Raw genomic sequence first — 141,173 nt, forward strand, 5'->3', positions numbered from 1 at the left:
GACTTGTGTAGGTTATGTTTACACTACAAGCTAGGGGTGTGAGTCCCATCTGGTGTACATAGGATATGTTTACACTGCGATAAAAAACCCTGGGTCGGCTGACTTGGGCATATGGCACTGGAACTAAAAATAGCAGTGTAGACATTCATGCTCAGGCTGGAGCCCGGGCTCTGAGACTCTCCCTTCTCACAGGGTCTCAGAGCCCAGACTCCAGCCCAAGCCCAAACATCTGCATTGTTATTTTATAGCCCCACAGCCCAAGCCAGCAGCGGCCATACTGTGGGTCTTTTATTGCAGTGTAGACATGCCCATACTCACGCGAGCTTGATGAGAGCTAACGTGCAGGGTAGCCATGGTAGCATGGGTAGCACAGCCTGGTTTACCCTGGCCCAGTACAAACCCACCTGAACCCTGCGTATATGGCTAAGCTGTGCCAGGTTTGTATCCATGGGGTTCAGGTGGGTTTATCCTTGGCATGGGTAAGTCATGCTGCTGCAACCGATATAGTCATGGCTATACTATTTATACTCATGCTAGCTCTCATTCAGATAGCATGACTATGTGTATATGAGCTGGGAATCACACCTCCAGCTCATAGTGTAGATATGCCATACAGAGTATACACTGCTTTCAGCCATCGCTTGGAAGGGTTAAACATACAGGACCAGATTTTCATATCATCTGAGTCAGATTTTTCAGGAGATTTCAGCTCCCATTTGGGCATCCAAATCAGTGGCTAGATTTTCAAAAGGGCTCAGCTCCCTGGGTAGCGAGCTCTTTTAAAAAGATGGCCATGAATGTCATCACAGAAACTCAGATGTGCTGTGCCATTTGGAAAAATATGGTCACTTATTGAGGTGTGTAAATGGGAGCAGAGCTCTTTTGAAAATTTTACCCCATTTGAGGGTGTTAACACTTGGAAATATGACTCTGAACTTTGAAAATCTAGTCCATAATGTAGAAAAACAGAATATACAGTGTCACCATGCCTTTGTGGGTCACAACTGAGAATACCAAATTCAGGAAAAACTGCTGAGAAATAAGGCAGATACATCCCAAAACTGGCAGTTATTCTCCCTTAAGATATACCAAACCAGCAACAAAAGTAAACTTTTGTTCCCCCACACTGACTAACAAGAAGTCAGAAAAGCAGTTTCCTTAGGCATTCCAGTCCTTGTATCACCACCAAAAACACTGGATTTAAAGATGAGTGGTTCTTTAAAACCAGTCTCATCAAACAAAAGGTTCTTCTGATCCCAAAGGACAGACACACACCAATATACAACTCAGATCTTACCCAAAAATCATGCTGTTGCCAATCCTTTAGTATCTAAAATCTAAAAGTTTATTTTAGGGCTGTCAAGCGATTAAAAAAATTAATCATGATGAATCGTGTGATTAAAATATTAATCATGTGATTAATTGCAGTGTTAAACAATAACAGAATACCATTTATTTAAATATTTTTGGATGTTTTCTACATTTTCAAATATATTGATTTCAGTTACAACACAGAATACAAAGTGTACAGTGCTTACTTCATATTTATTTTTATTACAAATATTAGCACTGTAAAAAACAAAATAAATAGTATTTTTCAATTCCCCCATTAGAAGTACTATAGCACAATCTCTTTATCATGAAAGATGAACTTACAAATGTAGAATTATGTACCAAAAAAACCTGCATTCAAAAATAAAATAATGTAGAACTTTAGAGCCTACAAGTCCACTCAGTCCTAGTTCTTGTTCAGCCAATCACTCAGAGAAACAAGTTTGTTTACATATGCAGGAAATAATGCTGCCCACTTCTTATTTACAGTACAAACCCAAAGTGTACAGTGCTTACTTCATATTTATTTTTATTACAAATATTAGCACTGTAAAAAACAAAATAAATAGTATTTTTCAATTCCCCCACTAGAAGTACTATAGCACAATCTCTTTATCATGAAAGATGAACTTACAAATGTAGAATTATGTACCAAAAAAACCTGCATTCAAAAATAAAATAATGTAGAACTTTAGAGCCTACAAGTCCACTCAGTCCTAGTTCTTGTTCAGCCAATCACTCAGAGAAACAAGTTTGTTTACATATGCAGGAAATAATGCTGCCCACTTCTTATTTACAGTGTCACCTGAAAGTGAGAACAGACGTTCACATGGCATTGTTGTAGCCTGTGTCGCAAGATATCTACGTGCCAGATGGGATAAGGATTCATATGTCCCTTCATGCTTCAACCACCATTCCAGAAGACATGCGTCCATGTGGATGACGGGTTCTGCTGGATAACAGTCCAAAGCAGTGCGGACCAACACATGTTCATTTTCATCATCTTAGTCAGATACCAACAGCAGAAGGTTGATTTTCTTTTCTGGGGGGTTGGGTTCTGTAGTTTCTGCATTGGAGTGTTGCTCTTTTAAGACTTCTGAAAGAATGCTACAAAACTCCACCCTCTAAGATTTTGGAAGGCACATCAGATTGATAAACTTTGGGTGGAATGCTGTAGCTATCTTTAGAAATCTCAAATTGGTACCTTCTTTGGATTTTGTCAAATCTGCAGTGAAGGTGTTCTTAAAAAGAACATGTGCTGGGTCATCATCCGAGACTGCCACAGTATGAAATGTATCGCAGAATGCGGGTAAAACAGAGCAGGGGACATACAATTCTCCCCCAAGGAGTACAGTCAGAAATTTAATTAACACATTATTTTTTAACGAGCATCATCAGCATTGAAATATGTCTTCTGGAATTGTGGCCAAAGCATGAAGGGACATACGAATGTTTAGCATATCTGGCACATAAATACCTTGCAATGCAGAAACAAAAGTGCCATGCAAATGCCTGTTCTCACTTTCAGGTGACATTGTAATCAAGAAGCGGGCATAATATAATATTCCATAAATGTAAACAAACTTGTTTCTCTAAGCAATTGCCTGAACAACAAGTAGGACTGACTGGACTTTGGAGGCTCTAAAGTTTTACATTGTTGTGTTTTTGAGTGCAATTATGTAACAAAAAAAATCTACATTTTTAAGTTTGCACTACAGGTGGATTGAAATGAGGTGAATTGAAAAATACTATTTATTTTGTTTATAATTTTTACAATGCAAATGTTTGTAATCAAAAATAATAATATAAAGTGAGCACTGTACACTTTGTATTCTGTGTTGGAACCGAAATCAATATATTTGAAAATGTAGAAAAACTTCAAAAAATATTTAATACATTTCAATTGATATTCTATTTTTAACAGTGTGATTAAAACTGTGATTAATTTTTTAATCGCAATTACATTTTTTTAATTAATCGCGTGAGTTAAATGTGATTTATCAGCAGCCCTAGTTTATTTAAAGAAAGAAAGAAAGAAAGAAAGAAAGAAAGAAAGAAAGAAAGAAAGAAAGAAAGAAAGAAAGAAAGAAAGAAAGAAAGAAAGAAAGGTGAGAGTCAAAATTCATTAAAGGAATCAAAAACATACAACAATTGCAAAGTTCTTGCTTCAGGGTTCGCAATAAGAAAAGGAGTACTTGTGGCACCTTAGAGACTAACAAATTTATTAGAGCATAAGCTTTTGTGAGCTACAGCTCACTTCATCGGATGCATCCGATGAAGTGAGCTGTAGCTCACGAAAGCTTATGCTCTAATAAATTTGTTAGTCTCTAAGGTGCCACAAGTACTCCTTTTCTTTTTGCGAATACAGACTAACACGGCTGCTAATCTGAAACCTGCTTCAGGGTTGTAGCACTGATGGAATAAACTGCTGGCTTAATTCAAGTCTCTGGTTGCTTCCAAATCATTGGAAGGTCCTCAGTCCCTTGGTTAGAATGCTCCCATTAGTACAAGTTCATAGTCCAGAGGTTTGAGCAGGATAGAGGCAAAATGGAGGGGTTTCCAGGGCTTTTTATGGCTTCTGCCATGTGGAGGGAAACCCATTGTTTCAAACAAAGCCCTTAGCACAGCTAGTGGAAAATCACAGGTGACAAGATAGTGTTTGGAACCACAAGGGCAAATCACATGTCCATGCATGATTCTGCTTAGACACAGTAGAAGCCATTACCTAAACCTCAAACAGCACAGGAAAGTTGACAGGACAGTTGACAGGAAAGTCCATTCAGGGTAGATGGGCTTAACTTCCATTGTGAGTTAAATGCTCCTTGATAAGCCAATTAATTTGAATAGTCCCTTCAAGATGTGCAGGCTAACTACCTTGTGGGCATTGCCTCAGGAGCAAACATTTGAAATCCAAGTATAGAGCCAATACTCATAGCTTCACATACAAAAATGATACATGCATACAGATAGCATAATCATAACGAGCAAATCATACCCTTTCCACAGACACCTTACCTGACAACCTTTGTACAAGATTAGTTGCAAATATATAATAGTGGTTGCAACAATGACCTATATGGACCATATTGATTGTGTCAACACTTGGAAATATGACTCTGAACTTTGAAAATCTAATCTATAATGTAGAAAAACAGAATATACAGATTGAAAAGAGCTACCATATTAACTTCTTTAATCCATTCACCTGCTGCTGCAAAATTGCTCTCTGTAGTCCATTTTCCAGGATCCATTTCTGTGTCAGCAGAAGAAAAACCTCATCCCTTTAATCCTCCCAGTGAGGGAAAGAGAGACGCTGAGAGAAGAAATTGCATCCTACTTCACAGGCAAAAAGGCTTACTGATTAACACAACCTGAAATATCATTACAAGGACAGCCAGTCCCTAAAGTTGTCTTCTTTTGAACATGCAACAAGATACGTATGAAATTCATAACATTTTAGCCTGTTTGCATCCATTGCCTCTTTTTAGGATTTAGATGATGCCAGAGGTGTGCACAGCACATAACAAACTCATATGGTCCTGGCCCTTATTAGGAGTTTACAGTCTGAGACACTATCCTATTACTAAGATCCCCTGGCACAACCCCCATTAGTGGATCCCAATGAAGCATATGGGGCCAGGGAACCCATCTTGCAGTGCTTACTCACAAAAGTAATCTTTAACCACAGGTGTAGTCCTGTTGCTTTCAGTCCATGCAAGGGTCTACCAGGGGCTGACCCTGATGAGTATTCAGGCGTTACAGCTTCAAGAGTCCTTTGATAACAATGAAAATGCCTTTCATGTGAAGCAAACCGACATGCACACATTACACTAGTGTTCTGTGCCCTGCCCACACTACAGTTTGCCGCTGAGTGCCGCACGCGGTGCTAACTGCTCTCTGTGAAGTCCTAGCTTCTAGGAGCTGGCCTTGGGAGGGCTGATTCTCCAGTACCATCTATACCTGTGCAAAGTGAGTAAAAGTGAAATGCTATTAAATTACCCTGGGTCAGGTTCCAATCTCAGTTACTCTGCTGTAAGTCTAGCATAATTCCATCAAAGTCACTGATATTACCCTGTCTTTGCACCAGTGTAAATGAGATCAGAATCTGGCCCACTTTGCCCATGTGCAGGTGACTACACAAGGTGCCAGGCCATGAAGAATCAGTGCCACAGGAATCAGGATCAGGCACTTATATGGACATCCACCCTCTTTCCCCAATATATCACCTATTACTTTGGACCACTGCAGCCAAGGGAGTCTGAATTAATGCAACTCTAAAGAGAGGAGCGTAGCAGAGAAAGCAGCTAGCAGATGATTCTAAGTAGATATAAGTCCTTTGCAGTGGTGTAAACAATCATATAAGGTGCAAGGCAATAGAGAATTCAGCCCCATAAATCTAAGGGAATCTGTCAGTCAGTCTTACCAATCAAAAACGAGAGCAAGAGGTGACTTTATCGTGGTGTATAAGTATCTTAATGGGGAGTAGATGCCAGGAATAAAGAGGTTCTTCAGCCAAGCAGAGAAAGGTAGAACCAATGGCTGGAGATTAAATCCAGCAAATTCAAATTAGAAATAAGGCACAATTTTTAATAGTAAGATTAACCATTGCACTGGCTACCAAGAAGTGTTGGATACAGCATCTTGTGAAGTCTTGAAATCAAGACTGGTTCCTTTCTCTCTGTGTGTGTGTGTGTGTGTGTGTGTGTGTGTGTGTGTGTGTGTGTGTGTGTGTGTGTGTGTGTGTGTGTGTGTGTGTGTGTGTGAAGGAGAGAGAGAGAGAAATTAGATTACATTAGATTAGTTGCTGAAATGTTATTCATTTATATAGGTGGAATTCCCATTCCCTCCCCGCTCCCATGCAGAATGCAGGAGAGATTATAAGGTTGTTAGAGTGGCATAAATGTTTTATTGACATGTTTATGGGACTGACTGCTCAGCGTTCATCACAAATAAGTGCCAGTAAGACCTTACTAGCACACTGAACTATCTTGTAGCCTCTCCCATGTTTGATAGAGCAATTGCAGAGTGATTTAAAATGTTTGCTAGTGTTTTCTTGAAGGCAGTGTAGTTTAGTGGATAGCACACTGCCCTGAGATTTGGGAAAGCTGGGTTCTATTCCTGGCTCTACTCTATTCTACTCCATGAAGTGCTGGGTGCCCTTAGGGGATATCACTTCACTGCTTTGTGCCTCAACTTCCCCATCTCTAAAATGAGGATAACCACAAGTGTAGGACTGGCAGGGACATCCAGAGGTCATCTGTTTCATACCCCTGTGCTAAAGCAAGATCAAGTATACCTTGACCATCCCTGACAGGTGTTTGTCTAACATGTTCTTAAAAACCTCCAGTGATGGGGATTCCATTACCTCTGTTGGTAACTTATTCCAGAATTTAGCTACCCTTACAGTTAGAGTTTCCTAATATCTAACCTAACTCTCTCTTACTGCATATTAAGCCCATTACTACCTGTCCTACCTTCAGTAGACGTGGAGAATAACTCATCACTGTCCTCTTTAAAACAGCCCTGAACACATTTGAAGTTTATCAGCTCCCCACACCCGGTTGTCTTTTCCCAAGCATAAACATACCCAGTTTTTTAAAGTCTTTCTTCTAGGTCAGGTTTCTAAACCTCTTATCACTTTGTTACTCTCCTCTGGACTTTCTTCAGTTTGTTCACCTCTTTTCTAAAGTTCAACCCTGAAATTGGACAGAATACTCCAACTGAGGATGTGATGCTGGCAGACCAGGTCATGCTAGAATGTATTCAGGTCAATTCACTTGTGTGTTAATATAGATCAAAGTGATTGTGGAATGTAGAAGTGTATATTTGGTGTTTAAACTTCATGAACAGTAATGGGACGTTACTTGCATTGTTTTCACTTGTATTTATCCTGTTATAATGTAATAGCAAACATTTTACATTGGTTATACCCTGTAACTAACCCATCAAAGCAGCCTTGTGAAATGCTAATTTCAAAGCAAGTGGCCATTAATGGTGACCATCGGAGGTCAATGACTCAAAGTGCCTTCCTCACTCCCCACCATCTTCGAAAGAAAAACCCACCTGGGTAGAGATACTGTCAGCTTGTTTTCTGTCAGAAGCTATCAATATGGGTTCAAGGAAAGATCCTTTATTTCTGCACTGTTTGGTCTCTTACAGGGAAGGGCATAGGGACTGACTCTGTGGGTGCTCCAGGGCTGGAGTATCAATGGTGAGGAAAAAACAGTGGGTGCTCTGCACCCACTGGAACCCCCATAGGTCAGCAACTCCTCCTCCCTACCAGCACCTCCCACTCACTGTGGATCAGCTGTTCCTCAGTATGCAGGGGGCACTGGGAGGGGGAGGGTGGGGGCAGGAAGAGGCGGGGCAGGGGCTTGGAGGAAGGGGTGGAGCACGGGGCAGAGTGGGGAGTCGAGCACCCCCGGCAATTTGGTAAGTCGGCACCTATGGGGAAGGATACCAGATGCAAAGCTGAGTCCCACAAAGACTATCTGGGTATCCTGAAAAGCTTTTGGGAAAGTGGCAGTTTATTACATCACTGCCACTGTGATGGGTTCGGCCACAGAGAGCCCCTTGGGACTGTCACCTGATGTGCTGAAACTACCTCTGAGTCCGTTTTCCAGAACCCTGCCTTGTTGAGCCAGACATGCTAACCATGTCTGCCCTCTATAACACTGATAGAGAGATATGCACAGCTGTTTGCTCCCCCAGGTATTAATCACTTACTCTGGGTTAATTAATAAACAAAAGTGATTTTATTAAGTATAAAAAGGAGGATTTAAGTGGTTTCAAGTAATAACAGACAGAACAAAGAAAGTTACCAAGCAAAATAAAACAAAACACGCAAGTCTAAGCCTAATACATTAATAAACTGAATACAGGTAAATCTCACCCTCAGAGATGTTCTAAAAAGCTTATTTCACAGACTAGACTCCTTCCTAGTCTGGGCCCAATCCTTTCCTCTGGTACAGTCCTTGTTAGTTCCAGCTCAGGTGTTAACTAGGGGATTTCTCATGATTGGCAACCCCCTTTTGTTTTGTTCCACCCCCTTTTATAGCTTTGGCACAAGGCGGGAATTTTTTGTCTCTCTGGGTCCCCACCCCACTTCTAAATGGAAAAGCACCAGGTTTAAGATGGATTCCAGTACCAGGTAACATGGTCACATGTCCCGTGAGATCTCAAGCCTCCATTCTTCCCAGCCTGACTCACACGAATGCAGGAAGACTTGCAAGTAAGCAGAGCCATTTACAACCAATTGTCCTAGTTAATGGGAGTCATCAAGATTCTAAACCACCATTAATGGCCCACACTTTGCATAATTACAACAGGACTTCAGAGTTATACTTCATATTTCTAGTTTTAGATACAAGAATGATACATACTTACAAATCGGTTGAACACACACAGTAGATTATAAGCTTTGTAATGATACCTTACAAAAGACCTTTTGCATGAAGCATATTCCAGTTACATTATATTCACACTCATTAGCATACTTCCATAAAACATATGGAGTGCAACGTCACAGCCGCCATTTGGACTTACAAACCGTGACTCACCTGGTAATGTATTTTACCTGCTTTAACCTGTCAATAACTCATCTCCTTTTCTTAGCTACTAAACCTATAGTTAGTTTTCTATAGAATTGTCTTCCAGTGTTGTCTTTGGTGTAAGATCTGATCTGTGGTAAGTGACTGGTCTCTTGGGACTGGGAGCAACCTGATGTGGTGTGATTTTTGGGGGGCGTTGAATAACCTTTTATCACAGTTCAGTTTGTCTGGGTCTAAGACAGACTGGAGATGGTGAGTCTAAGAAGACTGTCTGTGATTCTGTGGTAAGACTGGTATAGTGATCCAGGAATTCACATTTGTTACTGGCTTGGTGAAATCTAATTATAGAACACCCTACCAGCTGGGGTGACTGCCCTGCTTTTCTAACAGTCAGCCCTGAGGTAGGCACTCACAGTTGTGAGCCACTCCAGACAGCTTGACACAGGGCACACCAGAGCCAAGTAGAGTCAAATAACTACCATCTTACATACAACACTCTCTTGTTAATACACCACAGAATATTAGCCTTTTTCACAACTGCATCCCATTGTTGGCTTGTGTTTGATTTGTGATCCACTATCAGTCTCCGCTCCTTTTCGGTGGTACTACCACCCAATCAGTTACGGCCCATTTTGTAGTTGTGCATTTGGTTTCTTCCATCCTAAAGTGTAGTATTTTGCACTTGTCTTCACTGAATGTCATCTTCTTGATTTCAGACCAGTTCTCCAATGTGTCAAAGTTGTTTTGAATTCTAATCCTGTCTTCCAAAGTGTTTGCAACCCCTCCCAGTTTGGTATCATGCTAAACCATTATAAGCATATTCTTCACTCCATTATCCAAGTCACTAATGAAAATATTTAATAGAACTGGACCCAGAACAGACCCCTGCAGGTCCCCACTAAACACACCCTCCTAGATTGACAGTGAACCATTGATAATTACTCTCTGAGTACAGTTTTTTAACCAGTTGTGGACTCAGCTTATAGAAATTTCAACAAGACCACATATCTCTAGTTTGCTTATGAGAATTTCATGTGTGACTCTGTCAAAAGCCTTGCTAAAAATCAAGATATCATGTCTATTGCTTCACCTTATCCACTAAGCAAGTAAGGCTGTCAAAGAATGAAATTAGGTTATTTTGGCCTGATTTCTTTCTGACAAATCCATTCTGGCTATTACTTATCACTCTATGATCCTCTAGGTGCTTTCAAATTTATTGTTTAATAATTTGTTCTAGTATCATTCTAGGAATTGAAGTTAGGCTGATTGGTCTATAATTCCTCAGGGCCAATTTGTTTTCCTTTTTAAAGATAGTAAGTTTGCCACTCTCCAGAACCTCACTTGTCCTCCATGAGTTCTCAGAGATAATCGCTAATGGTTCCAAGACTGGTTCAGCTACTTCCTTAAGTACCCTTTGGTGAATTTCATTAGGCCTTGCCAACTTGAATACATCTAATTTATCTAAAAATCTTTAACCTGTTCTATCCTTAATCTGACTTGTGTTCTTTCCCACTGCCTTCCCCCTCCTTGTTAATATTAATTGTTTTAAGTATCTGGTCACAATTAACTTTTTTTTTTTTCACTGAAGCAAAATAGGAACTAAACACCTCACCTTTCTTGGTGTCATCCTTTATTAGCCCTCCTTCCCCACCAAGTAATGGGCCTACACTTCCCTTCATTTTCTCTTGCTCTTAATGTACTTAAATAACCTCTCCTTGCTTTTTATGTCCCTTCATATGCCTTAGCCTGATTTTGTCCCTTCATGCTTGCACTATTTTTTTAATTCATCCTTGGCAATATGTCCATGTTTATATGGATAGCAATGACTCTTTCTCTGCCAATCTAGGCTGAAATAAACCCAGAATCATTGATGTCACAGACTTGTGAAGGTGGTATGCAGTCTCAGGATCCTTCCAGACTCCATTTTGCCCCTGGATACCCTAATGATATCAGCAGCTAGCTGGCTAGTGCCACTTCTTTTGAGATGAGGACTTGGCCACAGTGGTCCAGGTGCTCATCACTTCCATGCTCAACTACTGCAACACACTGCACCCAAGGTGGGAAGTAGTGTTATGGAAAAAGCTACAGTTGCACCAAAAAATGGCAGCCCATCTACAGTGTAAAACAGGGTGCTAAGAACACACCTGTCCAAGGCTTTGCACAGTAGATTGGATCCCTATCCACTACAAAATTCAATTTGTCTCTGATCCAGACCTTCAAGGGACTAGGCCCTAGCTACTCAGACCATCTCCATGACTATGACCTAAGATGATCACTCTCATTGGCTGGCTCACAATTGTGGAACCTCCTCCCACTAGGCATAAAAGGACCATGGATCCCACCATGTGCTGGCTAACATGAACAGCTCCTCTCTCTTTGCACAAGATTTCTCTCAACAAGCCAGCAAGAGTCCTTTCTTCCAAGGAGAGAATTGTGTGTGTTGTGGGGGGATGAATTGTAGCATGCTGCCAATGGTGTCCATGAGGAAGAAATGGAGAATGTATTCTTTTGAATGGTTTGCCTGCATATGGTACTTTATTAGAGCTAGGATACCACAGGAATGGGTAAGTGATGCAAAGCCAGGCTAAATTTGATGTGGTAGACTAGATCAGAATGTCAATAAATATTCATTTTCTTGTATATTGTCTCTTCTTCACAACAGATTATCTCTTATTAAACATATGAGGTGAAAGTTATAGTTAGAGAAGGTCAAATGTTTTCAAACAAAATTTGCTTTCATTGAAAAATAGCATATTTGAAAATGCAAATATGCATATGCAAAAAATGTTTTGGTTTTGTGATGGAGTCTACAGTCCCTCCACAAAACACAGGCAGGAAGGGGTGGATAAATGTCAGTTATGGAGATACACACTCACTGCTGCTGTCGCTAATGAGGGCAACCCCATATATAAAGAGAGAGGAACACAATGAGAGAGGGTCAAAAGAACTTGATAATTCAAAGGAGCAACTACTCTCTCCCAGATGAGTAGCACCACATTGGCTCTGAGAGACTTATAACCTCCTGAAAGTACAAGGGGGTAACTGGAGACAGGAGCTCTGAGGATCAAAGGCTTTTTGACTCATTTATGTTATGTTTATGGACTTTTCCTTTTCCGTTGATCTGATTTAAGCCACTGCTGCCAGGATCCAAGATTGACCTAGGGCACTTGAATTGGGACTTTGCACAAGGCAGTCTGTGTCACTGCTGACCGGTTCTGATGACATCTTTTGGTTGTACAAAAACTTATTAAATTTTGTGTGTGTAGTGTTTTTCCAAAAATGCAGGTTTTTTTAAATGACTATTTTTTGTTTTCCACTGTGTAGCTTTTGACTGGGTACTGGTGGTGTTGTGTTTTCCTGACTCTTTGATGGGATGTGTGTATATAAATGCTTGATACACCCACTCCAGTTCAGTCCCACATCGGGGTCCCTGTTTGTAAAAGAAGACACTTACCTCTTGAGTGCCTCCTTGCAGTTGGGTGTGGTATTGTGGATCTTTTTCCACTCCTGGCACCTCTGTAGGTTGCCAGCCAATTTTTGTAGGTCTTCAGTGGTTTGGCCCTCCAGCCAAGTCACAAAGTCTGAATGTACCCCTTTCAGGATATTAGAGACCAATAAATAAACAGTCTTTGCCCTCATTAGGGTCTTCATCCTTGGCTCTGGGCCCTTTAAATTCAGCCCTTTGTTCAGGCTCCCAAATAAACCCAAGCCCCTTCTTGGGATTTATACCACTTTACCTGTGGTGTGGGGGGAACCAAGCCCCACCCACTGCTCTGGATTCCAGCCCAGGGATCCTATATACAGTAGCCACATAGTGCTCAACTTCAATCCTTTGCTGCTATTTCCCTGGTCCTCTTATTATAGGGTCCTTTTACATCCACCCCTGTCTCAGGGCCAGTGTCATCAGGTTCTTCTTTCTCTGCAATCCTAGCTATGTAAGTTCAGTCAGCCATAAATACTGTCTGATTGTTGAGCTCCTTTGGCCAGAGAGGAGATATTTCTTCACTCCTCTGGTCCCAAACAGGAGCTGAACAGTTAAGGTCAGCCAGCTCTTTTTATCTTGGCCAATAGGTTCCTGCTAGCCCCCTTGGAGGACCAGATCTTTGTAATTTATAAAATGGCTGCTCTGGAGAGTTCTCTCTAGGCAATCTTGGAGGAACTACCTTTGCTGCTATTTTCCTCCTAGCTGGTTGCTTTCTGAGGTGGAGTGTAATAGGACACAGGGGCCTCCTGTAGGGAGCCACCTGGTCATACTGTGGTTTGGAAAATTTTAGGTAACCATGGAAAAAATGTAAAATAAAAATATATACATTTCAACAACTTCAAAATAGAAACATTTTTAAAATTTTTCACAAATGAAAAGGAAAAATTTCAACCAACTCTAGTTGTAGCCTCTCTCCATAAGTCTAGATGATTTATTTAACTGTATGCAATTTTCTCTTTAGGCTCCACATCAATACATACGATGTGTGTATATAAAGTAAGCTGGTTTAATTGAGAATTTTAGAGGGCAAGAAAATTGCATTTCTCTATCATTTGTCCTGCCAAAAAATCATTCTTTAAATGCCTCCAAATGGAAAATCATGTGTATCCTTTATGGGACGTGCCATTATTAACCATAGGCTCTGAAAATAACAGCCTTTGCTACAGATATCTGCTCATGTGACATCTATAATTTATAGTACTTGTAAATATAAACAAACCTAATGCCAGGTTTAGGTTGCCAAAGGGCCTGGGAATGGAATATGCTTTAAAAATTATCATTGACCAAGAATCACAGACTAATCTGTTTAAAGGATAAGCCTGCTGAGTAGTTGTGTTGGACTCGGTGAGTTTACATGCACGAGCAAGCATTGGCAAAAATCACACCCTTGGTTCCTTCCATTTTTGTTTGTTTAATTTTGCACCGAGCTGTCTAGATGCATGTGAGAAGCTGTAACTGATTCTGATTTTTTTATTTTGTTCATGCCAGTCAAAATAATACAGGACTTGGGACATTAGCACGTCTGTTATCTTATTTTCCAAACATATTGTAATCATTACAGAATATAAAAGAGATCAGCTGTCCCAAAATTAACCTTTTTCTGTGTTGGGTTCTTTGCTGAAGCTAAAATCTTTGGCGCTCTTATTTAACTCTGCAACTCATTGTGGCCTGCTGGCATTTCATGAGTGTATCTTACATTACCATGATAGTAGTAAGACTGAAACTGCCTCTGTCATTCCACCTGCTTTAAGATGATACCGCTAAATTACACTGGTTTAGGTGAGAGAAGGGAGTCCTAATAGCTTGCTCAGTTTTTACTCATTTATATAGTGCCATAAGTTTTATGGGCATAGGGCAAGCAATAGTCCTTACCTGAAATAGCTTTCAGTTTAAGATACATAAATGTGGCATAGGTCTTACATTGGTTTTGGGACCTGTTGCACCCGTACAGGATAGTTTTGCAGGAAATAAAAGTGCCCCAACAACAAACAAGACAAGACTGGAAATCTCCAGGAAGGGTGGCAGCCTAATTTATTATAGGAACATAGTACTGGAAGGGACCTCCTGGGTCATCCAGTCTAGTCTCCAGCTATCTGCAGGCAATCTCATGGTATCATCCTCTTCATAAACTTATCAAGCTAAACTAATTAGCTTGTTTGTCCCCCACTATTCTTATTGGAAGGCTGTTCCAGAACCTCACTCCTGTGATGGTTAGAAACCTTCTACTTTCCAGCCTAAATAGATTCACAGACAGTTTATACCCATTTGTTCTTGTGCCAACATTGCCCATTAGCTTAAATAGATCTTATCTCTCCATTGTGTTTACCCCGAATATATTTCTAGAGGGCAATCATATCTCCTCTCAGACTTCATTTTTCTAGGCTAAACAAGCCAAGCTCTTCCAGTCTCCTAAACAAAAACTACTAATGTATTGGTTATTGGCTGAATAGTGTAAAAGCCTCTTCTCTAACAGTGAGCAGAATTAAAGACCAACTTTCACTTGAGCCTTTTTGTGGCCCTTCATTATTCACTATTTATCTACATTCCTAATACTGAAGTGATGTTTTTTACAAATGATCATGGCCAGTGTGCTTTTGAACAGAAGTATTACCATGTAGCTCGGATAATCAGTTGTGAAGGTCAGCTAGTGAATTTTAGATATCAAGCAACCAACCAACTGATCAGGGAAAACATTTTGCAAACAATAGCTGGAATATACGTTGAACAATTTTTAAATAATTTGCAGACTAATCACCATTGGGAAAAGGGGCCAAATTAATTAAATAAATTGTTTCCAACAAACAGTTCAACTAGCTCTTCATCCAGTAACTGGAGCCTTTGCTGATGGTCTCAGAAAAAAGGCCAAGGACTGAATAGGCATGCCAGCTGAACCTTTCAGCCTGAATACTAGAAAATGGTAGAGGCACATACCAAGCAGGAAGCAGTTGGGAAGGAGGGAAATGTTGTTACTCAAATAAAACCACCTGGTGCAAAGGGCAATAATGGCAAAGTAAGAAATTTCTGGTCTGTCACTGGAGAGTTTGGTGGGATAGTTCACATCCTAGCCTACTGGGAAAACAGAGATTGTTTCACTTCAGCTCCTCAGCTGTGATACATCAACCTAAAAGTTTTGAAGGAGAGACGTCTGTATAACTACACAGTGATCAAGGAGCACGAAAAGCAGCTTTTCCCCACTTTATTGGCTGGGTTGCTTATAGTTTTCATGGTGTTTGTTTTAACTTTGCCTAATTGGTACCTGAGTCACTCTGCATTATATTTCCTCTAGCTGCTGATTATGGGTGTTTTTAATATCCTCTGGGCAGCTTGTTCAATAGACAAAGAAACCTATAAAGTTATATTCCTGTTATTGTTTAATATGTGAACATTATTTCTTGCGTTTGGCTTCTTTTTTTCTATTCTATCCTATATAGGTTCCTACAGTGCTGTTATAACCATAGGGGTAGCCTAAATTCCTCCTTACCTGTAAGGGGTTAAGAAGCTCAAGTAACCTGGTTGGCACCTGACCAAAGGAACCAATGGGGACAAAAGATAGTTTCAAATCTGGTGGGGGAGAGAGGTTTTGTTTTGGGTTCTTTGTTTCCTGTGGCCGTTTGCTCTTGGGACTAAGAGGGACTGGAAGTCAATCCATGTTCTCCAAATATTTCTGCACAAGTCTCTCTTATTTCAAACTTGTAAGTAACAGCCAGGCAAGGCGTATTAGTTTATCTTTGTTAACTTGTGAATTTTCCCTTTGCTAGAGGGAGGTTTAATCCCTGTTTTGTTGTAACTTTGAAACTAAGGCTAGAGGGGGTTCCTCTGTGCTCTTTGAATTTTCTGCTACTCTGTAAGGTTAACTACCAGCCTAAGTAGAGAGGTGATTCTTTTACCTTTTTCTCTTTAAATAAAATCCTTCTTTTTAAGAACCTGACTGATTTTTCCATTGCTCTAAGACACAGGGGTTTGGGTCTGTAGTCCCTTTGTAACCAATTGGTGAAGATATATGCTCAAGTCTTCCCAAGGAAAGGGGATGTAGGTTTGGGGGAATAGGACCCCAAGTGGTCCTTTCCCTGATTGTTTGTTAAATCACTTGGTGGCAGCGATCCCAAGGCAAGAAAGGAATCTGTGCCTTGGGGAAGTTTTAACCTAAGCTGGTAAAAATAAGCTTAGGGGGTCTTTCATGTGGGTCCCACATCTGTACCCCAAAGTTCAGAGAGGGAGGAACCCTGACAAGTGCTCATCACAGTAGTATTTGAGAGCCTGCCACCAGCTCATTAAGCAACATAACAAACATCTCTATGTAGTCTGTTCTCTTGTTCCCTCCCAAGGGAGAGAAGCGTGTGCCGTAGAACACTAATAATATTTATTATAATAATTATTAAATATAGCTGTTGCTCTGTGTTTCTTAGAGAAGGCAAGATTACAGGAATTCACCTTGCACTTGGAGCAGAAGGTTGTAAGGTCTGTGATGGTCCTAAGTTCCTGGAGGAGTTCAATCCACAGGCTTAAACGGGCCCCCAAGAAAGTTCTATGCCCCCGACAGACAAGCTTTATCCTTACTGTAGAGCATTTTATTATGCCAAAGGAGTGGGGTCTGTCAACCATGATGTTCATCATAGAATCATAGAAGATTAGGGTTGGAAGAGATCTCAGGAGGTCATCTAGTCCAACCCCCTGCTCAAAGCAGGACCAACACCAACTAAATCATCCCAGCCAGGGCTTTGTCAAGCCAGGCCTTAAAAACCTCTAAAGATGGAGATTCCAGCACCTCTCTCAGTAACCCATTCCAGTGCTTCACCACCCTCCTGGTAAAATAGTTTTTCGCAATATCCAATCTAGAACTCCTCCACTGCAACTTCAGACCATTGCTCCTTGTTCTGTCATCTGTCACCACTGAGAACAGCCGAGCTTCATCCGCTTTGGAACCCCGCTTCAGGTAGTTGAAGGCTGCTCACTCCCCCAAATCCCCACTCACTCTTCTCTTCTGCAGACTAAATAAGCACAATTCCCTCAGCCTCTCCTCATAATTCATATGCCCCAACACCCTAATCATTTACTTTTTCTGCCGCTGGACTCTCTCCAATTAGTCCACATCCTTTCTGTAGTGGGGGGCCCAAAACTGGACACACTACTCCAGATGTGGCCTCACCAGTGCCAAATAGAGGGGAATAATCACTTCCCTCAATCTGCTGGTAATGCTCCTACTAATGCAGCCCAATATGCCATTAGCCTTCTTGGCAACAAGGGACACTGACTCATATCCAGCTTCTCATCCATCCCCAGGTCCCTTTCTGCAGAACTGCGACTTAGCCAGTTGGTCCCCAGCCTGTAACCATGCATAGGATTTTTCCATCCTAAATGCAGGACTTTTCACTTGTCCTTGCTGAACCTCAGCAAATGATTTTTAGCCCAATCCTCCAATTTGTCTCGGTCTCTTTGGACCCTATCCCTATCCTCCAGCATATCTACCTCTCCCCCCAGCTTAGTGTCATCCGCGAACTTGCCTGAGGGTGCATTCCATCCCATCTTCCAGATTAATGAAGATGTTGAACAAAACCGGCCCCAGAAGCAATCCCTGGGACTGCCCACTAGACACTGAGCCGTTGATCACTACCCGTTGAGCCCAACAATCTAGCTAGCTTTCTATCCATTTTAGAGTCCATTCATCCAATCCATACTTCTTTAACGTGCTGGCAAGAATACTGTGGGAGACCATATCAAAAGCTTTGCTATAAAGTCACAGTATATCAGGTCCACCGCTTTCCCCATATCCACAGAGCCATTTATCTCATCATAGAAGGCAATCTGGTTGATCAGGCATGACTTGCCCTTGATGAATCCATGTTGACTGTTCCTGATTACCATCCTCTCCTCCAAGTGCTTCAAAATGGATTCCCAAAACCTGCTCCATGATTTTTCTGGGGACTGAAGTGAGGCTGACCAGTCTGTAGTTCCCGGGATTCTCCTTCTTCCATTTTTTAAAGATGGGCACTGTTTGCCTTTTTTTCCAATCGTCTGGGACCTCCCCGATCGCCATGAGTTTTCAAAGATAATGGCCAATGGCGCTGCAATCACATCAGCCAACTCCCTCAGCACCCTTGTATGCATTGCATCCATCCCCATGGATTTGTGCATGTCAATCTTTTCTAAATAGTCCTTAACCTGTTCTTTCACCACTCAGGGCTGCTCACCTACTCCCCATACTGTGCTGCCCAGTGCAGCATTCTGGGAGCTGACCTTGTCTGTGAAGACCGAGGCAAAAAAAGCATTGAGTACTTCAGCTTTTTCCACATCATCTGTCATTATGTTGCCTCCCCCATTCAATAAGGGTCCTACACTTTCCCTGACCATCTTCTTGTTGCTAACATACCTGTAGAAACCCTTCTTGTTACTCTTAACATCCCTTGCTAGCTGCAACTCCAATTGTGCTTTGGCCTTCCTGATTACACCCCGGCATGCTCGAGCAATATTTTTATACTCCTCCCTACTCATCTGTCTAAGTTTCCACTTCTTCTAAGCTTCCTTTTTCTGTTCAAGCTTACCAAAGATTTCTCTGTTAAGCCAATCTGGTCACCTGCCATATTTGCTATTCTTTCTGCACATCAGGATGATTTGTTCCTGTGCCCTCAATAAGGCTTCTTTAAAATACAGCCAGCTTTCCTGGACTCCTTTCCCCCTCATATTAGCCTCCCAGGGGATCCTGTCCATCAGTTCCCTGAGGGAGTCAAAGTCTGCTTTTCTGATGTCCAGGTCCGTATTCTGCTGCTCTCCTTTCTTCCCTGTGTCAGGATCCTGAACCCGACTATCTCATGGTCATTGCCACCCACTGCTACTTCCTCTACCAATTCTTCCCTGTTTTTGAGCAGCAGGTCAAGCAGAGCATAGCCCCTAGTTGGTTCCTCAAGCACTTGCACCAGGAAGTTGTCCCCAACACTCTCCAAAAACTTCCTGGATTGTCTGTGCACTGCTGTATTGCTCTCCCAGCAGATGTCAGAGTGATTGAAGTCCCCGGTGAGAAACAGGGCCTGTGATCTGGAAACTTCTGTTAGTTGTCCGAAGAAAACCTCGTCTACCTCATCCTCCTGGTCTGGTTGTCTATAGCAGTCGCCCACCAAGACATCACACTTTTTGCTCTTCCCTCTAAAATGAACACAAAGACTCTCAACAGGCTTTTCTCCAGTTTCATACTGGAGCTCTGAGCAATCATACCGCTCTCTTACATACAGTGCAACTCCTCCACCTTTTCTCCCCCGCCTGTCCTTCCTGAACAGTTTATACCCATCCATGACAGTGCTTCAGTCATGTGAGTTACCCCATCTAGTCTCTGCTAATCCAATCACATCATAGTTTCTTGACTGTGCCAGGACTTCCAATTCTTCCTGCTTGTTTCCAGGCTTCTTGCGTTCATGTAAAGGCACCTAAGATAACTAACCAATTGCCCTATTTCTCAGTATGATCAGGAGGCCTCCCCTGTTGTGCCCTCCTCCTTGTGTTTCCTCCTGGTATCCCACTTACCTCAGGGGTTAGGTCTCCATCCCCTGGCAAACCTAGTTTAAAGCCTTTGTCACTAGATTAGCAAGCCTGCCTGCAAAGATGCTCTTCCCTCTCTTCATTAGGCGGATCCCATCTCTTCCTAGCGATCCTTCTTCCTAGAACAACATCCCCTGGCTGAAGAATCCAAAGCCCTCTCTCCGACACCATCTGCGCAACCACACATTTACCTCCACAATTCGATGGTCCCTACCTGGGCCTTTTCTTTCAACAGGGAGAATGGATGAGAACACGACTTGCACCTCAAACTCCTTTATCCTTCTTCCCAGAGCTACATAATCTGCAGTGACCCGCTGAAGGTCATTCTTGGCAGTATCATTGGTGCTTACATGGAGAAGTAGGAAAGAGTAGCGGTCTGAGGGCTTGATCAGTCTCAGCAGACACTCCATCACATCCTGAATTCTAGCTCCAGGCAAGCTGCACACTTCTAGAGTTTCCCAGTCTCGATGGCAGATGGATGACTCCGTCCCCCTTAGGAGGGAGTCCCCAACCACCACCACCTGTCTCCTCCTCTTGGGAGTGGTGGTCGTGGAACCCCCATCCCTAGGACAATGCATCCCATGCCTTCCGGTCAATGTGGTCTCCTTCTGATTCCTTCCCTCAGATGACTCTTCCAAACCATTCTCCACCTTAGTTTCTACGCAGGGAGCCTGAAAACAGTTTCTTACCTCTATCTGCATAGGGGGTACATGGTTTCTCCTCTTTCTTCTTCTGGAGTCACATGCTGACAATATTCTTCCCCATTCTGCACTGCCCTCTCTGATTCTTCAGCATGCTGTGCCTGCAGTACCAAACACTGACTTCTATCCAGAAAATCTTCATCTTCTCTCATGCAACGCAGGGTTGATACTTGGGTCTCTAGTTCTTTAACCTTCTCTTCCAATATGGAGACCAGCTTGCACTTCGTACAGACAAAGTTGCTTCTATCCTCTGGGAGAAAGACAAACATGGCACATCCTGTGCAGGTCACAACAGCTAATCGCTCACTCTCCATATTGTCTTCCTTCTAAAAGCCTCTTCACATGTTGTATTTACTGCTCACAGAAGCCTGAAAGGCAAAAAAAACTCAGTGGGAACTCCTCCCAGGCAAACTTTCTCTGTTTTGCTTCTCTCCCTTTGTTCGCAGCTCACTCAGTTTGCAACTGGCTCCTTTTTTAGTTTATAAGGCTGCTAGCTTGAAGCAGTTGCCCTAGCTCAAAGCCTTCCTTCTTCATCAACCGGTCAAGGGCCACCTGGAACAAAGCACTCCCAATTCACACTTTTCAAACAAACACACGGTCAAATGGTCCCTGCAACTAGCACCAATCAAACAAATTGTCACATCAAGCAGACACTCCGATATTCACCCCACCAGCTCACAACACAGCCCCCCTACTCACTGTAGCCCCTCTCAGATGGTTCCCAGGCAAACACCTGCTGTTTGTTTCTCCTCTGGAGCTTGGGTCGATCTTCTAGGTATCCTGGGCTGAGGCCTTGGAGCACCTTGAAGAGGAGGAAAGAGACCTGGAACAAGATTCAAACTTCTATGGAAAGCCAGTGGAGGAGAGAGTGCTCAGAGTAGCCTGTTTGGCTGAGCAGAGCTGGAGTTCCCTAAGTGTTGAAGGCTTCACCCAGGTATTTTGCATTGCTGTAATCCAGACAGGAGGTGACTAAGGCATGGATAACTGAGGCCAGGCCACTGTCTTCCAGGATAGGATGGAGTCTTCTAGCCAGCTGGAGATGGTAGATTATTTTACCTCTTAATTTGGCACTGGTGCAACTGCTGCTGGAGCACTATGTCCAGTTCTGGAGCCCACAATTCAAGAAGGATGTTGAGACATTGAAGAGGATTCAGAGAAGAGCCCTGAGAATGATTAAAGGACTAGAAAACCTGCCTTATCATGATAGACTCCAGGGAGCTCAATCTATTTAGCTTTAGGAAGAGAAGGTTAAAGGGTGAGTTGATTAGTCTAGAAGTACCCACATGAGGAAAAAATATTTAATAATGGGCTCTTCAATCTAGCAGAGAAAAGTATAACACAATTTAATGGCTGGCAGCTGAAGCTAGATAAATTCATACTGGAAATAAGGCTTATGTTTTCATCTGGGAGGGTAATTAAATATTGGAACAATTTACCGAGGGTTGTGGTGGATTCTCCATTACTGATGATTTTTAAATCAAGATTGGATGTTCTTCAGAAAGATCTGCTCTAGGAATTATTTTGGGGAAGTTCTATGCTCTGTGTTATACAAGAGGTCAGATCCCAATGGTCTCTTCTGGTGTTGGACTCTATTAAAGCATTATTTGTGAATGCCGCTATGTGCACGTTTAGTGTCCGTGATTAATCCAAGAGCACACCTAGACTACAGACTGAATTGACCAAGTGTGTGTGTGGGGTGGGGGGGGGTTGTCTCCAACCAAAGAAGACTGAACTGTGGCTGCAAGCTCTTCAAAATACTTTCCTCTGCCCACCACCATCTGTCTTGCTTGAGTTCAGCCTCAGCCAGCTGTTCTGCATCCATGAGCTGATATTGTTCAAGGACTGGGCCAAATTGGTGGTAGTGGTGAGATTGTGTATGGCAAAGGGTAGGCTGAGCTGTCTATCATCAGCATAGTGGTGGCACTTGAGTCCAAGTCATCTGACTAGTTCACCTTGTGGTTGCATGTAGATGTCAAATGGACCAGAGAAAGAATTGATCCTTGTGGAACCCCACAAGTCAGGAGTCTAGTGATGAAGGTGTAGTTTTCCATCCCTTCCCGTGTGGGTACATGCTCCAGGAAGGGCCCTTTAGACTTGAAATGGGATCATATCACCTGTTACCTTTGTGGGAATCTTATCCATGTTGAAATCCAATTCCTAATGACCCTCCTCTTTTCAATGTAAACTCCTACCTATTTTCGGATCCTCATACCCCCCTTCTGTTTGGGAAGGGACTGCTGGTGGGGTGTTGTGTGTTAGGCCCTACACCTTTCAGACTTTCTTTTCCCCACTTGGTCTGCAACTGCTCAAGAACGTTAACGTTCCAGACACAGACTCGTCTCTCCTTCCTGGCTTGTGGGCGGCAAGGAGAGGAGAGAGGATGGCAGGGTACACTGGTAGTGGTTCTTTCATTGGGGCTTATTAACTTTGGATTTTATCTGTCTTGCTACCACAGTGGTGTTCTCACAGGTAATTACGGAGCATGGTTATTTTAAGAGATGACCTTTTAAACATTTCCCAAAGGCACTTGGAGCTTGGGATGGGCTCTCCTTTGTTTCATGTCAGATCACATTTAAATAAATAAAGACCTATCCCCCAACGAAAGCCATTCAGGTCAGCACTCTAAACCCAGCTGGTTTTTATTCTCTGCCTTCAAATCCTCAGGGCTAGGGGAGGGAGTAGGGCCACTCTTTCAGAAGTGCTGCCCCAGCTACTGGATCTGGATCTCTCCCTTTACACCTCCTCTTGAGCCAACTTTCCCTCTTCAGTTTGCATATGAACATCTCTTTCATTTATACTGGACTGTCTCTGAGACGCACGTTGTAACTCAGGCTAGAGGACGGCAGAACACTATAATATATATGTAACTTGACAACAGTAAGGCAGCTGAGACCACAGCCCATTAAGCTGGCTAATATTGTCTCATTGTTTACCCCAATCTGTCTTCGGGACAGGCACTGACTTTTTTGTTTTGTGTTTGTTCTCCACCTAGAACAGTGGGGTCTTGATCAATGATCAGGACTCCCACTTGCTACCACAAGATGCATACCATAACCTAATACAAATCAATATAGACATCAAAGATGAGCAAGCCAGGAAGGATTGGCAGATACTGGATTGTTTGGATAAACATCTCAGTATTTGTCACACCTGGTGAAGCACCCTCAGCACCAGCCAAATGTGCCCCAGGAATCAAAACTTTGGCTCATGCTGTCCTGACTAAGCAGCCAGCATTGCCATTCACTATCATTAGGTTTCACTGGTTCCTGGGGAGATGTTCCCACTGAGTGAATTTCCCAGCTGAGTGTATTCTAGTTAACCAAAGCATGCTGTATTGACAACATAACTTGGAAGGACATGAGCCTTGTTTAGGAAATGGTTCAGCAAGTGGAATCCTCCCTCCGAGCCTGTGTGATTCATTAAACATTTGGTAAAATGAGTGAATCATGCAAGCACTAAATCATTCCTTGTCCAACCTTCTCTCTTGGCCAGCTGCCTGTAGATCAGTATCTCTTAGTATTTTATTTCCTGAGAATTTTACTAACATTAGAGCTGATTTTAAACCCCTTCATACTTGTTTCTACTGGTGAATTTACTCTGTCTTATTACCCCAGCTAGGATACTGTGACAAAGTTCCTGCTCTACATTGATGGGTCTTGCGCTTATTGGCATATTTGCTCGCCTTGGAGCTTCATGGCAGCCCTCAGCTTGGCTGTTTTCTGAACCCACAGTCCAAGTCAACTCCTCCTGTGTCTGACCAGGAGTTGGGAGGATTTGGGGGGAACCCAGGCCCGCCCTCTACTCCGGGTTCCAGCCCAGGGCCCTGTGGAATGCAGCTGTCTAGAGTGCCTCCTGGAACGGCTACAACTCCCTGGGCTACTTCCCCATGGCTTCCTCCCAGCACCTTCTTTATCTTCACCATAGGACCTTCCTCCTGGTGTCTGATAATGCTTGTACACCTCAGTCCGCGTTCTCACTCTCAGCTCCTAGTGCCTCTTGCTCCCAGCTCCTCACACCCACACCACAAACTGAAGTGAGCTCCTTTTTAAAACCCAGGTGCCCTGATTAGCCTGCCTTAATTGATTCTAGCAGCTTCTTGATTGGCTTCAGATGTTCTAATCAGCCTGTCTTAATTATCTCCAGAAGGTTCCCGATTGTTCTGGAACCTTCCCTGTTACCTTACCCAGGGAAAAGGGACCTACTTAGCCTGGGGCTAATATATCTGCCTTCTATTACTCTCCTATAGCCTTCTGGCCCGACCCTGTCACAATACTTAAAGTAGGATTTGAGCAAGGTATATCATGACATTCAAACCACATCAGCCTCACTTTTCCAGACAAGGATAAAGATAAGGTATAAAGACAGATGTATGGCTTAATCCAATTCCCACTGAAGTCTTTCAGCTGATGTTAATGGCAGTTTGTTTGGCCCTCTAAAGCAGTGGTTCTCAATCGGGGTACACGTACCCCTGGGGGTACACAGAGGTCTTCCGGGGGTACATCAACTCACCTAGATATTAGCCTAGTTTTACAACAGGCTACATAAAATGCACTAGTGAAGTCAGTACAAACTAAAATTTCATAGAGACAGTGACTTGTTTATACTGCTCTATATACTGTACACTGAAATGTACGTATAATATTTATATTCCAATTTATTTATTTTATAATTGTATGGTAAAAATGAGAAAGTAAACAATTTTTCAGTACTAGGGTGCTGTGACACTTTTGTATTTTTATGTCTGATGTTGTAAGGAAGAAATTTTTAAGTGAGGTGAAACTTGAGGGGTACACAAGACAAATCAGACTGCTGAAAGGGGTACAATAATCTAGAAAAGGTGAGAACCACTGTTCTAAAGAAAGAGTCAGTAACACAACCATGAAGATGTGACCCAGGAATTTCATTGAGGGTTGATTTATTGTAACCTTTGTCCATCCCCCCCCCCTTTTTTTGTTGTTTATTACTGTAACTTGTAAATGAGGTGAGGAGATGTAGTAGAGTAGGCATTTGATTGGGGCTCCGGAGACCTGAGTGTTAATCCTAGTTCTGTCACTGACCTGCTGTGGGACCTTGGGCAAATCACTTTACCTCTGTTTCCCTTTACACCATTTGTCTTGTCTGTTTAGATTGTTAGCTCTTTGAGGACTCTATCTCACTATGATGCAATGCCTACCTCAATGGGGTCTTAATTTCTGTTGCAGCTTCTCTTTGCACTCTAATAATAATGTAAGCCCGATGTCCAAAGCCCTGGAAAGAAGACTCACTATTGACATTTATTGGTGAATAAGGAGAAGAGTAGCCCAGAGCTACTTGAGAACTCCAGATCGACCAGGGCTCAATCGGAGAGGGAGCTCTCTGTTGGCACCTGGTGGTGAGCAAAAAGAAATGACTGAATGGACCTGGCCTCATTTGCATTTCAGTTATGTGACAGTCTGGAATGCAGGTTAAAATACAGTTACATTTTGAGTTTGGGGGCAATAAAATGTTATTGTCTCTGTTGAGAAAATGAAAGGGTTAGAAACTGCACCAAATATGTTTGGAGTGAAGGGGGTCACCCTGTCTGAAACTGCAGTCAGGCACAATTGGGTAGGGGAGCCTGGACAGGGCTAGAGAAAAGGAGGAAGAGGTTCTTATCTTTTTGGGGGGAGGGAACATTGCCTTAAGTCATCCTATATGCTACCAGTCTCTCCAGACACTTGGTACAGAGGTGGCATCAAGGCAGCAGACTGAGCTGAGATAGCTTGTGCTGAAGCCACAGAGAGCGACAGTCGACCTGAGGGACTCTGGTGTGGGCTTCCTTATGCAGCAATCAAAGCTGAAATCACTTCGGCTGAGTTAAGTGGTAGAGCCCACACACCAATTCCCTTAGTGGCTGCAGACTGATCTTCCTGAATCCTTGGACTCCACCAGCCCCTGAACAACAAAGTATGAGTGGAGAGCTGGGGAGAACTATAACAAGGTTCAAAAAAGAACTAGATACATTCAGAGAGGATAGGTCCATTAATGGCTATTAGCCAGGATGGGCAGGGATGGTGTCCTAGCCTCTGTTTGCCAGAAGCTGGGAGAGGGTGACGGGATGGATCACTTGATGATTACCTGTTCTGTTCATTCCCTCTGAAGCACCTGGCATTGACCACTGTCAGCAAACAGTGGGCTAGATGGACCTTTGGTCTGACCCAGTAGGACCATTCTTATGAGGAGGGAAGTGGGTAGAAGGCATCAGCCACTCACAACTCTAAGATGATGACTGAGGTTAGGACTATTTTTGAGAAATCCTATGGGGGCGATAGTCTTACCTAATAAATATTAATTTATTGTTAGCCCATCAAAGCTGCCCAGGATGCTACATACAGTTTCCCAGGCTTCTAGGTGGGAGCTCCTCCAGTGTTTAAGTTTTCAGAAGGAACCCCCTCAGAAATTGAACCCAGCCCTTTTTGCTGCCAACAATACCTGGCTGAGAAGTTACAAAAATAAGTAAGCTGTCAGGGCAGGAACTTGCACGCTTGGTGTTTTAAATAAAAATAAATAAGAAAGTCCTTAGCTTGCAGTCTAAATAGTCACACACATCTCCAGGGGCCTCAATAATTTTAGCTGTACTTCACCTACAGGGGCTTCATAGGCCTTTTGGAAGAGAAGGAGACAGTTGAAAGAGGAGAGGATTTAGGCCTGGTGGACTAGATCAGGGAGGAGTTCCAGGCCCAGGGGATTCCCTGTCTGCCCTCTGTTTTCCTACATTCCCTTGCAATTTCTGCTCATTATGTATTAAACTAGCAAAGTTTTGTGCCAACGTTGACCTTTATAAACAAACACTCCATGGTCAACCTCCTCTTTGTTTGAGCTGTCGACAATTTGATCTCTGAACTAGAGCCATTTGTTCTCTCCTCTCTGTTCAAGAAGGGCCTGATCCAAAGCCCACTGAAGTCAATGGAATCAGGTCCTAAAACATCTTCTTAAGAACATAAGAATTGCTGTACTTGGGCAGACCAGTGATCCATTTAGCCCAGTATCCTGTTTTCCAACAGTGGCTGGTACCAGATGCTTCAGAAGGCATGAACAGAACAGGGCAATTATCAAGTAATCCATCCCTGGTCGTCCAGTCACAGCTTCTGGCAATCAGAGGCTTAGGGACACCCAAAAGATGGGGTTGCATCCCTGATCATCTTGGCTCACAGCCACTGAGAGACCTATCCTCCATGAACTTCTCTAATTCTTTTTGGAACCCAGTTATACTTTTGGCCTTCACAATACCCCTGGCAATGAATTCCACAGGTTGACCGCGCGATGAGTGAAGAAATATTTAATTTTGTTTGTTGTAAACCTACTGCCTATTAACTGCATCGGATGACCCTTAGTTCTTGTGTTATATGAAAGGGTACATAACACTTGCCTATTCATTTTCTCCACACCCCTCATGATTTTATAAACCTTTATCCTATCCCCTCTTAGGATATGTCTACACTGCGAAGTTGTCGACAAAACTTTTGCCTTTCATGGGTACTTTAAAAAGCCCCCGCGTGAAAGACTAAAGTTTTGCCGATGCAGTGTGAACATGGCTTTGTCAGCCGCAGTGCTCTCCTGCCAACAAAGCTAATGCTGTGTTGACACAGCCTTGTCGCTAAAAGCTGTGTGGTGTAGAAAAGCCCTTAGTCATCTAATTTCTAACCTAAACAGTCCCAGTCTTTTTAATTTCGCCTTATATGGAAGGTGACTCATAGCCCTTGACTAATAGTTCTGCAAGTATTTACTATCATACATCCCAGCTTTGTTAGCGTTCATCCCACTCTCCTGCCTTTCTTCCTTGTGCTAAGGTTCTCCCATTGAGCTTTCTCAGCCAGTGGAATTGTCTGGATTTACAAGGCTAACTGTGCCCTGGATTGAGAACCTAGATTTATTTATCTTGTGCTACTATGGAGAAGACAACTACCATACAAAGTTGTGTCAGTGCTTAGGTGCTCTTTGGGGTTCCTTGTTTCCCCACCACTTTGATAATTATATGCTGAGAAATGAGTGTATTCCCAATAAGATAAAACAGCATTTATTTCTATCATCCTTCTCTGCCATTCCCATCCAATAAAAACAATCCTTGAACTTTAACTGATTTTTTAAATTACATTATGGATGTTTGTGAAATCCATGTTTTCATTCCGCAGCAAAGCAGCAGTAGAAAGTACTAATCTCTAACCACAATAATTTCCAGGACACTGAAAAGCTGTTGTCAAAATGTGGGATTCACTGGCTGCTAAAACACCTGTCCTGGATTATGGTAATTCTTGGATTGCTACGCCAATACAAACACAACACTAAACTAGGAGTTGGGTAGTATGCAGATGCCAACTTCAGAAGGTCCCATAGCTTCTCAGTCTAGAAGGCCTCCTACAAACGTCCTATCCAGAACTCAAGATTTTATTAATGCATCCTCTTCCAAACCCTACACAACATAGAGTAAACCCAAGTTCTTCCTGGGGATAAGGACTATCTAGTCACCCCACCACTGGCCTAGGACCTGGGAAGTCAGATCAGTTCTTACCTCTGCCATAAACTCTGTCATCTTGGGCAAATCCTCACTTTCTAATCCTCTTCAGGCTGTAGTCCTTTCTCCCACTGTTTGTTTACACTGTAAGCTCTTCTGGGCAGGGCATGTGTATCTTAACTGTGTGTGCGTGTGTGTGTGTATGTACAGTGCCTATCACATTAGGGCTTCTTGATGCCACTAAACATAATAGTCATAATTAACTGAGCTCTAGTTGGTCCAAACCAGCTGTTTTTCCTGACAGTGCAGGCATGATATTAATTGTCTTCTCAGAAATGGTTTCCATAAGTCATTTGGAAGGAGAGCTCGTGTCTGATTGACTCATTAGCTTTTGAGATCCTCATTAGCCAAAATTAGAAAGATAGAGTCAGATAATGCCTTTCAGAGCATGTCAGCTCTGATTTTCTCCTGACAGATAGTCATGCACAGGGACCCTCTGGAGTTCAGCCCAGCTGCATGCATTCTCAGAGCAGGTGTGCTGATGCTTTTATTGCTACAATTGATACCTGGCTGGCATTTTGACAAGCAGCCCCATTTTTGCCAGTTTTTAGTGCTGCTGTTGTACAGACCGTCTGATCCCAAATATCTTTAAAAGAAAAGGTGTGTTAGAAAAGGGACAGAATATCCATCTGATGAGGTGAGAGCCCCAGGAAAACCAGCTTATTAAAAAGTTAGCCATTTACACAGTGAAATTGTAAGGCTTTTAACAGGATATAGGTAAACATCAACATATACACTTAGTACCTATTCTCTTATTCTTATCAATACAAAGTGAATGAGTTGGGGATTGCCAGCCTAATTAACATGTCTTTGATACCCATGCATAAGTGGATTGTCTTGATTACAATTGTAATGCCTCTTGTTAAGTTGTTATGGGTCATACACAGATTGGCTGGTCTGCCAGTGTCACAAGTATCTCCATGGAGAATAAATATTTGATAATGGGCTCTTCTATCAAGCTGAGAAAAGCAGATTCAATGGATGGAAGTTGAAGCCAGACAAATTCAGAATGGAAGTAAGGTATAAAATTTTAACAGTGAGGGTAATTAACCGTTGGAAATGTCATCTTTCTGCCGTGTGGAGTCGGCAAGTTCAATATCTGGGGGCTCCTCTTAACACTACAAAACAGAACCAGCTCGAGCCCCCATCCAGTAATCTGGGAAAATTAAACACAACCATTGGGTGCCTCTAAGAGGCAATACATCCCCTCTCAAAAGCACTGCCTGTGAATAGCAAAGAAAACTTTTAACACTGCACCCAACTCACACCTCCACTGCACCCAACTCACAGTTGCTGTCCTTGCCAGTGAAGACCCAGAGTTCACAAGTGCGTTCACATGGGATCACCTCCCACCCTGGGGCAGAGTGGTGGAAGGGGCAGAAGACATCAAGCAATGCCTCAGTGTTGTGGCCACTGCTGCACTGGCTCACGGTTGCTGCCATTCATTCTGCATCGCTGCTGGCTGACACTGCCACCACTCTCTGCTACTGCTGTCTCTCTGCTGCAACGTCACGTTCTGAGGTTCCACCACTAACCCAGCTCTCAGGGATTTCAGCAGGCAGTGAGGAACCTAGCTGCTAGTGCAGGCTGTGCAATCTCTTTCACTGCAACACTGTCCCACAGCGGGTATAAGGGTCAGCACCTGGTTATCAGTGATTTCAGCTCTAGAGATCACTGAACAAAACTAGGACTCTCAAATGACTCTTATCAGCCCTGTCTCTAAATAATGGATAGGGAAGGGTCAAATGATGTCTAGGGATACTTAGGCAGAGGCCAGACCACCATGCAGGAACACCCATCCCCCACCTTTTTTTCCCTTCCCTGGGATTTGGCAGGCCTACTCGCTGCTTAGCAAATGAGGTACAGTGTAGGGTGACCCCCTCAATCAGGGTAGGCTACATACAGTTCTGCTGCCCTTTACTTATTCAGTAAGGATAACAACATTTCATTAACCCTGCACTCAATACTAAAGTGTTTTGTAACTCAGCACCAGCTAAAATTAATTACTTTGGCAAAGCAGTTCCATCAAGGCCAGAGGGACCATTATGATAATCTAGTCTGACCTCTTGTATAACACAGGCCAGAGAGCTTCCCCAAGATAATCCCTAGAGCAGAGCTTTTAGAAAAACATCCTATCCTCATTTAAAAATCGCCAGTGATGGAGAATTCCCCACAACCCTCAGTAAATTGTTCTGAAAGCAGGGTCTGAATGAGCTCTCCCTTGACATCTAGGAATGCGCTGGGGGGCGGGGGAAAGATTTCAGGAACAGACCATATTTGCATAAACACGGTCTGCTAAATTAATTACCAGTGTAGCTTCAGTAAGATTACCCCAGGAATATCTGGCCCCATATGTTTGTATATGGCTCAGTTCTTCTTTTTATAACTTTGCTTTTTTACGCTTTTTTTTTTTTGGCTTTAGAAAAGTTAGGATAATTAATTAACCTGCAGTCACACTGAAGGGCAAAAGCTCATCAAGATTTTAGTGGAAACACCAGGAGTAGTGTTGGGAGACGTATGTGCTAACATCAGCCACTGGACACATCACTCTGTTAACCACAGGAAGAACTGACAGGTTAAATTAAGCGAGCAGAGGACTCCTAGAGAGGAAAATAGAAACACACTGTCTATTTGAAAGGGAAGAAAAGCTCCTGTCATGGCTAAGACATTGAAGAGGGAATGAAGAGATGTGAGTATAATTCTCACTTTTACCAGATGTCTTCTGCGGCCTCAATATCACCATTCAGTGCCTCTGTGTTCCCATCAGTAAAAATGGACGATAATGGGTACTACTCATGCCTCCCAACACACTTGTGAGGGAGGTTTTTCATTAATATCTGAAAAGCCCTTTGAGATTTTGAAACAGAAGGCCTGACGAGCCCAAACCTGTATCCACTGACTTCAATAGAGCAAGAGCCACAGAAATGCAAAACATTGCCATTGTTCTGAAATATTTGTAGCTTGGATTAGAAGCAGCTTGGTGAACCAGGAATGAAGATTGGCTTGTGTTTAAGGGTTATCATTAGCAGGTAAGAATATCTGATAAACTTAGGGCTCTTTTAGATTTGTAAAAGACAAACACTGTTAGTGCAGCAATGTTCATGGAACTTGGAGAGTGGAGCACAGGTTGCAGGAGGGAAGAATTTGGAGGAGATGCTGGGAAGTCAGCCTGTGGGCACATGGCTAGAATGCTACTTACAGTTGCAGCATCTCTGTAAATAGTTCTCTTAATAAAGAGCTTGTTTAGTTTTACAAGCACAGAATCCTTTATATCACTTCCCAGCATGTGATACAAGAAACAGATCCTAAGCAGGTCTAAATTAACATAGCTCCACTGATTTCAACAGGAGTAAGGGTAGCCGAATCTGATCCCAAGAGAGGCCAGTAGAAACCGTCTGAAGGATTCAAGTGGAGTCTACTGGGATTTTCATTGAGGATAGCCACTTATTGTTGGTATTATTAGCAGCAAGAGTAATATATGATGCTTTATCATGGCATTGCTTTTCAGAAACCACTAGAGATCCAGGTAACTCCAGTGTAACTTGCACCAAGGCAATATTTGACCCACATCATTTTAATGGGTATGACATTAAATGGAAACGACAGAGATGAAGTGGGAAGATAGTAACAAAAGTGGTGAATAGTGCTATTAATGCAAGATAGTTCTCACTTTGGGTCAGATCCCTATTCACAGGGAGTACTGCCTTACTCCATGAGTGTCCCATTGAAATCAGTGCAGCTACTTTCCAAATAAGAGTGAGAGGGACACCATCTGGCCCTTTGTGACCAAAGAAAGCAGGCTTTTCCCCTAATCAGCATGGCTGTGGCCAAGGCAATGGGTTCACTTCAGGCAGGGGTGTTAATGCTGCTCGGGGGGCTGTAGTGGGGAGGAGGTAAAGCATGCAATTGTGGTTAACAACATAACAGGAGCTGTGTTTTCTGATAACATCAGGTGCCACTTTCAAATGACACTATAGCTCAACGAATTCACAATCTAGCTCATGATACGGAAGATCAGCTCATAGGACAGATTAAATTATCAACTCACTTTTCTTTGCAGCTTGATGAATGTACAGACCTTGCTAATACGGCAATTCTGATGGTGTATGAGCACTCTGAACATGAGGGTGATTTGAAGGAAGAGTTTTTGTTTTCTGCTTCGCTACCAACAAAAACAACTAGTTCTGAAGTGTTCAAGACTGTGAGCGACTACATCGTTAAAAAATGTGGGTTGGATTTCAAGTTTTGTGTAGGTGTATGTTCTGATGGCGCTGCCAAAATGACAGGATGGCATTCTGGAGTGGTTACCCAGATTAAGGCGCTTGCACCCGAATGCAAGTCGACACACTGCTTCCTTCACCGAGAAAGTCTTGCATCAAAAAAAATGTCAACAGAACTAAACAGTGTGCTCAGCGAGATCATAAAAATTGTGAACCATGTAAAGGCAAATGCTTTAAATTCGAGACTATTCACTGCATTATGTGATGATATGGGAGCTGATCATAAACAGCTCCTATTGCATGCCGATATACGTTGGTTATTGAGGGGAAAAGTCCTGTCAAGAGTATTTGAGCTCCGAAACAAGCTTGCCGAGTTTCTTCAGGACAAAAAATCAAATTGGTCACAATTATTCAGAGATGTGGATTGGATAGCCAAGCTGGCTTATTTGGCTGATATCTTTGCCATCTTTAATGATCTCAACACTTCCATGCAGGGAAGGATAGCTCCGTGTCTTACAATGGCAGACAAGATTGACGAACAGAAACGAAAGCTAAAAGCATGGAAGAGTCGAGTGTCAAGAGATTGTTATGACATGTTTCACAACTTAGCGACAATCATTGCCGAAGCAGGTGAAGACCTTGATGTTGCATCTCTACGAAATGTCATCAGTGAACACGACGAATTTTGGCAAAACGTTTTGAGTTTTACTTTCCAGCAGAAGAAGATCCACGGAAAGGAACTGGATGGATCTGAAATCCATTTATTCCATTGAAAGATGACTTAACTGTCACTATGGAGGATAAATTGTTGGAGCTGGCAGCTGACGAAAGATTGAAGATGAGTTTTGAAACTACAACATCACTTGCTTCCTTTTGGATAAAAGTGAAAGCAGAATATCCTAAGCTTACTGAAATTGCTCTGAAAACTCTTCTCTCATTTCTTTCAACATACCTCTGCGAGTCTGGCTTCTCAACCATGAGTGTCATTAAGACAAAGTACAGGAATAGTATGGATAGTCATTCTCCATTGCGTGTGGCACTGTCCTCAATTGAACCATGACTGGATAAACTGACAAAGAAGAAGCAGGCTCACCTTTCACATTAGTAAAGGTTAAGGTTTTAACATGCCTATTATTATGTTAATAATTTTTTTTATAATATCTTTGTTAGGAGACTTTGCTGGTTTGATTTTTTAATATTTTTCTATTTGTATTGTAATATTGTATTATTTGTTTACAAAATAAACATAAAATAAAAAATGTCTGCCAACTTTTATTTTATTCATTATATTGTTTCTGATATAAATTAATATTACTACCAATGTTCAAATAATATTTTCTTGGATCGTAAATGAATAATAGTCATTTCATACTATCCGCATAGACGCACAACCTTTCAGTCAGTCTTCAATGTATTTAAATGGGAACATCTCTGCATGTACGCCACACTCCCATTCCAATTGATACAGTGAAGAATGTTAGTTTTTCTGATCTGATGTGCTACGTGCCTAGGTGAAAACGATAATATGACACAAATATGGTACCAGTCCCTGGCAAATATGGTCCTGGTCCCTGGCAAATATGGTCCCGGTCCCTGGCACATTGGGGAAAAAAATTGCTGGTCCACCACATCAGATAGTTTGAGAAGCACTGATCTAGACCATTCCTGACAGGTGTTTGGTAATTGATTGGCTCTCAAAAATTTCCAGTGATGGAGAGTCCACAACCTCCCTAGGCAATTTGTTCCAGTGCTTAACCACCCTGACAGTTAGGAAGTTTTTCCTAATGTCCAACCTAAACTGCCATTGCTGCAATTTAAGCCCATTGCTTCTTGTCCTATCCTCAGACATTAAGAAAAACAATTTTTCTCCCTCCTCTTTATAACAACATTTTACGTACTTGAAAACTGTTATTATGTCCCCTCTCAGTCTTCTCTTCTCTGGACTAAACAAACCCAATTTTTTCAATCTTCCCTCATAGGTCATGTTTTCTAAACCTTTAATCATTTTTGTTGCTCTTCTCTTGACTTTCTCCAATTTGTCCACATCTTTCCTGAAATGTGGTGCCCAGAACTGGATACATGTTCAGCCATGGTATTATACATCAAAAAAATTGTATTCCCTTTTAAAAATATGTGTCTGCTTTGTTCCCTCTTGTGGTGTAACTACAATACTAATGTTAATAGCAAATAATACCAATCACTTGATGGTTTTAAATTTCTTGTTTTAATTTTAAAAGTCACCCTGTGCTCAAGGGTGCATTTAGCACTATATATCTGCATAAAATTCCAAATGTTATCAACGAAGTCAACAGAAAGCTAGAGGAGGCTGAGGAAATGTGAGACAACAGCCTTAAATGTCAAAGGGGGGGGGGCGCTTTTGTCATTAGAACTGGTCAAAACTCCGAATTTCTGTTTCATGGGATATTCTAACATTTCAGAATTTGTTTTCATTAATTTCATCCGTTTGCAATCAAAATGAAAACAAATATTTTCAAATTTCCTGCAAAATAGAAATTCCAAAAAAAGTTTGTTTAGAAGATTTTGTTTTGGAAAAAGCTCAAAATTTTGTTTCAAAATTACATTTTTGTTTCAATTTGTATTTTATTTTTTAATTTTTCTATTATTTTACATTATTTTGTGTCATGTAAGTAATAGTAATGAATGATATGTCATATTATAATATGACATAATACAGTTGCTGAACTATTTTATTTTTTGTACTTTATTTTTATTTAATTTCATTTAAAAATAAGCATTAAGGGCAGCAGCTATTTAGTACAGATTGAAATATCTTAATTTCTAGATCAAAATATCTTCTGTCTGTGTTATAATGAAACAATTTGACACTTTCAGTAAGCACTCAATGTATTAATTAGCTAAGCTGCTGTTTTCAAGGTCCTTGTGTTAGCCTGGAATCATTTTTTTTCTAAGCTAATAAAAACAGCTGCTCCTCTACAATGTAACACATATATTACTCACATTTCAAAATATTTTGGGACGGGACATTTTATCATACCTGTATGATGTTGCAGAAAAAAATCAGTTTCGTTGATACGGCATTTCCTGACAGAAAACTGTTTCAACAAAAAGTTTCCAACCAGCGTAGTTGCAACTCCTATGAATTCTTAAACTGAACAGATTGACTTGCAATCTTATCTACACACAAAGTGGCACCTCTTTGGTTAAACCAGTTGAGTTTAACCAGTGCAAAACCCAGTGTGGACACTCTTTTCTCTGTTAAAGAGTGGCTTGTTTGATTTTAGCTCAAACCTGTTTGCTAATCAATTTAAATTTAACCAAATAATCCTGGTTTAAATTGAAATAAGTGGCCACACAGCCATTTGCACCAGTTTAACTAAATTACTTTTAAACCAAACATTCAGTTCAACCATTGCAACTCTGTATGACAACAAGGCCCAGACCCACAAAGGTATTTAGGTTCCTAACATCCATACCTTTGTAGATCAGGGCCCCAAAATCCAGAAAATTAAATACTTTTAGGCTAAAGATTTAGTGTAATTTTGATTGTGAGTAACATTCTGTTCTGTTCTGTTCTGTTTTATGTAGGTTTTTATACCACACCCACCACCATAATAACAGAGTGCTGTCCAGTTGTGCATTAAGCAATCTGTCTACACATTAAAAAGGAAATTTAAATACTGCTTTACATAAAAAGTCAACTCATCCTTAACTATGGGGAAATGTAGGTTTTCCTCTCTGTGTGTGCACATGGATTAGATTAAATATATTTATCTAGAGCAATAGACAGTGAGATCTATCTAAAGCTGTACAGATATAGCTACAAAATTTGTTGGGCTAAGATGATGGCAAGATGAACTTGGCTTCCCCAGGAAGAAACAAAAATAAATAGGGCAGGTTGAAATGTTTTCATCAAAACATTTTCTTTTAATGAAAATGGCTTTTTGACAAGAAGAGAAAATTGTCATTTTGATTTAAATGTTTTGTTCTTGCCAAATAAATAAATAAAAATCGGTTTGGGCATGTTTGAGGGTTTGTGTGTGTGTGTGTGTGTGTGTTCGTGTGTGTGTGTGTGTCCCCTTGCCCCCTTCTTTTCCATTGGGGAAAAAAAGCTGGAATGTAGAGAAAGGAGGATGAAAATCTCCATTTCAAAAGTAAAACTTACACGCACAAGCAAAATTCAAATGGAAGGGATTTTTTTTTTATTTCCTTCAAAAAAATACACAACTTTTGACCAGTTGCTGCTCATAACATGAATCAGCAGCCTCTGCTCAGCCTCCAATTAATTCACTTTGGGCAAATGTGTGTGGTCACTGGGGGGGGGGGGGGAAATAGTTGTTAAAATGCAAGATAAACATAATTGAAAGCAAATATTTCCTTTGTACAGTAGGAACTAGCTTCGGAACCATTCCAGGCCACTGCCCTACCATAATGTATGGAGGCAGGAGGGGAAGGCTCATTAAAAACAAATCACCCATTAGCAACAAATGGGGAGGGGGATAGCTCAGTGGTTTGAGCATTGCCCTGCTAAACCCAGGGTTGCAAGTTCAATCCTTGAGGGGGCCATTTGGGATCTGGGGCAAAAATTGAGGCTTGGTCCTGCTTTGAGCAGGGGGTGGGACTAGATGACCTCCTGGGGTCCCTTCCCAGCCTCGCATTCTATGACTGGAAACGGGGCTTGGGTTTATCCGTGGGGAAAGTGACTGTATAAACAAGCCCCCAAGCGATGCCTAGAGATTTCAACCACAAGCTGTTGTTTCCAAGTCTTCCAAAAAAGCTTATAGCACAGGGGGCGATTATCCTGGTCGCGCAATAGCCCTGCCCAAGTGCCTTTCTCCTGCCCTATACTTTTGGGGGGCTGGATCTTGGAAGGCAGTACTGCCTACCTAGGCTTGAGCTCCAGCACCTGGCTGCAGAGGGAGGGCGGGCGCTCCTGGGGGGCTGGCTGACAAGGAAGGCAGGACGATAACTGGGGGCACAGGGAGAAGGGGAGGGGTGGATGGGAGGCAGTGGGGCTGGTGGGAGAATGGGGAGGGAGCTGAGACAGCAGGGGGCGGTTTGGGGAGGTGGCCGTGCTGGCGATGCCAGGTAAGGGGCTTGGGGGGAAAGGGGGCTGCCTGGCGCAGGGGGCTAAGGGGCGGAGGGAGGGGGCTGCTGGGTGCAGGCTAATGGGCAGGGGCCGCTAGCGGGAGCCTGGCAAGCCCAGGGTCCGTCTCCCAGCCTGTCATCAGCCCCCCCCCCCCCCCTCCCCGGCGGGCTGTTGCCCCAGAGGGGCTCGGGACCGCTCTGCCTAAGGAGGCTGGGTCAGGCCCCGGGAGGCAACCCGCGGCAGGAGCCTGGCGCTGGGCTCGATCCGGCGACCCCCTCCCCTGGAGTCTGAGCCCGGTGGCTCTGGCGGGAGAGGATTCCAGCCCTTTGCTGCCCCCTAGCGTCGGACAGGGGTCTCTCGGCGGCCTCGCTCAGCGCTGAGCGTCGGCTCGGTGCGGCTGCTGCTGGGGGGATGGGGTCGGGGGGGGGGGGTTAGCGGGCTATAACTAGCGGTGCGGTTGCCTCTTTCTTTAAAAGTGCCCCGGCGCGGCTCCTTCCCCCAACGCGTGCCCGGCAGAGAAGGGGCTTTTTGCATCCCCCCGGCGGGGCGCTGGAACGGATCCTCTTGACGCCAAGCTCCGGGATCCTTTTTTCTTTCCAAAGTAGCAACTCCCTGCTCTTCCTCCGGCTCCTTCAGCATCCTCCCCCCCCCCCCCGCCGCCCCCGGGCCTGGATCAGCAACAGAAGCGTTAGGAGGGGGTTTGGAGAACTGAGCTGCTTCTTGTCACCACCCCGGGAAGCGAGGCACAGCCCCCCGCTCGCTCTCTCTCTCTCTCTCAGCCGTGCCCCCGATTGAATGCAAAGTTTGAGCATCCGAGGAGCTGGTACTTTCCGCCCCTCCCTCCCGCTTAGATCTGGATTTTCCTTCCTGCCTCCTGGACTGGGCAGGGAGGGGAGGATGGGCGTGAAATTTACAAGCGGTCGCTTGTTGCATCCGTCCGGCCAACTCCTGCATCCTCAAGCGATGCATCTTCTTGGATGAAGGCGAGCAAAGGGGTCCCCCACGCTCTTCGTTTCCTTTTGCTCCCCCCGTCCCCCACCCTCCCCCCATCGCTTCCCGGGAGATTTGCCCGTGTGGGGTGGGCTGGAAAGGGGGGCGGCTGAGCTACAGCCTCCTGGCTGGGGACTTGACTGGGGGTGCGGGGCAGTGAGCGGGGGAGGAAGAAACTCTTGGCGGTGCAAGGGAGGGCGGAGAGGGGAGCATGCCCGGCGTCCCTTTCACGGCGGAGCCATCCTCCATGGGGACCGGACCCTTCTAAAATGACTTTCCCTGATCTGACCAATGCCAGCTTGAATGGGAACCGGACGGGACAGGGCAGCGCGAACCGGTCCTGGAGGGAGTGGGGGCTGCCGGGGGAAGAGGCGGAGACCAATGGCACCTCCCTGCCTTTGGCTCTGGATCTCCAGGCGGTGGGCGTAGGGGTCTTCCTGGCCCTCTTCATCCTTTCGGCCATCGTGGGCAACATCCTGGTGATCCTCTCGGTGGCCTGCAACCGGCACCTGCAGACGGTCACCAACTACTTCATCGTCAACCTGGCCATCGCGGACCTGCTGCTCAGCACCACCGTCCTGCCCTTCTCGGCCACCCTGGAGGTGCAGGGCTCCTGGGCTTTCGGGCGCATCTTCTGCGACATCTGGGCGGCGGTGGATGTCTTGTGCTGCTCCGCCTCCATCATGAGCTTGTGCATCATCTCGGTGGACAGGTACATCGGGGTCAAGTACTCCCTCAAGTACCCCGCCATCATGACCGAGAAGAAGGCGGTGGTGATCCTCGGGGTGGTCTGGCTCTCCTCCATGGTCATCTCCATCGGGCCCCTGCTGGGATGGAAGGAGCCGCCTCCCCCGGACGAGAGCATCTGCAGCATCACCGAGGAGCCGGGCTATGCCCTCTTCTCCTCCCTCTTCTCCTTCTACCTGCCGCTCATGGTCATCCTCGTGATGTACTTCAGGGTCTACGTGGTGGCCCGGCGGACCACCAAAAGCCTGGAGGCGGGGGTCAAGAAGGAGAGGGGCAAGTCCATGGAAGTGGTGCTGAGGATCCACTGCCGCAGCGTGGTGGAGGACTCGCTCTCCAGCGCCCGGAGCAAAGGGCACAACTTCAGGAGCTCGCTTTCCGTGCGCCTCCTGAAGTTCTCCCGGGAGAAGAAAGCGGCCAAGACCCTGGCCATCGTCGTGGGGGTTTTCATTCTCTGCTGGTTCCCTTTCTTTTTCGTCCTGCCTTTCGGTAAGTGAACCACCCCCTGCGGGGTCCTGTCCTCCCCAGCTAGGTGAAGGAGCTCTCAGCGGTTGCTCTCTGCCATGAGTGAACTTCCAGGCTTCATTTCAGGCGCTGGTTGCAATTAAAGGGGGCGGGGGGGGGGTCCTTGTCAAGGGCGGAATAATAATGATACTCTCCAAAGAACTTCGCAAGATCTGCGCGCCCTGTTCCCCAACGCGGCGGAATGTCCATCAGCAGCTGGCGCTAGCCTGGGTCAGAAATTGACTTAAGGTTGTGATAAGGGACTGGGGGGGGGGGAGGAAATACCACGCTGTGACCGTTCTGAAACTGCCCAAACTGCCCTCAGCGCTCGGGATCATTTTGGCAAAGAGACGCTAGGGAAAGAATCAAGTTATTTAACGTGATCGGTCAGGAGCATCAGTGGTGACTTTGGTCTATTTCTCCCAGGTTCTGTGCTCTTTTGGCTTGGGTTGTCCTGGTGTAAAGCTTACAGACCCGTTGGCAGGCGGGATCAAACCTGGGACCTCTGAAGCTAAATGCATGAGCCCCTACTGCATGAGCTAAAAGCCACGTGGCCCTGAGCCAGGGCTGGAGAGCAGAGGCCTTTAACTCTAAGTGGCCTGGGTGCCAGGAGCTGGGACAGAACCGCACACCCAGGAGGTGTGTGGGTTACACTGGTCCTTTCTCAGTTCCCCCTGAGTCAGGCTCCTGACTGGCAGCCCTGACCCTCATCACGATAAGTTGCCAGAGACTAGAGGCCCTGAACCAGTGTCCGCACTGGTCAATGGGAAGCCTCTCCTTGACTTCGCTGGGCTTTGGATTGGCCACCACATCTGCAAATGAAGAGGGCAGATGTGGGCAGAACAGAAGGCATCCTCTTGTCTGTGGCTGCAAAAGTTTTGGGCTAAACCGGTGTCTGGTGTAACTCTGTTGCCTTCAGTGGAATGTGATGCCAGGGATGTATTTTGGGCCATGAGCCAAAGTCTTCTCTAGAATGGTAACATCTTTCTGGGTGATTTCCTGTGGCTGCTACCAGCCTCTGTGCTAATTGCTGAGAGATGAAAATCTTGTTTTGGCTGCATTTCACTGAGACCTTGTGATGTGCCATACTGTTTATCAGGGGCTATTGATTTCCTCATTCTCTAGCCTAGTGGCAGGAACTAGATTCTATTCCTGAGTCTGATTCTGGCTTATTCTGGTGCATTGGCAAGCGATGTCACCTTTCTGTGCCTCAGTTTGCCCATCTGTAAAATGAATACAGTATAGACCCACCTACTTTACACAGAAGAAGTGAGGCTTAGTTCTGAGTGTCTGGGGAGCACTTTGAGATCCTCCAATGAAAGGGGCTGTAAAATGCAAAGCACTATTAAGATTATCTTTCCCGTGCCATTAGAACACTCTCCCGCTTAGTGCATTTCCCCAGCCAGTATTCTAAGGGTTAAAATCGTTGTGCCAATATTGCTCTGGCATGCAGGCAGCCTCTGTAGTTTTGGGAAGAAGAGCTGGCAACCCCCAGCTCCAAAGCCGGGTTTCATTACCTTGGTTAGAAACACAAGTACTAGTTCACAGGGTAGGACAGAGGCATCTAGGCCCATACCAGCAGATCTTCCCCTTGAAGTAGCATAGCTAGTTCATAAAGAAAAATGAGTTTAAATACTGCTCATTCCCTTTCAGACCCCTCCAAATATAGTTAGTGGAACAGATCCTCAGCTGATGGAAATCAAAATAGCTCCTAGAAGTCAGTGTAGACTATCTACAACAGCTGAGATCTGATGCCGCATCGTCAACCATCCCTCTCCAGTCACAGACAACTCAATAAATAAACAGCTTTAGGGAAGTTCTATGGTCCAGGAAATCTTAGAGCCATTCTGCATGGGATTTTCTCATGGCTTTAGTTATTGTTGGGGGGGTGCTCGAGGGGTCAGAATGCATCTTCTTGACACTAGCCAGGCATTTTTCCCATCCTGTTGTCATCTGAGCCTACAGGGAGGTGTCACGTGATCAAAGGCCATGTATCTTAGATTCAGATTACATGAAACACCTCATTGCTTACTGTAGGCAGCATCATAGTCAGATTTGTTTAGTCCATTGGAAAAATCAATTGCGAAAAGCATGCAGGGTCTCAGGAGCACAACCGCTCCATCTGAACACTTTTAAAAGATATTTGTTGTGGTGGGTTTGTCCCCTTTAAAAATCATTTCTGGACTTACCGTTACAAACAACATTTTAAAAAACTAAGATTTAGTTGAGTAAATCATGGTTTAAGGTCATAGCAGGGAGCCAAGAACTTGTGTGTTCTAATCCTGCCTCTGACCATATGGCCTTGGCCAAGTCACTTGTCTGCTTTGCCTCAGTTTCTCTTTCGTGATGATGATGATGCTATTTTCTCTACCTAATCAGGATGTTGTAAGGATTAATTAGCTATATTTAAGAGCCAGTTCTCACCCTAAGTAAAAGAGGAAGAACATAAGAACAGCCATACTGAGTCAGACTAAAGGTCCATCTAACCCAGTATCCTGTCTTCCAAGAGTGGCCAGTGCCAGATGCTTCAGAGGGAATAAACAGAAAAGGGCATTTGAGAGATCCATCCCCTATCATCCAGTCCCAGGTTCTGACAATCAAAGATTTAGCATGGGGTTGTGTCCCTGACCACCTTGGCTAATAGTTAAGTTCATGGAGGATAGGTCTGTCAATGGCTAATTCTTTTTTGAACCTAGTTATACTTTTGTCCTTCACAACATCCCCTGGCAAGGAGATCCACAGGTTGACTGTGCATTATGTGAAGAAATACTTCCTTTGGTTTGTTTTAAACCTGCGACATATTGATTTCATTGGGTGGCCACCAGTTCTTGTGTTATGTGAAGGGGCAAATAGCTCTTCCCGATTCACTTTCTCTGCATCGTTCATGATTTGACAGATCTCTATCATATCTCCCCTTAATCACATATTGCATGATGCTCAGAGCATGGGAATGGGAGCCAGTATTCTCATTCACTGTGTGACTTTAAGTCAGCCACTTAACCCTCTTTGTGACTCAGTTTTCTATTGCGCTAAATGGATATAATGTTATTGACTACCTCCTGGGAAGTATTGTGAGGCTTAATAGTTTGTAAAGAGATTTGAGATCATTGTACTTGGTGTGACCACATGTCAAATACAAAGCTGACGAAAGAGATTTGAATTTATACCACTAGTGTTTCTATAATCAAACTTTTCATTTCCATAGCACACTTTTATGCATGCCCCTTAGAAGGGCACAGATGGTCAAAACTCCATTTAAACAAGGTGTTAAATCCTATCCCAACTCTTTTGCATGCTGTTAATGAGCCTGGGAGTTTGGAAGCTCTACTACAGAGTTATTTCCAATAGGAAACAGAGGGGAAAGATTGTCCAACAATATCTCTTTTTAATAAACATGTTTTCTTTTTCCAGTTGGAAAGTTGGGCTAGATCCTCAGCTGGTGTAAATCATTTTCATTCCATTTAAATCAATAAAGTGATGCCAACTGACACCCGCTGAAATTCTGGCCCTTCTCCGTGGAGCGTATTTCCTAACTACATTTTTCTTTCTCCGTTTGTGCAACTTGACAGTTTCAGTGTAAAAACAACTTCGTTGTCAGCTTCCCGGTGGCTTTTAGATATGTTTTTCTAAATTGCACAAGTTCATGTATGTGTTTGACTTTCAAAAAAACAACCTATGCTGCCTCTGATTTCTTTTCATTGCGTTGCGCCATTTCAAATGTGTGAATGCCTAAACAGTGCTTAGCAGGAGAGCTTTTGCAAATATACGGTGTGACTTTACAGACATAAATACAGCTCCTCCATCGATATAAATCAATAGACCTCCATTGCAATCAGCGCAACTACACCATTTCCCACCAGCTGAGGATCTGTCCTCTATGGAAAACAGTATCCTTAGTGATTAGCAGGAACTGAGCAATTAGGACTCTGGGGTTCTATTCTTAACTTCCTGCGTGACCCTCAACATATCACTTGACCCCGCTGCTTACCCACCAGTGAAACAAGGATAATAATTACCGAATTTCTTGGGGTTGAGGAGCTTAACTAATTAATATTTTAAAAGCACTGTGAGATCCTTGATAAGTCAGCATATAAGTGCAGTGGAGTTATTCATTTTTTGGTCCTAGAACGCTCTGCAAAAATATTGCTTGAAATTGAAATGTATTCCCTAGTACCCCCGTGGATTTTTATCAGCTGAGTAACCTACACCCTTCCTGGTATTGTGATACATATCCCCAAGCATACGATGCAATCGTCAGGAGTATTGGTGCAATTAATAAGAATATGTTTGTCTGGCTAATAAGGCACTTTATGAAGCTGTTTGCTTAGCAAGGGACGAAACCCTAATCACACCCGGAGTGTATGCTTCCCTTTCTGGGCATGTGCAGCTCCTGTTGATAGTAATAGGAGTTCTACATTCCAATGGAGAAGAGAATGCATGGACTCTGTGAAGCAGACAACTGGAGCTAAATTACTCTCTACTGCATATGCCATAGCATCTTTCCCATTAGCAGGGATCCAGCTGAACACCTTTTGAGGCTAGGGACTGGATTTCTAAAGATGTTTAGGCGTCTAAAGATTCAGATAGGCCCCTAAATACCTTTAAAACTCCAGTCCATAATCTGTATCTGATCTCAGGCCACTTGTGTAGTGCTGTATAGTTGAGATGCTCACCGGGGGTTGGTTGTGGGGTGGTACCTCGCTACCACCTACCCTTAGCATGAGGAAGCCTTAGAGGTGTTTGGCAGAGGTCAGTTCCCTGACAGAACAAGAAGCAATGGTCTCAAGTCTGACTTCAGTGATTACATCATTTGTAAATTACGTGACAGGGAAAGGGTATTTGTTTTGCAGCTAATCTGAGAAGGAGCTACAGTCAATTCGGTCATGAAGGGGGAATGTAAATCCATATTGGATACATGGAGGATTGTTTTAAATGGGGTTTAGGAAGGTGGTGTGAAAGGATGTATTGTAAGTATCATTAGGTATTACTCCAGTTTTATTCCCTTTTAGATAAGGTGGTCATCAGTCCAAGAGATGTCAGAACTGGAATTGAAAACCCAATTCACTAAGCTGAACCCTGGTGTAAATCAACTGGGCCAAATACATCAGTGGTGTAACTCCACTGGCTGAATTGGGTTTATACCTGGGAAGAATTTGGACTGATCCTTTGTCTAAATTAGAATCAAACCATTTTATGGGCACTATTGTAACTTACAGTCAAGTCCACTATATGACATTTTCCATGCCTGATCTATGGAGGACATAACTCTGCTAGAGATTCCAGCTGAGGGACTTAGGGTACATCTATATTGCAAAAAAAGACCCTCAGCAACGAGTCTCAGTTAAGTGATTCAGGCTCACGTGATGGGGCTAAAAATAATGGTATAAATGTTCCCACTCAGGCAAGATGGGGCTGGTCTCGGAGCCCAGGCTCCAGCCCAAGTGGGAATGACTACATTGCTATTTTTAGCCCTGAAGTGTGAGTCCCCGAACCCACATCAGTTGACCCAGTCTCTGGGACTCTCTGCTGCAGGACTTTGGTTTTTGCAATGTAGATGTACCCTCAGTCCTTTAGCTCACACTGTTGAAGTTCATACTTTAGCCTGGGGTTGAGTCCCTGGTGAGGATCGAGATAATGTTTGTTTCAGCAGATCACTTGGACTTTTATTTTTGTATTTTGTTCCTGAAGGGGGGTTCCAGAGAGGATGGAGCTCAGCTGATCTCAGTGGTGGCAGATGACAGAACAAGGAGCAATGGTCTTAAGTCGCAGCAGGGGCGGTTTAGGTTGGATATTAGGAAAAACTATTTCACTTGGAGGGTGGTGAAGCACTGGAATGGTTTACCTAGGGAGGTGGTGGAATCTCCATCCTTAGAGGTTTTTAAGGCCTGGCTTGACAAAGTCCTGCCTGGGATGATTTGGTTGGTGTTGGTTCTGCTTTGAGCAGGGGATTGGACTAGGACCTCCTGAGGTCCCTTCCAACCCTGATATTCTATGATCATGAGAACAGCCATTGAGTCTCAGGGTATTTCTGCCTGGGAGAGGAAGAGGAGATGCTGAGAAGCCCATGAGAAATCCTCTTCTCTTGAGTTTTCCTGCTCCATTTTTCAGAAGCAGGAGGCTCGGATAGTACGGCTCAGGTCTAGACCTTTGGAGTCTGATCTGAACCAGCCCCCTCAAGATCTTGCAAACTTCTTGGAGGTTCATCCCACAATAAGGGCCTACTGGTATAAAGTGTTGAACCTCCTTGATTTCCATTGACTTCAGTGGGAACTGATGGCAAAGCTGGGCGAATAACTGATTGCTCAGTTCACTGGCCATTCAGAAAAATTGAAAAACAGTCTTTTTCGGATCACCATGAAAATAATTTTTTTTTCAAATTTCTGGAAAATCAAAAAGTTTTAAAAAATAGTTTTGGGTCGAATTAAATGTTTCATTTGACCCAACACAAAACATTCTGTTTTGATTTGAACAGGGTTTTTTTTAACGTTTTACGGGGGTGGTTACATAAAATTGAGGGAAATTTCTAAACATAAAGTCATTTTAAACAACGTTTTATTTAAAAATGTCAAAATGAAACTATTTTTTCTGAACTTTTTAAAAGTTTGTTTTTTTCCAACCAGAACAGACTGGCAAAATCAACACAAAGTCACAAAAAGTTTAAGCAAACCTGGAATAGTCAGATAGTGGCATTTTTTGCCAGAAAAAAAGTGTAGGTCGAAAAATTTTACCTAGCTCTAATGGGGGTGCTCAACACTTTATGGGATTAGTTCCTAAAAGAGATACACCCAAACCCTAAAAGCCTGGATCTGAACATACAACCCAGTGCTTGAAACTTAAACTGAATGATGCAAATAGACCTATTAATTCCATACCCAAACTCTGACAAACTTCAGGGTGTTTGAAATCTGGATCAGAATCCCTCTCTTTCCTTCAGTTTCACTGAGTTATCCTAGGCTGAAGCTGAGGATTGGCCCTGCATGTATGTCTTAGACTTCACTTTTGAAATGGAAAATTGCCCTTTGTCCTTTTAGTAACTCATCTGTGCCTTCCCAAATAAAGAACCATCCCACTGAAAATCACCAGGCTTATTTCACATCTCCTGGCTGAAGGTTGGGAAAGAAAGAACACCAGATGTTCTTGCTGGGGTTAGAACAGTCTGGAATACATTTCCCATGTGAAAACTCCCTGGTAGTATTAAAAAAACAAAAGGGTTGTCATATATTTAATTATAGGAGTTTTGATAGTGAGGCATTGGTAAATGGGATTTTTTAATTTCCTTTTAGAGGGGAGACATATATAGCACGTAAGAATTGAGTATCATCTCTTAAAATAGTTTGGGGTCCATCCAGTGGTCCTCCGTTGTCTTCTGTCACCTAAGCCACCAGAATCTAACAGAGCGGTAGTGTATACGTATGTAGTTAGGTTTTGTATGTTTGTGTATGGTTAGTAAAAATTGTACATTGTAAACCAGCTATATCCATGTACTTTCCTCCTAAACATAATGTTGTGCAGAGCAGTGGTTCTCAACCATTTTTTCATTTGCGGACCCCCCTACAAAATTTCGAATGGAGCTGTGGGCCCTTTTGGAAATCTATTGTCTGAATAGATAGCTGAATTCTGTTGAGTCAGTTTTCAGTCTAAGTTTTTCGCAGACCCCTTTGACATAGGGTCTGTAGACCACAGGTTGAGAGCTACTGGCGTAGAGAGCAAAACCACAGCATGGGTCCTGTTGTGTTTTATGGTCTCTGATTCTGCATAAAGGACTTGGCATTTAGGTGCCTAAAATGGACATTTGTAATTTTGCCCAGCTCTAGTTGGAACCGGGCTGGGTTGGGGACCCTGATAACAAGACTCCAGTGACTATGAACTATTTATAGTCCCTGTGCCTGTCTAGTCCCTGGAACCATAGGATGGTAGCCATTTTGCCTGGGGACATGGCTTTGATCTAACTGAAAACAGTGGGAGATAGCAGCTAACTTTATTAAGGGCAGCTTCACTTCGACATGCAGAGAGACTGTAGGGAAATGGCAGCCATCTTGTTGGCTTGAGCCCCATTGACAGTAATAGGAGATGGCGGCCATCTTGAATTTGGGAAAATTCATGAGTTGGCACCTTTCATCATATTTTCATGAGGCAGATAAATAAACACCACAAAATTGCTAGAGTTGTAAGGAAATCACAAGAGTTGGCAATAAACTCCATCAGATGGCATGAACTGGGGTCCCATCTCCCACTGCAGGCCACAGCTGGAAGAGCAGCAGTAGAAGGGCTGGGAAAATGGTTGTCTCGCTCTCCCAAATATCCAGTTTAGGCATCCAAGGTTGAACACTGGATCTGCTTTGTCTTGCCCTAAGTGAGGTGCTGAGCCAGTGACAGAGCTGGGCACAGAACCCCCCGAGTTATTCTGCCACCAGACCGCATCAGCCAATTGCCAAACTGTCCCAAAGAGAGACAGTGAAAGCCAAATGGCTGTTTTAGGTTGGTGCCTGTCACTGATTCTGAATACAGTTTCTATAATGGGAAATGTCGTACAAACAGGAAAAAATATAGAACCTGAAAGATTTAAAATAATTGTGATTTAGTGTACAAAATCCTATAAACCTCTAGACAAACTCTATGAAACCATGGGAAAATGTACTGTGTTAAATAAACGATCTGAAGCCTATGTTATGCGGCACTCTGGACTCAACAAGCGGCAATAGAGAGGTTTTGTAGTATATAGGGTTATATGGGCATGTATCAATTTAATTCATTTCTGCACTGGAATCCATAATGTCAGGCAACACACAGTTTCAATAGGTAGTATACTTGTTTCAGCAGGGTGTATTGATTAACAGTATCACATGTAATAGTATCAAGTGCAAGGTCTAACTTGTAAATAATATGAAGTAAGAGCAAGACATGGGGCTGAAGCCTTAGCTGTGTATATTAAAGGCCCATCTGAGATAGAAGAGAGGAAAGTTCAGAAAGTCTGGTCCCTTTGTAATCTAGAGCAGCCTCAAGACTGTATCAGGCTGTTCTAAATTTTTTCCAGCTGCCTTATGGCCCACTGCCATATGGACAGCCTGTCAATGTTGCCTTTCTCCTGGGAAATCCCCATGTACAGGAGTCTGGAAGAGGGTGGCATACAGCCAGAAGGGGGCTGCTCAGGGACTCACTGAAGCTGGCTTTCTGGCTGCTTTTTGCTGGCAGAGTGCTACAGAGGAGCTGGAGTAGACCTGAGAATCAGACCCCACAGCTGAGTGAACCGTACACACGACTGGAAGTGACAAATTCTCATTCTGCCTCAGACACCTCAGCTAACCTCCCAGGAGTGTTTTGTGGATATATTTATTAATGCCTGTGATGAGCTTTGAAAATAAGGGCTGCTATTATTGGGCCAGACTCTTTGTTGACATACAGATAGTGACGCTGAGACAGTTTACAGCAACAGAGACTTTTGTCCAGGGTAGCTAGTTTGGCATTTTGCAGGGGAATTGCGTTGACACTTAACATTTCTTTGTTCCTGATCTTTCACCCGCAATATTTTGGATTTCTTATAAGAGGCAAAAACTGATGAATTAAAACCAAACTCAACTGCATAATAAACAGATTTTTTAAAAAATCGGCCCCATGGCCTTGTTGCATTCAAATGCATAGAATTTTGCCCCAGAGTTCATGGGCAGCTGGTGACCAGGCCGCCCAGTGAGACTACCCCCAGCCCCTCCCCTTCTGCCAGGGGGGCCAGGCCCTAGCCCCGGTGCATTGGGCAGTGCAGTCGCAGTGCCCCCAGCCCCTAGGCAGCATGGCCGCAGCACCCCCAGCCCCAGTGCTCCAGGCGGTGTGGCTGCAGCACCCCCAGCCCCAGAACTCTGGGTGGCCAGTCCTGGGGCTCTGGGCAGCCAGCTCTAGAGTGCCAGGTGGGCAGCGCGGCCCCAGAACCAGCCACCTTGAGTCCCTGCGGGAGGCAGGCCAACCAGCCCCAGCCAACCTGGCCCAGCCAGTGCAGAGCATTGGGAAAGAAGGAGGGGGCCTGACCTGGGGGCAGAGCACGAGCAGGGCCATAATAGGCTCTTTGGGGAGGCACAGCTTCCTCCTGCCTACAATTCCTGCTGCCCATGCCAGAGTTCTAGAATGGAGCATTTAATGACCTGTTCCTTTTCCATTACCCCAAATTTGGGCAAATATTTGCTAATCACATCTTGTAATGTGGTTAATGAGACATGATATAAGTTGGATGCAAAGTTAAACATGGGTGCGGATGCAGTTTTGAATGATATTACAGTGCAGCTACTTAATTATCTTTTATCAGCTTGTTTGGAATTGATTCTGCCAGAACAAATAGGATTATCTACAGCTACTAACAATTTTGTGGTGATAACAAGACATGTTATAAAGGCATCAAGCGATCCTGCCTATAGGACTGCAATTTTTGGGAAATTTCAGCCAGCATGGCTAAAATGGCTCAGCTATTTTTGAGAATGAGGCTAGGAAAAAATTACATTGTTTTGCCCATGTTAAATTCTGGTGACTTTTTATAAAAAAAAAAAAAAACCCAGTGCCACCATGCTTTGGCTCCGGGACTCAAAGTTTCGCAGAGGGGCGGCTGTTATGTCAGGGATGTACCTTTTGCCATACCCATGAAAATCCACTCAATTGTAGCCAGATTACAAGCCTTTGAAAAATTGCAGTGTGCACTTGTTCAGTAAAGACTTCTTAGTGCACATGGAATCTTCAGAGATTTTCGCTCTAAGCGAACTCCCGCGGGTGAGTAGGACTTTCCCAGCAATTGCTCATCTGGAACGTTTTGGGTTGTGCTGGCTCTGGGTCCAGGCACCAGAACTGAAAGCAGAGAGTCTTTCTCTCCTTTGCTTTCAATGACTCCTTTGCTGGGCCCCGGCAGCGTGGAGGAGGAAGCTGCCTGATTTGACTGCAGAGTGGACAAGAGAAAGCCTTATAGGGCAGATGAAATAGATTGAGCCAAGGAACTGAGAGAAGTGGGGAGAACACTGAGGCTGGACAAGGAAGTCAGGGAGGGAGACTGGGACTGAGAACCAAAGTGGGACTGAGGAGTATGGACAGGCAACTGGGGGCCAGGGGAAAGCAGAGAGACAAATGAGATGAGGAACTGAGAGATGGGAACCTGGGACTAGACTGGGACTGGCTGCGTGAAGGGGGAAGTCTGGAATAGCAGGGTGGGAATTGAACCTTGGACAACTTGTCCGGAGAGGGAAACTAAGACTAGCTTGCCAAGGAGACTGGGACTGGGTTAAGAAACTTGAGGAGTGGGGAATGGGACTGGCTAGGTGAAAAGAATGGGAGTCGGATGAGGAGCAATGAGTGGGGAAGACATGAGTCTCTCATAGGCAGGTTGGAGGGTACACAACAGAAGGGGACAAGTTTGGGGGAAGCAGCAGAAGAGGTTGTGCCTAGTAGAGAATATTCTCCTCTGGAGCCTAGAATGGAATCCAAGATTCCAGAGTCTCATCACTCCTCTCCGGTCAGCAATTATCTGTGAAACCTACTGGAAGTGTGTGTCCCATCCCCCTTTAGTGCTGGTCCACATAGAGCATAACAACTTACTACTTCTGTCAGCTACTCCCTAAGCTCAAGTGGCAGGTGTCTGTGAGGTACATGTAAAGGTTTCAGCCTTGCTGTTCACCCACGTGGGCATGGGTTTGCTTTTTTAAACACCTAGGAAATTACACACACAAAAAGCTACACGAAGAGAACTTTATTAAGGTTGCAAAGTCAAGCACTCAAAAGTTAGGACATGTCAGAATTAATGTTTCCCAAGTAACCTTGGAAAGGGGAAGTGGTGCATCATGGAAGTCTCTGGCTGTGGTGCATCATGGGAGGTGTAGTCCAATTGGACAGCCCATTCTATTGAAGAGAATGAGGTGCATGAGGCACTCAAACTACCACTCTCATGAGGCAGCATGGCAGAATTTCCAAATTGAAACATTGAGGCTATTTGGGAAAATATTGACATTTTCGCAGAAAGTGGACACTTTTTAGACAAAATTTCACTTTTGACAGAAACCCAATTTTTTGTCAAATACAAGTTTCAATGTGAAGTTTTTGACCAGCCCTAATAAGCATGTCCCCGTGTTCCCCTCTCCACCCCCTCATGAAAAGTTCAGTCACCTACTGCCTCGGTAAGCTGCAGCAATTGACAAAGGCCCCAATTCAGCAAGGCAGATAACCTTGTCTTCACTTCAGTGGGGCTACTAGCATGCTGAGAGTTGGGAAAGTGCCTAATTACTTTGCTGAATCAGGGCCCAGATGGAGTGAGTTGTGATTAATATGATTTCTACTGCTGAGAAAACAAGCAGGCTTGATTTTCCGTTGCCTGGCATCTTGTGTCGCCACATGACTATAAAATGCTCCCATCATTGTAAATGAGTGGAGAATTCTCACTGCTGGCAGAGCAGGTGCCAACTAATGCCAAGGCCCATCTGCACTGACCACGGACAAATGCATAGCTGGAAACCAATCTGGCTCACCTGTTGGTTCGTATAGTTAAAATGGATATTAGTGTTACAAGAACGTGTTTAGTTGTTAGACTTTACGGAATGCTTGTAGGATGCTGCATATAGGAATCTCACTTATGGTATCACAGGGTATAAAGTTATATTGAGCGTTTGCATTGTAAACCTCTGTAACCGTGTAACTCACCAAACAGGAAAAGAAGCACTGATTAAGGTAAAGTGCTCATCCTGCACACAAGATGGCCCATTGAAGGCAAAGGAGGCATTGTGTAACATCAAAGGACAGAGACCTTGTTGATTGCATTCCGAACTCCCTCCAGGAAGGGGAGACCTGCTCATGAACTCATCCTTTCATCTTGGATTCTGCGGTGAAGGGGATTTAAAATCCCTGACAAGGAGAAACTGAGATCTTTATGCTGTCTGGACTCTGAGGAGCAAAGATTCCTGAACGGAAGCAAGAGATCCTCCTGCTGCTTGGCATGGGTCAGCCCTAAAGAACATATAGAGCTGCTAATTATAGGAGCTTATATTACCTTTTTAAATCTAACACTGTAACTCATTTGTGTGTGTGTGTTTCCTGTTTTAACATTGCCAATAACTCTCATTTCTTTTCTTAGTTAATAAATCTTTCATTAGTTTATTGCGGAATTGGCTACAGGTGTTGTCTTTGGTTTGAGATCTGAGTACAAAGTGCCTGGTACTTTGGGACTGGGAGTAACCTGACTATTGTTGTGATTTTTGATGTAAAGTGACCATTTATCCCATAGTCCAGCTTGCCCTGGTGGCAAGATAGACCGGAATGCCCAAGGGGACTGTCTGTGACTCCAAGGCTGTTATAGCGCTTTAGGAGGTCACGCTTGTCACTGGGTTGGTGAAATCTAAAGGTAGAACATACAACCAGTTGGGGGTTTCTGCCCTGCTTTTTGACAGTCTACCCTCAGGTTTGGCCATCACGGTCATAAGCCACTTCGGACAGCATGACAGGCCTGGTGTTTTGTGAGTGGAGAATTCTCACAGGGTGGTGTTTTGTGCTGACTCTGAGTAGATGTAGATGACCACATGAGGTACAAAGGCAGTGGAAAATCAGGTCCATTCTGTTTCAGTGTCCACATCTGTAAAACAAGGAGGAGGATATCAAAACACCTCTCTAGCAGGGTGGGAGATGCTGGGGGGGAGGGGAGGAGTTGATCGGGGGGCTGCCGGTGGGTGCTCAGCACCCACTCTTTTTTCCCCGGGGGTGCTCCAGCCTCAGAGCACCCACAGAGTCAGTGCCTATGTCTCCAAGCCCTTACCAGATATTTATGCATTATTAAGCTTCTCAGACATCCCTAGAAACTTCACTATTGTCACTTCGCAACTTGAAGTCTTTAGATGATTATGGATTTGTTGGAACATTTAACTGCTTTTCAGGGATGTTGTTGTACCAAGAATGTTGGTCCCAGGGTATTAGAGAGACAAGGTAGGTGAGGTCATATCTTTTATTGGACCAATTGCTGTTGGTGAAAGAGACACGCTTTTGAGCTTGCACAGAGCTCTTCAAAAGCTTGTCTCTTTCACCAACAGAAGTTACCTCGCCCACCTTCTCTCTCTTACAGGGAGGTTGCCAGGCTGTTCTGAACTTCATGGTGATAGAATTCAAATCTTCCTGCTCACAAAGAATGGGGCTTTATGGTTTGCACTGAAGAAGAACTTCTGTTAGTGGGACCGGTTCTATGATTAAAAGCATGCAGCACAAGGAAGAGGTACACATGCGAACCAACCAGGTCATTACAGCTTTTACTATATGTAGATTGCAGCGGGGGAAACTGAGGCACAGCAAGATTATTAGGTCACTGACAAAGTCAGCTCAGCAACCTCACATTCCCATATAAAAGTTGTCCTGTTGACACAGAATGTTGTATTTTATCATGTCCAATATTCATTGGCATGGTTAGTGCAAGAATTAAATTATAGGAGTGGCTGGAGGATATGGCTCTTTAGCTAATCCTAACGGATAGCTTTTTGTTGATAGAGTCCTTTGCTAATGCATTTGGTATGAAGCCAGAAAGCCGTAGGCTCCCATAGCAAAAATTTCCCTGCCAGCTCACAGGAGAGAGGTTATTTCTGATGCTTGTGATGTCCTAAATGGGCTGCCTGTCACAGATGAGGCATTAGAGGCTTGAACTGATCCTTTTCACACTGTGAGAAAAATCCCAGCTGCTTTTAGAACATTTTAGGGGAAGATTTACGAAAACACAATGAGCAGGTAGGGACCCAATTCCCGCTGCCTTTGAAAATCTACCCCTCAAACAATGGCAGGATACAAGACTGGGCATCAAGAAGCAAGGGTTCTAGTCCCGGCTCTTCCATTCACATGATGATGAGCAAGTCATTTTGCCACTCTGTGCCTCAGTTTCCCCCTATATAATGTGCAGGTAATGATACTTGCTTTTGTAAAGCACTGTAAGATCTATGGATTCAGCTAGTGAACAGGAGCAGTGAACAGGGGAGTTTGGCGAGGCAGTTCTCTGGAGGAGGGAGAAGCGACCATATGACCCTTGTGGTGAGTTTGTTGTCTGTTGTTGTGTGCTTCTTTGCATGCCCTATGCCTGCTTGATTGAAGTATATAGTGTGGTCTGCTAGGGGCATAGGCGCCGGCTTCCTCCAGGCCCAGGGGGTGGTCAACTCCCTGCTTTGCCCCAGGCTCCACCCCCACCTGACCCCTTCTCCCAAGCTCCCATCCCGCCTCTTCCCTGTCTCTTCCCACTCAGTTCCGCCCCCTCCCATGAGCGTCCCCCATTCCCGCTCCTCCCCCTTCCTCCCAGAGCCTCCTGCATGCCGTGGAACAGCTGCTGGCAGGAGGTGCTGGGAGGGAGTGGGAGGAGTTGATCAGTGGGGCCGCCGGCAGGCAGGAGGCGCTGGAGGGGATGAGGGAGTGCTGGCTGCTGGTGGATACTAAACACCACTGATTTTTTTCCGTGGATGCTCCAGCCCTGGAGCACCCACGGAGTCAGCACCTATGGCTAGGGGGACTGTGTGCTGAGCCTAGCAGCTGGCGAGGCAAGGCTGAGAGCATCCTAACAGGCCTCCAGGCTGCCAACCTTTGATCCCTGATCCGTTTGGGATCCCTTGACAGGGGCACAGGACTAACTCAGGGATAACAGGGGTTTACAAAGCCAATTCCTAAGAGACAAGAGGAGCTAGCAAACAGGAGCAGCAAACCAGGGCATGTTGCAAGGGAACATGAGAGCCAGCTACACCTAATGAACATTCTCTACACTTAGGCCAATAACTACCCACACATACAAAAGCCCACACACACAAAGAAGAAAGAAACACACACACACACACAATCCTGCAAGAGTAAAACGAATGCAGACAGAAGTCCAGCAGCAGAGTGGGGGCTATGCCGTTTATTGCACTGATGGCAGTGTGTATGATTATCTGCCTTGTGGACAGGTGGCATGTGTGTGCATTTGACGTAAGGAGCTCATGGCCCTCAGAGACCCGAGTATGGGCTCTTGAGACTAGAGTGGCTGAACTGGAGGAGCTAAGGGAGACAGAGAAGTATATAGATGAGGCTTTCCAGGACACAGCAGAGTGGTCCCACCCCCAGTCTGACAGCCTCTGTGCTGTTAAGAAGGATGGAAGTCTCAAGGAAGGAGAACATCAAGCTGGAGTGGAGGGAAACGATCGCATAGTTGAGACCCTCCTTCCAGAAGAAGTCATAGTATCCTCTTGAGGATACCCCTCCGGGGAGGGGATTCCTGTTATCAGGAAGAGACAATAATAGTAACGAGGGATTACCTTTTTGTAAACATAGATAGCTGGGTTTGTGGTGACCTGGGAGAGCCACATGGTCAGTTACCTGCTGGGTGTGAAGACTGAGGATCTCTCAAGACAGCTAGACAGGCTTATGTGCAGTTCTGTGAAGGAACCTGTGGTCATGGTACATGTAGGTACCCATGATATAAGGAAAGGTAGGAGGGAGGCCAAATTTAGACTGCTAGGTGAGAGATTAAAGTCCAAGACCTCCATAATAGCCTTCTCTGAAATGCTTCCAGTTCCATGTGCAGGGCCAGTTAGACAGGTAGATCTGCAGGATTTCAATGGGTGGATGAGATAATGGTGTTCACAGAATGGCTTATTAGGAACTGGGGAACCTTTTGGGAAAGGAGGACCCATACAGGCAGGGTGACAGCCACCTAACCCCAAATGGAATCAGATTGCTGGCATGTAAAATTAAAAATGTGATAGAAGAAGTTTTAATTCACTATGGGCTGGGGGAAAGTCGACAGGTGTGGAGGACCACGCGGTTCAGAGAGACTCATCCCTTAGCGGAGGATGTATTAAAGGGGATATGCTATATTCTTGTAAGGAGGAGAGGCTAGAGAACCAATGTGCAGAAACAATCAAATGACAGAGTCCCATTCAATTACATCACATGAAGGCAGACAACTAAATATTGACAGATTTTTAAGTGCTTGTAAATAAATGCAAGAAGTGCAAATACGAAAATTTTGATTTTAGTGTCAGTGCCTGGTACGAAATGAGGATATTGCTCTAAGAGGCATCTCAGAAGCTTAGTGGAACAATGATAATCAACAGGACACAATAATACCAGTGTACAAAATATATAGGAATGACAAAGGGGGTTGCGCTGGTGGGGTATTGGCACTATATGTGAAAGAAATCATAGAGTTAAATATAGTAAAAATCTTAAATGAATCAAACTGTACCATAGAATTGCTATGGATAGAAATTCCATGCTTGAATAATAATGGTATAGTAGTAGAATACAACACCAACCACTTGACCAAGATGGTGATGGTGATTATGAAATGCTCAGGGAGATTAGAGGAGCTACAAAAACAGAAAAGCAAATAATAATGGGAGATTTCAACTATTCCCATACTGACTGGGCACATGTCACCTCAGGATGGGCTGCAGAGGTAAAATTTCTGGACCCTGTTAATGACTGCTTCTTGGAGCAACTAGTCCTGCAACCCAGTGGAGAGGCAATTCTTGATTTAGTCTTAAGTGGAACACAGGATCTGGTCCAAAAGCTGGAAATAACTGAAATGCTCAGTAATAGCAACCATAATGTAATTAAATTTAACTTTCTTATAGAAACCCACCACAGTAGCATTTAACTTCAGAAAAGGGACTTATACAACATGAAAAGGCTAGTTAAACAGAAATTAAAAGAAAAGGAGGACTTGTGGCACCTTAGAGATTAACTAATTTATTTGAGCACAAGCTTTCGTGAGAAGTGAGCTGTAGCTCACAAAAGCTTATGCGCAAATAAATTTGTTAGTCTCTAAGGTGCCACAAGTCCTCCTTTTCTTTTTGCGGATACAGACTAACACGGCTGCTACTCTGAAACCAGAAATTAAAAGGAACATTCACAAGAGTAAAATGCGTGCAAGCTTCATGGAAATTAATTAAAAACAACATAATAGAGGCTCAAACTATATACATACCTCAAATCAAATAAATAGCAAGAGGGCCAAAAAAATCCACCATGGCTAAACAACAGAGTAAAAGAGAACATAAGAACACAAAAACAGCCATACTGGGTCAGAGCAAAGGTCCATCTAGCCCAGTATCCTGTCTTCTGACAGTGGCCAATGCCAGGTGCCCCAGAGGGAATGAACAGAACAGATAATCATCAAGTGATCCATCCCCTGTCACCCATTCCCAGCCTCTGGCAAACAGAGGCTAGGGACACCATCTCTACCCATCTTGGCTAATAGCCATTGATGGACCTGTCCTCCATGAATTTATCTAGTTCTTTTTTTAACCCTGTTATAGTCTTGGCCTTCACAACATCCTCTGGCTAGGAGTTCCACAGGTTGACTGTGCGTTGTGTGAAAAAATACTTCCTTTTGTTTGTTTTAAACCTGCTGCCTATTAATTTTAAACCTGCTCCCTATTAAAGAGGCTTCAGTGGGGCCTGGATTTCACTCATAGACTCTAAGATCTGCAGGGACCATTACGATCATCTAATTGGACCTCCTCCATCACACAGGCTGGCAGCTACGGTCTCATCCCAGGGGTGGTAACTCGATGGGGGTGGGCAGGGAGATGCAGCGTCAGAGGACGATAGGTATTCATGTTATGTTATACAAAGCACATGGGATCTGTTTTAAGGGAGAAGCCACATTTATTGAAAATACAACAGTTAACATATGCTTTTCAGTTACACACGCACGTACAGACAGAGTCCTGCAGATAGTCTTTATAGTTACCAGTCTGTTGTAGCTCGAGTCAATCTAATGGCCAGTTAGATTGAACACGAGTGAGGAGCTGGGCTCTGTTGGTCGCGATCCAATGCTCCGAAGTATTGGCAGGACTGAACAGAGAGTTTCATGGCAAAATACCCTAGCTTTATACTTGTAAATTCCCATTTAAGTCCATGCATTTTGCAATGTCATCCTGTAATCATTAGTCCTTAAGTGGTGGTAATCTTGGGGTTTTCCGCTGTTATCATTTGATGATTATTGTCGGGCTTCCCATCATTATCTCCTATTTGTTGTCTTGCCTTCAGGGGTGGTTGCCTCACCTCTGAGGTCATCAATGCTGCTAACATGTTTAGCAATGGATACAATGGATGTTTTTTTATTGTCTCCTGGTGCTTCCAAGTCTCTCACTTTTTCTTGACCATCTGGACATTTGTGGTGGCTTTCACACCTTATCTTTTCCTGATGCATACATTCCTCAATCACACAAACAATCTCTTACAGCGAAGACAGCAATATTTTATATTCAGCAGAATACATTATAAATTAAACTTCACTAAATCTTGTGGTCAAAACAGTTTACATTGTGGCTCAGGCCTTTAATATTCCTTTAATCTAATTACCATAGACACAATATAAGATCCTGTATTTTACTGCCTAAACCTTAAACCAAAGAAATGACTAGAGGGAAGTTTATAATGCATATAGGAAACAAGATCCCAGTCTCAGATGGTCATTCCTTTCTGTTATTCAAAAAGGGTGGCTGGCAGAATGTAATCAAAGTTCACATCAACTCTTATAGTACAATTATAAAATTCAGCTCCTCAATTATATCCTACTCTGAAATCTGCAATTATAAAATTCTGCTCTTTCATTCAGTATTGCTATTGTTAAAGGGTGACTGGTTGAGCTACCTCAAATGTCACAAGCCTGCCACCTATTATAGATTCACAGAGTATACGGCCAGAAGGGACCACTGTGATCATCCAGTCTGACCTGCTTGTATAAAGGTCATAGGACTTCACTGAATTAATTACTGCTTGACCCAGAGCAGATCTTTTAGAGAAAACATTCAACCTTGATTTAAAAATGTCCAGTGATGGTTAATCAATCCTGACCCTTGGTAAGTAGTTCCAAATACTTGACTAGTTGCCAGATTAGAAGAATAAATATCTAATAATCCACTTGTGTTGTCTTTCCATTTTTCCTTATGGGCTGCATGCAACATATTACAAAAAATTACAAAGCCAGAGTGATATTTTTCATCTGATTTTAATATACAAAAAATGTTTTTTCCCTCATATATTGTTTAAATGTATAAAGTATGAATGTGACTATGGCACAGGACATGCAGTGACCTCTGTAAAGGAATTTAGCTAATATCTTAGAATCAAAATGTAGAGCTGGAAGGGACCTTGGGAGGTCATCCAGTCCAGCCCCCTGCACTCAGGCAGGATCAAGTAAACCTTGATCATTCCTGACAGGTGTTTGTCCAACCCGTTCTTAAAAACCTCTAATGATTCCACAACCTGCCTTGGAAGCCTATTCCAGAGCTTAATGACCCTTTTAGTTAGAGAATTTTTCTTCATATCTAACCCAAAGATTCCTGGTTGCAGATGAAGCTCATGACTTCTTGTCCTACCTTCAGTGAACGTAGAGAACATCTGATCACAGTTCTCTTTCTAACAGCCCTTAACATATTTGAAGAATGTTAAAATCTTCTTTTCAAGGCTAAATAGGCCCAGGGTTTTCAGCTTTCCTCATAGGTCAGGTTCTCTCAAACTTTTATCCTTTTTGTTGCTCTCCTCTGGACACTCTCCAATATGTCCACATCTTTATTAAAGCAGAGCTCCCCAAACTGGACACAATGCTCCAGTGGCCTCAGTAGTTTTGACTAGACTGGGACAATTACCTCTCATGTCTTACACACAATTCTCCCATTAATACATCTTTAGCCTTTTTTTGCAACTGTGTCACATGATTGACTCGTATTCAATGTGTGATCTACGATAACCTCCTGATCCTTTTCACCAGTACAACCCCCTGGCCAGTTAATCCCCATTTTGTAGCTGTAGCCTTTGATTTTTCCTTCCTAAGTGTAGTACTTTGCACTTGTCTTGGTGAATTGGTCTGAAATATACAAGATGAAATTCAAGAAATTTTTCAAGGTTGTTTTGAATTCTTATCCTGTCCTGCAAATTGCTAGCAACGCCTCTCAGACTGGTGTGAGTCACACATTTTATAAGCATTCTCTCCACTCCATGATCTAAGTCATTAATGAAAATATTCAATCGTGTCTTCTTTTATTATTGTTCTATGTACTGTAATAGCACCTAGAAGCCTCAGTCATGGACCAGGTCCCCATTGGTCTTGATCCCGTATGAACACAGAACAAAAAATGGTCCCTGCTCCCAAAGAGCTTACAATGTAAATATACGGCAAGAGGCCACATGCGGAGACAGACAGACTGAGAGGGGAGTACCCAGAAACGATGAGATCATTCTAACTTTCCCCTCTGGCAATTTGCTCCTGGTTGATGCAATCTCAGTCTTTGTTATGAGTGAACAGTCTGTGGCTAACAAACTCCTTTGCTAGGCCTGTATCCCTTGCTTTCCTGCCATGTTGTCACTGAGGGGGTTACTTGAGAAACCAGAGTTCCCCCAGGCGGATGGACTCTGGGGAAGTGTGTATGAGTGACAGGGGGCTTAGGAGGACTGTGGCACCGGTTTTGGGATCTAGACAGCTGGACTGTGGGATCTCGCTGCCCAAGGAGGGTGTCAGATACAGGATCTGCACCTGAGAATGCATCTCAGAGACCCAAAATCTAGGAACAGTGACCAGTCACCAGGGGGCTTAGAAGCATGTGAGATCCAGTCCACTCACAACAGATTGGTGTCTGTCCAGACAGGGACATCAGGACAGGGGCTATAATATGATTTTGGCAATTAATTGATCTTTAACTATTCATGGTAAATAGGCGCAATGGCCTGTGATGGGATGTTAGATGGGGTGGGATCTGAGTTACTACAGAGAATTCTTTCCTGGGTACCTGGCTGGTGAATTTTGCCCACATGCTCAGGGTTCAGCTGATTGCCATATTTGGGGTTGGGAAGGAATTTTCCTCCAGGGCAGATTGGAAGAGACCCTGGGGGCTTTTCGCCTTCCTCTGCCGTATGGGGCACAGGTCACTTGCTGGAGGATTCTCTGCACCTTGAAGTCTTTAAACCATGATTTGAAGACTTCAGTAGCTCAGACATAGGTGAGACGTTTATTGCAGGAGTGGGTGGGTGAGATTCTGTGGCCTGCATTGTGCAGGAGGTCAGACTAGATGATCATAATGGTCCCTTCTGACCTTAATATCTATCTATGAGTCTATATAAATACCTTAGATAGACGGATAGTTATAGACATTTGGACATACTTCCTGTGTGATCTTGGCTCTCCTATTGGTGTGGGTTGATTAGAAACAAAAAGTTGCAGCGTGGTTCTGTGGCATGGGGGACTTCCAGTATTTGCAGGCAACATCGGCTTTCCTGTAAAGGAAAAGAGACCCTGCTATGGCAGATCCACGCAGCTTCCACAGGCTTGTATCTGAAATCAGTTGACGCTCCGTTCTGAGTGACAGTCCTTTGTACACGTGTGATGTCTTCCCTCTGCGTCTGTTAATAGGCTCTAGCCCCTTCAGACACACCCAGATGGAGTCTCACAACACCCCTGTGAGGCAGGTGCATTACTATCCTATTTTAAAGATGGGGAAACTGAGACACCAGGCACTTCCCTCCATGCTCCCTGAGGCAGCATCCCAGGGGCAGTACGACTGTTGGAAGGGAGAGTGCAATGGCACAGGGCATCTGCCGCCCCCACTCCACTAGGGGGTCGAGAAGCAGCCAGTGCAGCCCAAAAAGTGGGCGGGGCTGACTGGAGAAGGCTTGTGACTAGTGCCCCAGACATAGGCACTGATTCACCCCTGGCTGCATTCAGTAGCTTTTCAGAGTCAAGGGAAATCTGTTCATTGACTTCAGTGGGTCCTCCACCCTAAAGCCTCAGCTATACATCCAGGCTTCTGAGGCCTGATCCTAAACCCACTGAAGTCAATGAACAGACATTCATCAGCTTTCAGTCCCCACTACGCCATGGGGACAACTCAGGATGAGACAGATTAAGTGACTCGTTCAAATCACACAATAATTCGGCAGCGGAGCTGGGATTTGAATCTAGGACACCTGACCCCTAAATCCCTGGTTTCACTAGGCCTCCCTGCCTCACTTATGCTTAGAGAAACATAGTGGGGTGCTATGAAACGCTCAAGGCACCAAAAAAAAAAAAGACACGTCAGAAACAAAGAAGACTGTCAGCTGCTTGGTTTTGAAGCCCTATCTGAGCACAGCTGTGGAGGTCCTGGGTTCAAACCCCAGCAGGCAGTTGCTAAGGAATCTATGTTTTTAAAGTGAAATTAATTAGGAGACACATTTACAAAATGCACCAGGAAAGTTCTCTGAACTCCTGCTATTTCTGTACCTGGGTCCTTTCTGTAAGAATTATCTTGAAGGCTGTGAGGCTGTGTTGTGAAGTCAGGCTGGCACACAGCCATGGGTTTGCCTGCCTTCTTTGCTAACAAGATCGGACGGCGGATTTGGGAAACGAAATCCGTTAAGATACAGGGTTTGCCTTCAACGTGCTTGTCGCTGAGACTAGAATATGCCGAGGCTCTGGGACGGAGTTCATCATGAGTCATGTCGAAATCGGCTTCAATGCAGGCTTCTCTCTGCCACTGCTCTGTACTGCAAAAGCAAGAATTTTTGAAAGTCAGTCAGACACAGGGCCTCATTTCAAGATACACTGGGCTACTTTAGCCCCAGATCTTGCACACCCTTACGTGAGTAGCCCTGCCTGCCTGGGGGCCTGATCTATCTGTCTCAGGTACTAAAAGGACTCCCATGACTTAAGTCCCTGTACGCCACACACTTTTGAGTGTATGTATCCTCACAATGCCTCTGTGAGGCAGGGCAGTGCTATTCTCCCCAGTGTAAAACCGGCTACAGAGTGACTTCCTATGGTCACTTAGGAGATCTGTGACAGATCAGGGCCTTGAACCCAGCTCCCCTTTGTCCATGCCAACCATTGAACCATCTTTGATCCCCTCAGCTGCGCTAGCTCCCATTGAGATTAATAAGAGTACAAGTTTGTACAAGTTTTGCAAACTGGATACAATTAACTTAGGCTTGAATAGAGACTGGGAATGGATGAGTCATTACACAAAGTAAAACTATTTCCCCATGGTATTTCTCCCCCCACCCCACCCCCCACTGTTCCTCTGATATTCTTGTTAACTGCTGGAAATAGCCTACCTTGCTTGTCACCATGAAAGGTTTTCCTCCTTTCCCCCCCCTGCTGCTGGTGATGGCTTATCTTAAGTGATCACTCTCCTTACAGTGTGTATGATAAACCCATTGTTTCATGTTCTCTGTGTGTGTGTATATAAATCTCCCCTCTGTTTTTTCCACCAAATGCATCCGATGAAGTGAGCTGTAGCTCACGAAAGCTTATGCTCTAATAAATTTGTTAGTCTCTAAGGTGCCACCAGTACTCCTTTTCTTTTTGCGAATACAGACTAACACGGCTGCTACTCTGAAACAAGTTTGTAGGGTAAGTTATTTATGATAGTTATTATTGCTAATGCTTTGTATTACAATAGCACCTAAAGGATGCAACCAAATGTGGGGCCCCATTGCTCTAGGCCCTGTACATACACACAGTAAGAGACGGCCCTGCCCCACAAAGAATTTAGGTGATAATCTATCTAGCACATGAGCAGCAGAAGTGTGTGAAATATTTGCAACAAGATGGAACATATTTTAAAATAATATTGGGATTTCATTGTGAATGCAAAATTGCCCCATTGTTTTGAAAATGTTCACAATTTGCGGACTTTCATTTTCAGGGTGGAGCAAAGAGTTCTAGCTACCTACTGACATGGTTACCCCACAGTATCTGAGCACTTCAAAGTTTCATCCTCACACACCCCCGCGAGGTAGAGAAGTATTATTGTTAGCCCTATTTTACAGATACACAGAGAGATTAGGTGACTTGCCCAAGGTCCTACAGGAAGCCTGTACCAGATCCAGCCATATGTACCCAAATCTTTTGAGAGCCCCTCCTGTGCCTTTCCTCTCTGGGTTCTTCCACATCCAAACTTCCACTCATGATGCAAGATTCCTAAGGGATCTAATGAAATAGGTCTGGAAATCAGGCAATGGAAACAGAAGGCTTGAGCCTTGTCTCACTGGCACTCCTATAAATCAGGAGTAAATCCACTAGATAATTACACATGAGACTAGACACCCTGCAAGAGGCATTTATGGGATAGCTTTCCCACAGAAAAAGCTTCTTTCAAATCTTCCATTAGTTACATGTTGTTTGTGCCCTGAAGCATGAAATCTTGGTACCTGAATAATATCCTGTGGCAATGAGTCCCTCGGGTTAATTTTGGAGATGAGTCATGAACATGGCAGCCTGAAGGCATTACTGCTGCTTTCCTGCCAGACTGGTGCTGCTTAAATCGTTACACTTGTACCGCTGTGAAAGGAAAAAGAACTAGGACTAACTTCTTGATGTACTTAGCAGCATGACCGCCAGTGCAATGCCAGTATGCTTTAATCTGTACTTGAAGATACAGCTGTGTGTTGAGAGGGTGGTGGAAAATAAGAAAGGAAGAGAAAACCATGCATGATGATTTCCCTGGAGCTTGAATTCTGTCGGTTAGATCCTCAGCTGGTGGCGTTCTAGTGGGGCTGGGTTGAGTCACATCAGCTGCGGTTCTGTGTTTCGCAATATTGTTTCCTTTGTTGAAAAATGATACTGGAGCACAACACTAGCAAGTGCACGTCCTCTGAAATGAGACTGTATTCCGCGGAGCCCAACTAACTTGCTCCATTTACAGCTTTGCTGCGCTCTGCATCTGGGAGCACTGAAATGTGGAAACCGGGCCAGGAACCAGAGGCAGCAAAATGGGGCACAAGGGTGGCTTCTCTGGTTCCTTTAGCATCACTGCATTCCCGACACACAAGGCAAATCACTCGGATTGCACACTGCTTGGTTACTTTGTGTCTCTCTACATAGAGATGGGATCAGGGGAGGTCCCATTCTGAACATCCTCAAAGCTCGGGGGTGTTGGAATTTGGGGGTTTTGTTCAGCCCATTGTAGTCAGAGGGGAGAAAGACAAAGTTTGTGTTCAGATCAGAGCTTCCCCAAAGTTTGCTGCTGTTTGGACTGGGGTAGGGGAGGGGAGTTAATCAAATCTCTCTCTACTATATTTAATATGCTATTCACTTAAAGAATACTTAAAGAATTATCCTGCATTTTCAACTGGAAAAGGTCTGCTCCCTCCTGTTCTCTCCTGCACTGTTGTGTGGTATTGCTGTTGTAATGCATGTGAGGCCACATATTTAAAGACATTGTGATCACCAGCTAGACCACCCACCTGGAGCATGGGTGATAAAACCATCCAGCTCCAAAACCACAGACATCTGCCTCTTGATCTAAAGGAGAAGCTCTTTAAATGGGAATAGTATTACGGCTAGTCTCTTGCAGCTGACATAACCACAAACACTTGGTCAGGTCTGATATTCCACCAAGTAGAGGACAGCAAGTGGAGACATGTACACTAGCAATATATTACACTGGGCACTGGTAAAAAACAGCCGCCTTCCACCCCAGAGGTGGCTGCATTCCAGTGCTGCATGACGTGATTCCTTTATAACTCGTTGGTAGAGCGAGTGCTTTGGGATCATTGTGAATGAAAGGCCCAAAGAACATGCAAGATCTCCTCCTTCTAGCGAGCAAAGTGGATAGAGACATCTCCAGCTGTGTTTTTGACTCTGACACGGTGGTTGTCACTCATTTTCATTCCACACACCACTTCCTACAAGCCAGCCTCTCATGGTCCTTGCCTCTTAACCCACCAGCCCCTCACTGATCCTTGCTTCTCCAAATACTAATCGCAAATAGCTGCTTCTCTGGCATACAGATACCACTGGAAATCTTTCATTTGAGACTCAGTGCCTTTGAAAAAGGAATGCTGTCGGTCAACCACACATTCTGGGGGCTCACTTGTGTAGGAAGGACGGCCAGTTCATGGGGTGGGGTTGTAAGGCGTGCGTTCTATTAGAGGTCAGAGTAAATGTCCTTAATGGTCCCTTCCGGCCTTACATTCTATGAATCTGTTCAGCCAAAGTATTTTGATGACCTCTGAAACCTGGGGCTGTATGGGAGAACAATCTGTTATGCTCTTGTTGTTATGATTAGAGAACGGATTACACTTGCCCTCCTGAAGAGGACAGTGAATTATGGCATTGAGCCAGCTGTGGGGAATGGACAATTCCCCACAATTCAATATAAGGGGCACTCTGGTATTTCAAGCTTGATATTTGGCCAACACCAGCTTCTGGCTCCTGAGAGTGTCATCAGCACACCCACAAAGCAAGTTACAAATCCCAGGGTAGAGTCCATCCAAAAAAACATGCTACCACCTTCCCCCAAAATACGTGCTTGGAGGGCTTGCAGATTGTTTATTTCATATGATTGCCTCTCCGTCCTGGAGTCTATCTGCTTAGTGGGGCGGAGGGTTGTCTGGTCAGCAGCATGCTACCTCCCTCCAAATCCAGATTTAAAATAGCTCTGCAAATCACACAAATGAAAACACATGTCAGGGGCTTTTTAAAGCCTTCCAACTCCACAGCAGCCAACTGTGACGTGCAGTTCGTGAGGGGGAGGTTGATGGGGGGGGCAGGAATACTTCTCTGTGACTGCCTCCTGATGCCGCATCAGAAAGCTGCCAGATGGGCGTCATCTTGTCTCCAAATCTCATGGGTACAATCACCATGGTGACTGGGTCAAATGGGTTGGAAATCTGAGCTGGGAAAGTCAGTTTTCTTTTCTCCTGATTTGTTTGTTTATTGTCACTTTCACGTCTCTTTTTCTTTCTCTTCCTCTTGGGAGCCCCCCGTCCCACCAAGGATTGAGGTGTGTTTAATCCATTTGGAAATGTACTCACTGATTAGCTGTTCTCTGGTGCTCACATTTTCAACACCTGTTGCCTTCCAGAGAGCATCATAAGCAATTTGCTTCTTAAGGACAGAGTGGCAGAGGAATTGAGAGCGCAGGAGAGATCATCTCCCCCAGATTCTGTCCTTCTTTGCCCTCAGATGCACTTGCGATACATTTGCCAGGTTGCAGATAGGATGTGCCACACTAGGTTGATCCACCTAGTCTCCTATCCTGCCTCTCCCACTGTCCAAGCTCCGAAGTATCAAGGAAAAGCAGACACGCTCACAGAATGCACCAAGACAATTTGTCCAATGGTGTGCATGGAGGAGACAGCAGCCTGCAGCTTTAGGACTGACACCCTGAAGATGGATGGGCATCCTGCCATTGTTGATGGCACCTTAATAAAAAAGGACCCCTCTTTTTCATCTTCAAAACAGTGATGAGCCAAAAGCAGGGTGGAAGGGATGCTCTTGTGGCTAAGGCACTGGCTTGGCATTCAGGAGGGACAGGGTCAATTCTCTACTCTGCCACAGATTTCCTGTATGAGCTTGATTAAGTCACTCAATCTCTCTGTGCGTAGAGGTTCCCAATATGTAAAATGGGGATGTGAATACTCCTATCCCTCACAGGAATGAGATGAGGCGAAATCCATGAATGTCTGAGAGGCACTTATGTGACAGCCGCCATCTTGGCTGACGCAATGCAGATTAGACTGGGGATGTGGAGAGCGAAAAGCACGAGCCGTTAGAGCACCAAGATTCAGTAGATGAACTGTAACAAAGTCATATCCCCTGCAGATAAGGCACCCCTAACACCAGTGGTTTCCACTTACATACTTCAGCCAGGAGGCTCATAGGAAAACATATAAATAAAAAACAAAACCACCTGTAAAATGAAGGAAGGGCAGTCTTGGCTAGTTAGACTAAGCTCCTCGAGGTAGGGACTGTCTCTTACTATGGGGGTGCAATGTCTAGCTCAGTGGGGCCTGATCTCAGTTAGAGGCTGTCCTCTAGGTACTGTAACATAATATATAAATCTGCATGTGTATATATAAATATATAGTGTATATATAATATATAAATCTGCATTTGATAGGGTTTGTTGGCTTGATTTCAGATCCATGCATTTGCACCTGCCGGTGTGTTTTTGTTCACTAGTGGAGATGAATTCTGAAGGCACCTGGGCCCATCTCTAGCTTAAAGCGATACAGTATTTATAGTACTGGCATTTCTTTTTCATTCATTTAAACATAATGATAAATGTTGGACTCCTAATCACAGAAACAGTGACAGAAAAAAACGATTAGGCCACCTCATCCTGCCACCACAAGGTTGTTCTTAACTGTACATTCTCCTTCCAGTTTTAAACATCCCAAGCAATGAGGTTTACAGTACTTCACTCAGGAGACTATTCTGCGGCTTAGAAAATTTCACAGGTAGGAAGTTTTCCCCTGATTTTCTTCCTAATTACTCAATTTCATCTCTTTAACTTAATTTCTAGTGCAGAACAAGTTGCTGTCCCTTTGCAGCTTTTGCACCGACCTTAGAATTTGGATTCGGCACATTTTACCAGATCCTGCTATCAGTGTAAATCTGGAGTACCTCCATTGACTTAACTCCATTTAGCACTGATGCCACTGGGAGCACAATTTGTCCTAGACAAACGTTTGAGCTAAGCACTAGAATGGTGGCAAAACCAAGGTAAAAAAGGTCTAAGCAGGTGAAAGAAGGAAAAGGAATTTAGCAATGATCATCCATTATTAAAACACTGAGAGGGTGAAAATGCTGATCATTTGAGAGTATTATTATTCTTGTTATTATTTACGTGTAGTGTGGTAGTAGTGCCCAGGAGTCCCAGTCATTGACCAGCCCCCTTGACATGCAAGGGGCTGTACAAACAGAACAGAAAGATAGTTCCTGCCTAAAAGAGTTTACAATCTGAGGCCTGGTCTACACTAAAAAGTTAAATTTATCCAACTATATCATTCAGGGGTGTGAAAAATCCACACCCCTGAGTGAGATAGATAAAGAACCCAGCAGTTCTCAGTCAGGGGTCCGGGGCCCCCTGGGAGGCCACGAGGAAGTTTCAGGGGGTCCTCCAACCAAGGATGACATTAGACTCACTGGGGCCCAGCGCAGAAAGCCGAAGCCCTGCCACGCAGGGCTTAAGTCCAGAGTCCCGAGCTCTGCCACCCTGGACTGAAGACGAAGCCTGAGCAATTTAGCTTCGTAGGGCGCCCTGTGGCAGGGGGCCCCAGGCATTTGCCCTGCTTGCTGCCCCCTAACACTAGCTCTAACTTTTATAGGCACAGGTGGGCCATGGAGTTCTTATAGCTTTTTGGGGGGAAGGGCTCAGAAAGAAAAAGGTGGAGAACCCCTGAGTTAAGCCAACCTAACCCCCAGTGTAGACAGCACTTGAGCAATGGAAGAATTCTTCCCTAGACATAGCTACCACCTCTCGGGGAGATGGAGTAACTACACTAACAGAAGAGCCCTTCCCGTCACTGCCGTGAATGGCTACATTGAAGCACTACAGTGATTTAAGTGTAGACACAGTGTAGGTAATCCGGAGTAGTCTCTGTCTCTGCCAAGCTGTGTGAAGAGGTGATCTCTCTGTACACCAGTCTGTAAAGCTCTCGGTATTCCTTCTGAGTAAAAGGTGCTATGCAAACACCTGTTATTCTTAGTAACAACCAACCTGTGATGCAGTATTATTGTGAAATTTTAAAAGTTCCCTCCTATTGATCAGTCTGGGGAGCAGCCCGGGGCTCATAACCTCTCAGGGCTAGAGGACAAGTTGGTGAGATCTCCAGATTCTGAAATCACGGGGGAAACAGGCGGTTTGAGCCTATCCCATGCTGACTGGCCGTGGCATTTCATGATGGAGGGGGATCCTTATCTGTATTTGCTTCCTGACGCCACATCAGAAAGCTGCCAGACGGGCACCATCTCGCATTTGCAAGCTCTGCTGCAAATCCAAACCGAGGAGCTGAAGGAGGGTTGTAGGCAATCGTGAGAGGGTCTCTTGGCTTTTAAAGTGAAATCCGTGCGCCATCCTGTCTGGAGGGGTCAATGTGACATTCTTGGCCTGTGATGTATCTGCCGTCTTGGCTGTAAGAGCCAAGAGAAATGCCAAGAAAAGCAGCAGCAAGCTCTGTAGCAGTAACAGCGAAGGCGCGGGGCTAGCTGCGTTCTGTGGCTACGCAGGATTCCAAGCAATCGACCTCAGCCTCACATGTGCTGGATGGAGAGAGATGGGGCTAGATCCCCAGTTTGGGGTACATGGCTGAAATCAATGGCACTACGTACATTTACGCAGCCCTAGGACTGTCTTAGCTGGCCACTGGCAATTCCCCCTTCATAGTGCCACTAACGCTGCTCCTTCGCCATTCCCCCTTCAGCCATTGGTATAGGGGGCCCGACTTAAGGGGAAAGAAGGGAAAGGGTCATAGCTGGGGTGTCTGGACACCCTGCCAATCCCCAGCTACTGGAATACCCCGAGGAATCCTCTAGCAGCAGCTGACATAAATTAGAGCAGCTCTTAGGCTGCTTTAGTTTATGCCAATGACCAGCCAGCTCAGGATCAGGGGAAAGGGGACATTTATGTCATTCCCCGCCCCCTACACACACACAGAATTGTAACTAGCACTCCCAAGCCACAGCTGGGGGGTCAGGATATTCGTGTTGTCCATAGTGTGTCTAATTCCTTTTTGAATCCTGCTTAGCCCTCAGTCTCAATGATATAGTGGGGAAAGGCTTTCAGAAAAGGAGCATGGCGGGTGTGGCATGCACATTTCTGCTTGAAACAATTTTACTCAGACTCTTGATGAGGATTTGCAAAATTTAGGACTGTGTAAATGCCTTTTCCTAACCTTGCTGCATTATGACCTGAGTTTATTCCACGAGCAACACAGTTGATCAACTCCCATGCATGTGCCTGTTGAATACTGTCTAGCTATCAGGTTTTGAGTCCCTACTCTTTGAGTATCTGAAAGACTTCTCTCTCTTGGGCCGATGCAGTCGCAGTTGCAATCTGTTGAAGTGCTAGCCCCTTGCTCAATTAGCAGGACATTCTCAGGGAAAGACACTCAACTCTGAACTCACACCTCCACCCGCTACCACCACCTCTTTGGTCAGACAGAGCCTAGATCATTTGACCTTCAGAGCATGCTGAAGGGCCTGGCTGTTATCTCAAGCTTTCCCTGAGAAGGTGGAACAAAGCGATATATGTGGGGCCTCAGGGGATGATCTGCCTCTTGGTGGATTAGGGAGAGCTTATTTTGCAGCTATAGATGCAGCTGATGCTTGTATAAAATTAGTGTCTAGCATGCTAGATGGGCAATTAATACACTTAGAACACAAGCCGGGAAAGCAGTGGGATTATGAGCAGTGGGTGGTGATGATTTGGCATCCAAAAATCATCTCCCTGTCACCTCTTCTGTACAGCTCATAGTTTTGCTTTTCAACAGGAAGGCTTAGAGCTGTTCATGCAGATTGGTCCCTGATTAGCAAAACCTGGATTAAGCAGCCATCCCAGGGGCCAGCAAAGGTCACCTGACACCCCCCCCCACACACACACACACAACCTGCAGCATAGTGGCGTACAAGGAATGTGAGGGGGTGGGGGAAGAGGAAGGGGACTTGCCTGAAATACAGTGTGTTCTGGCCCTTCAGGACTGCTGTGGTGGCACACAGACACCACCCCCCCCCAACAGAACAAGGTTTGGATCAACTGCATCATGCTGGAGTAAAAGCAAGTAGGTTGTGAACAGAGTCGCTCAGACTTTCCCAGAGACCATGTGAACAATATCCCTAGTTCACAAGTCCTTTGCGAGCAGACCCCTCTAACCTTGGTGAGCACACCTACCGAAGTCACCTGCACCAGGAGCTGCTCAACAATGTCACTAAGGGGGTCACTGTCTGGCCCTTCATTTCTAGCTGGACAGCCTCCTTTAGACACTTTGGGCCCATGTCTATCCTCACACCGATGTGTCATCCTTGTAACCCCATTGACTTCAGAGCAGCCACCCCGTGAGAGGAGAGAATCAGACCCCTTTTTTCCCACCCCCAGACAAAGAATCAGTTAGCTTGCCCTTCCTCCTGGTTGGGGGGAGTGATGCCAGTAGCACGGTTACCTGTAGGCTGGTTCATGAAGCATACATGGCCGCACTTCAGCATATCAAATACTGTTGGTTGTGTTGTAATTAAAAGTCATTAGCAAAAGGCTGGACCACGACCGCCTTCTTAATTTGTTACAGTAATAGCACTTACTGAAGCTGATATGGATAGACACTGCAGTGGTGCCTCCATCCAGATGTGGGATTTCTAGTCCTGAGCCTCTTCAGTTACGTCCTCCCGCAAGCAGCAGCGAGTCTCAGAACTCATAGGCTTTCAGGCCAGAAGGGACCACTGCGATCATCTAGTCTAACCTGTACATCACAGGCAACAGTACCTCACCCACCCACTCCTGTAATAGACCCATAACCTCTGGCTGAGTTACTAAATTCCTCAAATCATGATTTAAAGACTTCAAGTTACAGAGAATCCACCATTCACTCTAGTTCAAACCAGCAAGTGACCCGTGCTGCAGAGGAAGGCAAACAAACCCAGGGTCTCTTCCAGTCCAACTGCAGGGAAAATTCCTTCCAGCCCCCAAATATGGTGATCGGTTAGACCCTAAGCATGTGGGCAAGACCCACCAGCCAGTCACCTGGGAAAGAATTCTCTGTAGTAACTCAGAGGCCGCCCCATCTAGTGTCCCCTCTCTGGCCATTGGAGATATTTGCTACTAGCAGTCACAGATGGGCCACATGCCTTTGTAGGCAACCCCGTCACACCATTCCCCTCCACAAATTTATCAAGCTCAGTCTTGAAACAGTCTTGAAACTAGTTAGGTTTTTTTGCCCCCTCTGCTCCCTTTGGAAGGCTGTTCTACAGACTCTGGCTTGAGGGGCTTACACTCCAGTGATGAAAATAGCTGTATAGACATTCAGACTCAGGCTGGAGTTTAGGCTCTGAAGTCTAGGAATGGGGGGAGAAAGGGTGGGCTTCAGCACCTGAGCCAAAATGTCTACACAGCTAGTTTTAGTGCCATAACGCGAGCCCGAGTCTTTGAGGCAGCAAGTCTGAGAGACTGAGACTCTGTCTGCTGCTTGCTGTAAGCCTGGTGAGCTGTGGGTGATAGAGGGACATGTGTACACAAACACAGGCTATTGGTGAGAAATAGCACTGCTTGAAAAATTTTTCAGAGAACAGTTTCCCATCGGAAGATGCAGTTTTGTCAAAATCAAAATATTTCATGAAATCATGTCTATTCTGATTAAATTTTCAACGGGAAAGTGACTAAACCAATTGTTTTGACTTGCTCATTTCAGTAATGTCAAAACATTTTGTTTCAACTTTATCATTTCAATTCATTTAGATTTGAATTTTATATTGTATTAAATTATTGATTTTAATAATATATTACATTTATCTATTTAATATTATATAAATATATATATAGTATTTAATGTTTCACGTCAACGCTATAATATAAAACAAGCAAAACACTTTTACCTTATCAAAACAAAATGATGGATATTTCACAAACATTTTGGAATTTCTGTTCTGTGAAAAGTGTTGCCTTTTCATTCTGGTTCAGAGCTAAAACAAATTTTTAAAAGTCAGAATTTCCCGCAGAATAGAAATTCCATTTTCTGACCAGTTCTACTTATATGTGCAGTAGGAACATTATAATTAAGGTCATTGAATTCATTTTGCCTTCGAATATAGGGTACTATTCTATCCTCATATTTTATTATTATTGTTATTATTATTATTATTATTATTACTATTATGTGTGTTATTGTGGCACCAAGAGAATCCAAATGGGATCAGGGACCCATTGTGTAGATGGTTTATCTGAAGAGCTAACAGTCCAAATAGACAAGATAGACAAAGGGCAGGTCTACCCTATGGGGTTAAGTCAACCTAAGTTACACAACTCCAGCTACATGAATAACACAGCTGGAGTCGACATAACTTAGGTCGACTTATTGCGGTGTCTACACTGCGCTGGGTCGAGGAGAGAAACTCTTCCATTGACTTACTTTATGCTTCTCCTTCTGGTGGAGTAACGGAGTTGATGGGAGAGTGACCTACGGTCGATTTAGTGGGTCTTCACTAGACCCACTAAATCGCCACAACGTCGATCCATGGTAAGCGTAGACCTATCCTAAAGAGTGAGGGGGCAGAGCTCTTCTTGACCTGCTGCTCACAAACCAGGAAGAATTAGTAGGGGAAGCAAAAGTGGATGGAACCTGGGAGGCAGTGACCATGAGATGGTAGCGTTCAGGATCCTGACACAAGGAAGAAAGGAGAGCAGCAGAATACGGACCCTGGACTTCAGAAAAGCAGACTTTGACAACCTCAGGGAACTGATGGGCAGGATCCCCTGGGAGAATAACATGAGGGGAAAAGGAGTCCAGGAGAGCTGGCTGTATTTTAAAGAATCCTGAGTGAGGTTACAGGGACAAACCATCCCAATGTGTAGAAAGAATAGTAAATATGGCAGGGAACCAGCTTGGCTTAACAGTGAAATCCTTGCTGATCTTAAACACAAAAAAAGAAGCTTACAAGAAGTGGAAGATTGGAGAAATGACCAAGGAAGAGTATAAAAATATTGCTCAGGTATGCAGGAGTGAAATCAGGAAGGCCAAATCACACCTGGAGTTGCAGCTAGCAAGAGATGTTAAGAGTAACAAGAAGGGTTTCTTCAGGTATATTAGCAACAAGAAGAAAGTCAAGGAAAGTGTGGGCCCCTTACTGAATGAGGGAGGCAACCTAGTGACAGAGGATGTAGAAAAAGCTAATGTACTCAATGCTTTTTTTGCCTCTGTCTTCACGAACAAGGTCAGTTCCCAGACTACTGCACTGGACAGCATAGCATGGGGAGGAGGTGACCATTGGCCATTATATTTGAAAACTCATGGTGATCAGGGGAGGTCCCGAATGACTGGAAAAAGGCTAATGTAGTGCCCATCTTTAAAAAAGGGAAGAAGGAGGATCCTGGGAACTACAGGCCAGTCAGCCTCACCTCAGTCCCTGGAAAAATCATGGAGCAGGTCCTCAAGGAATCAATTCTGAAGCACTTAGAGGAGAGGAAAGTGATCAGGAACAGTCAGCATGGATTCACCAAGGGCAAGTCATGCCTGACTACTCTAATTGCCTTCTATGATGAGATAACTGGCTCTCTGGATGAGGGGAAAGCAGTGGACGTGTTGTTCCTTGACTTTAGCAAAGCTTTTGACATGGTCTCCCACAGTATTCTTGCCAGCAAGTTAAAGAAGTATGGGCTGGAAGAATTGACTATAAGGTGGATAGAAAGCTGGCTAGATTGTCGGGCTCAATGGATAGTGATCAATGGCTCCATGTCTACTTGGCAGCCGGTATCAAGTGGAGTGCCCCAAGGGTCCATCCTGGGGCCGGTTTTGTTCAATGTCTTCATTAATGATCTGGAGGATGGTGTGGATTGCACCCTCAGCAAGTTTGCAGATGACACTAAACTGGGAGGAGAGGTAGGTACGCTGGAGGGTAGGGATAGGATACAGGGGGACTTAGACAAATTAGAGGACTGGGCCAAAAGAAATCTGATGAGGTTCAACAAGGACAAGTGCAGAGTCCTGCACTTAGGACCGGAAGAATCCCATGCTCCGCTACAGACTAGGGACCAAATGGCTAGGCAGCAGTTCTGCAGAAAAGGACCTAGGGGTTACAGTGGATGAGAAGCTGGATATGAGTCAACAGTGTGCCCTTGTTGCCAAGAAGGCTAGCAGTATTTTGGGCTGTATAAGTAGGGGCATTGCCAGCAGATCGAGGGCCTTGATCGTTCCCCTCTATTTGACATTGGTGAGGCCTCATCTGGAGTAATGTGTCCAGTTTTGGACCCCACACTACAAGAAGGATGTGGAAAAATTGGAAAGTGACCAGCGGAGGTCAACAAAAATTATTAGGGGACTGGAACACATGACTTATGAGGAGAGGCTGAGGGAACTGGGATTGTTTAGTCTGTGGAAGAGAAGAATGAGGGGGGATTTGATAGCTGCTTTCAATTACCTGAAAGGGGGTTCCAAAGAGGATGGATCTAGACTGTTCTCAGTGGTAGCAGATGACAGAACGAGGAGTAATGGTCTCAAGTTGCAGTGGGGGGGGGGGGTTAGGTTGGATATTAGGAAAAGCTTTTTCACTAGGAGGGCAGTGAAGCACTGAAATGCGTTACCTATGGAGATGGTGGAATCTCCTTCCTTAGACGTTTTTAAGGTCAGGCCTGACAAAACCCTGACTGGGATGATTTAGTTGGGGATTGGTCCTGCTTTGAGCAGGGGGTTGGACTAGATGACCTCCTGAAGTCCCTTCCAACCCTGATATTCTATGATTCTATGATTCTAAGAGGCTGAAACAAATATCCTCTAGCACTTTAGGAAAATCCAGATTTGCCTGGGCCTTCTGTGGCTTGGGCCAATCAATGTTTTTCTGAAGCCCCTCAGACATGTGGGTTATTTTATAAGGTCATTCCTCAGTTAGAAAAACTATTTTTTCAAAGTCAGAAGAACAATCTGACTACAGCGTGTAATTACTGCACTGTGTCTGCTGCCTCGGGTCATGCCCTCTATCATTCAGACACAAATAGGGAAAGGATCAAACTACCTAACTGTCTTCCAGTTAGGCACAAATGATGCTGCAAGAGATACCATACCTGACTGGCTGTGTTTGGAGAGTGGGAAATGTCTCTCTTCTTCTGAATACAAATACCAGCAGGTCACTTTGTGTGACATCACTGTATAGCTCAACAGTACAGAAAGCACCAAGCCCAGGGATGTCTGGAATAGAATGCATTTATTAAAGCACTCATCAGCCATAGCTATTTCGCTGGCTGAGTGAGCTACAGGGCTAAAGGCACCCCTGGCATAACTCCAGAAAGCTGTCTAGATCATCGGGCTCAATGAGTAGTGATCAACTGCTTGATGTCTAGTTGACAGCCAGTATCAAGAGGAGTGCCCCAGGGTCTGTCCTAGGGCTGGTTTTGTTCAACATCTTCATTAATGATCTGGATGATGGGATGGATTGCACCCTCAGCCAGTTCACAGATGGCACTAAGCTGGGGGGAAAGGTAGATATGCTGGAGGGTAGGGAGAGGGTCCAGAATGAGGCTTTAAAGGCTTTAAACTAGGTTCACCGGGGGAAGGAGACCAAAGCCCTGAGGTAAGTGGGAAAGCGGGATACCGGGAGGAAGCACAGGCAGGAATGTCTGTGAGGGGAGGGCTCCTGCCTCATACTGGGAATGAGGGGCGATCAACAGGTTATCTCAAGTGCTTATATACAAATGCACAAAGCCTTGGAAACAAGCAGGGAGAACTGGAGGTCCTGGTGATGTCAAGGAATTATGACGTGATTGGAATAACAGAGACTTGGTGGGATAACTCACATGACTGGAGTACAGTCATGGATGGTTATAAACTGTTCAGGAAGGACAGGCAGGGCAGAAAAGGTGGGGGAGTAGCACTGTATGTAAGGGAGCAGTATGACTGTTCAGAGCTCCGGTACGAAACTGTGGAAAAACCTGAGTGTCTCTGGATTAAGTTTAGAAGTGTGTGCAACAAGAGTGATGTCATGGTGGGAGTCTGCTATAGACCACCGGACCAGGGGGATGAGGTGGATGAGGCTTTCTTCCGGCAACTCACGGAAGCTACTAGATCGCATGCCCTGATTCTCATGGGTGACTTTAATTTTCCTGATATCTGCTGGGAGAGCAATACAGCGGTGCATAGACAATCCAGGAAGTTTTTGGAAAGCGTAGGGGACAATTTCCTGGTGCAAGTGCTAGGGGAGCCAACTAGGGGGAGCGCTTTTCTTGACCTGCTGCTCACAAACCGGGTAGAATTAGTGGGGGAAGCAAAAGTGGATGGGAATCTGGGAGGCAGTGACCATGAGTTGGTTGAGTTCAGGATCCTGACGCAGGGAAGAAAGGTAAGCAGCAGGATACGGACCCTGGACTTCAGGAAAGCAGACTTTGACTCCCTCAGGGAACAGATGGCCAGGATCCCCTGGGGGACTAACATGAAAGGGAAGGGAGTCCAGGAGAGCTGGCTGTATTTCAAGGAATCCCTGTTGAGGTTACAGGGACAAACCATCCCGATGAGTCGAAAGAATAGTAAATATGGCAGGCGACCAGCTTGGCTTAATGGTGAAATCCTAGCGGATCTTAAACATAAAAAAGAAGCTTACAAGAAGTGGAAGGTTGGACATATGACCAGGGAAGAGTATAAAAATATTGCTCGGGCATGTAGGAAAGATATCAGGAGGGCCAAATCGCACCTGGAGCTGCAGCTAGCAAGAGATGTCAAGAGTAACAAGAAGGGTTTCTTCAGGTATGTTGGCAACAAGAAGAAAGCCAAGGAAAGTGTGGGCCCCTTACTGAATGAGGGAGGCAAGCTAGTGACAGAGGATGTGGAAAAAGCTAATGTACTCAATGCTTTTTTTGCCTCTGTTTTCACTAACAAGGTCAGCTCCCAGACTGCTGTGCTGGGCAACACAAAATGGGGAAGAGATGGCCAGCCCTCTGTAGAGATAGAGGTGGTTAGGGACTATTTAGAAAAGCTGGACGTGCACAAGTCCATGGGGCCGGACGAATTGCATCCGAGAGTGCTGAAGGAATTGGCGGCTGTGATTGCAGAGCCCTTGGCCATTATCTTTGAAAACTCGTGGCGAACGGGGGAAGTCCCGGATGACTGGAAAAAGGCTAATGTAGTGCCCATCTTTAAAAAAGGGAAGAAGGAGGATCCTGGGAACTACAGGCCAGTCAGCCTCACCTCAGTCCCTGGAAAAATCATGGAGCAGGTCCTCAAAGAATCAATCCTGAAGCACTTAGAGGAGAGGAAAGTGATCAGGAACAGTCAGCATGGATTCACCAAGGGAAGGTCATGCCTGACTAATCTAATCGCCTTTTATGATGAGATTACTGGTTCTGTGGATGAAGGGAAAGCAGTGGATGTATTGTTTCTTGACTTTAGCAAAGCTTTTGACACGGTCTCCCACAGCATTCTTGTCAGCAAGTTAAGGAAGTATGGGCTGGATGAATGCACTATAAGGTGGGTAGAAAGCTGGCTAGATTGTCGGGCTCAACGGGTAGTGATCAATGGCTCCATGTCTAGTTGGCAGCCGGTGTCAAGTGGAGTGCCCCAGGGGTCGGTCCTGGGGCCCGTTTTGTTCAATATCTTCATAAATGATCTGGAGGATGGTGTGGATTGCACTCTCAGCAAATTTGCGGATGATACTAAACTGGGAGGAGTGGTAGATACGCTGGAGGGGAGGGATAGGATACAGAAGGACCTAGACAAATTGGAGGATTGGGCCAAAAGAAATCTAATGAGGTTCAATAAGGATAAGTGCAGGGTCCTGCACTTAGGATGGAAGAATCCAATGCACCGCTACAGACTAGGGACCGAATGGCTCGGCAGCAGTTCTGCGGAAAAGGACCTAGGGGTGACAGTGGACGAGAAGCTGGATATGAGTCAGCAGTGTGCCCTTGTTGCCAAGAAGGCCAATGGCATTTTGGGATGTATAAGTAGGGGCATAGCGAGCAGATCGAGGGACGTGATCGTTCCCCTCTATTCGACACTGGTGAGGCCTCATCTGGAGTACTGTGTCCAGTTTTGGGCCCCACACTACAGGAAGGATGTGGATAAATTGGAAAGAGTACAACGAAGGGCAACGAAAATGATTAGGGGTCTAGAGCACATGACTTATGAGGAGAGGCTGAGGGAGCTGGGATTGTTTAGTCTGCAGAAGAGAAGAATGAGGGGGGATTTGATAGCTGCTTTCAACTACCTGAAAGGGGGTTTCAAAGAGGATGGCTCTAGACTGTTCTCAATGGTAGCAGATGACAGAACGAGGAGTAATGGTCTCAAGTTGCAATGGGGGAGGTTTAGATTGGATATTAGGAAAAACTTTTTCACTAAGAGGGTGGTGAAACACTGGAATGCGTTACCTAGGGAGGTGGTAGAATCTCCTTCCTTAGAGGTTTTTAAGGTCAGGCTTGACAAAGCCCTGGCTGGGATGATTTAACTGGGACTTGGTCCTGCTTTGAGCAGGGGGTTGGACTAGATGACCTTCTGGGGTCCCTTCCAACCCTGATATTCTATGATTCTATGATTCTATGATTCTATGACCAAGACAAATTGGACGATTGGGCCAAAAGAAATCTGATGAGGTTCAACAAAGACAAGTGCAGAGTCCTGCACTTAGGACGGAAGAATGCCATGCACTGCTACAGGCTGGGGATCGACTGGCTAAGCGGCAGTTCTGCAGAAAAGGACCTGGGGATTACAGTGGACGAGAAGCTGGGTATGAGTCAACAGTGTGCCCTTGTTGCCAAGAAGGCTAACAGCATATTGGACTGCATAAGTAGGAGCATTGCCAGCAGATTGAGGGAAGTGATTATTCCCCTCTATTCAGCACTGGGAAGGCCACATCTTCTACGATTCTATGATTCTGTGATTCCACAGAGGCCAGTGAAGTTATGCTAGGGATGAATTCAGCCAGTTAATATGATCTCATCTCTTCCCAAATGGGGTGCACAGCTTGGAGAAAGAGGATATCCTGGCTGTTCAGGCAAGTTTGGCTGATCCAGAGGCCAATGATGTCAAACGAAAGATTCCCATTGACTTCAGTGGGCTTTGGACCAGGCCCATGAAGTTTAATATTGTTCAGAAATATGGGCAACAGGATTTTACAGCTACCAGCCCTTTATCCCACCTGCTTGGGGCAAGTCTAGCACCTCAGCGGCGATGCTAGGACCTCCTTCTCCACCAGGGGCTGTGCCCTATCTCGACAACGCTCCCATGTCCCAAGGTATTTATGGCAGCACTCAGTCTTACTCCATCCCCTTTTTTGTTAATATCAGAGGTGGATTAGGGTATTGTGAGGCTCTGGGCCAGGGCAAGTGGGGCCTCCTCCCCACCCCTGCCACCTGTGGTCCCCCCGCACAGGTGCTCCTGCTGGGGAGTGGGGTCAGGGCACGGGGGCTTGTCCTACTCACTGGCAAGAGCGCTGGGCAAGTGAGCGGGGCAAGCCCTCTTGCCCCATCTCTGCTCCCTGGCAGGAACTCTGGGTGGACGGGGGAAGTGGGTTTGGGGCATGGGGAGCCCATTTTTCCAGGGCCCCCCAGTTGGCCGGGGACCCTGGGAACAGGCCCAGTTGGCCCAGTGGCTAATCCGCCATTGGTTAATATGATTCCTAGGCTGGCTTTCAGCACAAGCAACTGTTCTCTGAGACCCTTGCATAGCCTCAGCAACTGACAGCCTTCCTTAGCTGCTGGAGTCAAGAAGGAAGGAGAACATAGCCCAATACACCCTCCACCACACACACACTTCTGGCTGGAGGCCTGGAGTAGGAGGCCATGTTTAGTAAGGAGGACCAGATGGGAAGACCTTAAAGGACATGCTCTGGAAGTGGGAATGGAGGAGGAGGCCACTCACGGTCCTATTCCCCCACCTCCAGCAGAAGAATCGCAAGGCAGGGCGTGGGAAAAGCCCTGCAAATCCTAAAGCCAATCCTGTTCAGGATTCCGGCTCTGCTGACTACTGGGCAGCGTTTGCCAATTACTTGCACCAGCAGTGCTATCCTGGGATTGAGTTCCCTCATTGGGTTATGGCCAGGAGCTAGCGTGTCCTTTGCCACATGTCCTTAGTGTGTGCGAGCAGCACCAGCAGTGAGGAACGAACCAACAGCAAAGGCTTGATGGGCATCTGAATAGGTGGCCTGAGAAGGACACATGAAGAGAGCTTGCGGTCTCCTGCTAGGGCAGGGAACAGACTGTTCCCCTGAGGATCCAAGCACAGATTCCACAGCCCTGAGCAAGCTCAGCCCCTCTGAGGCACGGTCCAGAAAATGTTGTGAAAGCCCCAAAGGAGAGAGGAAGATATTTATGAGCTGTTTATTCTTGTTGCCATTATTGGTTGTAAGGGCAGGCAGGGAGAGCTCACGTCTGAACAGATGAGGGAGGAGATGGGAGCATTTGGGCTGGAGGGACATAACTCATGAAGGCCCTGTTCAGTAATCCTAACTCAGTCAAATCTCCCACTGATTTCATTAGCCTAGGCTCTGGGTGCAGTGCCCAGAGATGCAGGGCAGGCCTAAGGCACAAGTAAAATAAGTGACTGGTTGGGTGGCCATTCTTATGGGAGCAATGCAACCCATTCAGCTCACACGCTCACCCTCTCCTTCTACCTCCAACGCAGGAGCGTGCAGAGAGGAAACTGAGCCAGGCTCCCATAATCCCTTGTGGCAATAGTACAGGAGTGAGGAAGCAACTCAAGGCCTGGTTTTCCCCATTCCAGCAGCATGAGCCTTACTCTTGACTGGGGCCCATCAAGTTGTAACCCAGCCTTGACACTACTACTGTCTGCACCCTACCATGTCCAGCGCTAACATTCCCAGACCTTCCCTACATGTTGCATTAAGCCTGGTCCTGCATTCCTTATTCAGACACAATTCCCTTTGATTTTGATGGTGAATTTTACCTGAACATGGATTTGGCATCAGGTCTGTAGTGCCAGGGAGAGATGGTCAGGAAGGTCAGTGACCCATTGCTGATACTTAAAAGACCCACAGACGAACATCCCTTGTGATCATTATTACAGTGCAATGGCAAGGTACAAATCCATTTGATCTAGGGCACGTGGGCATTCACAGGAGTGAATAAGTAAGATGCGGGGCGGGGGGGCGGAAATACAGTAGTTGGCTTTGTGGGGAAGAACATGAGCATTTCTCCACGGAATTTGGTTTGTTTACTGCTGATATTTACTCAGTGGCGGATTTAGAGTTAGTGGGGCCCTATGCTCAGCTTCATTTTTGGGGGCCCTCCTTGGGACCCAGCCAAGAAAAAGAACATTCTCTCCTATCTCCCCCACACCCCTGTTTTTCATTCTTTTTTTCTTCATCCTCTCCTATAAGTAATAGGAAGCACATGAAAATAAAGTGAGGTACCTTGATTGTTTTTGTAGTCTAATTTATTTTTCCATGGACCATTTGAAAATCGCTGAGGGTCTCGGCGGACCACTTAATGATCTTTCCAAATATTGCTTGTACCGTTAGCTAACTAGTGTAAAGCGCTTTGGATAAGAGCGCTTTATAAAAAAAATGTAAAAAGCATTTGCATGTGGGGTCTGGCCAGGACTTATGGTGCTGGAGGGGGCTTGGGGATGGGACAGGGGGTTGGGGTGTGGAGCGCTTACCTGGGGCAGCTCTGGTTTGGTGCAAGGGGTGCAGGTGGGGATGTGGGGTGTGTGTGCAGGAGTCAGGGAGGGCAGGGGAGGAACAGGGGGCATGGGGGGTTGCAGAAGTCAGGGAGGGCAGGGTGTGTGTGAGAGTGGTGCAGTAGTCAGGGCTGGGAGTGTGTGAGGGGGGTGCAGGAGAGAGGGAGGGCAGGTGGCTGAAGGTGTGTGAGGGGAGCTGCAGGAGTCAGGGCTGGGGGTTGGGGTGCAGGGGCTGGCCAAGAGTTAGGATGCAGGAGGGGGCTCAGGATTGGGGCAGAAGGTTGGGGTGTGGAGCACTTACCCGGGGCAGCTCCCGTTTGGTGCTCAGGCTTGGGGTGCAGATGTGGAGGGGTGCAGGAGTCAGGGAGGGCAGGGGGCTGGGAGTGTGTGAGGGGGCTGCAGGAGTCAGGACAGGGAGATCGGGGTGTGGGCTGGGGTCAGGGAGGTGCTCTCAGCCCGCTGTCCCTGCCTCTTCTCTGCCTCCTCCTCCGAGTGCGCTGTGGCCCTGCTCCCTCCTGTTCCCTCCTGGAGTGACCTGAGCGCCAGCAAACAGCTGTTCGGTGGTGGGGGAAGCACTTGGGGGGGAGGGGGAATGCGGCAAGCTCTGGGGAGGAGGCGGAGAAGAGGGGGAGGAGGGGGGAGCTTGGCTACTGGTGGGAGCAGAGCCTGCAGCAGGAGCCCCAGGAGCCGGCAGGACCAAGCTTCTGCCCCCGCAGCTGCCCGGCCCTGGGGTCCCTATCACTGGGAGACCCGGTGCCAGGGCACCCTTGTTTCACTGTAAATTCGCCTCTTTATTTACTAGCAAACCAAAGGATATTTGCTCTCAACATGAGAGTGCAGAGTGAGTTCATGATTTCAAAAGCCAACATTGAATCTCAGTCTAATTAACTAAGGCCGGGTCTACACTGGGGGCGGGGGGGGATCGATCTAAGTTACGCAACTTCAGCTACATGAATAACGTCGCTGAAGTCAAAGTAGTTAGATCCACTTACCATGGTGTCTTCACTGTGGTAAGTCGACTGCCGCCCCTCCCCTGTTGACCCCGCCTGCACCTCTCGGCCTGGTGGAGTACCAGAGTCGAAGGGAGAGGCTCGGAGGTCAATTTATCGCGTCTAGACTAGACACACGGGTAGTATAGACATACCATAAGTTTTTACATGATTCTCCAATGACCAAAACATTCATTCTATGCAACTAAACCTCTTGACAGGGACACGTGATTCATTGTAATTTCTTGCTCACACAGAATACACCCTAGTGTAGGCACTGTGAAGAGAACACAGCAAAGCATCTTGTGGTGGATGATAAGGCCCTGTTGCTATATATAATTAGAGCAGTTTCAGTAATTCATCAGTTGTGGTGATCTAAAGTAATTTGTACGACATTGCTGTTTGCCGCAACTACCTTCCACAGCTCTTTGAACTTTGAAGTGCTATCTGTACTAGTTCTGTTAATTCTGACCATTGGAAGGAGTGCTCTCGCCAAAGCCAGATTCATAGATTCAAGTATTTTAGACCAGAAGGGACCATTATGATAATCTAGAACATAACATAAGAACATAAGAGCAGCCATACTGGGTCAGACCAAAGGTCCATCTAGCCCAGTATCCTGTCTTTTGACAGTGGCCAATGCCAGGTGCCCAAGAGGGAACGAACAGAACAGGAACAGAACAATTGTCAAGTGATCCATCCCCTGTCTCCCATTCCCAGCTTCTGGCAAACAGAGGCTAGAGACACCATCCCTGCTCATCCTGGCTAATAGCCACAGATGGACCTGTCCTCCATGAATTTGTCTAGTTCTTTTTTGAACCCTGTTATAGTCTTGGCCTTCACAATATCCTCTGGCAAAGAGTTCCACAGGTTGACTGTGAGTTGTGTGAAAAAATATTTCATTTTGTTTTATTTTAAACCTGCTGCCTATTAATTTAATTTGGTGGCCCCTAGTTCTTGTGTTATGAGGAGGAGTAAATAACACTTCCTTTTTTACTTTTTCCACACCAATCATGATTTCATAGACCTCAATCATATCCTGCCTTAGTTGCCTCTTTTCCAAGCTGAAAAGTCCCAGTTTTATTAATCTCTCCTCACACGGAAGCTGTTCCATACCCCTCATCATTTTTGTTTCCCTTTTCTGAGCCTTTTCCAATTCCAATATATCTTTTTCGAGATGGGGTGACCACATCTGCATGAAGTATTCAAGATGTGGGCATACTTGGATTTTTATAGAGGTAATATGATATTTTCTGTCTTATCATCTATCCCTTTCTTAGTGATTCCCAATCTAGTCTGACCTTCTGCATAACACAGGCCAAAGAGCTTCCCACAATAATTTCTGCACCGAGCCCATAACTTCTGTATGAATTGTTTCATATCCTTTAGGAAGACATCCATCCAGGCTTGACTTCAAGTGATTGTGAATCCACCACATCTCTTAATAAGTTGCTCCAGTGGTTAATTACTCTCACTGTTAAAAATATGTGCTTTATTTCCAGTGTGAATTTGTCTAGCTTTAGCTTCCAGCCACTGGATCTCCATATACCATTATCTGCTATGGTCAAGAGCCATCTACTATCAGAAATCCCTTGTCCGTATAGGTACTCGCACCCTGTGATCAAGTTACCTCTTAATCTTCTCTTGAGTAAACTAAATAGCTCAAGCTTCTTTAGTCTGCCACTATAAGGCAGGTTTTCCAAACTATGACTCAATCTTAAGGGCTCTTTTCTGAATCAATTCTGAATCGATTGTTTAACCTCCTTTTTGAAGTGTGGGCTCTGAAATTGGACACCTATTCCAGATGTGGGGTTTCCATTTTGTCCTCTTCATTGATCCTGTTCATCTGTTCCCATTCTTGACTTGTTACATATTATTCTGTGCTTTGGTTGTTGTTATTTGCCTTATATCTATACTGTTTTTTATATGTGGATGTCAAAGAGCTTTTATACACAGTAGTTAGTTAAACATCACCACAAGAGCTGGGCAAGAGAGGGTTTTTCCCGTACCATAAGAGTTTTTGAAATTTCACATTTTTTCCCATCCCCACATGAGGAAAATGTCAAAAAAAATTGTGAACCAATAAGCTGGGGAAAAAATCAGATAGGGTCAATCAAAACATTTTGAAACATTTTTTTTGGACCTTTTATATTTTTATCATTTTTTAAAAGTATAAATTAACTAACATTTCAAAACAAAATGTCGTTTCAAAGCAAAAAAAATGAAACCCTTCATTTTGAAAATGTCAGAATATCACATTTCAGCAATTTTGGAACTCTTTTTGCTTCCAAAATTGTTTTTGACTTGGGAGATTTGTCAGAATCCACCCTTTCCCACAAACAGGTCTGGTTTTGACAAATCAGCATTTTCCAACAAAAAAATGTTTTGTCAGAAAATTCCAAATCTGATCTAGTGTCTATCCTTCTCTGAGGTAGTTAACAATAGTCATAGCATCAGTCAGTCAACAGAACCAGCACTAAAAGGCATTTCCCTGAAGTGCCATTTTGCCCAGCGTCGCAGTTGAGAGAAGCTGCAGCAGATAGCAGAGAGTTTGTTCATTTCTTTCTTCTGTATAACTGGAGACAATTCCTGGGGACAGACGAGCTTCCTGGGAACCAGGTACTGGTGTGTGGGCTGGGATTTCTCAAAGAGGATGTTTCCGGCATCCATTTGTGACTGCCTCTGTTCCAAGTCTGATGTATGTGTGTAAATAAAGCATATCTCCATGTCATGGATCTTCCTCCAACCCGCAAGGCCCCAGAATTTGCTGCCATTCAGCAGGGTGGCAAGCTTGGTATAAGAAGCAGGCGACTAATTTCAGAAGAAAGGGCAATAGTTGCTATCTGAAATTATGTTTAATTTGTTACCTGCAATATGAGAATTGTCACAGTCGTCTGGCTTTTAATATTGATGACTCAAGGAGCTGGGGACTGTTCCTTTTGAGTGTTCAAACAGTAATTAAGAATTGAGGACACATAGTGACATGAAAGTGTAACATAGATGCCTTAGCTAACCCTTAGGCTAGTGAATTAAAGAACAGAGCAGGCAAGAAGCTGGAAAGGCAACGGTGAGGAAGGCAGCTACCACACAGGATGCATTTAAATTGGAGATGGGCCCATGCCAAGAAATATTAATGGAGCTTTGACCCTGTTCTCCTCAAGAGCGCAGAGTAAAAAAGAAGTGGGCCATGGACTGAGAATTAATGTGCCAGTGAAGGAAAAGGCTCAAGCCTGACCTCATCGTGATAACGAGGCACTTAGCTACACCATTAACCTGGCAGCCACAGAGCACCACTCTCCTTGTCAGAGCATCCCTTTGCCCTGTACCCCACAGAGCCATTTACACCAGCGCTCCAGGCTACCTCATTGTCCTCCTTCAAATCCGTACAAAATCTTGGCAACAGTGAGGCTGCTGGGGCACTGAGACCACTGCTGATCGTGCTGTGCCATATCGTCTCATTGTTTCCTTGTTCTCTCGTCTCTGTATCAATCTGTTGTTCTTGTCTGATACTCTGTAAACCCGTTGGGGCAGGAACCATCTCTTTGCTCTGTGTTTGTGACTCACCTACCACAATGGTATCCTGGTCCATGATTGTGGCTCCTAGAACAGTTGCCAACTTTCACATGGTAAATAAGCACCCCGACTTTCACAATAAGACAGAAACCAAGCTAATCCCATTTCAAAACAAGGCCAAAGCAAGCCAGTCCCTAAGAACCTCAACTCTCTGAGTGACTAGATCCCCCCAGCGTGCAATCTGGGACTGTGATGAGCCCACTGTGCTCCCCGACTCTCTCCCCGCCTTGCCCCTGCTTGCTCACCCCTTGCCCCTGCTTGCCGGGAGCTGATTGAAAAAAAAGAAACAACAAGCTACAAGCCAAAAACTAGCCAGAAAGCAACTCACAAGCCAATTAAGCCAAAAACAAGCTCACTTTCTGCTTTTTTTCTGCAGGTTTGGCATGTCTGGCTCCTAGGTGCTATGGTAATACAAATAATCAATAATAACATAACTGGATGTAAACAGGCCTGGCCTTAGGGAAAATGGCACTCTGGGCGAACTTGTATTTTGATGCTCCCGGCCCCTGCTGCCACCCGAGGCCATCCACCGCTCCCCTCTGGCCTCAGCTGCCCCCCCACTACCACCACCACCATTGCCCTGAGCTCTCTTCTGTGGCCTCACACCCCAGGCCCACCCCGCTCCTTACCTCTTGACTATGACACCCCCCAACCTAGGCAGTTACCCACATCACCCACCCGTAAGGCCTTTCCTGGAGGTAAAGCACTGCCCAATCAGAACAGTAACATACCGCCACTCGTGTAAATGTCTGCACAAGGTGCAATGGCAAAGCTGGGCCTGAACAGCTTGTTCCTATTGAAGTCCATGGGAGCCTTTCCACTGACTTCAATAAGAATTGGATCAGGCCCTAAATAATAATTATTGTTATTATTATTATTTATTTGTATTACAATAGCATTTAGGAGCCCTAGTTATAGACCAGGGCCCCATTGTGCTAGGTGCTGTACAAATCGTGTTCCATACCTTCAAGATGATGATATAAACCAAAGCAGGAAGTTATTCTGGGCCTCAGGAAGTGGTCGGAGATTCTTCTTATTCATTTTAATTGCTATCACCTAGGAGCCCTGGTTCTGCTGTTGCTGTTGTTATTTTATTTTTGCATGGTAGAGAATGTCAAAGAGAACAGCTTCCTTTATAGTGACCTGTGTTTTGCCTGCTCCTCATTTTTTGGAAACGTCTCTTTTAGGGCTATGCAGCCATGTTGGTCCCAAGATATTAGAGAGACAAATGAGGTAATATCGTTTATTGGACCTGCTTCTGTTGATGAGAGAGACAAGCTTTGGAGCCACACAGAGCTCTTCTTCAGGTGTGGGAAATGAACTCCCAGCATCATCGCAAAAGGCAAGGTGGAGCAGATTTTTTTAGCGTAAGTAATATTGTAAGGGACTATTCAAGGTAGAGTTAATGGGTTACAGAGTGTTGTAAAAAGCCGTAAATCCATAAATCTCTCTCACCAACAGAAGTTCATCCAATAAAAGAGATTATCTCCCCCACCTACCTTGCCTCTCTTTGGGGTATACTTTTCAGATCTTGGTCTCAGCCAAAATATTAATACCTTTTGGCAGTTTGAGAAATAGTCGTCCCATCTTGGCGGGGGCCGTGGGGGTGGACAGAGGGGACGAAACCACCACCACTTTTCCCACTGCAAAAAATGATGGGAAATGATCCACGTTTTTTCACACTGACTAACGCAGGAAGGGGTGAACTTTTAATCTTGGCTTGTTTGGAGAATACCCAGGGCCATAAGGAATTGCTTGGCTGGTTCTAAATAACCACTCTTGGGCACGCTCAGTAGAGAGCCACTAAGGGGTTTAGCAAAAAGAAAAGGAGTACCCGTGGCACCTTAGAGACTAACAAATTTATAAATTTTTGAGAGTGTGTGGCACAAGCTGTCAGCATAGTCTGTGTGGTATGTAGATTGTAATGGATTTTTTACCTTCAGTCCTTTCGGTATGATGTCCATCTGTTTGCATTTGGAGAGGAAGATGATGTCTGTCTGTATCTGTGCGAGTTTTTTCATGTGGTTTCAGAGTAGCAGCCGTGTTAGTCTGTATTCGCAAAAAGAAAAGGAGTACTTGTGGCACCTTAGAGACTAATAAATTTATTAGAGCATAAGCTTTCGTGAGCTACAGATCACTTCATCGGATGCATTTGGTGGAAAAAACAGAGGGGAGATTTATATACACACACAGAAAACATGAAACAATGGGTTTATCATACACACTGTAAGGAGAGTGATCACTTAAGATAAGCCATCACCAGCAGCATGGGGGGGAAAGGAGGAAAACCTTTCATGGTGACAAGCAAGGTAGGCTAATTCCAGCAGTTAACAAGAATATCAGAGGAACAGTGGGGGGTGGGGTGGGGGGAGAAATAACATGGGGAAATAGTTTTACTTTGTGTAATGACTCATCCATTCCCAGTCTCTATTCAAGCCTAAGTTAATTGTATCCAGTTTGCAAATTAATTCCAATTCAGCAGTCTCTCCTTGGAGTCTGTTTTTGAAAGCCTCAAAAATCCTGCCCCCTCCCCTTCCTTTGTAACATCACAATGCCCATTCCCTCTGCCCATATCCAGGGCTTGCTGCTTTCAAGCCACCTGGGTGAGAATTTTCGTGCTCTTATGTGGCATTTACAGTCAGAGCCACGGTGAAGGTGCAGGAGTTGAACTGCACCTGGAGCAGCAGCTGGTGATGTTAGAGAGCTTATTCCTTCTCTCTCCCACTTCCCTGGTCCTTCTCGCATGAACAGAGAGCAACAATATCCGAAGTCCGAAGGTGAAAACAATTTGATGTTTATTGGGGTGAACTTCCAGCAAGCTTAAATCCAAGTTCCTTTTTCCTTATTTTCGAATCCCAACTTACTTCCTGTTTGCCCCTAATTTATATAATAATATTCTTAGCTATACCTTAACCAATCATTCTACTGAAATTTAATTAAACAATCCTAACATATTGTAACATGATTAGCTAACCAATTATATCCCACCACCTTAATTAGTTTACACCCAGCAAAATTAATTATACAGCAGATAGAAACAATCACAGAACCAGACAGAGACCATGCCAATAAACAATAGCAAAGTGGGAGCTATAATGACAAAACAATACAGAAGTGAGGATTTCACAACTACATCTATAAAGACGTAAGGGTTTCCCAGCTGTGTCTATTGATAAGCAAGTTCTTACCAGACAGAAAACTATCAACCTAAATTTCCTTTTACATCTTCTAGGCTCTTCCCTTTCTCTGGAGGTGATAGATCAGATCACCTTCCTAACAGCCCCAGATTGACTAGGTTGGAATGTGAGGAGGTGACCGGTCGCTTCCCTGCTTATGGCTGCCTCTGCTGCTTAGCCAAAGGCATTGGCTTAAGAACAGGGCCTCAGACTGTCACAGTGAGAGAAGGCCCTTACACAGATTCTTTCTTGTATACCTCTATTACTCGCTAAATGATAAACATATACCTACATTCTTAGAGTCTAGGCCTTTACAGACAGGCCTGAATATCTATATCCTAACACTCCACCCCCTTTTTTTTTCTTTTGGGATCCTCCTGCCCAGGTATCCCTGGAAAAGCATAGGACATATGGCGACACACTTTCTGATAGGGCCAGGCATCAAGGTGGAAGGTGTCGATGCTCCATCTGTCCCACTGCCCCTTGTGTAGTACCATGCCCTGCACCTTCTCTCGTACGGGCATACTACACCTATTCCAATTAGTGTTCCAGACTTCCCAGTATAGTGGGCCCGAGAAGGTTGGGTCCGGGTTGTCTAGTACACTGGGGGGTGGGGGCTTACTACATTACTATAGGTTATAATTAGTGGCTGTTCTCTAGGGGATTGTGCCCCCCTTGATCATTTCCATATGCAATGTAACACACATATAGTAACAATACACCAGCTGCTGTGATAATCCACAGCAACACCGAGAGTCCTGACCACTGCAGTATGGTCCAACATCCTGGCCACCATGAAAAACACTGCTTCTCCTCCTTTGATAAGGTTAAAATTTTGTCAGCGCCATCCTGTAGTGTGTATTGTAAGTGTGTCCAACTGTTGGCGCTTGCAACAAGTTGCTGTTGTAATCTTTGTGTACTTTTGTCCATATTGTATGTCCATTGAATATCCACAGTGAAATTTGGTATTGTCCAAACCAATTCAACTACTTGATACGGTATGGGGTAGTAGGTGCCTGTTCGATTGTTTACAACGATTAAGTCCACTGATCCATTGGTGCACCATAGTCCAGGTGGCAGTGTATAGAAGTTCATAATTTGGTCATACACTGGAAAGATTTTGCCTCCTAGTGTTATATTGCAGGATTGCATACATTCCCAACAGAATACACCATACCCCATATATATTACCCCTAAATGTCCCCCCCTTTGCAATAAGCCATTGATCCTGCTCCTCCATAGTCATAGGAGAGGGGCACATCCATATTCCTCCTCTGGATATACAACTGTTTAATGTGATGACAGTCCAATTTACCCCATTCCACCCCCCCACCTATTTCCTAGTGACTCCCAACGTGCTCCCCCTTCCCTACTTACTCCCATAGGGTTCAAGGGAACCACTTTATTTGCATTTCCTTCCCATGGTATCATAGTAACAATTACACAAGAACTGTCCCCACAGGTCAGGGATGTTATTTTCCAGGTAGATGGGTATATTTTTGCAATTGTGGATATATATGGGCTAGCCTCCCAATTTAATACTGAAGGCCATTGTTCTGACCAAGCATCTGTCATAATATCCATTAACATTATTAACTGAGCATTTTGAATACCTACGCACACTTCTCCCCATGTTAGTCTTCTGAAGCCATCCCCTACCCACGTCACCAGGTCCCCTGCCCAATGAGTTAACTGCAAGTTTACCTCTACTGCTGTCCTTCACCCTGTGGCAACTGCTGACAGTTGCTGTGCCATTAATTCATTAATTTGTTGTTGAAATTTCACATTTTGGCTCACTAATTGTTTGGTTACCCACTCGTCCCCCAGATTGCATGTACCCCGCTGCCCACAATCCCCTTTTCCGACGACGATTCCAGGTGTGTCCCCTGCCAAGCCTCCATGCATCCAGCTTAAGAAAGCCGTCCAACTTCCCTGAGGGCACAACATTACTGGTCCCTCAGTTGTTAAGACACACCAAATCCCTTCCATTAGTTCCATCTTTGGCACATGCCTGTCCCCAAGTTTCATGATGCCTTCCAGTCCTGGGTCAGATTCTTCCAACTCTCGAATTTGCCCTCCCCAATCTGTATCCACCCCGCTTCTTGTTAACACTGCTACAGGCACACTCTCTTCTGGCTCCCAGGGTCATGGGGGGGGCCTCTGTTGCAGCCCACTTGGCCTCTACATCGGCCAGATTATTCCCTTTGCTTAGGGGTCCTGTTTTCTTGTGTGCCTTTACCTTTACCTCATTGATCCGTGTAAAACAGTGACTGAGCTCCTCCACTCGCTTCCACCAGGTAGCATGTTTGATTGTGGAGCCGTCTGTTGCCCTGAAATGATTATCTGCCCACCATCTCAGCATTAATGTGGCACCACGAAATACATCATCTGAATCTACAACCACCCAACATTCTGGCTCAAATTTGGGATCCACTTCATTGAAAGCTGTTAGCAAGGCTGCCAGTTCTGTCTCCTGAGCTGACCTTGCTTCTAGTGAGAAACCAGTGGTGCTGACTGTCTCATTGCCTCCGATTCCCATGACAGCTAAACCTGCAGTTTTCCGTCCCCCTTGATACCTACAACTTCCATTCAAAAACCATACCAGTGTCCCCTCCTTTACCTGATTGGGGTTAGCCGCCCAAAACACCTGATGTTGGGTTTTACCTGGGCTGGCTTCACATTTGGTGTGGGGTGCCAGCCAGATGTAATCCAGCTACCCAGACTATGGGTTCCTTTAACACTTCTGCTTTAATGTTTTCTGCCTGTAGAGCCAGCAACCATTTGGCAATATGCTGCCCACTCACTTGTCCCTGTAAGATAGTATGCATGTGTAACAGCTGCAGAGGGTCATGATGAGATCGGACTATTACTTTCTGCATTCCCGGGAGGTATTTGAATTTCCCTATCCCCCAGTAGGAGCACAACAGCACCTTTTCACACCATCCATACTTCAGTTCCACAGCACTCAAAAGTCGAGAGGCAAAGGCCACAGGTCAGTCCTTTGCTCCATACTCCTGTGTTAATGCACATCCAATGGTAGTGTCCGATACCAAAGGGTACAGATAAAAGAATTTCTCCCCATCCAAGGAGGCCAGCACCGGAGCACTGGCCAGGTTTTCCTTTAGCACTCTCACTGCCTCAGTACACTCTTCTGACCATTCCCAAGTTGAGGCTCAGGTTAGGTCAAATAGAGGCTAGGCTATTTCTGCATAATTGGCCACAAAATCCCTGCAAAATCCAGTGAGACCCAGAAAACTTTGCAAGCTTTTAACATCTGTAGGCAGTGGCAGGGACTGGATCAGTTGCACCCGTCCCTTATCGATTTCCCTTCCCATCTGATACACTTCAACTCCTAAGTAGAAAGAAAAGGAGTACTTGTGGCACCTTAGAGACTAACAAATTTATTTGAGCATAAGCTTTCGTGAGCTACAGCTCACTTCATCGGATGGTCACTCTTGTCTGTCCCATCTGAGCCTTTTTCCCATTGACCTTCTGGTGACGTTCTGGCTGTTGAATTCTGAGGAAGGCAGAAAACCCCAGTCATCGTTTGCAGGTGTACAGTTCTCTGGCCTCAGTAGTTCCACCTATACTTGGACTCTGGAGACATTCACCTTAGAGCAGAGAGCATGCTTGAGGCCATGTTAAGGGCTGAAGTGGGTCATGTAGTCATATACACTGAGTGAATTTCGTCCAGGAAAGGTATTCCGGCAGGGGACGGGGTGGAACTCACCCTTTTCTTGTGAAACTAGGATCTGGCCCCAGAGTGTATAAAAATGCATGTGTTCCCAGTGGGATTCAGATACTCCAAAACTGATCCTGCAGCCAAGTCTAAACTGCATATTTATGAGTGTTTAAACAGGAGTGGGGAGTTCAGGGGGAGGGGGCGTTCCTCCAAGTTCACATTCTTAGAAAACCAAGAGAGGAGACAAGAACTTCTGAGTTAGAAAAACAAAGAGTCATCTTGGGATGGGCCCAGCAAACACAGAGGTTTTTCCAAGCATCTTGCAACTTGCTTGAGAATCTTTTATTTCCTTTTCCCCAGGATTTCCCAAGCTCTCTCTTTAAAAAAAAATGTTCTCCCTATTTCTAGCAGCAGCTGAGGAGAGAGCTTGATTGCAAATTACCTTTTATCATGGAGGTATGTTGAAACCAGACTTTTTCTGGTCTTCTCCTCAGAAAAAGAAGCAGTTAAATGGGGAGGGAGGTTGAAGAGCATGTTAGGACCTGCACAAAGGAAGCCATTTGCAGGGCACTGCACAAAGTTTTATTGGTCCTACAAAACCCAAGAGCTCTGGGCCAGAGTCTTGAGTGTCACTTACTGGCACCTTATCCATGAATATGCAGGCACAGGGCACTCTTGTAACAGGGTCTGGCCATGGTCTTCTCTCCAAAAAGCTTTGATAGCTTTCCAATTTCCCCTTCGTTAAAATATACGACTTCAGGTAACAGGCTCATAGCCGAAATCTCATAGCTCTGTCTACTTATCTATGGGTTTTCTATTGCAACTGTTGTCAATAGTGTGTAAGTGTTTCTCAAGTAATTTACATGGCATGATGTGCCTCTAGTGGACTTCATGGAGTCTTCTGTTCTTTTCTCTTCCTAGGTTAAGGAAGGTTCTGCTTGGTTAAATATATATTCAGCCTAGTTCCCCTATACACCAGCCTAAACACATACTTTCTTCCATCCTGGTCTTTATTTATTGTTGGTTGTTCAATTATTTTTAAAAATTTGAATCATTCCTGTTGTGATGGGAACGTTTTCTCAGAGAGGAGGATCTGGCAAAACGCCCTAATGCTGGTTAGGCTCTGGATTAGTCTGCCTTCCTCTGGGAGTTTCCTCCACAGCCAAACCCCCTCAGCTGAGAACACTGCATCTCTGCCTTCCACATGCGTCACACTGGGCTTTGCGAATGGGCTTTTCCTGAGGAATTTGGCTGCCTGAGGGGGTGTCACAGTTGAAGATGAGGCAGTCACTGATGTTGCTGAGCTGATGACTTTGAAGATCAGGTCCAAGGTCTTGCACTGGCACTGGAAGCAAGTTGGCAGCCCACAAGAGGAACTGTAGGCAGGGGTTACGGGTCTTCTCCCCCATACAGTTGTAGGGGATCTCTGCAGAGAGATCACTGGCAGCAAGACCTTGATGTGTAGGAGGGCTTGATGCTGGTAAACCACTACTCTCCCAAGCCTGTAACAGCTAGAAGAGGCCAGTGTTGCTCACTTTGACTACTTGGGTAGTAAGGATTTGGGGGATTAAACAGCTGGCCCTGGCACTGCCCTGGCTCAGCACTGTTTAGCTTGAGAAATAGGAGGGGATCATGACAGAAGGCGGTAGAACTGCCAGTGCACTGCAAAATTGTGTGTCCGATTTGGCTGAACTGGATCTGGCGCAGTCTGGAAGGTCAGCTGTTGTGAGCTGATAAAAACATCAGGATCTCCCATCCCCCAGCGCAGGGATAGGATACAGGTAGCCAGAAAAGGCTAATTTTTGCAGACGCTGCTCTAGCCGGCAGACAATTTAACCTCTCCTGCCTCCCCCACACCCATCCTGAGAGCAACATATGGAATGGAAGTTGCTTTATATGGAATGGCAGCAAACAATCCAGTTGTCAAGGGGTAAAGTTATTCAGTGTTCTGACATTTCATAGGGGGGGAAATAGACCCCTATGCAGCGAGCCAGAACAGGGCCTAGGCATCACCACCACAATCACATGTTTCAGAGTAGCAGCCGTGTTAGTCTATATTCGCAAAAAGAAAAGAAGTACTTGTGGCACCTTAGAGACTAAAATTTATTTGAGCATAAGCTTTCGTGAGCGAAGTGAGCTGTAGCTCATGAAAGCTTATGCTCAAATAAATTTGTTAGTTGCTAAGGTGCCACAATCACATGTGAGCTTAAATGGGACTTAAGTGGTTCATAAGCCTTTTGCCAGCCCTTTGCATAAGAGTGGATTCCCCCCACGGTGCATTTCATATCCCACCCACTGCACTCTGTCACTGCTGCCAATCAGCTTTGAACTATATGCTCCCTGTCCCACTAGAGCTGGCTACAGCATCCCAGGATGTGGTTGCAAAGGTTCAGACAGTCTTGTGTGCCCAGATTCTGCGATCACATGCTGCGAGTTCTTCAAGCACCGATGCTTAAAAAACTCCAGAGCTCACACAATGGAAATCTGCAGGAATTGTAATGGAATGCTAAACTGTATCATACTGTTCAGCCACGATATGGCACTGTGTGTAAAATACCTTATTTAAACGAACCTCGGCCCTCCCGGGCAGAGTATTAAAAGATCTTATGATGAACACATCTGGTGTGTATAAGCAAGCTCTGTGACCAGTTCATAAACATGACATGGTGTCAGGCGTAAACTAAGAACAGCAACAAAGGGTGCACACAGAAGGAACAAAGCAACAAAAGTTGTATGATTTCATAAACATGCCAATGCCCCCAGAGAACTTCAGCTTCGACAAACTTTCAAAATGGACAAGCTGGAAGCAGTGTTTTGCAAGATTTCACCTTGCAAACAAATGCCACAAAGAAACTGGAGATATGTGGGTATCTAATTTATGCTATGGGGAAGCAAACAGAATATAGCCTTAAATACTTTAACTTTACTGAAGACAGTCACAAAGATGACTACGAAAGGGTTCTGGCTATATTTGACTCATACTTTATACCCTGGAGAAATGTGGTTTATGAAACAGCATGTTTTCACCAGAGAATTCAAAAACTGGGGGAAAGTGTTGAATGGCTTATAAGAGCTCTGCATACATTGGCTGAAAATTATGATTTGGGGAATGCAAAACATGAAAATATCAGAGACAGGCTGGCTACCGGGTTATCAGATAAAAATCTTTCACAGCAGCTACAGTTGAAGAGAAATTTAACCTTAGCCACACCTATGCAGATAGAAAGCATTCAGAATTAGTCAAACAACAGAATAAAAGGCAGGAGCAACATGAAAAACCTTAAGATAGTTTAGAAGCTATGAACAGATACTTGAGTATTAAAAGTCATAATTTTAAAACCCCTAAGGAAGGAGAGAGAACTCCCGGGCAAGAGGGACAAAGTCCAGCCTACATGCACAAGGTGTTGACAAAGTCATATTCCAAGAGACAAAGCATGTCCAGCTAGAGGCACACAGTGTAATAAATGCATGAACTATGGACATTTTGCAGCTGTTTGCCCTGCCAAAGGGAATTAACTCATATTACAGAAAAACAAGAGCCCTTGTTTCTGGGATCTATCACCTGTGACGGCATAGATCCTGCACGAATCTTTTATTCTGAATCATCCTTAAGGCTCTTGGGAACATCATGCACCACTTGTGTTCATTCAGCCCCCACTGCAGATGGAATTTTTCTGAAGACCATTGAGTGCTTGAAGCTCTTTGGTGTCACGCAGTGTCATCTGAGCAGATGAAATATAAACCATCCAAACAAGGATCTTATAATAATCTCTCTAGTGCATATTTACCTTGTATTAGTTCCATCCAATGACTTCCATTCTTCTAGCCCTGTGACCTCTAGCAAGATGTAAACAGTAGAAGATCCTGAGCATTCCCTGTTCTCAAGAGACAAATTATGTCTTTTGTTTGGAGTCCCCGGTTTTTTCGCACAAATAACAGTCACCCTGAGGCCTTTCCATAGATTTCCAGGGTGGCCAATTCTCACAAGTCTAGTGACCCAAGGGTTTTTCTGACCCATGACTCAGGCTGTTTCCTGAGAGTCTCAGCTTTCAGTTAAAAAGAAATTTTCTAATCCTCCTGGTTGTGAGGAGAAATTTGAAAATATGACCCTTAAAAAGCTCCAAAATCAGAACTCAAATAAAAGAACCTATTTTTAAAAAAAAACTCATGCTTTTTCAGTCAATCTCATCATTTTGTGGGGAAGGGGCTGATTTGATTTTTGATACTTGGGGATCGGCGATATTGCAGTTGGCCTTGGCCATTACTACTGCTGGGCAACTAAACACGCAGTTGTGACTGTTCCATAAAATTATTATTGTATGTTATTTGTCTTCTGATACAAACCACAATGTACTAGGGGCTGCCCGTGCACACAGCAAGATACGGTCTCTGCCCTGAAGGGCATACAATCTGCAATTCTGTGGGCCTGATTCTCTGCTGCCTGTTGTCATTTCCACCTGTGTAAAGTGCATGGCAAATGAGTATAAAAGCCTACCCCCGGTGTGAGTGAGTGGCATTGCGAATCACCGAATTCAGGTATGGCTACCTAGCAATAAAAAAAACAAAAACTCCACAGTAGCAAATTTGAGCCCAGGGCAACTGAGTCAAGCTTGCGGGACATGCACTGCAAGGCTAAAAAGAGCAGTGTAGACATTCAAGCTTGGAGCCCGAGATCTGAAACCCAGTGGGGACAGGGGGAAGGGAGCGTCTCAGAGCCTGGACTCCAGCCTGAGTCTGAACATCTGAGTTGCTATTTTTAGCCCTGCACCCCGAGCCCTGTGAGCCTGAGTCAGTTGACCTGGGCTCTGAGACTCACAGACACAAGGTTTGGTTTTGTTTTTTGTTGGTTTTTAATTTGCGGGGTTTTTTTGGCTATGTAGCTGTACCGCAGGTACAAATCAGAACAAGGACCAGGAATCACACAATTGCTTTTAGAAAAGGAGGACTTGTGGCACCTTAGAGACTAACAAATTTATTTGAGCATAAACTTTCGTGAGCTACAGCTCACTTCATCAATTGCTTTTGACAGCTAGAGTTTCATTTTAAGTGCTCCTGACAGTTCTTCATGCTGGCCCCGTAAATCACTGTTTCAAAAGTAACCAATTCTTTTTAATGTGCGCCCTCCTCACCGCACTCTGCTAGCCCATCGTAAGATGGGGAGAAAGACTGTCATGTCTCTGCTTGTGAATGGTGAAGCTTTCAGCTTAATGGTATGTGTAATAGGAGAAGGGATGGTTTTGTGGTCACACCACAAGGCTGGAAATGAAGAAATGTTGGTTCTGTTCCTGGCTTTTATACAGACCTAGGGCCATATCCGTCACTGAAGTAACTCCCATGGAGTCAATGACATTACAGCAGCGGGTCAAGTTGGCCCTTCCTATGTTGCCTTGGCTGAGGCATTCATCTTCTCTGTGGATTAGGCTTTCCATTGCTAAAATTAGGGCAATGATACATCCCCACGACACAGGGGTGTAACGAAGCTTAATGTGTTATGCCAGCATCGTGTTTTGAGATCCTCAGCTGGCACATGCTGTGGAAGTGCCTGGTATTAGTGCAGTAACTTTCTGGGCCCCTTCAAATGCTGCTTTCAGATCTTTGTCCCCATATAAGAGCTCTGACACTCATTGTTCTCATGGACCAGTTTCTTCGGCTTGCAGCGTCCATTGCCCTGGGAATTGATGTATCACTAGGTGGTGCTATTCCATCCCAATGGCCTTGTCTGCCCAAAGGGAATTTGGCACATTGAACCTTGTTTGGTCCCCCTAATACCTCTCTAATATATCACACACACACACAAATGCTCCCAGTAGTGCACAGGCCATCACAACACTGGGTTCAGAGCAAGGCTAACCACTGAGTTGTCCTCCACCCAGCCAACCCCCACCAGCACAGTGCCAGTGTGGTTGGAGACCTTGGTGGAACAGCCCCAACAGAGAGAATGGTTCTCCCGCTACCATCCATAGTGCATCAATCACAGCCTAGAGGCCTGTATGGTCTACTTACTGCAGTCCATTCCATAGGGTCCTGTTTGCTGGAAGCACCTGAGCTTTACGGATAGCCCATGCAGTGAGCAATGCCTCTAGAGATCTGTGGCTACTGTTCTGGGTTGATGCCACGTTAAAGAACAGGATCACCCATGAGCTGGGTGAAGTGTAAGGAAATGGAAGACGGGAACAGTCCTGCTCTGCTGGAGGAGTGACTAGTGCCCCATAGCACATGCACATCTGTAATGCTGTCCAGCGAAGGATCTCAGCGGGCTTTACAAGCATTCATCAGTTGAGCCTCAGCTCCCACCTGTGAGGCAGGTATGTCTTATTAGACCCATTTTGGATGAGGACACTGAGGTGCAGAGCAATTGGAGGCTCAGTCCTGCAAGATACTGAGTGCCTCCTGCGGGGATGTTGTGCCCCTTCCATTCCCATTGAAATCAGGAGATGGACAATTATCTGGTGATTTTCTCCTGTGAACAGTCCCCCATCAGTGCCCACCCACCCGAAAGCCGGGGCCCATCCAGTTTTCCTGTCCTAGCTATGCCACTGAGTAAGAACCCCCTTTTTCTGTTGTGGGGAGGGCATGGGGGAGATCAGAAGGTAAGGGAGTCCCTTTAAAGTCCCTCCAGGCCATTATCTCACCTTTCTGCTGGCAGGGTCACATAGACTGGTACTGGGTCAGTGTACAGAGTGCTGTCCACCTGGGACAAAGCACCTGTGCGGTGGCAAAGTGTAAGTATCCCCACTAGGGAAACTGAGGTATAGCGAGAGAGGTCCGGTCCTCAACCCTGCCTGTCTAGATTCTGTGCCCATGGTTGTGTTATCTGAGCATCTCGATACCATGGTGAAGTGTGTGAGCTGGATGGATAGAAAGAACTGATTTGCCCAAGGTCACACAGTGACTTAGCCCCAAACCCAGGGATGCAAAAGACATCAGAGAGGGAACCCCAGCCTCTTGACACTAACACCCATTTCTGAACACCAGTCGTCTCCTGCCTGCGCCTGGAGACACTATGGCATTTCTCTTCCGCAGTTATTCAGGGCATGCTGTCACGGGTGTCCTTGTGAAAGGACCAGCCCCCCGCATCAACTGCGTCAGGAAGGAAGCTGCTCAGAGATTCTGGCTGCATCCAGGGAGCTGAGGCCAGAATTCAATTGGAGTCAGTCCAGTTTCATTTGTGCATTTGTCATTTTCATAGAAAACCATGACTGGCAACTCACAAAACAATCCGATGGTAGCACCTTAAACTGGTCACTGCCTGGGGGATGAGCAAAGGCCACGGGATGGAGGCAGCATAGGAAAGGTCAGTGTGTGGATGGGAGACCTCCATGCGTGTCTACATGGTGAGTCAGTAGGTGATGCTCTGCCCATACAGGGTTCGGAAACTGTGGTTTATAACTAACTGAGCTTCCCGCGAGACATCCTGTGAGACAGCCAGGGGGTACCCCAGCTGGGAATGACCGAATGAGGTCTCCTCAAAACCCCATGATAAGCAGAAGGTGAGGGTGTTCACCCATGAGCTAGGAGGAAAGCTGCTAGTGAAAAGGAAAACTAACTGGCCTCCTGGATGCTCTGTGAACATAATTCAGCCAAGCCTCTGTGATGTAGAAAAACATCCTGACAGAGAACTGAGGGGGAAAGTGACTTACCCGAGGTCACAAAGTGAGCCAAAGGGGCAGCCAGGACTGGAGCCCCTGGTTCATATTTCCACCTTTAGCCCATGAGACTGCAGCATCTCCCACCCAAATGACTTCACTTCTCTAGAGCAGTGGGGGCCAACCCGTGGCTCCGGAGCCCCATGCGGCTCTTCAGAAGTTAATACGAGGCTCCTTGTATAGGCACCGACTCTGGGGCTGAAGCTACAGGTGCCAACTTTCCAATATGCCGGGGGGACTCACTGCTCACCCCCTGGCTCTGCCACAGGCCCTGCTCCCACTCCACTCCCCCCCTTCCCATCCCCTCCCCTGAGCCTGCCATGCCCTCGCTCCTCCCTCTCCTCCCTGAGCATGCCATGAGACAGCTGATTGGGAGGAAAAGGGAGGGAGAGGGAGGCACTGCTCAGCGAGGCTGCTGGTGGGCAGGAGGTGCTGGAAGCAGGGCCGGGAGCTAATGGAGGGCTGCTGATGTATTACTGGCAAAGAGTCCTGTGGCACCTTTTAGACTAACAGACGTGTTGGAGCATAAGCTTTCATGACCCACTTCGTCAGATGCAAGTGAATACCCATATACCCAAGTGAATACCCATGCATCTGACGAAGTGGGTATTCACCCATGAAAGCTTATGCTCCAATACATCTGTTAGTCTATAAGGTGCCACAGGACTCTTTGCCACTTTTACAGATCCAGACTAACACAGCTACCCCTCTGAGACGTATTACTGTGGCCCTTTGGCAATGTACATTGGTCAATTCTGGCTCCTTCTCAGGCTGAGGTTGGCCACCCCTGCTCTAGAGCACATTTGTCCCATTGCAGTCCTATGTACCACGCAGCCCCAGTGCCCGAGGCCTCAAACCTGGGAGACGGGGAAGAGCTGAGGTCAGCTGTCACTTTTGAGTGAAAGGTTGCTGCCGATGTAGGTTTTAAAGCCATTGCACATTTAAATAAGTGCCTTTCTCTGGGCATTTCACCATGCAGCCGACCCACACATGGGCGCCACATCCATTGTGTAAGATCAGCCCTCATAACTGAATGCTGCACATGCACCGTGGTGTATTTTCAAACATGCGTTACTTTCAGATTCTGCACCCATATATTCTCAGACTGCCCAGAGCACATACTCAGGACGGGCCACGCACACACAGAGAAATGTGTTTTTTCACCCTCTCCTGACCCCAAAACACTTACACGGCTATTGCTCCAAATTCACCTGCAGGCCGAATCCAAACATAGCCCAAAGGTGGATGGTTTGGATAGTCAGGAGCATATGAAAACAAGAGGGTTTAATGGAAACTGTGCCATGCTATTATTTATGGCAGGTCCTACTGGAGAATGGGATACTGATGCATCACTATAATGGGATTCCCCATCCTGCTGGTCTTACTCATGCAAAACTCCAATGAAGGACTGTATAAGGATTGCAAGATTTGGGGAAAAAATTTCAAAAATGCCTAAATGTCATAGGCCATTGATTTCAGTGACAGTTAGTTGGCCTTTAGCTGCTTAGAAGCCTAAATCTCAGGCTTAGGAGCCTAAATTGCAGGGATTTTGGCTTTTATGTGCTTAAATCCATTTTGAAAAGGGAACTATGGCTCCTAAAAAGAAAAGGAGTACTTGTGGCACCTTAGAGACTAACAAATTTGTTAGAGCATAAGCTTTCGTGAGCTACAGCTCACTTCATCGGATGCATCCGATGAAGTGAGCTGTAGCTCACGAAAGCTTATGCTCTAATAAATTTGTTAGTCTCTAAGGTGCCACAAGTACTCCTTTTCTTTTTGCGAATACAGACTAACACGGCTGCTACTCTGAAACCTATGGCTCCTAACTCACTTAAGTGCTTTTGAAAATTTGATCCTGGGTCCTTAGTGAGTTCAATATGCAGTGTTCTCACACCATGCCTGAATAGCATCTGCAGTGTAACTTTTACGTAACGTAGACCCAATCCTGAAAGCCCTCCATGTGGCTATGTGGGTGAGAGAGAGAGCTCGTTCTTTCTTACTAATGATTTTTCTGCCTTATTGAAGGCTCAGCATTATTCCTCCCTACCAGACTGATGAATGCTTACATGTATATAATGTTACTAGCCAAGGACATAAAATATGAGCTGTATAATCATACCGCAAGTGGTGAGATGAATTAGGATGCACTTAATATGTGTCTCTTTAAGGAGCATGCTTATTTGCATACTAATAGTGATGCTAATGAGCCCCTAGGTTTGGTATGTACACAAAATTCTGCTGGGAGAAAAACAAACAGTGTTAAACTTCAGTTAACTCTCCTACTGCTTTTCAAATGCACAGCTTTTCCGACACTACAGAAACAAGAGATAAGCTACAGCAATCACATTACACCAACAGGTGATAAGTGTATGGGTATGTATTTTTCCCTAAAATGTGCTATTGTAAGCACGAATTGATCTCTTAGCTGGCATGACTCAAGACATAGGTACAGGATTCATTTTTAAAGAGCTGCTCCTTTTCTCTTTATTGTTGTAACTTTGTGTTCTTTTCCTCTTTTTTTTCCTTTTAAATAAGAACACTTTTCACTTCTACCGCTCCTTTCATCTACAGAACTCACTGCGCTCAACAAACAGTCCTGAATTAAGCCTCACAACACTGCTGGGAAGTAGAAAAAGGTTGTTATCCTCATTTTGCCTGCAGGGAAACTGAGGCATGGAGCTATTGCGTGAGCTGCCCACAGTCACACAGTAAATCAATGGCACAGTCAGGAGTAGACCCCCACAAGATCCAGCGCTCAGGCCTGAGCTCCAACCACTGGACTGTTCTCCTACTCTTTGTATTTAAAAGACAGACACACACACACCTACAGAACCACATTCAAATTAGAACTGGATCTAAGCTGGAAAACATGAGTGTGGCTTGAGAATTCGAACCTTCCAGAGGTTAGGGGCATCCAGATCTGGGGTTTGTTTCAGCGCACAATAATGATGAAAAGCAGTTGTGAAATTCAGATCAGGATCTGGGTTTGGAGTCCAGTATCCAGCACCAGCACCGATGTATTTAAAATAAACTGGCTAAGTGCAGGTGCCTATTTCTAGTAGCTGACCTCAGCCATCTCACACCGCCAATCCCAGCTGCCTTTTTGCCATCTTCAACTCATTCCTCAAACCCTCCCCTCCTCCTGCCTCCGCTGCTCACTCGGCACAGGATATCACTGATGTCTTTCAAGAGAAAATTAACAACAGATGACATGACCTTCCCCGTCCCCAAAGCTTGTCTTCCCTTCCCCTCCTGCAACTGTCTCCTCCCCAGTCACAGACGCAGAAGGTTCTCGTCTGCTCTCCTCCTCTAACCCCTTCCCATCTCCTGATGTCCCTCATGGCCACTCGCATCCCCTCCTGGCTCCTTGACTCTCTCTTCTCTTTAACCATGCACTTTCCTCTGGCTCTGTCCCCTCACAACAGAGGCATAACATAAGTTTCTCCCATCTTGGGAAAAATCACCCTTGACCCACTTCCCTCCAACTATCTCCATTCTGCCTTACCATCTCTAAGCTCATTGAATGTGCTGTCTAAAATCGGTCTGGAATTCTTCTCCTCCAATCCCACCCTAGACCCTCTCCAGTCCAGCTTCCACTCCTTGCACTCCACTGCAACTGCTCTCACCAATGACCTCTTCCTAGCCTAAACTCAGAACCAATACTCCATCCTCCTCCTCCTCCTTCACCTGCCAGCCCCCTTCACCACCATCGAACATGCTCTTCTTCTTGAGACCTTGTCTTCCCTGGGCTTCGGTGACTCTGTGCTCTCCTCCTACATCTAAACGCGCTCTCTATGAGCCCTTCAAAGGATCCTCCTCATTCCCCCTCCAGCTTCCTGTGAGGGTTCCCTGGGGCTCCATCCTTGATCCCCTTCTCTTCTCCCTCGACACCTCCTCTCTGGGTAATCTCATCCACAGGCACAAATACAGCTACCATGACTGATTGATCTACCTCACTACTCCAGACCTGTCTCCTTCTGTCCAAACTACAATCTTGGCCTGTCTTTCTGACATCTCCGAGCCACCAGCTCAAGTTCAACATGGCTAAAACAGAGCTCTTAATCTTCTTAATCTTCTCCCTAAACCCTTACTATTACCTCTTTTCTCAGTCAATGTGGAGAACACCACAGTCCTCCCTCTTACTCAGGATTCTAACCTGGGCATGATCTTCAACTTGGGCCTCTCTCTAGGACCTCACATCCAAGCATCTTGCACAGTCTGTCTGTGTAACATGTCTAACAGGACTGCTGAGCCCCAGTTAAAGTGTGGGGGAGGAAACACAGATTTCTTCTCTTGCCTCCTGACCCCCTCTTCCCTTCTCAGGTGCCCCACCACCACTACCAGCCTGTCCCCCGGCCCATGAGCCCTTGCACCCACCCCCTCCAAATCTGAGTGAGTATCATTGCAACCCAGCGTGCCACATTGCAATGCGACTCAGACTTAGTAGGGGTGGGTGCAGGGACTCATGGGTCAGGAAGTTCGTGATGGAGGGGCAGGTGGCTGGGCCAGATCAGAGTGAGTGGCTGCTTGGCTAAATTTGAGTGAGTGGTGTTGCAACCGGGCACATAGGGTCATAGAACCATAGAATATCAGGGTTGGAAGGGACCTCAGGAGGTCATCTAGTCCAACCCCCTGCTCAGAGCAGGACCAATCCGCAACTAAATCATCCCAGCCAGGGCTTTGTCAAGCCTGACCTTAAAAACGTCTAACGAAGGAGATTCCACTACCTCCATAGGTAACGCATTCCAGTGCTTCACCACCCTCCTAGTGAAAAAGTATTTCCTAATATCCAACCTACACCTCCCGTACTGCAACTTGAGACCATTACTCCTTGTTCTGACATCTGCTACCACTGAGAACAGTCTAGATCCATCCTCTTTGGAACCCCCTTTCAGGTAGTTGAAAGCAGCTATCAAATCCCCCCCTCCTTCTTCTCTTCTGCAGACTAAACAATCCCAGTTCCCTCAGCCACTCCTCATAAGTCATGCATTCCAGTCCTCTAATCATTTTTGTTGCCCTCCACGGGATGTTTTCCAATTTTTCCACATCCTTCTTGTAGTGTGGGGCTCAAAACTGGACACAGTACTCCAGATGAGGTCTCACCAATGTCGAATAGAGGGGAACGATCGATCTGCTGGCAATGCCCCTACTTATACAGCCCAAAATGCCATTTGCCTTCTTGGAAACAAGGGTACACTGTTGACTCATATCCAGCCACTCAGTTTTGGCACGGCCAAAAGGTAGTAAGTTAGACCATGGTCCAGGTGGTGTCCCCGGCTCTGCGGCCTATATCTATGATATGGCCTTTCCTATCCATCTGCACAGCTAAAACTTTGTTCCGGGCTCTCATCATCTCACGTCTCGATCGCTGCAACGTCCTTCTCTCTGGCCTTTACAAATGCAGTCTTGCCCCACTCTCATCCCTTCAGAAAACAGCTGCAAAGATCCTTTACCCAGCTTGTCACTTTCACCAGGGCACCTCTCTCTTTGCATGACTCCGCTGGCTCCCCCTTCTGGTCATACCCAACATAGGCTGTTTTTCTTCACTTTCAAGGCCCGTCACAATCAGCTCACATTCACTACTGAGATGTCGACTTCCCACTCCGATTGGCCCTGATGCCAGCCTACAGCACCCACTTGTCACATTTTCAAACAAGCGCCTTCTTGCTTTCTCCGAGGCTGCCCCTCATCCTTGGGGGGCATGCCCCAGTAACACCCACAAAGCCACTTCATTGTGCCCCTTTCCATTTCTCCTTAAAACACTCCTTTGCCAGGATACCTACAAAAACACTTGACAACAATTAAGCGGTGGCTTTGGCACACCAGCAGCCTGTCACGCTGACCAGTGTTGTGTCTGTTTCCTCCTACTCCCCCTCAGTTTGTATCCAGCTGATGCCTCTTGTCTGTTATTTACATTGTACGCTTTTTTTTGTTTGGTGTTTGTACAGCACTTAGAACAGTGGGGTGCTGGGCGTGACTAAGGCTCCTATGTGCCACCTTATCACTAATCATTGTACCAGGGTAAAACCCGGCCACATAATCATAGCTCAAGTGGTTTTGGTGTTGCACATCTCTATTGACAATAGCGTTGCCTGTTTCAAAGATCAATAAAAGCCTAAACATTCAGAGTTAGCTGCTGTAAATCTCCATTTAGCCCTGATTCAGCATGGGGTTTTGGTCCCAGTCGAAAGCCTCACTATTCAGGCTATTGCTTAAGCTTTTGCACATGCTTAAGTCCCACTGAGGGCAATGGAACTTAAAAATATGCTTAAATTTAAACACATGGCTTGAGTGCTTTCCTGAATGGGGTCTTATGCACATACTTAACTTTAAGAACATGCTTAAATCCAGCCTTCCCTGTGACATCACTTAAACATGTGCCTAACTCCCCTGGGCTTCAATAGGACCTAAGCACATGCTTATAGTTTCAGCATGCACTTAAGGTCTGTGCAGAACAGGGATGGATTTAAGCACACGCTTAAAGTTAGGCATCTGCTCAAGTACTTTGCTGAATTAGGGTCCTGGGTTAGCAAAGTATATTTTCCTCTATCAGCTGATTTTGGAAACTCCTCACTGGGACATGGAAGGTTTTCTCCTTAACACTGAATTTCTGGATCATTGTGGCTTCATGCCAAACTCTCAACACCCTTTCAACTGTTTTGACACCAGAGTTATCTGTGCAGATAAAATAATAATGATACCCAGCGCTAATGATATTTACTAAAATACAAATTAACCCTCAGTCACACAGTGTCGTGATTTGTCATCCAGAGCTAAAATTAAAAGAAATTAAGGCTGAGTCAGAAAGTTATTTCAGGCTTTTCTGTGTAATGATGAGCAGCAGACTCTGTGGGTGCAACAGTGACACCTGCTGACTATGATGGGACATCCTGGCCTTTTGTGTCAAGAAAAACAAAGGTGCAAAGCATAAAGCAACGATCTGTTTGCGTTCCTTTGCAGTGATGCTGGAATAATGTTTAATTTAATCATGCTAAATTAATTATTATGGTATGTTAAATTCATTAATTTTAAATTCCTGGTTGATTTAATAACATTAATTCAGAGAGGAGTTGTCACAAGTGCCTACCAGAATTGGGGTCGAAAGTCACTGGGACTCATGTTCCTAAATCCCTTTGGCACTTGTGACAATCCCATCCTTAAGCCTCTTGCTCATTGCATTGTATTTTTGCTTGTGTGTTTCTTCTAAAGTTAATAAAGCAAAGAGCAAGCAAAAAAATAACTGGGAAGATTTGAGAGGTTATATTTTGTCTGAAATTTTTTTTAAAAGCTCAAGAGTGAATAACAGTCAGCGCTTAAGTTGCAATTTTATATCTGCAAATCTCCAAACACTCTGCAAAGAAAGGTCTGTACCATTTTGCCCCTTTGACAGATGGGGAAACAGAGGCACAGAAAGGTGAACTGAGTTGCACAAGGACAGTGCCAGAGTTGAGAATAGAAGCCAGGACCAGTGCCTTATCAATTAGAACACTCTGCTTCCAGGTCCAAAAAGCACTCCAATAAGTTTAATTAATATCCAGTTCAAAAGACAATAGTGGTGCTATGAAGATGGAAGCCTAGAATCACTGCAGGGAATTACATCTCTCTGAATTATGCTGGCCCTTAGACTGCACCCCTGGTCTGTAATCCCACCACTCACCCTCTCTCAGAGTCTGTGCTGTGCAAGGCTGCTGCTGCCATGTGCTGAATCGGCATATCTTCTTGTCCTGCCCGCTCCTGAGCCAGCGCCTAAGGCTTTTCAGGCTGAGCTGGACCCCCTCATTTGGTCCCTGCAGGGAGGGAGGGAAGTTGTGGCTGTTCTGTGCCACTGCATTCTTCTCTTGGTGGACTCTGCACTCAAGGGCCATCATACAGGTTGTACATGGGTAGAAGCCAGTGTACATCCCCGTCAAGAGCTGGCTCACGATATCTATAAAAGCAGCCATTTGTTAAAATGGGCAAAGTAAAGAAGACATAATTAGAGGTCTTGTGCCTCAGTTCCTTTTCCTATCCCAGAAGGGACACACACATCCAAGGTATAAATTAGCAGTAAAACAGCATTCCCAGGGCTCATGCTATTCATTTTTTTCTTTAAGTCCCAGCATCTGGAGTCATGTGATTATGTGAGAATCTCAGCTTTTGTTTAAAATAAAAAGTACATTTCTAGCCCTCCAGGTTGGGGAGACAAGTTTGAAAAAGGGAACCCTACAAGCTCCAGGGCCAGATTGTAAATGAAAAGAACCCCATATTTATTTATTTTTTAAATCTCATGATTTTGTGGACCTGAGTCATGATTTTTGAAATTTTGGGCTTGGTAATCATGGGAATGACTTAACCACACAGCCAACTCCATGCAAAAGCAGTGATGTCCCAGTGTGGTGCATGCTGGGATGCCACAACAGAATGAGGAGCCAGCAGCCTGTGATGGGGGGCGGAGAAAGAAGGTAACTTTTGGTTGTGCAGGATGCAATGCCGCTCATAGCCTGGTTAATGGTAGCATTTGGCACCTGCCTATTACAGAAAAGTTCTATAGAATTGAACAGAGCGACAACCATCCTCTCTGTGTTTGAAACCAGACACTTCGGGTTCTTCCCTATTCAGCTTTACAGGGAGGTTTCAAAGTTCTATAGAAAAGATTTCATTCTCTAAAATGTGTATGACCTTGAATATCAGACCCTGATAAACGTCCAAGCTGGTCGGGGCTGCCTCTTCTTTTTCATTCTTTGGTTTACAGAAATGATATGCGGTTTGAAGGCAAATCTAATTTAGTTATGTATCCCTGGCTCCTTGAGTTATGGGTAGGGTTCTGCTGCTCCCCACAGAAGGACAAAATTATTATCCCAGTACACCATCTATTGTAAATCTCTCCTGGGAGTTAAAAAGAGTCTTGGCATACGTGCATGCTTTGATTATGTAAAGTTGAACGAGACACTTAGTTATGTCTTTCTTTAGGTTTCTTAAGTAGTAATAAATAGTGTGCACTAGTAAAGCACTATTCAGCTCAGGATCCCAAAGCACTTAAGACACATTATTGAGCTAAGCCTCATCAGACCCCTGTGAGGTAGGTTTACATCACTATCCAGATGATTCATCTGGTGCCCAAATTGCCTCATGAGTCAGTAGCAGATCTACAGCTATAATAAACCAGGAGTCCCCCGCTCCCCACCACACCTCCCCCACTTCCTTGCCATATATACACATTTATAGTTCACTACACGTTTTTTTCCATTCTCCCTAGCTAGAATCCAAGCTGCAAGGACCTTCAGGATTGTATAAACTGGCCATGTGCCTCTGCTCTCCAAACAGGAGAGGAGCAGCAGCTCGGGACAGAGCTCTCCATAAAAGTCAGCAAGATCCTGTACATGCACCCTGGGTACAGATTAATGTCTTCCCTCAGAATTTATGAGTGTTTCATCTGCCTTGAAACAGGAACTGCCTTCATGTTGATAACTGACAGCACCCGTTTCTCTGTGGCTTCCACAAGCACCTCAGTCTCGCTTGTTCAATTGCTTTCTTCTATAGTTTGCAAGCACACAGCAGTGTTTGTCAGTGACTGACATCAGCTGTCCCTTGGGGACTAGTTCTTTGTCTGACACTAGCATTAGGAAAACCATCAATGTCACACACAGCTTTGCTGTCTATCTGTCTGGGTTCATATACCACACTCACCGCTGCAGCAGCCTGGTGCTGCAATACTCATTCTGAGCCCTGTATCCTTTTTCTCATTGATCACAAGAGCTCATTAGTTAACGTGGTTAACCTGCACATCAGGATCCAGGGCCAAACGAGTGATATCCTCTAAGACATGCAGATAAAGACTCTGCAATGGGGAACTGGATGGCTCAGGGGATTGGTAAATCAGCCCCAGGAGACCTGTGACAGCCTGTGCCGGCGTTGAGCAAAAAGCAGCTGTCCAGTGGCCTGCTTGGGCTGGGTTGAAGGTCTCAGCTTGCTGCCAAGTAAACATGTGTCTGTCAGAGAAACCTTCATCACAACCCACCCACCCCACTGCCTTCAGCTGTGCCGGGTTTTGGAGGCTCTTTCCTATGAGGGCATCAAGGAAGCGGGTGGTCTGATGTGCTGCCACATCTGTTGCGTTTAGAAGACTTGGATTCCAGGCCTGTCAACCAGATACTTTCCTGAAACACCTAGTTCACTCAAAGATGGTATCACAGGGGCCAGATCCTCCCCTGGTACAAATGGGCATGGCTGCATTGACTTCACTTGCACTGTACTGATTTGCACCAGATGAGAAGCAGGCTTAATACCTTTACAGGTAAGAAAGGAAACGTTGCCTTGTGGTCTGGATTGTGGCTTCTAAGCTTGTCTCTCTGTGAATCGTGGGAAATGGTTTAGGCTCCAGTGCTGTCCCCAGAGCCCAGCCCAAGCAGCCAGGATGGGCGCTGGGCAGGCATGTGGGGGGATGGGAAGAGAAATATTTCCCCTATGCTGAGCGCCTTCATCAGCACTGCTCTGGTGAAGCTATTTCATCCCTGAGGCTGTCCCACTGGGCTGGGGGTACTGTAGTTCCCATCTCCTGCACAGTCTGACTGCACTGTTACGAGGACCTAGGGGCCAGGCCTGCCAGCCTTACTTCTGCTGAGCAGTATCTCGCTGAGCAAAATGGCGCTGCTCAACCTGGGGCATCGAAACAGAGAGTCAGACCCTCAAATCTTGATCTATGGTACATGTTGATTTTATGCAGGGTTACACTCAGTTTCGCCCTTCCTTGCAGAGTTTTATATTCTGAGCTGCCGTTCAAGTTCCCCGTGGCCTCCCTCTAACCGTGTTTGTCCCAATTTCCTCCAAGGTTCCTTCTTTCCTTCCCTGAAGCCCTCCGACATGGTCTTCAAGATCATCTTCTGGCTCGGATACTTCAACAGCTGCGTGAACCCCATCATCTACCCCTGCTCCAGCAAAGAGTTCAGGAGAGCTTTCATCCGGCTGCTCAAGTGCCAGAGCCACCGGCGCCGGCGGCCCATCTGGAGGGTGTATGACAACCACTGGCGCGCCACCTCCGTGAGCAGCTCAGGGCGGGATTCTGACAGGAACATGGGACCCAGAATCACCACCCTCAACAGCTCTTTCATATTGAACTCCACCCCCCAGGAAAGAACCCCTAAGAGGCGAACGCTAAGCTTCAAAGGGTGGAAAATGGTCACCGCTTTCCAAAAACCATCCTCCACCCAGCTGAAAGAAAAGATGAACAGCCTCTCCAACAAAATAAGGGGTGGCTCCTGCAAAGGGGGAATGACCGCAGCTTACAAAATGGAGGTGGAGTCTGTTTCAATAGGGATCCCTAATGACTTCACGGAGGCTATTGACTACCAAGTGTACGATTTACCAGACTGCTGCGGGCTCAGAGAAACGGATATTTAAAGCCCTGGGACAACTATTTGTTTGTTTTAAAATGTGCATTACACGTGGTTAGAGAGGACGAAAACAGGATGCAATCGATACGTTTGTCAGGCAGACTGAAAAAAGCGATCAGGTGTCAAATGAGCCACCGGAAGTTTCTGTGATCACCGCCCATTAAGGTTACAGGGTGCTAAGGGCTTAGTATAAGGGAAATTCTAATGCAATGCCAGAGTCTTATCCACTGTATTGCTAGGTGAAGGAAGCAGTGGGACTGCGGGGTCTAGGGAAACGATCTGGTTCTTCTGGTAGGGTGATGGTGTTTCATGGCTGCTGTGCAATTCATGGGAAACTAGAATGCATCCTTCACAATTCCAAAAAAAATAGAAAGGTCAACACCATGAAGGCACCAAAGCTGGGTGTAATTCTCCTGACATAGTGCATGTGACCACATGTCCTTCCAGAAGCTGTTCCCAGCAAAGATTCAGCTGCTGCTTAGCGACAGAGCTGTTCTGTTAGTTTAAGGATAAGGGCTTCTGGTGAATGCCCCAGGGTTTGATTCCTGCTGTCGACTCTGGGGGTCTCTGATCATAGAATCATAGAATACCAGGGTGGGAAGGGAGCTCAGGAGGTCATCTAGTCCAACCCCCTGCTCAGAGCAGGGCCAATCCCCAATTTTCACCCCAGATCCCTAAATGGCCCCCTCAAGGATTGAACTCACAACCCTGGGCTTAGCCGGCCAATGCTCAAACCACTGAGCTATCTCTCCCCCACCACAGGTATATCTGGCCACAGGTTACTACATATGCATAAGATGGGTTTATTCCTGAACAGTCATCCTCACTTACACACTGAAGCAAAAGGAAGCACGGGTCTTTTTTCTAATCCAAATCTGAGATACACTTCTCATTTTACTTTGAGTTTGAATAGCGCCCTGAGCCTTGCACAGCACCCACAGCCAGCACCAGCGCTAGTGCATGTTGCTCTGTGTCAGCAGCGAGGAAACACTGCCAGGCATGCTTTTTGATATTGGACGTGTCTGGCTCTTCGGCCACCACCTCTTCCTCTCTTTCTTGCTCTCCCTCTCAAACAATAAGAGAGAAACGGTGGCAGCAAAGTTCAGCTCAAGACTCAAACTTCCCCATAGTTTGGGATGGACGTTTCCATGTAGGCCCATCTCTGAGGTTAGTGTGTCAGAGCTAAAGTCAAACATCTCTCCATAGAGGTTGGAGTTCCCCCTTGTAATGCATCAGGTTCTTGAGCTGAGTCAGTCCACGATGATAGTCATCACTCTTGTGCCGTTCTGATACAATTCCTTGCCGAGACGGCGGAGCTACCCAAGCTGAACCGTTCAGTGGCCCTCAGTAATTGTCGGTTTTGTTGCTTTTGTTGTGGCCAAAAAGAATAGCAATGATTTTTGTCCCCACCATGCACAGATCCAGAGTGAGCCCTCATCCGAGAGGATGTAGTGGTCTCCAGTGCCCTAGACTATGTGGAGAATGAAGATGTGTGATCCCCCCCCCCCCAAAAAGGGCACCATCAGTAGCACCAACCAAGTATGACCAGGCACAATGTGGTGTGTTATGCTTTGTTGTATATTTGCACTCAGCCAATTAGTTGGTCAAACTCCACCAAGCTGTGTATTTCATGTGTCTATTTTGTTGCATTTTGGGCCACTGATGAGCTCAGGAGGCTCCACAAAGAACCTACGTTAAGTTTAGAAATAGGCTCGGCCCACAATCCCTGAATTCAAATGCCCTGGGAACTTGGGCAGAGCGCAGGTCTGAGTCTAAAAGTCTTATCTCAGGTCCGTTCTCTGGTGCAAATAAAAATATAGGGAACCATGCTCCATAGTGGAGACATGCTGTCAAATTCATCCCAGGTGTAATCCCACCATGGTCAGTGCAGTCCCACCTGGGGCAAATTTGGCCCATTAAGACTAACATGGCTTTCATTACTGGGGCCTGATATATGTTTACCCAGCCTCTCTGACTAAGCTTTTGCAAGAAGAGAAACCCAGCTGCCAGGCTCACAGTGTTAGAAAAACCGGGTATTATGTTTTGTCCTCCTTGCTCTTTGTTTTTAAATGGAAACTCAATATACAAAGAAAGAAAGAAAGAAAGAAAGAAAGAAAGAAAGAAAGAAAGAAAGAAAGAAAGAAAGAAAGAAAGAAAGAAAGACTAATATAAGAAAGAAAGAAAGAAAGAAAGAAAGAAAGAAAGAAAGAAAGAAAGAAAGAAAGACTAATATATTGGATACCAAGATGCAGTGTATGGAGTGAGTCGTAGCTGAACTCTGCAATACCCTTGTCAAGCTGACACTGAACGAAATGAATTATTGCACAAGCAAGTCTGGTGTGTGTCAAACTATTCCCTGCAGGAAGCCAACAATATCAAGCAGCACTGGCCAATAGTGCACTCGCTGTGAACCATGTCTGGTTCGTTACAGTGTGTGTTCAGAGATTGCTAAGAGGCTTGCCAAATAGTGCTCAGAAATACCAGTCGGCCCAATCCTGCCAAAATTCCCAAGGGGACCCAATTGGGCCTTCTCAGTGGGAAAAGCATATTTCTTTTCGGGTTTGTAGGAGCCCTGCAGTGACCGTAAATAAAGGGTGAGCTGAGAATAACCAAATAGCCCTTTAGCAATGTAAGAACAGTGCCTGCAAATGGTTACCATACAAAGCATGACACAGGGCCCAACCCTGCCCCCTCCAAATTCCCACTGCAGTTGATGGGCGCTGTTCAATTTGCAGTTATTGTTTATTTACTGCTAATTGTTTGGAGCCCAATCCCACAGCCATTAAAGTTAGTGGAAAGACTTCCAATGAGTAGGAGCAGGCCCTTCTAAGCATTGTGTAGCCATGCCTGGGACAGTACAGCCATGCAAAGATGGGAGCCCCCAAGCCGAGGAGCTTGCAACTTAAAGGCACTGTTGGGTCCATAGCACTATGAGACAGTGCCAGATAGGCAAAGCCAGAGCAGTGTGTGGTCACTGGCGCTGGAATCTAGCCGAGAGCAGGTGGCTTGTCAGGAGCTCTGGAAGGAGAACAGTCCATTCACCCTGCCCTTGTCCCCCTACTCCAGACACATGGGCATGTATTCCATTGATGTTAAAGGGAGATCTGCACTGACAATAGGACTAATCCATTGGACAGGTAAGGCGCTGTATGGAAACAGGTAGTTATTCCAGATCTGCTGACTGCAGGGGATAGAAAGCACACCAGGGGGCAAAAGGTGCTTATAATCATGGGTCCACGTTTGTAGCTGTGGTAATTTGCGAACATTTAACCATCTAAATTCATGACCTCCAGGTGCAATCAGGCTGTGAGTTGTACAAGTGATGTTAACTGCACCCACCAAAATGGAGGCCTAGTTAAGGGCAGGATGGAAATTTGATCTTAAATGGGAATTTCATATAATATTAATGGATTTATGCGGGTAACTTCCCATTCAATGAGATGAGAATACATCCATCTGTGTGTATATGTGTGTGTAGATTTATATGCTGCATACAGGTACATACACTCACATATATATATATATACCAACATACTGTCATTTCCCAAATCACAGACATTTTCTCATAAACTGAGGATTTTCCAGGTCTGTCTAGCTGTTCCTGGCAAGCATTTTATCAAATATTCCTCCCAAATTGCTGAGGCTGTTGCTAACACTTCTGCCTGACCTTTTAAATTAGCTTCTTCTGTTTCATTTTTATGATTTCATATACCTGAATGTATAACCTCTGATCACTTGAAAGCATTCAGCAAAGCAATGTCTAATTGTTGGGTGTTTCACCGATTCTCCCTCCGGGTTCTATTCAGGGCCACAGGGGAACAGAGGAGATAAAACTAGGCTTAAACAAGCCCCACACATCTCCTTTGTTTTGTTGATTGCAGCTGACCTGGTGTTTGAATTAAGACATCTGGAGATGCATAGAGCATAAAGTAGAATTATGTGGGGCGCATTTACTATAATGCTGTTTAATAATACCTGCTACTTGCTGTAGCCTAGTGCATTTAGGCAGCAGTTTTGTTCTTCGTTTAAACCAGGGATGCAAGTTCCCCCTACCAGGGATGGCTTAGTTTTGTGCAGAGAGGCTGAATCCATCAGAGGAAAGTATTCCAACACCAGCTGCTGTGCAATACTTTTACAGGGTCTTGCAAAATTCTGCCCTTCTGTCAGCTGATTCTGGTTGCATTCGAGATCAGTGTGGGTATTAACTAAGCACGTATAGAAGTTATAACACCATTCAAGACAGGCTGGGACATCATAACCTATAGCTGCCCATGTTCGGGTGATTCAGTTCTATCTTCCTGGTCAGTCTGGAGACCAAAGCTTAGCATTGGTTAAATACTGATTACAGAAAAATGTAACTTATTTGAGGGATTTTGTCTGACGATTTGAGATAAATAGAAAATAAGCATTTCTTAAAAAAAAAAAAAAGCCAGATCCCCTGTTGGTACGAATCAACATCACTTCATCGATGCTGGAGTCCATTGGCGCTATGCTGATTTATACCCGCTGGGAGTCTGATTTAGATCTTGGTTACACTGTTGTAAATCTAGAGTCACTCCAATGAATTCAGTGGAATTACGTTAGCGGGATACCAGAACAGAATCAGGGTCATAAGCTAGCCTTCGTCTCTTCACACAAAGCGCCCGTTGATATTGACAGGCATGATATCAGAGGGTCAGAATATGGGCTGGAGTGTTTCCTATAGATAGTTAGAGTCTAAAATTGCTTTAGAGACCATCCCAGTCTATCAAGGGAACCAATATCTTGGCTCATATAAATAATTATTATAAGGAGTGAAAAAACACTTATGTGGGAATTTGGAAAGATGCACTTTTTTTACCTGATTGGATAATGACTTTGATAAACACTTTATAAATGACATTTTCCTGTGACTGATTTAATTGCAATGTGGAATGACATATATTTTGGTACAAGCACTCATTTTGAAAATGCATATTATTTACATAATTGATCATAATGGCTCCTGAGGAAGGGTTATGATGAATCCAGGTAAAGACAAATAAAACCCAGCACAGAAAGCACATGTCAGAAAGTAGATATTTTACCCAATAAACTATAGGAGTTCATATGATATAATCTGTAAATCCTATATTTACAAGTTATTGAACCAATATGTAATTGAATTAGTGCAGAGGTCACTTGTACCAAATTCACAATCAGTAAAAAAACCCATGGAATATTTAATTAGCATAAGATGCCATTTGCCATGGTTCATGCAGTCTGGTCTCCATGTCGTGGCCAATAGCTGATGTTGAAAAGGAAGGAGAAAATAACCCTTAATGCATGTACCCAACAGTGCAACAATGTCCATCAGAAAAAAAGTTCCTTCCTGACCCCTGCAGGGAATTATGCTCTGAAGCATGAGAGCTGATCATCATTATCCAAACTAGAGCTGTACCTGAACTGCAACATTTAGCTCTGAATGCTGTTTGAAAATCTTAAGCTGGGCCTGAATCAAAAACCTCTGTATACTAACATGGGAGGTGTTCAAATTTGGAGGAAGTGTTGTTGTTTTTTAAACAGCACTGTAAAAATCAGTTGGTAAATCCCAAGGTCACCTGCTCCCAACTCCTTGCACTAAGATCAGAGGAAAGTGTTGTTAGGCTCTTGGATTAAAAGGCGCATATGGCTTTGGCCTAACCTTCTCCTGCACAAAATATCCCTCCACTGAAAAACCCTCTGCCCTTGTTCCTTTTTATGCTATGTATAACAGGGGCCCCATTCTCCCTCCTCTAGGAGACTTTATTTTTCATCCTCAATGTATTTATTAGTCAAAGTATTTCTGTGCAGTGACTCCACCAGCTGAAATTCACATGCGTTTTCTATCTTTCTGTCAAGGAGACAGAATTTGTTTCTCCTCCCTTCCCCCCACACCCACGTAAAGAGCCAAACACAAGGTGAAGCTGGCTCAGCTCCTGCCCCCCCCCCAAAGCACTCAGATCCTAACTGTGGGGATGGGGGCCATTTACATACCTAGATAGCAAGAACCCTGCAGATCTTGTGATCTTCCAGAGGCAAGTGGCTTCCTTGCAAAGTGGACCCTTGCTTTGCATTACCACCTGCCCTCTGTCTCCATCTTCCTGCAGCCCCTGGAGCTCCATTGGCGTGTCCTCGACCTCCCTCTCCCCACCACCACCAACAACAACCACAATCCACCAGCACAGGGGTCCTTCCTTTTGTGGTGATCTGAAATCCTGAACTGTGTCCTATCAGATGATGATTAGCCATTACCAAGCATCCAACAGAAGAACTTTTTTCAGTATAGGCCAGGGTTCCCCCCACTAATGTACCCAGTTTGCTGTGAGAGGGGGACATCTAGATAGAACACTTGTGATCTGGATGTCTATAGCCAGTGCATTGCCCTGTGATCCCGTCACCAATGAAAATCAGCAGGGGCCCTCCGAAGAGCAGAATTTTTGGAGGAGACCTTTCCTCATTCAGTTTTCTTTTAAGAGGATGAGGATATGGGTCAGATACTTAGCTGATGCCCATGTCATAGCTCCATTGACTTCAGTGGAACCAGGCTGACGTGCCCCAGGTGAAGATCTGTCCCAACATCTCCAAACCATCCAAGTGATTAATCATTGAGCCATTTCATAAAGCATGTGCATCACTGGTGTCCAAGGGCTCTCACTTCATTATACGGGCTTTCTGGGGTCACTTTTAGCATTGTTATACTTTGGTGCTTCAATGAACTAATGCCAAGACTGGCTGGCTGCAGCACTTATGTCAACAGAACCTCCCAGCTTCCATTCCTAGAGGGCAGAAGGTTTTATCCACCATTAAGCTGGACTGAAGTTTGATTACATTTCTATTGTTTACAGTGTGTATATAAGTGTACATTTCCTTTAGCAACATCTGGATTTTTTTTATGTATAGATTTTTATTTTTTATCCTCAATGTATTTATTAATCAAAGTATTTCTGTGCTGTGATTCGAAGTACATTGGATTGATGTAAAGTCTACAAAACTGAATGCACATATTTTGGTTTGTACCAAATACACGCACAGTGCTGTATAAAAGGTGCAGTATTATTGTTAAGGAGCAGTATCGTTGCTTGATATGATTTTTGAAATATGGGAGGGACGGTTGTGATAAAGCACACATTTTAAATTCATATCTTTTCACCCACACATAAATGGTCTAAAAAGATTATAAAAGTTTGACCAGCTGGTACATACAATGGGAGTTTGAAAAGAAGCCAGTTCTTCCTGAAATGATCTAAACCCAGGAATTCTCAGGCTGAGGATCACAAACAGTGTCAGGGGTCATGACAACCTCGCTCTTCCCGATCTCTGAATGGGGAAGGGTATGTTCTGGAGGGAGTGTGTGTCCTGGGATGGGGTGGGGGTGCTGGTGTGGAAAAGGGGACCCTAGTATCATAAATGTTAAGATTTAGGTCTGGTTGAAAATTTTTCCATTGAACTGCTGTTTGATGGAAAATTGAGAGGGGGGGGTGTTAATGATTTTTTTCTGAAAAATGTCTGCTTTCCTTGGAAATTTTCAATTTTTAGTTGAAAATGTATGAAACCTGAAATATTTCCATTGAGAAGTGCTTCGCAGGATTTGTCGCTTGGGTGTCTCATGCTCCTGCTCTCCTTTATGCATCAGGCTCCCTGGCTGGACTACATCTCCCATGAAGCATCATGACCTCCCTTCTTGGCAAAGAGAGGCGGTGCATATTGGCCGTCATATGGTAGTCATGCATTATGGGAGATGAAGTTCAGCATGGGGAGAATGGACTCATGGGGCCACCAGACTATAACTCTTGTGAGGCTCCACAGCAGCATTTTACAATTGAAATATTTTGGATTTGGGGCAAAGCATTTTGCCAAAAAGTTGAATTCTTCTGTGTGTGGAGGGAATGGGGGACCAAGTGTTCCAACCAGCTCTACTGAGAGCCAATGTCCCAGGGAGATGGAAATAGGTCCTTACAACGCGAGTGATAAACCACAGTCTGAGTGGATCTCATGTTGCTTTAGCTATACAAAAATCACAGACATTCGGGATGAGAAAGACTAAGAGGTTCAACCTTTTTAAAGGGGCTTCTTCTAACTTTCTGCCTACAATTTAATACCCACTTGTTGGGGTGACATTTTAGATGCAACAGGAGCAGGGGAACACCCTTTTATTCCCTTTGTAATGTTGCAGAGCCCTGGGAAAAAAAAATAAAGGAAGTTGTCATTGTCACATGTACTTAATGATCTTTCTGTACCATAGAATTTGCCTGGGTAAAATGTCCCATCTCAGCTTTCACACATGCCCTTCACCTTGCCTTGCCTTCGAGTTTGTGCAACACTTCCTCTGCCTGATGCATGTGGAAAGTTACATACCATTAGCTGCTAAGTCAGAGGCTCAAAGGCAGGTGGCCTGTGGCTGTCCTTTGAACATAGCACGTCTGTCTGACACCTGGATGTGTTGTATGGCTTGCCTGATGCACGTGGTAAAAACAAGACAAAACTCACTCAATTCCCAAGAGCCTGCTGAAGTCAGTGCCACCCCGGAGCCATTCGAGGTAAGTGGGCTGGGCTGGAGCACACACCCCAAACACCTTCTTCACCGTACACCCCAAGCCCCTGCCCTGAGCCCCCTCCTGCATCCTGCACCCTTCCTACACCCCAGCCCTCAACCCCCTGCCCTGAGCCCCTGCCATATCCTGCATCCCTCCTGCACCCCCAACCCCTTGCCCTGAGCCCCCAACCCCCTGCCCTGAGCCCCTGCCATACCCCGCACTCCTTCTGCGCCACTCCCTCCTGCATCCACACCCCTCCTGCACCCCAACCCCTTGCCCTGAGCCCCCAACCCCCTGCCCTGAGCCCCTGCCATACCCCGCACTCCTCCTGCACCACTCCCTCCTGCATCCACACCCCTCCTGCACCCCAACCCCCTGCCCTGAGCCCCCAACATACCTCGCGCCCCCCCGCACCACCCCCTCCTGTACCCGCACCCCTCCTGCATCCCAACCTCCTGCCCCAGCCCTACATTCATGGCCTTGCATGCAATTTCCTCACCCAGATGTGGCCCTCGGGCCAAAAATTTTGCCCATCCCTGCTTTAGCACACTGCTATTCATGTGGGATGTTTACATGTTTCTATTGAGTTAGTCTCATCACAGACTACTGTTTAAAAAGGCTACTTCTTAGTATTTGGGAAGAGATTTCTGATAGATAGCTCTTGAGCCGAAAAACATGTATGATCCAGCAGCAGGAAAGTTAAACGAGAGAAATTCAAACTAGAAATAAGACACATTTTTAACAATGAGGGTTATTAACCCACTGAAACAAATTGCCTATGGAGCAGGTGGATTCTCCATCACTTGACGTCTCACACAGGACAGGAGATCTTTTTAATTATATATGCTCTAGCTCAAACAGAGCTTGAAGGCTTGATGCAGGAATCATTGGGTGAGGTTCTCTGGCCCATGCTATGCAGGAGGTCAGACAAGATGGTCGTAATGGTCCCTTCTGGCCTGAACAATTTATAAATCTATAACTGGCCTAGGGGATGGACAATGCATTTTACTGAAAACAGGAAGCACTGCCAGAAGAACATGCCTGCTTTGCTCAACAGAGCAGACTTACCTGGCCAGGGGAGTTACCTGCTGCCATTCTGAAGCTCTAGGGACAGCTACGCTTTGGCTTGCTTTTGACAGCCTGTCCATCGTTTATTTATTTATGTTTAGATTCTGGGGTTTTGTGGTTTATGGTCTATCCCACAAGGGCCATTGCAGCTATTTTCGCTCTTGAGAATTGGCCACGGGGTTAGAAAAAGCTGTTTTGATTCATTTTTATTTATGTATGTAATTTGCAGCGTGAGTTATTGCCAGGGAAAGGTGCCATGAGGACAGCCCTGGGGGCCTTGCTCCCTCCCCGACACCATCCCGTTAAAAAACAGATTCTGCATGTACCGTCATGACGGAGGCCACCCGGTACAGCCCCACCTACTGCTATGCCACTTAGCTGCATCCTAGAGCACATCACCTCTCAGACCAATGAGCGCCAGCTGTGCTGGTGCGATTTGTGATGGAGGCACTTGTTCACTCAGGCTGGGATTATTCAAAAGGACCTAAGGGTTACATACCATTAGCTGCTAAGTCAGAGGCTCAAAGGCAGATGGGGGGGGAAGGGGAGTAATAGGCCCCCACTGCCATTAAAAGCCAATGAGACGGACACCTCATTTCCTTAGGCAATCCCAACTTTAAGGCCAATCCAACTCCCCTTGAGGTCAATTGAAGATGCCTATTGACTTCAAGGGGAGCTGGAAAAGGCCCTAAGCACTAGGCTGAGACCAACTCGCTTAGTTCACATAGGCCACCAAGACAGCTGACAAGGATTTCTACTCTCCTGAGCTTTCCTGGATTCAAGCCATTGGCCTAGAGATAATGGGGGCCTAGCTTAAGAACATAAAAACGGCCATACTAGATCAGACCAAAGGTCCATCTAGCCCAGTATCCTGTCTTCTGACAGTGGCCAATCCCAGATGCCCGAGAGGGAATGAACAGAACAAGTGATCATCAAGTGACCCATCCCCTGTTGCCCATTCCCAGCTTGCTACCTGTCCTCTGAAGCAGCTGCCTATGATCCATGGGCACTTAACCCCTTCCTCATGGGCCGCAAAACGAAATGAGGATCAAGCAGCAGGATTAATGGTGGGTTTGGCCAGGAGGGTCTTTCCCATTGTGGGTAGGGACTGACTTTACTTTGGCATCTTGATCACCACAGAGCTTATTGCTGGCACCACAGACATAATGAGGAACAAATATTCCCAATGCATTGGCCTGCAGACTGAAAAAAACCCGCATCCCTATGGATCCACCACAGCCATTCAGTGCCTAGGTCAAGAGGGCGTCTGAAAATAGAATTAACGAGGCTTGTGATATGGACGCTGCCAAAAATGCAGGGAAGCTGACCAGTCTTCCTCTTATTACCATAGGGTGTACAATGTTGGAAGAGGGCCAATGCTTAGGACAAAGTGTCTTTAAAAAATGCTCTGGGTCAACTATGCGGCCAGTTGCGAGGAACTTTTACAGCTGTGTTACACTTTGAGATGTCAGACACCATCTCCTCGGTCAACAGAGAGCTGCAGCAAGGCGCCGCTGTCACCATTCGGATGGTATTTTTAGATGACAAGCACTGAAGTAAACATGTGGGATGATTTTGCAGCCTCATTTGACAAATCACTGTATGAACAGAGAGACGTGCAACTGGCACAAGGCCCCAGGAAAACATCTTTCAAGAATGGAAGCAGTTTCATTTGCCCCAGAGGGCAATGTACACACAGGTTGGCATGTGCCATGTTACTACTGCCCCTGTGAACAGACTCAGCCCTGCTCCGGAGTTATTAGCGCCCTATCTAGTGGATGGGCTAGAAAGAGGGGTGACCAGACATGTAGCCCATGGAGTCCTTAAACCCACAGCTGCTGTAATCTTTAATTTGAGGATGGGGCCTGGGGAGACTACAAGTCCCATCATGTATTGCTCCATCTATAATCTTCTCCATTTCATGTAATTTATGTGATGTCCTTTGGGCTCCAGACAAGCTATTGGTTAGGCAGAATGTGGACAACTCAATATAAGCCCCAATACCACTGACTGCTGAGGAGGATCCTCATGAAGATTTCCTTTCCTAGAGCCTCCTCCAATGGGTTTTTCCATGAGAAGGGATGATTTGGGCCTCTATTATTCATTTCCTAAAGTGTGTTGATATAGTATGTGAAAGTTGGTGGCAGAATGAAATGATCATTATAATATTAATATGAGAAAATGTTAGAAACGGTGCTCAGATACTATGCTGATGGATGGATGGATAAATAGAGGAGGAGGCTGCCCCTGTTAAATGGTCACCATTAGAATTCTCATTAGATGAATTTCCAAGAAACACCATTCTGCTGAGGCCCAGATACTAAGAAGCCTGTTTAAAAACAAATATCTGGTCTTGTCTACATGCGGATAGCCAGGAAAATTAATTTGAATTAACTAAGGATGTGAATTTGAAGTAGATTAGTTAAACTGCTTTAAATCCCTGTGTGGATGCTGTTAATCAGAATGAAGGTGGCCTTAATTTGATTTAGTTTAAGTGAATTAAACTAAACCGAATTAAGGCTATTTTCATTTTGAATAGGGCTTTAAGGTTGAGAGGTTGTTTGAAGGCCAGAAGAGGGGATTCAGGAAATATTTCTTCCAGGATGTCACCCCCATTGAGCATGGGTTGTAACTGTTTAATGATACCTATATGGGTTCCAGTGTGGGGTGGTAGGTGGCAATTGGGGTGTGCTGCCAGAGGGGGTTTTGTCCTATATTGAAGCACGTTTTTACAGGGTATTTGGGTGGCTCATTCCATGATACAATCTACTTTTCTGGTAGAGTGTCCTTGTTTGGTGAAGGTGGTTTTAAGCATGGGAATGTGTCTATCCCAGACTTTCTCCTCGGAGCACATTCTGAGATATCTAAGTCCTTGGCTTTAGAGAAAAGATTTCTTGCTGTGTTTGGGGCTGTTACTAGATCTGTGAAGGTAAGCGTGGAGATCAGTGGGTTTCTGGCATTTAATCTTATATATGGTGCCATCAAATCTTTCCCCAAATAACTCCAAGAGAAACTTCACAAATTCATCCCCTAGGAACCCATCCCAGGGAGCTTCTATATGCTTCCCAAGATACCCAAACAAGGCAGACCCATTGTATCTGGGTCTGTATCTGGGTCTGTATCTGTATAGCACTTTTATTGAACAACTATATTGGGACTCAGGGCCATCCCTAGCTATTCTGGGGTCCCCTGCAGCCCCCGCATGCGGGGGGATGTGGATCCCCAGGCCTCTGCAGGGTGGTGGGACTGGTTTGGGAGGCAGGGGGGAACCGCCCCCTGCACTCACCGGCAGCACAGCTGGGGCTGGGTTGCTGCACTTCCCACTGCTGGTGAGTGCAGGACCAGCCCTGCTTCAGTCCTCAAGGGAGTGGGGGAGGGGCTGGGGCAGAGCAGGGGCGGGGGCTATGGGGAAGAGGCAGGGCAGGGGCTGGAGCAGCACACTTTGGGTGTGGGTAGGGTCAGCCCTGTCGGGACTCACACCACACAAAAGGCCAGTTTCCTCCAGGACACAACCAGTTTCCTTGAGAAATTCTGCAACACTAATAGCTTCCCTCAGAACACCATCCTGGCCACCAAGAATGTCACCTCCCTATTCACCAACAACTCGCACAATGGCAGAATCACTGCTCACCTCAAAGATCTACAAGACACTCACATCTCCACCCCAAACACATCACGAAACTCATCCATTTCATCCTCACACATAACACTTGACATTCGAACAAACAAACACTTTGTCCAAACCATGGAAACAGCCACAGGTACTAGAATGGCTCCCCAGAGAGCAGGACACACCAACTCAAATGGCACCAGATCCTGTCATAACAACAGATGCAAAACCTGCAGACATATTTCCACTGCTACTATGATCAATATCCCCCACAACACACCATGGGTCCTACAAATGCCTATCACATGCCTATCACATGTATCTCATCCAGTGCACACAGTAGCAACTATGTCTGGTGTCACCAACAGTCACTATGCTCTTGAATGAACTCACACAGAAAAAGGATAAAAGATGCAAACACCCTATCACCCATGGGCAAACACTTTTCACAAAATGATCACTCACTATCGGATGTCTTAATCATAGAATCATAGAATATCAGGGTTGGAAGGGACCTCAGGAGGTCATCTAGTCCAACCTCCTGCTCAAAGCAGGACCAATCCCCAACTAAATCATCCCAGCCAGGGCTTTGTCAAGCCTGACCTTAAAAACTTCAAAGGAAGGAGATTCCACCACCTCCCTAGGTAACCCATTCCAGTGCTTCACCACCCTCCTAGTGAAATAGTGTTTCCTAATATCCAACCTAAACCTCCCCCACTGCAACTTGAGACCATTACTCCTTGTTCTGTCAAATCCTCAAAGGAAACCTGCTCATATTCATAACTCCGCTTGTCACCAAAAACCCTGGACTGAAAAGAGACACTGGATTTATGGTCCATCATTACAACAATCCATAACCCATTAACTTTCTTTTGTCCTAGGACTGCCGAGCTTAATCGCCCACTTCACCTTGAATAGTCTCTTACAACATGTGTTAACTCCTTGTCTGTTCTACCTTCTATTTAGCTGTGACAATCTGAGTGCCCTTCCCAGGCCTGAAGAAGAGCTCTGGGAAGGGCATTCAAAAGCTTGTCTGTTTCCCCTACAAAAGATATGTCCTCGCCCACCTTGTCTCCCACAAAATTAACATGGTACATATTAAACAGATTAAAAACTGGCTGACAGGTCTCAGAAGGTCATTATAAATGGGGAATCATCACTGAGCAGACATGTTTCTAATGGAATCCCTCAGGGATCAGTCCTTAGTCCTACACTATTTAACATTGTTATCAGTGACCTGAAGGAAAACATAGACTCGTCACTGCTAAAGCTTGCAAGTGACGCAAAGACTTAGGGCAGGCAGGTCTATACTACAAACTTGCACCAATGCAGCTGCGCCCATGTAGTGTGTCTGGTGAAGACGTTCTAAGGTGACAGGAGAGAGCTCCCCTGTCAGCTTAATAACGCCACCTCCCCAAGAGACAGTAATTATGTCAGCAGGAAAAGCTCTCCCGTCAGCATAGCGCTGTCTATACAGGGGGTTATGGTCAGGATAACTACATCGCTCCGGGGTATGGATTTTTCACACCCCTGAGTGACCCACTTATACTCAAGTAAGTGTATAGTGTAGACCTGGCCTGAGGGAGTGGTGAATAAAGAAGAGGACAAGTCACTGACACAGAGTGATCTGGATCGTTTGGTAAGCTATGTGCAAGCAGACAATTGGCCACATTAATATGCACAGTGTAAAGTTATACATCTAGGGAGAAAGGTATGGATCATACTTATAGGATGGCAGACTCTGAAAGAGATGTGGGAGTCACAGGGGCTAATCAGCTGAATACTAGTTCCCAGCGTGATTCTGTGACTGAAAGAGCTAATGTGATCCTTGGATTTATAGACAGAAATATCGAATAGGAGTCAGGAGACTTTATCGCCTCTGTATTTGGCCCTGGTAAAACTGCTACTGGAATCCTGCATCCACTTCCAGTGTCCACAATTCAAGAAGAATGTTGATAAATTGAAGGGGGTTCAGAGAAGAGCCACAAGAACTATTAAAGGATTAGAAAGCCTGCCTTACAGTGATAGACTGGGGGACATAGATCAGCATTCACGTCGCATTCCCCATCCGTACCCAGCCCAGGGTGGGGAAGCGAATGATCCAACCAGCGGATTAAATTTGGTGATGAATCCTGGTCATGTGCCATCTCAGGCACGTTGCACATACACTAAGAAGACAGTGATAGACGTCTACACTTAAAACGCTGCATCGGAGCACCTGCACTGCTGTCGCGCTTTAATGAAGACGCTCTAAGCCAACAGGAGAGGGGTCTCCCATAGGCGTAGTTAATCCACTTTCCCAAGAGGTGATAGCTATGTCATCAGGAGAAGCTGTCCTGCCGACATAGCGCTGTCCACACAGGCAGTTAGGTCAGTATAACTAGGTCAGTGTAACGAGGTCGCTCAGGGGTGTGGGTTTTTCACACCCCTGAGCGATGTAGTTATACTGATATAGGTCTGTAGTGTGGACCAGACCTTAAGGAGCTCAATCTATTTAGCTTAACAGACAGAAGGCAAAAGGTGACTTGATCACAGTTTATAAATACCTACACGGGGATCTTCAATCCAGCAGAGAAAGGTATAACAAGATCTAATGGTTGGACATTGACACTAGACAAATTCAGACTGGAAAGAAGGCACAAGTTGTTGTAGTTGTTTTTTTAATTGAGGGTAATTGCCCAGGATTGATAGCACTACAATACCTCTCCATAGGGTGACCAGATGTCCTGATTTTATAGGGACAGTCCCAATTTTTGGGTCTTTTTCTTATATAGGCTCCTATTACCCCCACCCCACCCCCTGTCCCAATTTTTCACATTTGCTGTCTGGTCACCCTACCTCTCCAGTCTGCACAATAAGATCACCCCTTTTTAGCAATGCCATGACAATACCACCTTTCCAGACTTGTGACATTTATTCTTTCACTCGCATTTCATTGCAGAGTTTATCAGTCAGAATTTCACCTTCATTCCCTCTGCTTGAATTCTGTCAACCCCAAGAGTTTCCCCCTGTTTGAGGCCTCTGATGATGGCTTTAATTTCATTGGGTGTTATTGGTCCCTCTTCTGTTTCCAACTCGTTACAGCATTTTTCTTGAATCTGCAGGTGATTGTTGGCTCTGGACAGTTTAATCTGGAATAGAAGTGGTTTTTCCCCATCATCCGGCTTGTTCTTCATGTGTTTCCAACAATGGCCCATGAAAGTCCCTGATGGGCAATACCTGTGATAGTCTGGTTCTTCCAGAAAGGTCTTTCACTCGTATATAGATCTATTTGGAGTCTCCCTTTTGTGCTGTTTCTTCTGCCTCTGCAATCTTCTCCCAGAACCAAGCAATTCTAGTTTACCTGCATCTCTTCTTTATTTCTTTCTCCTTTTCTCTCCATCTTGCCTCCACCATGAGGATGAGAAGATTTCTCAGGCGGTACGCCACCTGGATCTAAACACCCAGTTTAGCTACAATGCATGCTCCTCTGCAGACCGGAGAGAAGTGGGACTGCAATCTTCCCTGCCTGATGTTGTTTCGTACAAACCCTTGACTGCCAGGAAGGGACAAGGTAGGTCTTTGTTTAGCAAAGTATGGTCTCACCTGCTCTTGTATTTGGAAACATTTGTTCCTACTGTAACTGGAGTGTCTGCACTGAAGTTTTTCCAAAAGATCTGCTCTAGGAATTACCTTGGGGAAGTTCTCTGGCCTGTGTTACACAGGAGGTCAGACTAGGTGGCCCCTTCTGTCTTTGGAATCTATGAATCTAAGAAGTAGATACAAATCAATTTGGTTACTCTAGTCTACAGCTAGAGGGCTAGAAAATAGGGCTTAGAAGTCAAAGGCTACAGTCAGCTTTCACTATGGAGTCATGAGGCATTCCAATGAAAAATGAGTTGAGTGCCTGCATCTAGATCCTCATTAATATCCCCATGGTCATGCTATTGGCTACAGTTATAATCTCATTGATGGGTTCTGTGTACAAGAGGCCTGAAACTGGAAATAAATATCAGGAGCAGGAGGTGTTAGTGTTAGCAGATGTGAGGTTCTATCCTAAGCCAACCGGACTCGGTCCCTATGCACAATATGCTTTGAAGGCCTTGCCTTTAGAGCTAGTGCAGGCAGTAGTTGTAATATGTTATCAAGCCTTCCTTGTCTGAAAATGAATTCCAGGGAAAGAGTTCACATCTGGGTGTAAAATATACATGAGATTAGAGAGTTCCCCTCGAACAAAAATTGTGAACAAACATGTTATGAGCAGAGGAGCCACCTAATACAGAGGATAAAATGTGTCTCAAGGGATGCACCAAGGAGGAAGACAACTAGCAAGATCCAAGACATTGAGCCAAAATTATTTCAGTTGTTAAGCGTTTTTACCCATTTTTCCAAAGGCAAAGCAAAAATGTACATTCCCAATGAGCCAGCTCATACTGCCGTATTTCTTTAATACTGGAGTAAGGATGTGAAAGAGAAGATGAGGAGTGGCTTTGTGGATCAGTCCAGGAACATGCAATCCCCATATAAAGGGCAGAGTGGAAGAAAACACAAAGAAAGCTGCGGGAGATATATACTAATGGGGAAGGCTATGTTTTAGTCACAAGTATTATTAGTAAATGTCACGGACAGGTCATGGGCAGTAAACAAAAACTGATGGCCCATGACCTGTCCATGACTTTTACTAAAAATACCCATGACTATAACTTAGTGGGGGAGCTGCGGAAGGGCGGCCCGACTGCTGGGAGGGGGGCAGGCGGTAGCGTGCAGCCCAGGATCCCCTCTGGTGCTGGGGATGGGGGTTGGTGGTGCCAGCAGGCTCCCTACCTTGCTTCGTGCCTTCCCTCCCCCCCACCCCACCCAGCAGCAGAGTTTGGGGGTGGGAGGGAGCAGGAGGTTGGGGCACAGGACAGCCTGAGGCGGGTTCTGGGCAGCGCTTACCTGGGGGGCTCCCCGGAAGCGGCAACATCCACCTTGCTCAGCTGCTAGGCAGCACGGCCAGGCAGCTCTGCGTGCTGCCTCTGCCCAGAGTGCTGGCTTCGTAGATCCTATCACAGCCTCACTAATGGGCAATCAAAGCTGGCCAAGCAGAAGGGCCAAGGAGGCAATGTGATAAGAGACAGATGAGTGAAATAGGGCGGCTTGCAGGATCGGAGCCCAAGAAGAGATCTGCTTGTGTCCGTGCATTGCTTGGCATCCTTATTGTGCCCACCACTCTGGTGTCTAAGAACCTTAGTGAGACAGATTAAAAACAAAGTAAAGTCTTCAAGATTGGGGCCAGCGTGTGTGCCTTTTTTCATAAACTTCTTTTTTTCGTTGAAAAGCCAGCACACAATATGTGCTTGCCTGAATTTGTTTCCTCTGGTTCTCTTTGCCATAAAAGTCTTTGGAAATTGCTTTCTATTTTAAAAGCCTTTTTGCCCAGAAATAGCATAAACTTCCTAGGTTTCAACAATAGGTTTCAAAGATTTTTTTCCCTCCTGCCACACTCCTGTTCTGAATGTATTAATCCCTTAGTGAGTTCTTCTGTTAAGGGCATGCCTGTGTTTATCACTCTTTCTTTGCTCGGCTCACTTAGCAAGGGTATAGAAATCACCACTCTAGAAGAGACCAATCTTCCAGCTAATCTGGGGCCATGTCTCCAACAGTGAGCCATACAAGACATTTTAGAGAACCAGAGAAGGATCATCCCAATGGAAGAATGGTGCTGCGTCATTCCATTACGCTAAGAGCTTTATGGATTGAAATCTCTCCAGGAAATACTTGTTGCTTTGTAGAGGAGTAGCACTTAAGTACTTCTTCTGTTTCAGAATGTTGCTGTCACGACCTGGGCTTGGCCAATCAGGCCTAATGGTCAGAGCATTGGCAATCAGCCTAATAGTTGAGCAGTGGCAGTCAGAGGTCAGAAACAGCACCAAAGGTCAAAGCCAGGAACCAGGAGTCAGAGCCAAGGTCAGGAGTCCGAACGGAGAGGCAGGTCCATCTCTATGTGGGATGGGAGAGGAATCCACCTTCTTGCATGGACAGTTCTTGGAATGTCTCCTGAGTTTAAATAGGGTGCCTGGACCAATCAGGGGCCATGTAGGAAGTTGTCAGTCTAGCCTTCCAAGGTGTGCTTCCTGGGAAGTTTATCTCCCCAGGGTCTATGTGATAATGCATACGACTATCATGGCTGTCAGGTAGTGATGTAGAGGTGCTGGCTGTCCCACGGACCCAGAAGCTCATACCAGCAGAACCTCACAGTCATACCCAGTTAGAGAGAGAAAATGGGGAATACCATAGGAAATGAAAGGAAAGTTTGGAATGCATCCACCATTGCCTTGCACCCAGAGTGGTGCCACTAGACAGTCGCTGCCCTCGGGGGAAGGATGTTCTCTTCACCTTTATAACATACACAGAGAGGATTTCTTAAAAGCATCGTGCAGCAATCGGTCAACTCCAGAATGGGATGACTTCAGCAGACACTACCCTCTCTACTTTGTGCCTTCCATCCATTGCAGGCCATTTACATACCCCTGCGATGTATGGGAACATAGTGTTGGGAGAGGACGTGTAGGTGCCGCCATATTGATGCCCTATTAGACCATCCACAGAATGGTGAGCTGGATGTACTGCCCTTTCCCTTAGAGAGATCAGAAGTTGACGAGGTCTCTTATTTTCCACAAGTGGATTGATGCAAGAGGGTCCTCTGCCCTGGCAGAAGTAGAAGTGAGCCCTAACTGCAAACTGGAGGAAGGGCTAATCAGGCCATGGCAAAAGCCTGCTCTTCGACTCACCTCAATTTCTAAGCCCAGTCCAGAGCATGACCACCTCTGTGCATTGAGTCTGAATGCATCTTGGGTAAGCCTACAGCTGTCATGATTTACAGAGATCCCCAGTCTACTCCAAAGAGCTATCATCTGCATGAGCACCAAAAAGAAAAGAAGTACCCGTGGCACCTTAGAGACTAACAAATTTATTAGAGCATAAGCTTTCGTGAGCTACAGCTCACTTCATCGGATGCATTTGAAGTGAGCTGTAGCTCACGAAAGCTTATGCTCTAATAAATTTGTTAGTCTCTAAGGTGCCATGGGTACTCCTTTTCTTTTTGCGAATACAGACTAACACGGCTGCTACTCTGAAACATGAGCACCAAAGTCACTCAGGACAATAACCCCAATGGACTCCAACACGAAGCCAAGTAAGGACTCAGTCAGTTCACCAGGGGAAACCAAGGTGGCCAATATGACACAGCTGTGACCTAAGTGCTGTGCTGTGACTTATCCATGAGCACAAACAAATCCACCTCTGGGAGGCAGCTGCTGTATTTGTCCTCGGGCTTTTTCATCTTATCTCTAATGTACAGAATTGAGTCATAAACATTAGCAATGGAGAAAACCTGCTAAGTCCCCCACTGCTCCCCCATGGCAGTGAGGATAGGCGCTGACTTTTGTTTTTGTTGGTGGGTGTTTTTGAAGATGTGTGTGTGTGTTGGGGGGGGCGGCTCTGCCAGTTTTGGATAGAGGCTATTTTCAGCATATTTATACACTTCTTTCATATTCTAGTTACTGAACGTGGTATCTTTGCAATGATTTTAATATATTGTAATTCATGTGGGGGGGGTGGACTAGATGACCTTCTGAGGTCTCTTCCAACCCTAATCTTCTATGATTTTATGTAACGTAATTATATAGTTCATAACAATTTAATCATTATTAAAATAGCAATCACCTACAAGCTGTCTTCACTAACATCCCAGTTTAAAGACCTTATGTCTCACTGTAGCTTTCTGGATGAAACTGTCAGCAATCTTATTTACATCTAGTTCCCTGGTATGGATGTTAAGGACAGCTATATTATTCAGTTGTGTCTGTCCCATTGATGACTCGAAATCATTTTTAATTCTTCTGAAGCTGAAGAATGAGCATAGATTCATAGATACTAAGGTCAGAAGGGACCATTATGATCATCCAGTCTGACCTCCTGCACAACGCAGGCCACAGAATCTCACCCACCCACTCCTGCAAAAAACCTCTCACCTATGTCTGAGCTATTGAAGCCCTCAAATCGTGGTTTAAAGACTTCAAGGAGCAGAGAATCCTCCAGCAAGTGACCCATGCCCATGCTACAGAGGAAGGCGAAAAACCTCCAGGGCCTCTTCCAATCTGCCCTGGAGGAAAATTCCTTCCCGACCCCAAATATGGCGATCAGCTAAACCCTGAGCATATGGGCAAGATTCACCAGCCAGATACTACAGAAAATTCTTTCTGGGGACCTCAGATCCCACCCCATCTAACACCCCATCACAGGCTGTTAGGCCTATTTACCATGAATATTTAAAGATCATTAAATAGATGATGAGATGAGATTCAGCCAGACCAGGTGGAGGTGGCAGTGTCATCTGGGTCCCTCTCTCTGGCCTGGTCCGGTCAGGACATCTCTCAGGGTTAGGCTGAAGAAGGCCTGGGGTCCCAGGAGACAGAAAGGTGGCAGCCATGAGGGCGAGACTCCTTCCTTCACCATCTCTCATCTTTCAATCAGCCAAAGTCACCGTAGCCTCCTCCCCAAAGTCCCTTTTTGAGGATCCCAAAAGTGAGTGATGGCTGGAATAGTCCATCCCCTCGTTATTTTGTCCACCATTTAGGCCTAGTTTCCAACACACCATTTTTGGTTCATTGATTTCTGCTCCCACACGTCTCTTGGTTACCACAGATGATCTTAACACAATCCTTGAGTTATAGCAGGCTTTTTTGCTTGGACCAGTTCAGTCTCTCTGTGTCCCTTTTGCACCTTTTCTCATCAACATTGGTTGTTACAGGTCATTGTGCTACTCGATGAACTTTCACTCACTTTTCACCATTGAGCTCAACGTGAGGGTCAATTTGTAGACTCAATTATTCCAACAGGCCCAAACACCCATCTCTCCCAGCAAGCTGAATGGGAGAAGCTTGGCCTCTTTCAAGATGAGGTGGTTGGTGCCTCATGAGCTGTCCCTGTTTTATTATCTTTAATTATTTGTAGGACAGTAGTCTTGGAGGCCCCAATAAACACGACGGTCCCACTGTGCTGGGTGCTGTCCAGTATTTTAAGTTGGGACCAGATTTTGTGTTCACAGTGTCCCTTTATGTATGAAGTCGGTTGCTTTGCTTCCCATCTCTAGCAGAGCTATTTGAATAGCCTTCACTGAGCCAAAGATGTGATGAATGGGGAACTTTCCGCTGGCACCTGGCTCACTTGGGATGTGAACCATTCCCCATTGCCGTGCATGGATTCATTATTGGCAGGTATGCACCAAACAGACTGGCTGAACCATTCCCAGCCCACAGCCTGCAAACTGTTTGCAGTTATTCATGGCCTTTGTTTGGCTCACGTGGGCCTGATGCTGCTGTGGTGCCATGAGGTTAGTTCCCTGAACCCACATGAAATCCCACTTATGTCTACAGGGATCTGCATAAGCACAAGGATCAGCCCACATGCATCTCACTGCAGGATTGGGGCCTCAGCCTGGCAACTGGAACATATGACCAGGACAACAACAAAGGGTTAGGGGCAGAGTGGACGACTTGCTTCCAGAACGAATTAGTGAAACCATCCTGAATCATAAACATGCTCAGTACTACCTGACTATTATGTGGTTATGTGCGAGATGATGCTGTGGCTATCAGCACCTGGCACAAGAATCATTTATTTGCAAATAAACAGCTTGACCCCAAGCCTGTGGAATTCATGCATGACTTGACCCTGTTGTTTGGTTGTTTTTTTCATTTTTGTAACCAGATCTCATAGCTATCTAAATTTGCCACAAGATGGCAGCGTTGTCACTTCATAATCCAATTAATATGGCTGTAATAGGTACTTCTGGAGCTTCTGCAAAAAGAAAAGGAGTACTTGTGGCACTTTAGAGACTAACAAATTAATTTGAACATAAGCTTTCGTGAGCTACAGCTCACTTCATCGGATGCATTCAGTGGAAAATACAGTGGGGAGATTTATATACACACACAGAGAACATGAAACAACAGGTTTTATCATACACACTGTAAGGAGAGTGATCACTTAAGATGAGCTATTATCAGCAGGTGGGGGGGAGGAAGAAAACCTTTTGTGGTGATAATCAAGGTGGGCCATTTCCAGCAGTTGATAAGAACGTCTGAGGAACAGTGGGGGTTGGGGGGGGGAATAATATGGGGAAAAAGTTTTACTTTGTGTAATGACCCATCCACTCCCAGTGTCTATTCAAGCCTAAGTTAATTGTATCCAGTTTGCAAATTAATTCAAATTCAGCAGTCTCTCGTTGGAGTCTGTTTTTGAAGCTTTTTGTTGAAGAATAGCCACTCTTAATCGAGTGACCGGAGAGACTAAAGTGTTCTCCGACTGGTTTTTGAATGTTATAATTCTTGACGTCTGATTTGTGTCCATTTATTCTTTTACGTAGAGACTGTCCAGTTTGACCAATGTACATGGCAGAGGGGCATTGCTGGCACATGATGGCATATATCACATTGGTAGATGCGCAGGTGAATGAGCCTCTGATAGTGTGGCTGATGTGATTAGGCCCTATGATGGTGTCCCCTGAATAGATATGTGGACAGAGTTGGCAACGGGCTTTGTTGCAAGGATAGGTTCCTGGGTTAGTGGTTCTGTTGTGTGGTGTGTGGTTGCTGGTGAGTATTTGCTTCAGATTGGGGGGCTGTCTGTAAGCAAGGACTGGCCTGTCTCCCAAGATCTGTGAGAGTGATGGGTCGTCCTTCAGGATAGGTTGTAGATCCTTGATGATGCGTTGGAGAGGTTTTAGTTGGGGGCTGAAGGTGATGGCTAGTGGCGTTCTGTTGTTTTCTTTGTTGGGCCTGTCCTGTAGTAGGTGACTTCTGGGTACTCTTCTGGCTCTGTCAATCTGTTTCTTCACTTCAGCAGGTGGGTATTGTAGTTGTAAGAATGCTTGATAGAGATCTTGTAGGTGTTTGTCTCTGTCTGAGGGGTTGGAGCAAATGTGGTTGTATCGTAGAGCTTGGCTGTAGACAATGGATCGTGTGGTGTGATCTGGGTGAAAGCTAGAGGCATCTAGGTCGGAATAGTGATCAGTAGGTTTCCGATATAGGGTGGTGTTTATGTGACCATCGCTTATTAGCACCGTAGTGTCCAGGAAGTGGATCTCTTTTGTGGACTGGTCCAGGCTGAGGTTGATGGTGGGATGGAAATTGTTGAAATCATGGTGGAATTCCTCAAGGGCTTCTTTTCCATGGGTCCAGATGATGAAGATGTCATCAGTGTAGCGCAAGTAGAGTAGGGGCATTAGGGGACGAGAGCTGAGGAAGCGTTGTTCTAAGTCAGCCATAAAAATGTTGGCATACTGTGGGGCCATGCGGGTACCCATCGCAGTGCCGCTGATTTGGAGGTATACATTGTCCCCAAATGTGAAATAGTTATGGGTGAGGACAAAGTCACAAAGTTCAGCCACTATGGATGTAGAAGCCCTCTACACCAACATTCCACACAAAGATGGACTACAAGCCTTCAGGAACAGTATCCCCGATAATGTCATGGCTAACCCCCCCACACCTGCTGGTAATAGCTCATCTTAAGTGATCACTCTCCTTACAGTGTGTATGATAACACCCATTGTTTCATGTTCTTTGTGTGTGTATATAAATCTCCCCACTGTATTTTCCACTGAATGCATCCGATGAAGTGAGCTGTAGCTCACGAAAGCTTATGCTCAAATAAATTTGTTAGTCTCTAAGGTGCCACAAGTCCTTTTCTTTTTGCGAATACAGACTAACACGGCTACCACTCTGAAATCTGGAGCTTCTAACGTTCGAGATGGAAAAGACCTATTCAGTCATTAAAGCCCTCTCTTAGCTAGTGTCAGATTGCTCCTTCCAGGACTGTTTTAGTCCATGCTGCCTTTAAAGGTTGTTTCAACTGGAAAAATCAAAATTTTTCAGGTCAAAAATGCTGAAATGGGACATTCCGAAAATGGTAGAACTCCTTCACGCACGCACACACACACACCCTCGATTTTTTGGAGTTGGAAGAGTCATCGAAACCGATGACGTTTCATGAACAGTTTTGGTTTTGACAAATCAGCATTTTTTTGGCAATAAAACTCCACCGTTTGTCCAAAAATTCACAAACAACCTTAAGAGCAGCCCAAAATTCAGCGGATGCAGTCCCCAGAAGCTCTCCACAGGTGGGGGTTGCTCAGGTGTAGCAGAGATGTCATAGCTGTTCTCCCAACCCCTCCCACACCCAGCCTTGCTGCCTGCCCAGGGAGCATGTGTCACCGCACCTCAACAATCCCCAGCTGCTGTAACAGCCACTTGTGGCTATTGACAGCTGGTACAGGTTAGAGACCTGTGCCCAGAGACCAGCCCAGCACAGAGTGATCCCAAGATCAGGGCATGCAAAGTCCACCTTTGCGACCCCTTTCCCCCAAGCTTCACCTGAGAATCTGGCCCCTTTGCTGCAGTGATTTGCACTATGCCCAGGGGCAAATCACTTGGGCCCAAGTTATTTTAAGCATCCGTATAAAAGAGCATGTGGCCAAGTAATCCCCACTCTCCGGCCTCAGTAGCCAGTAACTATAACCAGATATTATTGACGAGCCAATATATTATCTATGATAGTAATAGAACTGTCACGCCAATGTTTCCTTGAGGAACCCTTCTGGCCTAGTCTGTGTACTCTACATGGGGCTTAGCAGGTGCTGTCCAATAGATGTACAAACCCCGACAGCTTTTGTGCTGTGTGCAGTCGATACATGGACAGCATTACGTCAACACAGAGAAATTGCAGCTTGCTTTCCCAGAGTGGCTCCAGCTCTGAAGTGGCAGCGAGAGGTAAGGCTGGTTTGGGACAAGACAGTCACCTGGCCCTGATTCTAAAGACAC

General features: G+C 45.2%; 1 protein-coding gene across 1 annotated transcript; it reads left to right on the forward strand.

Annotated features, from left to right (window-relative positions):
- The first annotated feature begins 38,854 nt into the window (after window positions 1-38,854).
- ADRA1D (adrenoceptor alpha 1D) lies at window positions 38,855-121,101 on the forward strand. Its single transcript, XM_038400032.2, has 2 exons — window positions 38,855-40,635; window positions 114,555-121,101. Exons 1-2 carry the CDS (start codon window positions 39,672-39,674, stop codon window positions 115,121-115,123), a joined length of 1,533 nt encoding a protein of 510 aa, XP_038255960.1. The 5' UTR covers window positions 38,855-39,671; the 3' UTR covers window positions 115,124-121,101.
- Window positions 121,102-141,173: the final 20,072 nt, after the last annotated feature.

Source organism: Dermochelys coriacea, chromosome 4 (assembly GCF_009764565.3).
Source record: "Dermochelys coriacea isolate rDerCor1 chromosome 4, rDerCor1.pri.v4, whole genome shotgun sequence".
NCBI classification, from domain to species: domain Eukaryota; kingdom Metazoa; phylum Chordata; order Testudines; family Dermochelyidae; genus Dermochelys; species Dermochelys coriacea.

Coding starts and splice junctions, on each gene's coding strand:
- ADRA1D (XM_038400032.2), top strand. CDS start 39,672: ATGACTTTCCCTGATCTGACCAATGCCAGCTTGAATGGGAACCGGACG. Junction 40,636..114,554: donor CTTTTTCGTCCTGCCTTTCG/GTAAGTGAACCA, acceptor ATTTCCTCCAAG/GTTCCTTCTTTCCTTCCCTG.